Here is a 142,229-nt window from a genome sequence, read left to right on the forward strand (position 1 = left end):
CGCTTCCTGCGGCGCGGGGCGGCAGAGCCTGGCCGGCGGGGCCGGGCCGACCGCGGCGGGGGGGGGGGGGGGGGGGCGGGGAGGAGGAGGGGAGAGGAGAGACGGGGAAGGGAGCGCGGGGTAGTGGCGGCAGGAGGAGGAGTCGGTGCTGCCGCCGGATGCTGTGAGGAGGCGCCGCGGCCCCCCTGCGCTGCCGGCCGCTCACCTGAGCGGGCAGGAGGGAGGAGGAGCCGACATTCGCGCTGCGCGGAGCCCGGCGGCGGAGGGGCGGGCGGGAGCGCGACGGGTGGAGGGTCGGCGGGGCGGGCGAGGCCATGGCGCCGGGCGCTTAGCGGGGCCGGCAACGCGGCAGGAGGCTCGAGTCCCGCCGTGTGCGCCTGGCTGCCGACGGGGGCAGCCGGCGGCCTCCGCCGCGGCCTAGGAGAGCGGGCGGCCTTCCCCTCAGCGCGCCGGGCGCGGCGCCGCCGCGGCCAACAAGATGTCCACTCGGACGCCGCTGCCCACCGTCAACGAGCGGGACACGGAGAACGTGAGTGCCGCGCCGGGCCTCCCTCCACCGCGCCCCTTCTCCCTCCCGCCGCCCCCTCTGCAGCCACCTCTCCTCGGCACCTGGCGGCGGCCCGGCCCGTCCTGCCGCCCAGGCCAGGTGCCCGAGGGGTGGGCGGGCCGGGGCCGTCCCTTCGCCCGGCGGGCCGGGCGCTTCCCAGCGCCGACCCGGCACCGCCGCCTGCCCACGCCTCAGGCTCCTCCATGCGGCGCTGCTGGGGCGGGTCCGGCTCGCTGGGCTCCACGTCGCCCCTGCCCGCCCGCGGCCCCGGGCCTCTCGCAGGGTCGGCGGGCGGCCGTCGTTCCACACGGCGGCCGGGCAACCCCTTCGACCCGTTGTGAGGCCGGGCCGGGCCGGGCTGCCCTTATATGTACTTGGCTGGAGCCGGCGCCTGTATGCGCACAGAGACAGTTGGCTCCGGTCCCCCGCCGGGGAGAGGCCTCCGGCCCCCGCGGGCTGCAGGCCGGGCTGCCCTGCCTTTACGCGTTCCCCGTGCCGGGCACCCCGTGCCTGGGTCGGGGCACCCACTCGTGGGCTTTCCAGCTGCCTGGCACTCGTCCCCGTCTTGCTTTGTGGGGTTCAGCCGTACTTGCTCTTTGTTTGGTTTGCACTTTGAAGATGGTCCCCGGCGTTGCTGTTGCTGTATTCCTTCCTCTGTTTTGCTTTGTGTTGCGTTTGAGCTAGGCTGGCTGTCGTCGTGTCCTTGATACCTCCCAAGTTGACTGTATCTTCCTTTGTGCTCAGTTTAAACATCTTTGCGCTCTTCCTCTGCTCCGCCCGGACTCGATGGGAGTGGAAGCGTAGTGTTGTTTTCTGTTCTGGTGGCCTTTGCGCAGAAAACAACTAGTCTTGGTTACAACAGACAAGTGTACCTGAGAAATCTAAATATCCTGGACCGTGTGTGGTTCTGGCCATCGGTAGTGGTTATTTAAGTAGGTGGTAGTATGGGAGCTGTGAAATTTTCGTCTTCCGTGAGGGGACCGATATTTAAAGAGGTATGTTTGGAATGTGTGCTTAGATATCGCTAGCTGCCTTCGGGAAGGTGGCAGATGGCACGGGAGGCAAGAAGGAGTCACGTGAAATTTAACATGTGCGATCACACCCATCTTCTTCATGGGTGGAAAGTGATCAGTAAGAAATGGAGGAAAATGGATTGACCACGGGTTGAAGAAGATGCTTGTTAGTATCACGTCAGTCTATAGAGGCCACCAGTAGGAGCTCATAATGTCTGCTACTGTACAGGCCAAAGCAGCAGGGTCTGCTGAAATAGATTCCTGAATTACATGAAATAAAAAGTGAATACAGGAAAAGGGTTTGGAAGACAAAAGTAACAGAAGTGAGATAATAAAGTTAAAGAAAATAAACCCTAGCTTGGTGTCTTACTGTAATGAGTTTTTAGTGTCTGTTGCTGAGTGGAAATTTAATTGACATAGCAATATCGTCCTGGTAACTAGTTAAATCAAGTAGATGTATTTGGTCTGTCCTTACTCTTAATGAACTGATGTGTCTTGTATTACTGTCAAACAAAAGTAAATTCTTGATGAAAATGAATGTTTAGATTTAATTAAATGACACAGCCCAGGTTTGAGTGGTACGTGCTACACACGAGTCTCGATTTCAAATGCATATAGAAATATAGATGAGAGATAGGTGACAGGAAGGGATAAGAAATATTTATAAATGTATTCAGTCATATAGTACATAAGACTTGCAAAGTACATTTACACGAGACAAATGGCGATATTCTCAAATGTCATCAACTTCTGTAGTACGAAAACTTCAGTTAAGTGTTAGTAGTTAATTTGGAAAATATTATGCTACTTTTGAATGATCTATTTTGACACCTAGAGATAAATTAGGATGATGGTTGTTATTATTTTAGAGTGTGCATTGGATATCTCAAAAAACCCACAGATTTTTACAGGATATCAAAATACTCAAAATTGCTCATTTGCTTGTGAAAATCTTGGCATAAATCTGTAACCGAATACTAATGAATATAATCCTCCAGTCAGATAAGGAGTAAAGAGCCGTGCAGTAGTAAGTTCCCAAATCTGCACAGAGTAATTGGAGTACTGTCATTAGTATGGCGTCTGCTGGGTTTTGAAGCAGAGATCTCAAGGAGGTTGTCACTTCTACCCCTCGGGAAGCCCTCTTTGAATCCCATGGTCTCCTCTACTTAACACCTTTTGCTAAAGTGGCGAGTGTGGGATGGAGGAGGAGGTGGCCCATTGCTGACTTCCCAAACAGCAGCATTCCTTGATTTAAAATGGACTGTGTCCAGGTGAGGCGAGACTCATAATTTACTTTTAATGTGCTTCCTCCTGCTAATAAACACTAATGGACTGGGGAAGTGTTTTTGCTGATGGGTCTCAATGCACAGAGTTTAGTTAGTCCACTCTGGGTAACTGAGGTTCTGGGAAGTCGCAACTAAAAGGAGAAGTTGTTGGAAAGAGTGAGGAGTTAGAGGAGCGTCGGTATGAGTGGCTTTGGCCCAGTAAATAAATCCAGCTTTGTAGTGCATACTTCCAATTCCCAAGTGTGTATATTAGTGAAGCTCTCCTAAGGCCTGCAGCTAATAATGGTGATCTTCAGGAGAGGGCTCTTTTCTTCCTTCTTGTACGCGTGGCCATCTCAGCAGTGTTGCTCCTTTGTGTGACTCTCCAGGGACAGACTGAGGCTCTGTGTCCCGGAGAGAGCTGATTGATGGCTCTGAGTACAAACCTACGTATGTGTCCAGCTGTGCTTTGCACATGGTGTGGGGTGGCTGCATGAAATCACGGGGAACTACCCTACCGCTGCCATCCCCTGTCTCTTGGCAGCTGCTTTGAGTGCTCTTGAAAACAGAAAATAAGTAAAATCTCAGTGTATGCTTTTCTCAGTGAATATACAATCATGGGTTCTGTCATTTGATAGAAAAAACAAAATCTAATAATTGAATGTAGCACCTGTTAAGAATATACATTCCTTGAGGAATTGCGGGAGTTCCCGGTGGGATGCGTGAAAATATGCATGTTTCCATAATTCCTTGTGCCTTTTTATCACACAGCGTGCTTTGAAAATAGCCTAGAAGGCAGAATAAGATCATGTGGCCGATTACCTGATATGGTCTTATCAGAAGGCTGGAGTGAAAGGTACAGGGACCGCCAACAATGGGCAAACAACAGGTGGAGGGAGACAGTGGTTGTGAAACAGGCACCGTGTGTATAGCCCATAGGTCTGCCAGAAATTCGCACCCCCCTTTCTTTTCTCCCCTCCCCTTTTCCTTTTGCTATTCTTTACATCTTCCAGTGTTATGTTTAATTTTTCTACCATATGTCCATAAATATTTTTCAGTGGAAATGTTGCTTCTCTTTCATGGAAGCTAGGCTTAAGGAAACAGAATATGATCGTCAAACCTATTGAATATTTGGTAACTTGGGGAGATGAATGGGCAATTAATCAGTAAAGATTACTTTCATGTCTATTACTGGATTTATTTTTATGTATGGGGTAAGAGTAGTACTCAAAATGATAAATTTTCCTGTGTTTTGGTTTTGTACATGTAACTATTTACAGTTTCCTCTTGATACATTTTAGGTAGGCTGCAGTAGGTAATGTTTCAGTGCATTCAGACACTCGCAGTTGGGGTCAGCTTGGGTGAACTGAGCTTCCCCACCTTTGCTGAGGCTAGAGGAGGAGAAGGACAGGAATCAAAAGCATTGAGCTCTTTTGATTTCATTGAGTTGGTACTAATTAAGGAAAGAGGGGTTTTTATGTTTTCCACTTTGTGCTGTATTGTATCATGTCATTAAATTGTGGAGTTGCCAGAATTAAGGGAAAAGAAATACATCAGTAATACAGTAAAATTATTAAAAATGAAAATGCTGTAATTTGTATTTTCTGACACAAGGCCCGCTTAGTCTGGCATAAAAATAGTAATTGTAATTTAATCTTTTAAAGCTATTACTATTATTTGTGTTGTGGTGTGACCCATCTAGCTAGTTTTAAGGTGTTGTTTTGATTTGTGCTTTTCGTATACATAAAAGTTGGTTAATTCTACTGCAGATATCTAGCATGTTTTAGGTGGAAGAAGGAGCAAACAAGGCAGGAAGTGCTGGGTAACAACACTGGCCCGAGCCTAGGAGGAATGTGGGAATTGTAGTTTCTAGCCAGTGCCACAGGAGAATGATTGAGATGTCATGGCAGAGGTATTTTTAAGGAGGGATAGTGCAGTGACTTATGATCATGTGATCTGCTTCATTATCATAGAAATAATTATAATTTTGACACACGCGCACACACACACTCCCATTTGCAGGCTGGTGAGGGCAGGGCCATGTCTCGGATGCCAGCTCCGAGTGGGTGTGGTTAAGGATTACTTTCCGATAGTGGGGGCAAGTAGACAGCTGCATTTTAAAAAAGGAAAAAAAATGATCAGGGCAAGAGATAATGGAGGGTGGAATGGAGTAGTCAAGTTGGGGTAATAATAATTATACTATCTTTGATTTCTTTCTGGTTTACTTTTCCTTCTGGATTTGCTTTTGCACAATAAGAACACATGGTTTTGATTTGGACAGAGGGGGCATGGGAGAAAGTATCTGACAAGAATTCTTTCATTTAGTGCCTTAAGCAGAAGAATGGCCTAGTTTCCAAGTCTTATGGGTTCAAGAGTACAGCTGTATCTTTCTTATCCACAGGAGAGGGGCTTTAGCAAAGTGGAGAACGCCTGTGTTTTTCCCTTGTAAAACTATTTGCCATGATGATAAATACGCCATTAGGTTGTATGCTTATTTAAATGGTAAGAACAGGGTATGTTCTCCTAATCTTATTTTGAAGGTTTGTGTTTTCTCTGTGCAGACTTAGACTTTTGCTTTGGCCTGGTTCAGGTCCTGGACAAGCTCCTATGTTGTGGGGTAAAACACATCTAGCTAGAGCATTATGCATGGAGAGTGCAAGGTTCATTTGGAAGTATGTTGCCCATTTTGAAGTTAACTTTCTATGCGAATTCAAGAGAGTCATGGGACAGGTGATATAGATGTTTAGGTTTCATTTTTGTTCTGTAAAGAGAAGTATTTTGAAACAAATGAGTGAAAATGTAGCTTCATGGTCCAGTGCCCTTTCTAGGCATCATAGAAGAGGATACAGTGTTAAGATTCAGAAGGGCTTAAAGTAGTTTGATCGTACTGCTTGTTTCATTTCATACTTCATGGGGCTTTTGAGGTTCATAGGTAAACATAAAGTTAGATTGTTTGTGGTTGGCACTCTGAAAGCTGTACTTTACGTGGTCAGTGGAGTTAAACGCTGAACTGGAACAAGGAGATTATGTTCCATGGAGCCTTGTTATTGGTGGGGTTTCTACCATTGTATTTTTCTGGTCATGTGGACTTATTGCTTATATTAATATAGCTATTTTAATTTTCTAACTTGGCACGTAAAATATTTTAATCATTGATAAAGGTGGGATTTTTTTTTCCCTGTGGCACCCAATTATATTTGGAAATTCATGTTTCTACTATAAAGATGGTAAGTTTTGACCATCACAATTGCTGTTGTTTAGCAGAGGGAGCTCCTGCTAACTTCTAATTGATATCAGTAAACACAGAAAAAGTAGTAATTTAATGATACGCTGATTTCTGTAAAAGTTATGTTTTCAGTGGCTTGTTCTTGGAAAGGTTTTTTTGCGTGTTCTTAGAACTTAGTGTAGACCTAGCCTTAACATCTTACTGAAGCTTGAGAGAGAAACTTAAATACCGTTTTCCAGTAGACCAGATTCCTTGAGAAAATCATCTTCTAAAAAGGAGGGATGATTTTGCTATAAATGTGGAACTAGCAATCTATGATGCAGCTAAAGCCCTAAGACAGATTTCTTACAAATTGGCCTACTAACAACAGCGTGAGAGTTATCACAACATTTGAAAAGTTTGCTCTATCAGAGAAAGCATTTTATAACTCCTGTTTAGATATTATCTTTTAGTAGTATCAACCTTTTTTAAATACACATTTATGTTTTGTGCTGCACTCCAGGTTAAATATGCGATTTGTAAGATGCTGCAGACAGTGCCATGTTTCAAACTTGGCTTGTTTGTGTTGTAGTCCTGACACAATTTTCTTGTTGTTGTTGAAATCACAATGCTTGCTTTTTGTTGTGAGTTTTTTTGTTTGGTTGGGATTTTTTTTTAAGCTTTCTAGAACTTTAGAAACACAAAAAAAGACTTGTTAATGACTTAATTTTTTTGTAGGTCTTCGTTCTCAAATGTTTTACCCCCCTCTAGTATAGAGGGTATCACTGTAGGTAGTGATAAATTTAGAAAAAATGTTCTCCACGGTCAGATGTTTCTGAGAACAACTATAAAAGCAGAAAAGTTACATCAAAACATTCCCATCATTCAGTGTAATGAATATAATACAAATGAATCTGAGTTTTAATAATAAGCTCTTACTCCACATCAACTACCAAGCCTGTTTTTTCTATGGTTTTCACATTCTAAAGTAACATTTTTTGTGTGTGTTCTTTCTGTTCAGTGCTCGACAGAGCTTTGAATTGGGCCAGAGAATTTATCCTTTTTTGTTTTTCTGTTAAAAACTTAGTAAAACAGTAAATTCAAAGGATTGCTGAGTTGGCAAGGTCAGTTTAAGACTTCATAGCTGTATGTGAGGGTACAGCTTAGGTTGTTGTGGTGAGCATGATAGAAAATGTAAGGTTGGAAATTCCAAGAGGATAAGATGGTGCTGCTTCTTAAGGGAGGCTTTCCTGTGCTGCTTTCATCTTATTTTTTTCTACTTAGTGACCAAAGATGCGATAGTTATCAAGGTAAAATATTTTAAGACAGAAGCACTGGAAAGTACTCTTTGTGCTTAGCATAATTCTGCTTCTTGAACTGAGAGATGGCAACTGAAAAAAAGGCTTGTTTTTTTGGTTTGAGGAGTTGGTTTGTTTTGTAGTGGTGGGTTTGTTCTGTTGTGTGTTTGGTGGGGTTTTTTTGCAGATAAGCGTTTTGTCAGTGACTCTTTTAGGTATGCTTTCAAACACCAGCTTATGCTGAAAGGCATATGTTCACAGTTGTAGTAAGGCATCTGCACAGTTAAATTCAGCTGAGCTACAATTAACCTTTAAGGCAATGAACTGGACGTGCTCCTGGAGCAGTGCCGTGGCTTAGGCTGTAATGCTTGATCAATAGAGTGTACTTGTAAAACCCAAAAGCGCAGGTTTTCTGTGCCCCTCTGTAGAAGGGAAGATCAGTGCGTACTAAAATCCTCGATCTTGTAAGGACAGCTGATCGACATTCACTTTACATCGTTTAAATCATCATGCAAAGCAGGCTCTCTGTTCTGCTGGAATGAATGCATTATCTGTGTGGTTTCAAGTTCTTGTATTTGTTGTTTGTTGCAAATGGATCAAGGAAAAATAATTTTCCTGCTTTTCTCTAGCCATTCCTATGCTTTTGGGACATTTTAGGTGTGGGTGACACAATGAGAAGCATGTACACTTTTAAAGACTCCTCCTGGGCTGTTGGAGGTTTAAGTGCTCAGTACCAGTGATTTTTGTGTGCAAACTGTTTCAAGGTTGCAACTTTCTGTTGCTTCACTCTTGCTTTTTTCAAAAGTATCAGAAAGAGGATTCTAGGTTACAGAAAGCTTGAGCAAGTTCAATTTCCAAGCTGTGTAATAAATCTAAAGAAGCACTGGGAGAGGGAAGTGGTAAAACATTCTTTAAATTGTACAGTCATTTTGAGTGCCCGGTAAGTATAATACCCCATACACGTGTTCATAGCCCTAATGATTTCTTGGGTAAGGATTGATAAATGTAGTTGAGTTAAACTGAGGAGCAGGTGAAACATATTCATGACTTCCGGTCAGCACCTGCCTTGTTCACCATGACCGTAGTTCTACCGTGGCAGTAAACAGAATATTAATCCTGGTTTACGTTTAAACACCTGACTTTCAGAATTCACAAAAGTAGAAAAATGCTGATCTTTGTAATCAGAGCAGAGGGTGATATCCAAACTTAGGATGTATTTTCATCCATCCAGTATAAGGAGCTTTGTCCAGTTGTGTTGCAGAACTGTGTTCTAATTATACGTAGCTATCATACGGATAGTTCAAATAAGATGGAACTTTATTTCACCTCTGAAGAAGGCACTTGTGTAGTAGCTGAACATATGAAGTTACTGGATTGCCCATGGCAGTCTTCAGCAAGAGCTGATAATGATAAATTTACTGGTGACAAAGTCTAATTGTTTTTGTGTTATAAAGCAATAGTAGTGCATGATAACTTTTAAAATCTCAAGCAGAGGGAAAATTAGGCAAGGTTGTTAGAGAGAAGTGTTATCTTTCATTAGACAGATGCGGTTGGATAAAATAGATTAGATTTGGATTGATTAGGCTCTAGCAAGGCTTGCTGTAAAGGCGCCTGCCAAAGGCTAACCTCATGGTAAAACCTGTAGTGCCTCTGCAGGAGGACCCACACTTTACTCATGATGCAGTAAAACACACACCTTCTTGTAAGTGGAGACACAGCCTTAGTCACTGCAATAGAGTGTTATTTTCAGCTCTCTTAGAAGCTTTCCTCCCAGCTTCCTCCTTTCCCTTCTGTTGGTTCCTATCTTTTCCATCTTAACCAAGTACTTTAGGAACACAGTAGAAGAAAAATAAAGTAAAACATGTTTTCCTTGTATCCAACCAGGCCCCTTTTTCAGAGGGAAAAAGGCCATCTATTTGTAAACTTACTGATGAGGGTTCTTTCATAACCGTTTTCCTTATTTATTCCCTCGTATTGACCACTTTAAGCATAATGATAGTCTATAGTATGCTGTTACAGTCTGCTGCTCAAGCAGCTTTATCCTTACATACTTCCCAATATCTGTGTCTGAGGTTCCACTAGCCCATGTGGTTAGTGGAATGGTGCTGGCCATTCAATACCTGTAATTTCCTATTTTACTGCATTCTTGTCATGTGTCATTGTGTGTGTGTGTCCCCTCCACTTGTTTTCCCCCATGTTTTGCTTACTAACATGCTTTTTATGCTTGAGCTTGTGTACTTGTTGCCAACTGCCTTATGCTTCTCACTCTTTCTGGGACCGTTTCCAGTTTTGCTTGTTTAATGACATGAGCAAAACCAATACAACACTTTACTAAAGCTGTGTAGTTGTAGCTGCTGTTTATCGTTCAAGTAATGTCCTTTATATGAATCCCAAGAAGCATTTCAGTGAGGGAATAATCTGAATTGTAAAGCTAAAGGGAGTGAAGAAATGCTGTGCTGTGGGTGGGTTGGGGACAGTTGTTTCCGTTTGGGGGGTTCTTCTGGAAATTATTAGCAAAAAGGATTGTTATGACTTTAAATACTCAGCAGTTAGACTATATTATCCTCACTCTGAATTTCCTTCCCTCCCCACTAGTAAAGTTACTGTGCTTTATTCTTTCAGATAACAGAAGAGAGGAACCAAAGCTTTATAACGTTTAATTAGAAAGGACATGCAATTTTCTAGTGTCATTTGTAAAGAGAGATTTTCTTTGTAAACTCAGCAGGTACATGAGGAATTTAGTGTTCAGAATTGCAGGGTTAGGGAAGTGAAGCGGAGGGTGTGCTGCATGCAGTACGTGTAGCAGCAGTGTAAATCACTTGTGCTTAAACAGTAAATATCTGAAATTCCTTTTGAGAGTGCATGCTTGGCTTCAGTTGTATATAAGTATCTCTATAACTTAGATGTTTCTGTCATTACTTAAAATAAGCAGAGGCATGGCTCAACAGTTCAGAGAATCTTGTGGATTAAGAGTCTGATTTTTGCTGTGGAAATTAGCTCTGCCTGTTAAATGCTGCCTTGAGCTATTCCAGAGGATATGGTTGTTTTCTGCAAATGGATTACATGTGTAATGTATTTACTCATATCTCTATTCCAGATAATATTATCGATTGAAGGTAATAGAATTCTTTAAAGCATTTGGGGTTTTAATAAGATTTTTTTTTCCCAACAGTAGTCAGGTTTCCTTCCCCCTGCAATTAGCACAGTCATACTATCTACTGGTGGCTTAAAAAAAAAAGTTAGAATCATAGAATCACTTAGGTTGGAAGAGACCTTTAAGACCACTAAGTCTTGGTGAAGGGGCTAAAATATTTTCTCTTTATGCTCAGACTCCAGAAAAAACCCAACTGTATTCATTAAATGCAATGAAATACATACAGAAATTATCAATAAAACTTTCTCTGAGTAGTCTTTACCAGGCATACCTATATATAATAGCTTTTCAAATTTGCTTTTCTTAATCTGATATTAAATGAACAAGGCTGGCTGCTTTTTAGAGTTCTTTCTTTCAATGATGGATGTAACATGCACATGAACAAAGAAAATTTATGAAAGCACTTCACAGTGAAGCTCTTGCTCCATCTACTGCGTAGTCCAGAGAAATCTTATCTACAGAAAGGTGGTATGAGCAGTGAGGGTCGATCTAATAGAGATGCTGGAATTAGTCAGTGGAAGACGTAATTGTTAGAGAGTGTATGCCTACAGCAGTGTTCATAGGCCAAGGGAAATGTAATCCTCAACCCATGTAAACTGAAGTAGACTGATAAAAACTGCACTTAAAGCTCCCTTTTAAGAAAACTAGTCTTGCTTAGCCGGTAATTGCAGAAATACAGCGTTTGTATCAAAATCAGATTTGTTTTTTTCTAATACTACAAAACAAAACACTGATTGTTGTTGGGTTTGTTATTTTGTTTGGGTATCCTTCTGTAAAACTTTGTATTTTTCTGCCCTGTACAAGCTTTTTCACTGTTGCTCATCAGTCCACTTCCTAGTGGTGTATAAAAATAATTCTATTTAAACAAAATTTTGAAGTGAGTGATGTCAAGCCTTCTGGGGTAGCATAGAAGAGGCAAACTGGATTCCTGTATCCATCTGTTTGTTTTCATTCACTTCCCTTAGTAATTACTAACCTGAAAAACCTGAATTAAATATAGCAATTGATTATTAGGCTAAAGTTATTATCATAGAGTGAAATATTGATGGTGCAGGGGCCATTTTCCTTACATTGCCTTAATTGAAGATATTTTTGAAGACCAGATCTGTATGTGACAAACAGAAAAATAAAAGGAGGCAAACTGGGAGAATGTCAAGTATATTGGCAAGTAGTACAGTTATATGTTGGAGTTAAGTTAAGTTGGGAAAAGGTGGAAAGCTGTGCCTGATTTCAGATCAGCTGTTGAGTGATGGGAAGATGGTAGGAGATGAATAGATTCTTTGTCAGCTGCTTGTTGAAACAAGAAACATATTTAATGCAATAGGTCTTATCCCATGGATTGGGATTCTAGTTGGTTTGGTAAATGAAAAGAAAAAATATTACAGATGGAGTTTCCCAGTGAGCCTGTGATAATTTAAGGATCTCAACACTGTATAAGGGGTATGTGGTTGTATCTCCTCCAGTGCTGTGGCTTTTCTCATCTTTTTAGAGGCAAGGAGCATCTTGGGACTGTGGGTGAGAGAGGGACCCTTGGCCAGCTGATGGGGAAGAGAAAGTATAATATTGCTGTCTGACCCGGTCTAAGACTTGAAATAATTCTGTGATGTCCATTTGAAATCTGCATAAGGATGACTCTCCTTTAAGGTTTTTAGGATAGATTTGCAATTGCTGGTGGGGAAATTAGACAGTCCCTGTCACCTGCTGACACTGCCCTCTGGTTCCTGTAACTTCATAGATTTCCTGACTTTTTCTTCCTTAAGACTGACTTAAATTAATTCCCGTTTTAATACAAGGCAGCATCTGATTGGGTAAGCCACCTCAGCTGGGGACTTCCAGGCTGTAAGGCATATTGCTCTAGTGTTATCCAAACTGTTTTGATGCCCAGCTCAAGGCAGAACCAAGAGTTGACACTGCTAATGGTGAGCCAGCATTACTACTACTGATTATTTGCTGTACCTTGCCATCTAGACAAGGAAGTCTGGAAATGCCTGATTTTGACAGCTTGCAGGCTGGGGTAGTGTCTAAAAACCATAGCTGGGGATCTGGGATTCCTCGTCCACTGAGGACTAAAGGAAGTCATGCTTCTTTTCTTCTTTTCTTTTTTTTTTTTCTTTTTCTTTTTTTTTTGGATGTGTAATTTTTTCCTACTGTTGGTTTGGCTGCTTGTTTTCATTTTGAATACATATTAGTTTTTGTTCAGCCCTTTAATCATAGATTCTTTGGCTTGTATTCTTAAATTTTATACATATCTATATATGCGCAGTCATTATTTCTTCCACATTTTCTTACCTTTTTATTTTAACGGGCTGGGTAACTCCAGCATCTATTGTGTTTAATACTCTCTTAGCATTCTGTGATGTGTTTTCTTCGGTTTCCTTTGCTGACTTATGTAATGCAAACTGTTTCATTTGTTAATTATTTTTCTTGTGATTGACTTTTACATCTCAGCTATATTCGTGGCTCCTGTTCATGGGTTGAACTCAGCCCATTGTTAGATATCTTTGGTGTATAATTATTGTATCTACCAGTTTAAAGCGTATAAAGAAATGTGTTCCTTTTTTTTTCCCTAGGTATATTACATACTTCACAAAGTGCTTGAGGAATGTTGCTGCTGTTTGCCTTCGTCCTTTTCTCAATTTAGCTCCTAGTTGCATATATTTTTAAAGTGCTAATTTATGGTAGTTGGTGATCATAAATAATTGAATCTCAAAGGCTAAAGTTGATGGTTGCATGAGTTTAGAAACCAGGGGCTCAGAAGAGATTGTAGTCTGAGCTCTGTGTAGAGTGCACTCTTTGATCATAAGATATGAGCTGATCCAAGGGGCCTACAGTGTTTGGACAGCTTAAAGTTAAGCATAAATCTGTGCAAGGCTAGGAATATATTTGTCAAGTTGAAATGTGGTGTAGCATTATCCACATAAAGGTAAATAGTTTCTACAGCCCAACTGAGGACTTTCTATTTGATCTGTTAATTAACACGTATGAAAAACAGGGCAAAGAACACTCAGCAGAAGACTGTCTTCATTTTGCTTTGTTTTTTTTTCTTTGAGTTCACCATGCCCTACTATACAAGCTGGCTTGGATACATCATCATAATCTTGCTCTGTATGTAAATCATGGTTTATGCTTTCAAAAGACTAACTGGGTTTAGTGGTATCCTTATAACTTCATCTGCAGCTTCTACCATCAGATCAGAGCTCTGCTAGACTGTTCTTAGTAGACAAAACTATTGTAACTGAATGCTGCTTGAGTGCAAGCTCATTGGTAGAAGTGTCCTACACCAGCTAAGGTACTTCCTCTTCTTAGGAAGGTGGTTGGCTTTCATATGCCAAAATCTGCATCACTCCTCAGAGTCAACTTTTGTGTCAGTGTTTATGAAAAAGCATGTCTGCAGAAAACTGAGTCTGGTTATACCCTGGCTTAAACATTAAAACTGCAGGTCTTTGGCAGATGGGGTCCTGTAGGCATGCTGCACCTCAGTCTTCTGAAGCAGCACTTGTTAATGATATCAGAAGGCCTTGCTGCAGAGAGATGGACCAGAAAAAAACTAAGCCACTATGTTCTAGTGCCAGAAGCCATAAAAGTGCTGTTCAGGTCAGGAAGGATTCCCTGCCTCTCCCCTGAAGGGTGCAGCTTTTGTGGAAAGGCATGAAGTAGGCCCTATTAATCTGATGTTGGTCTGTGCGTTTCCCCCCCACCCCCTTTTAATTCTCATAATTAACTGGTTGCCCGAATACTTTTAGATACATTTGTGTTGTATGAAGGGAAATATTAAGATGAGTCTCCGTACTCTTTAGATTAGACTTCCAAGATCCTTGAAAGATTTATGTCAAAAGAAGGTTGGGAAATCCTTCTAAATATTGGGTAACTTAATTTGAAACATAGCTTGATACGACCTTCAGACGTTGCGGAGTCCTGCATAGCCCTACAGTTTCTTTTCTATGACGCGTGCATCAATTAGTATGTATTGCCATCAGGTTGGATCTTCTAATTGGTCATCTCTTCACTTTTTAGAAGCAGGCTTTACTTTTGAAAGTTAATAAGACCTTGAGGTAAAATAGTATTCAAAATAAGATGATCTGTCTTGATTGATTCTTCATTGGATCCATTGGATGAATCCTGTAATGGGGATGTCAAGACTTCAGCAACGCTGTCTGGCTTGCCAAAGGAGTAGCTTAATTTTCTCTTTTATTGAGCAGAAATGTTAAGGGTGCTTTGCCCATGCATGTCACTCCTGAAGGGTAGCTTCTTAAGCTCGTACTATGTGCTCTTCTGTCTCACACAGCCAGTGCAGGTAAACACCACAAATAAGTCATCTTATTTGTTTGCAGGATTTCTTTTGTTTGGGTTTGGGTGTCTTTTGGGTTTTTTGCTCAGTCCTTCTGGGTTTTTTTTTACCTTGTTGTGGAATTGAAATAAGTATCCTAGCTACTTCATTAGCAGTATTGATTTGTCTCCTTATTAGCAAGAAATGCAGTGTGATCAATTTTTTCACAGCTTGGTTCCACGAGAGCTTAATGCCTTCCCAGTGCTAGGTGTTCCCCTTTCTCCTTGGGCTTGCAGTGATGCTTGTGAAGCTGTCTGGAGGTTACCCTGGTAGAAGAGATGCTGGGTTTTGTCTGGCTTGGCTCCCTGTGGTGACTGACCCAGCGGCAGTGCAGTTGCAAGTGGGTGCAGACATGTGAGCAGTGGTGGGTCAGCTTCAGCAGCTATCATGCTGCATGTGGACACTCTGGATTCCAGAGCTGTTTTAGGTATGCAATCAGTAAGGAAAAAATTCCCATTTCATAAACTTGAGGAGAAATAATGAGTTGGGATTCAGAGCCTGGTCCCAATTAGCTGTGTGTATGCTTTCCTTCTGTAGAAAAAATAGCTGGACCAGAAGACTGGTTGTTTGATTGTGTCAGAGTGTTGATGCTACAGTCTGTTTGCTACCTTGTGAGTACATCTTGCCTCTTGCTGCTGTCTGGAGGAGAGCCTCAGGTTTCCAGATTGTGGTCTTCAGACTGTAGAAACAGCCCTTTCCCCTCACTTTTGAAGTTTGATATTAAGGCATTTTCCACTTCTTGTACTCCAGCAAATATTTGAGAATCTCCATCTGCTTGATTTGATCTGAACTATAAATGGTTTTGTGCCTCTTCACCTGCCTTTCATCAGGCCAGTTGAAAAGTGAACTGGCTGCTTCATTTGTAAGCACAATAAAAACTGCCAGCTTCCTTTGCCAGAAGTTTCACTTTCTGGGTGTGTTCCTGTTCTTGGTTGGTTCAATAATGATCGACATGAGCATTTCATTTTCTTTTTGTTTTACTGAGGGTTTTTGAACAGTTGAGTGCTGTGGCATTCAGCAGCAGTGTCCTGTAGCTGCCTGTATCTTCAAGTGCTGGCAAAATGTCCTAGGTGAGCTGGGAATGCTCACTGGGAGCTCTGTGCTGCCAGGTTTGAAGATCTCATGAAATAAGTCAAAAAAAGACTGATGAGGTTAAAGTGATCACCTCCTGAGGAAAGAGCAGGGCTGACAAGGAACGTTGAGAGAACTGTCTCTGTGTGAAGGGCAGTGTTCAAATATGTCCAGGAGGTTGCATCAGGAATAGCCTGCCTTCCTTCCTCCCTTCCTCCCTTCCTCCCTTCCCTCCCTTCCCTCCCTTCCCTCCCTTCCCTCCCTTCCCTCCCTTCCCTCCCTTCCCTCCCTTCCCTCCCTTCCCTCCCTTCCCTCCCTTCCCTCCCTTCCCTCCCTTCCCTCCCTTCCCTCCCTTCCCTCCCTTCCCTCCCTTCCCTCCCTTCCCTCCCTTCCCTCCCTTCCCTCCCTTCCCTCCCTTCCCTCCCCCATAAGTGCATTGGTGTTAGATGTCGAGGGTGACGGATGGCAGCCATTTTTTCTTGACAAGGTAGGAAATGTTCTATTCTTTTACTTGGTAGGGCTTCCAGTATTGTACCAAATGACAAATTAAAAGAAGAGGGTTTTTTTAAGAAACACTTCCACCCCACCTTCCCCCTTGCTCCCCACCTGTGGCTTTCTGCAGAAGCCTTTAGCTGTCTAGTCTCAGTTTTCACTGGGACTACAGAGAGGGTTCAGTTTTACTGTAGCAATTAATGGAGATGATATGGCCAACTGTCCTGAATTAGCCCTGGAAAATCTTGTTTGTGTGTTTGGGATGAGTCAGGAAGGAAAGTGCCAGGTTGAAATATCTGTGCCAATTCTGAGTGAAATGGAACAAAGGCAGGCAGGTCCTGTTCTTCTGCACCTGTACGCCTGGCCATGCTGAGGGCTGCCAGCCCGGGGAGAGGAGGAAGCGCGAGCTGAGTTTGGGTTACAAGACCTGATTTAATGCTGTGAAGGTATTCGTTTTTCTGAAATGTTTTGGCTGACTTCTCAGGGGAGGACCAATGCATTTTTTTACTTTTTTTTTTTTTAATTGTTTAAGTATAAAGTATCTGTGATTCCATTTGATAATGAACTCTACCCTCCCGTATGACATTACTGTTGTGTTTAACCCCCCCCCCCCCAACAAACCCACCTCACACCACAAACCTGGAGCAAGCTTACATGGACAGGATTTATGATGGGTTAGTGTCACCATACGAAAATTACAAGTAGTCATACAGGTATGAAGAACCTTGCCTGAACTTCTGAAACCCATCAGTTAGCTGGAAATGGTGCTGCACTAGTAGATGGTGAACTGTTTTGTGTCCTAGATGGCTTCAAGTATGGAGCTGTAAACATTGCATCATGTGTAGTTTGTGATTAGAAAAACAGCTCTGTCTTGAAGTTGACAAACTTACTTCTGATATTTCTCACAAAGCAATGTTGAGGACTTAAATCCCAAACAAAACAAAAAATCCCACCAATACTATTGTAACAAGCACAGGAAAAGACTTATTCAGTGTTCAGTAGAAGTTAACCTATCACCACCAGAGATGTATGCTTTAGAAAGGAATCTTTATTGTGTATTGACATTAAGGGGGTTTATTTCACCTTGCGGTAGAAATGTTTTACTGTTAGCTTTGAAGTGTTTTTTTCCAAATACAGAATGTTACAGTTAGAAAGAAAAGGAGATACAGAAAAAGAGGAAGGGGAAGTTATTTTAATTAGTGTCACACTTGGTACTCCATGTTTATAGTTTGGATTTTTAAAGAAAATGTTCTATAAAATGCTTTTGGGAGTTACAACATCAGTTAATGAAATGTTTCCATAGGCTTGACTGGGGCCAGCTTTATTCAAAAGCATTGTTACTTATTGCTGATAGCTTCAAGCCTTTTCAAAAGTTCATGCCTGGAATTCCTACATATTATGTAAACCTGATATAAATGGAAAGATGCATATGCATGTGTTTTATTTTCTTCCCCATCACTTCTGGAAAGCCTGTGTGAACAGGCTCAGGGTATGGGTACGAGTTCAAGACAAAGGTCACTGTTCTGTCTGATTCTGTCATGCCTCTGTCATGCATTGACCTTGGTATCTGACTTAAAATCTATATACACTTTTTCTCCTTGCTGTGCATTTTGTTTCTTGGGTTTAGCTGAGCTGAGTCCTGCATATTACCCTCTTTTGGTGGAGTTGGGTGATGGCTTTGTTGTTTTTGGTAGCGAGGTTTCTATCATGCATTCCCAATCTAGTATGCACTTCATTGCTGATAACAAATTATGAAAAGAATCATGTGTGCATACATTCAGTCTTTTTAATTGCCCCCTCCAAAACATTTTTTCATGTTTAAGAGGTATGAAAAATTAGATAGTGCTTTATTTAATGTTCTGATTGAGGTCAGAGGTGCTTCAGTAATTGCAGTATGATGCAACAGGTACGTGTGGCAAGAGTAAGTTGTGGTTTTGTGTAGATGTGAGATTTACCTGGAAGAGGAGTGAACTCCCTTCTGGCACTAGCTGATGGATCAGGTACTGTCATCTTGTGCATTTCAGAGTTGCATCATGCTTCATACCTGTCAACTTGAACTTCTTGACGTTCTTGATGTGCAGTGCAGAAGCTGAGCACTGCACATCTACAACATTTCTGTTGTAGTCTACACTGAGGTTTACCAAGACCTTTCAGAAAACTGGACTCTTGTAGTTGAGTGTGACTGCTACTTCAGCAAAAGAAACAGACTTGCTCAAGGTGGCTTGCTAGAAGCTCCTAGCCCTTAAAGAACAGCAAGTAGTTAAACATGAAAACAGCGGGATGTCCAGGACATTACTTCTCATCTCTCTCCCCTTTCCTTCCCCTGTATTGGGAATCAAAGCTGTTGCAGGTCAGAGCCAATTAGAAGCCTCTTCTAAAGCCTCCAGACTCCCCCAGTCTGGGCTAGCTCTTTTGATTACCTTGCAGGATGGCAGCCGTTAAATGCTCATGTGTCAGGCACATGTTTGGAGATGGGAATACAAAAACTGGATGGAGGAAACTTAGTTCTGAACAGGAGATGATATTGAGCGAGACAGCGTGATAATGGACCTTTTCTAGCACTGTGTGTGCATACTTTGCTTCCACGGGCTGATAGGACCAAGGAATGTGTCTGGTGGTAATTCAAGAAGGGGAAAATTCAGGACTAAGGTATTTGTTTAATCAAGTCTGGTGTATTTGTAGGCAGATAGATGTGTGGAAGTTACCCCATTACTCAGAAGGGTTATAGAGGCCCTCAGTGGTGTTTGACTGAGAGAGACTGTGTGGTTTGGGGGGGCTACTTAAGACTAAGGTGTAAGAGTGATACACATGATGATGCAAGTTTAATTACTGCATATGGCAAAAGGATGCTGTCATGGTTTTACCCCGGCTGAGAGCTGAGATCCATGCAGCTGCCTGCTCTTTAAAGGAAAAGAGCAGGGGAAGAGGTGGGGGGGGAGGGGGGGGGGCGTGGGGTGGGGGAAGGGAAGGGAAAAGGAAGGGGCAAATAACCCCAAAACCAAGAAACCAAAAACCCGTGGGTTGGGATAAGGAAAGTTTACTAAAATAGCAGAAAGATAAAATATAAGAATGCTAACAGGACTTCAGAGCAAAAAATATATGAAGCTGTTGATACACAATGCACTTTCTCACCGAACCCACAGCTCCGGCCGTGCCACTCAGAGCCGTCCCGGAACCCGACCGTCCCCCAAAAACCACGCGTCCTGGAGTGTCCTGCTCCTTCTCCCATCAGCCCCCCTTTATACTGAGCATGACATAATTGGCACGGAATACTCTCTTTGGTCAGTTTGGGTCACCTGTCGTGGCTTTGCCCCTCCTTTCTCATGAATAGAGAAATACGCAGAGCTGAGAGTCTCTGACTGCTTGACACAACTAAAAACATCAGGGGGTTATCAGCACTGCTTTCATTTTAACTCTCAAACACAGCATTCCATCTGCTGCTACAAAAGAAGTTAACTCCATCCTGACTGAAACCAGGACATTATGTAAAGCAGAGAAGCACACACTTAGTATCTGATTAGTGGGGTTAGCTCTTCTGCACTTTGTCAAAGATAATGTGTCTGGGCATAGGGTCATCTTACTTCTGCAAAACTTCCTTGGGTAAACAAGGAAAACAATAGCTTTGTGTCTGAGGGAAGCAATGGGTCAGGTGAACTCTTGTGATTTTAGTGCCATTGACTTTCTGTAATAACTCTAATGGAACATGTCAGAAACAGACCTACCCTGGAGTGCTAAGTGTTAATTGAGCTCTCTTCAGTTGCAATCTAAAACTGAAAGCTAGAATTACTTTTTTTTTTTGAGATTGATGGAAGAAGTGATGGATTTTGTTTGCATGGATTTTTTTTCTTGGTGGAGTAATGTGCAAAATAACTAAAAGGCTGCTCAAATACACTGTTTCAGCTCTAAACCTTTGTTATTGCTGCACCTTTTATTTAACATTGCATATTATTTTTTTAAAATCTAATTTTATGTTGATTTTTAGACATTTTATTTAACACTATGTTTATGTTGATTTTTAGACATTTTATTTAACACTGACATAAACTGAACATATAGAGAAATATGTTTATAATGTACTAGTAAGGTAGTGTTTCCCACTACATTGCTTAGGTGTTAGTATATATATATACACACGTGCAGATATATATACACATATATGTTAAGATATGTTACGAAGGTATCTAGAGAAGTATCGGAATCTCTAATTAACATCTGGTGTAGGAAACATAGGTTGTTAGCTGGAATTGATTTTAGATGGCAGCAAACTTCAAGGAGTGTTGGTTTTTACAGCCTGCTTGTTTCCAGCACCCTGAAAAATTTCTCAGAATTTAGAGATTGTTCTCCTAAAATGGCATTTTTAAGTAGTCACATAGTAGCTGATGCATAATGAATGAATGTATTGTCATGGACTAGAAGGATCTTAACACTACGTAGTCTGTCTTTCTAGACAGTGTGGATATTGCATGCTTCTGTGGAATGCAGCTTTAGCGTTGTTTGGAAATAATATCTGAGATACTGTTATTTGACCTAACTTGATTTTATTTTTTTTTCAACATCTTAACCTTGTTATGTTTTGATTTTGTTGAATGTTGATTTCCAGAAGTTGATTACTTTCTAGTTTAAATTCCTCTGTTCTTTCCAGCAATAGGCAGCTGTTTACACGTGAGAGGCGTATTGCAAGACTTAAGAAGAATAATTTGGATTTCATTCAGTGCCATTCAAATTCATAAATTAGATTTATGTGTATGTGTGGGTCACAAACTAAGAAACTTGACCTTTTCTATGCATGTTTTCTGTCATCCTTGGGCATAACTGGGGAGAATGCTTAACTCTGAAGATAATCTTTCTAAGAGGGAATAATTAAGAAACCATTGGAGGGGCATAGGTTTTTCTGTAACAAAAAGGCTAAATTCCGGAATTATCATGACCATGAACCTTGTTAGCTCTCCCTCCCCATTCAGATTCGGTTCTGCTTTATATCATCTTTATGATTAAATAACTGATTTCCCTATTAAATCTGTATTAATATGATCTTAAGCCATGGCTCTTTAAGCCATCTTTCACTTTGCTTATGGCAGTGGTTTTTCTTGCCTATCCAACTGCTTATCTAAATGATCCCTTCAAGTACCTGCTGGAAGTAGGCTAATCCTATGAAGCCCATGAAATTGGCAATTGATATTAGCATTGCTAATGCTTCTGGTAGGCATTGTATTTCAAGTAGCAGAGGTCTAACTGTGTGCAGAACTAGGCTCAAAGACTGACAGAACTTGCTTGTGTAGCACACTTCTGTAGCTCTGGGTGAGGTTCCAGGCACGGCTGTTGGCACTGTAAAAATACTCATCTTGTGGGATGTTTTCTTAGGTAAGACTTTTATTTGGGTTTACTTGCACGTAGGACTAGTGTCTGATGTTGAAGTGTCAAAGCCTCTTTGCCTGGAGCTGTCCTGATGCTCCTCTTCCAAGTCCACAGAAAGTATTCTAATGATCTTCTTCTGAAGGGTAAATACTATTGTTAGCGTGTTTCATGGTTGAATAAATTGGTCTGATACACAGAACCGAAACGTCCCTGGCTTGCTTGGTTCCATAGTAATTTGGGAAACAGTTTAACAGGGAGGGTAAAGCAGTATTTTTCAGAGACACTCAGGTAATGAAAAGACAAACAGAAAATTATATTTAGGACCGTTCTCCTGGCCGTAGTGAATAACTAATCATGCTGGAGGTGATGTAAGCAGCATTGTGCTACATTTGGGAAGAACGTTCTGGTTATGGTATGCTCCTTGTTTTTTCTGGTTGTGTTGCAGCTGTTTGCTAGTTTCCCCTATTCTCCTAGTGCTTATGTCCTGAAATAACTCCGCTCGGCTCAGTGGGCCTATCTGTAAGCCTAAGTGTTACAGGAGGTGGTTGACTTCAGACTGTAATAAATGTATGCTGAAGTTGGAAGCGCTACTTTAAATTCCATTTTGTTCTATTCGCGCATAAGGATGCCATCAGCATAGACCGACATTAGGCTGGGTAATGGGGCAGACAGGGAAACCTCTGGCTGCCTTCTGACTCTGCCTTCAGCTTAAAGTCAAAGATCCAGAAACCTTCGTCTGGAAAGAAACAGCCTCATTAGTGCTTTGTACAGAGACATCAAGGTGTCTGCTTTTTGATTGAAGCAGTGAATAACGGGGGGGAAGGGGAGGGGGAAATCAAGTGTCTTGAGTTTTGTTGGTGCTCAGTGCCTAGCAGGAGCTGAGTGAGCTTGGGAGTAAGTGTGCCTTTGTGGTACAGGATCAGAAACTGGTCTGAGAACACACTATATGCCTGCATTAAAATCTATAACTGGAAAGATTAGAGGCTAAGTCTTACCTGTTAAAATGTGTACCCATGTGCCACTAATGTTCTAAAGCATTTGAAATATTGAAATACTTAACGCCCCTTTGACATCTTCTGTTATTTTGGTTTCTCCTTGGAATGTTTCCAAGCCCCATCTGTATCTTGAATCTTAGGTACTTGGAAGTTAGAGTACAGAAGTGCTGCAGATTTCAGTGACTAACGTTTAATGTGGGATGATGTGTTAGTATGCATTAAAAATAACATCCTTTTAGTTCTTCAGACTTTCTGAGATTTAAAATATATTTATGAGATATCATGATGTTTTCTTTTTAAGAGTAGACTATTTTTAAGTAAAGATGTAGATTGTTACTTGAATGAGAACTTCTGTGACTTATAAAAGGGGACAAACAGATTTGGGGAACGAAACTTGAAAAAATATGTTTTTACTCATGTTATTTGAGATTAAGAAAGTTAAGAAAAAAAATTATGAAACCTTGTTTCCAAATATGTCAATATACAAATAATTTTTGTACTGTGTATTTTTAAAATACTAAATTTGATTATGATTAGGCAAGTTTATTTGGAATATAGTGGTGTGGTGTGTAGCTTGGTATAGTTTTTTATTTTTAAAAAAATACGTGATCGTTTCTAGTTCTACTTTTGGAGCTGGTAAAATCTTTCTGTGGACTTGTATCTTGATACATGTATCAAACTCTCTGCCCAAAGACAGCATGTGCTACTTAAACTACCATCCAAAGTTACCAGTTATACTTTTAAAAGTGAATAAATTACTCCTCTCTACACCTTTTGATGCTATAGCATATTCTGTAACTGCCTAAAAGCCAAGCCACTAAATTCCCAATTACTTTATCTGCCTTCCAGCATACCTCAGTGGATGGGTACACTGAACCACATGTCCAGCCTATCAAGTCAAGTAGCAGACAAAACATCCCCCGATGTAGAAACTCCATTACATCTACCAATGAAGAGCATCCTCACATTGGAAATTATCGCTTACTGAAAACAATAGGAAAAGGAAATTTTGCCAAAGTGAAGCTGGCAAGGCATGTGCTTACTGGAAGAGAGGTAAGCTTTTAGAAAAAAAAAAGGCTGATTGTTTTAGATTCTCTTTGTCTATCTTTATAGTAAGTATTTCTGCTCTTTTACCTTTCTCCTCTGAATAAAAAACATGCATTTTTTGGCGTCATGAAGATGCAAAGATACTCTTTCAGTATATAAGAAAAGTTACCTGATGTTGCCTGAGTGTGCGTCCTCTACTCACCTGTTATTTAAAAATAACAAGAAATCAAAAAGCTGTGTATCAGGGGAGATTTTGCATCTAGGAGAGGTCCATTAGCTCCCAGGCATTTCCAGAACTAAAGAGAAATACATTGATACATAGATTAATTTTTTTTTTAATATTGATAATCTATAGATAGAAAGATCCTTGATATTGAAATCTACTGACAGCTAAATCTTGTGTTTGGAGGGCTTGGTTTTGCAGTGGGCAGGGTAGTGTTGTTCTGTCCAAACACTGACAGAAGTATAAAACTGTTTCCTTGGTGGTACCATCTGGTAGCAAAGTTTTGACGTCCTGCTGGTAGATCCTAATAGGTGAGAAATTTTGCTTGATGAAATACATAAAAGCAGGCATGAATGTGTGTCTTAAAGGCACACCTATGCTTTTGCTCACAGAGGTGCAATATGTTTTTGTTCTGATATTATTCTGAGTTTAATAACAAGGTTGTTTGGATATGTTTGTTTTTCCTAAGGTTGCTGTGAAAATAATAGATAAAACCCAGCTAAATCCTACTAGTCTGCAAAAGGTAAGAATATGCCATAACATCTGAAATTCTGTGAACAGTTGAACTGTGATCTTTTATTTACTTGATAGAAATACTTGGTCCCTTTATCTTACTAAGCAAACGTCTTTGTGCTTGAGTGACTTTGGGAGACAGTGATATCCTACTGTCTTTGCTATAATGTGCATGTGCAGTTTGTCTGAGTGCTGTTGCTTGACCTGAGCATTGTGTATTCTTTTGACTTTTTAATAAAATATTTGTTAACCTCAAAGGACCTTTGGCAGTTAATTTTTGTGTACAGAATTGACAAAATAAGTGAACGTTATCAAAACGTTGTTTTCTGATTGTAAATAAAAATTCAGAAGTGCTTCATAACCATTGTGATGTGTTTTAATAAAATCCCAGGGGTGGTTTTGTTTGGATTTTGGGGTTTTTTTCCCCCCCTATTTAACTGTGCAAATGTTTGGTTTTGGCTGAAGCACAGAAACATTGCCTTGTCCTAACAGAGGCTGGCTGTTATAAAAGTCTGGGATATTTTTTGTTTACAAATACTGGGCTGCTGCTGTCTGTAGCTGTAGAATGAGAGAAAGAGGTTTTTGTTTTTTTATCTCTGACTGCCATCACGTTTTATTGTGTAACTTTGGTTATGGGGAGTTACGTATGATAATTGCTTTAATGACATATAAGTTTTATTTCACAGAAAAATATTTGATAATAATTCAAGAAATCATTCCAAGTATAAATGAACTTTCACAGCCTGCAGAAGATGATGTTGCACTACACAAATAGTACGCAAAATCCTCATGTAATAGGACATTGCTGCTGCTGCTGTTTAGTTTTTGACTGGGAAGCTAATAACAAAAGAAACATTTTCAGATAGTTAGAATCATCTTATAGCAGAACTGGGGACTGAAGTTAAATTTAGTTAATTAACCAGGATTCCATTCTTCTTCAGTAACTTCTAGAAATATTTATCCCATGCATCTTCTGCTTACACTGGAAAGTATGATTTTGTTGCTAGAAATTTTTTCCTTGTAACTTTTGGTTTGCAATTTTCAGAAAAAATCATTTTTGTTTTGAAGCTCTAGGTGTTTTCAGCATCCTACAATTTTCTGAGAATTGTGAGTGAATCTGAGTATTGATTCCCTGAAAGCTTTTAAGTGGGCTTAAGCACAGTTTTTGCACAGTCACTCAAGCAACTGTAGAGTTTTTTAAAGCAAATAAGGATGTGAGTGTAGTTCACCAGCATGCTTAGAATTACTTCTTCTGTTAGTATTTGGATAGGTCATTTGTGTATTGCAAATAAAAAAAATTCTTGTCCTGTTCAATGAAATTAGTTGTCTTTATTTTTCTTTCTGAACTAGCACATAACCTTTGTGATTACATGCTATATAGTGTTACTGTAATGTGAATTTTTATGAAATTGTCATTGGTGGTTGCATTGTACATAGGGCTGTTAAGTAGTCAGTATTTTCTTCAAGAGGTAATGTTGGGAACAGGAAGCAGAGACAGTATTGTTTATTAGGAACAGACACTTTTCTAAAGAATGCTTCTAGAGGAGTATTGGACTGGAGTACATTACTGCCACAAAAATAACCACTCCTGAGTTTGAATTCATCTAAATTAGCGTAGCTAAGAGGACAGTCTGAAGAGCTTCAAAGCTGGTAAATTGTACACAGGTCAGCAAAACATCTTTGCCTTCAGTCACTATTCTTACTACTCAAGAGAAGTACAGATTTTGGGCACAGGGTCATTCACAGAACCATCCCCTTTCCATTCACTATAACATAAAAGAAACCAAATGCTGGTGGGTTTTGCTATAGTACTTGCTGCTGACCTAATTAGCTAAAATTAGCTTGATTCCTCATAGCTTTTCATGCACTGTTTTGTTTTGTAAACAGAAATATTTGAGCACATACTTCATTTGCTGGAAGTGTGGTGTTGGTTCTGTAGTTACTCACAGGTGTGACAACAAAGAAAGTGTCAAGTCTGTTAGTAGCCACTCTCCGTTGTTGTGTATGCTACATGGTGTGGACAGAAGGAAGGCTTCACAGACACCATTATTTTAACCGAAAACATGGAACGATAGGAGATGACACAAGGAAGCTGGCCTTGTGAATTTGGAATTTTACTTCCTTGTGCGTGGATGGTGTTGTAGTCTTGCTTCAGGACCTCTGCCTCTCTAAGTAGATAAACAGCGTTGAATTAAGGGCACTGCCTTTTCAGAAGTGTTTTCAGTTTCTTCTGTATCCACTGTCATGACTCTTATTTGTTCCCAAATGTAAGTATTTGGGTTTCATCATAACTAGAATTTATATTGAAAGAGTTGTTCTACCTGCTACATTGAAAGTGTCCCTGTATACTGACTTTGCTAGGGGTCTTTCTGGCTTAGCGTGCTGTTGCTTTTCTGCAATTGCTAGTGAAACAGAAGGTGGGCTTTTCTTAATAGGTTTGATTAACAAGTGGCATTTCAGTTTTTCCTTTTTTATGAGTCGTCAGGCTTCTTTTTATTATTTAAACATATCTATAGCCTCAAACTTAGCTTCATTCCATTGTTAAGAGGAGTTGAATAGAAGTAAAACAGTAGAAGACTTTCTACTATTTCACAATTTCCATGTACTACCTGTTTTTGCAGCATCCCTTCGCAGTAGTGAGATAGAAACTAGCAAAGCAATTAATCACATCATTCAAAGCAAGAAAAAGCTTTGGTTAAATGAAGATTTTTAGCTTTATTGTAGTGACTTAAATTAGTAAATTTTAAACATAGATGTCAACCTGACAGCAAGTAGAACTGTTTAGTAATAGTGTGACACAAGATCTCTGTATTTTCTGCAGTCTGTGCCTTGGAAAAGCAGGAATCAAATTTTAAAGCCTTGCACCTTTTTCAGAGGTACAGATTCTATGAATTGTGTATGGTGCTGCCTGTCCTCTACTGTGTGAGAGGAGCAAACACTGACATTTTCTTAATTAATATAAATGTGTGTTTATACTGGACCAAATAAAATCGTGAATATACACCAGGACTCCAGAGGATAGTACATTTTGCCCAGTTTCCATTCTGCTCACCCTCTGCTATTTTGAACATCTGTATTGAAATAAGGCTACCTGCTCTTTCTGCTTACTCTGCATTTTAGAGACCCTTACACATTCCCTTGGACCATACGGGCTGAGAACTGCACAAGGTATAACGTGGCTGTATTTGTGGTCTCTACACAGTGCTGTTCCATTGTTTCAGTTCTTTGAAGCACCTTCCAACCCAGAAAAAAGAAGTTACCCGTCATGCCAAGGAGCTATAGCAAAGCTGCTTGACTTTAGTTATGTAGCAGTATTATGGAATACATAAATTACATCTGCCTCATTTGCAAGATGCCTATACCCGAGTAACTTCAGAAAAAGATCTGAAAATGTTGCTAAAGAACTGCTGGAAACTTGTCAGCAGCTGATAACTGCAGAACATCAACTCTGAGGAATGTGGATCTTCCCAGGAAGGCAGCCTTGTGTGATATAGTTTCAGTAGCCAGCAGGCAGCTGGGAGAGGAGTTTTGTAGGGAGTACAACCCCTTAGGGCTTTTGAATCTTTTCTCAGAGAAAGCCATTTAGTCAGCAGATACCTGCATGTAGATTCCAGGATTTCAACTATTATTTCAATTCTTACTTTGCTGATTTCTCTCTTTCCCTGCTCCAGTGCATTTGTAGGGAAACTGACATCATCCTGTCTGTAAAATAAAATAGCCAGTTTCTGTTTGGCTTATGCTTGACATGATTTGTGTGGATGAGCATCACCTAAGTTAAAACTTCAGTCACTTCAGCCTTGTGCTGTACTTGCTCTTAAGCATGCAAACACATTTCATCCAGCATTAGAAGTGCCTTTGAGTCAAAATTCCCAAACAAGTAGCCCACCTCAGAGCCAGTAACCAGCAAGAAAATACCCAGATTCACCATGTGACTTTGTTGAGTTAATTGACAATTTGCCATAGCAGAGCTGATTTCTTTCAAAAGGTTGAGACTGACTGCTTCCTTTTGATATGTTCATGGTGACTATGCATCTGCTTTTGTGTGAGAGCATATGCTTCAAGGTTCAGAAAAATGCCTATGCAGCAGGACATATAATACAAGATGTTATTAAAAAAAAAACCAACAACAACAAAACAAAAAACCAAAAAAAACCCCAAACCAGTGTTTTATAGAATAACCCAAGCCCATACTTTAGGTCTTGGTGATGTCTTCTATACAGCACTGGAGCAAGTAAGTGTTTCTTTAGCATAACAAAGTATCTACATCAGACTGGAGGTCAGTAATCCTCTCTCTTAAGGAAAATAGACTTTTATGCCCATTTCCTATAGGTTTTTCATTTTTAAAATGAGAAATTATGTGTCACTGTGAAGTCTGTTTGAATCTTTAATTAGTAAACTTCTAAACCCTGTGAGAATATTACACAGAGTAATGCTTTTTTTGCATTTTTTCTTAATGCTACTTTCTCTAGGTTTGAAACCATTTTATTTATAGAAATCTAATATTTTGACCCTGATAAGACGTGTTCACTGCTGTAACTTTTGTACCAGCATTAATACTGTTAAGATATGGAATAAGTTTCCAGTCTTCTGGCAGGAGCTGCAGTTTTCCACATACCTGCTTTGAAGTTCTTCTGAAGCTGTACCATCTATCGGTTTAGATTTGTTAGCTTCTGACTAATTGATAGTGTTTTAGCTGAGAAACTTTTTCTTACGCAACAAACTGGAATATTTAGAAAAACATTTGCCTTCTTCCCTTTGAGCCCCTCCTAGAAATTTAGGAGCAAAGACCTCTTGTTTCTGTTTTGGGGTGTGGGGGGTAAGAGGTGTTGGTTTTTTTAAGTAAATGCACTGTTGTCTTAAGTATATGCACTTAGGGCTGTGAGTTTGTCCGGTTGTTTGTAATTATGCAACTCAGGATCATAAAGCAGACTGGCATCAATCATAAATCTTCAGGCCCTCAGAGGAGAAGGGACATCACTGTTCGTGACCCAGTGTAAACTTTGGTAGTTGTGAGAAAAGGGAACTCACCCACTTCACCTCTGTGGAGCGGCAGGACTGAGAGACATCTGGATTCTTTATACCTAATTCTGTTTTAACATCTGTGTGTTCAACTTTCCTGTGGTACTACACAGTGCATTTCCCAGGCGCAGTTATCTGTGTATTCCAGATAGTTAACTGAGTTTGCAGTCACCAAAGAAATCAGAGCGAAGAGATAACAAAAGCTTATGTGAACAATCTGTTTGGTTAGGTCATTGTGAAACTCCAGAAAGGGCCATAAAACTTTTGCTGTGTCATATAATAGATTATGTTTTCTGGAGTTCAGTGCGCCATCTTTATTTATATTTTATGCTAATGTTATTTTCAGCATCTTATGCTGCTCCTTTTTGCCATCTAATATTGCCTATCTTGCATAACTTTCCCTAATAAACACATTGTCTTGCTTCCTTGACAGTTGTTTCGAGAAGTACGAATAATGAAGATACTGAATCATCCCAATATTGGTAGGAGCCCGGTGTTTTGGCAAACTTTTTTATTACACTGTTTACATTTTACTCTCTTTGGTTTTGTTTGAATGTACTTTAATGCTGTGCTTTTCTTCGTTAAACCTTTTTGAGGTAATAGGACAGTGAGCGTTCAGTAAATGCTTCATTGTCTCACCTCTTTTGTTGACTGCTTGAAACAGGAATTTTACTCTGGGAAGATGAACTACTCAGTCCAGGAAGGCCTTAACACAAAGTAGATGTTGAGTATTGCAGGCCCCAACTCCCTTCTTACATCAAAATTACTCTTGAGGCCAAAAAGCATGAGTTTCTTAGGTGAAAGTAGCAAAACTCCATTGGTTCGGTCTAGGAAAGACTCCCGCTGACTGATATTTCCAGAAAATTAGAATTACAAAGTATGTAATTTTCCCTTTCTGCTTTAGTTCTTTCACCTACCCCACAGCTTCAGGGCCCTACTTTGTGATGACAATTCTTCTGGCTGAGGAGGGCTGGACAGTCTTGTTCCAGAGACAGTTAATGGTCCTGAATTGGCCAGAGGGCTTGTTGCATACAAGGTATGGATGAGGTGTACAAGTTATTACATGCTAGGCACTCCCTTCTCATCCCTTGAATTGTTTGTTGCTTCTCCAGCATTCTTGGCTTCTGCTGTTTTTCGTTCTCTTGGGGATGTTGGTGGGGTGGAGGGTGTTTGTTTTAAATGAGTGGTTCCTATTAGAGTCTGAGGAGAGTCTTTCAGACTTTGTGTTTCTAGTATCCACTCAGTTTTTACTTGGTCAGAATCTCAGATTTCTAACTGGGAACAGTTTACTAGTGAAACAGGGAAGGTTTGTATGATCTGAAAGATGTCTGTCAAATCAAACACTAATTTCAGCATGAACATGTTTGTACAGTGTGCATAAACTTCAAAGAAAATTGTGAATTAATATGCTTTATCAACTGTGATTTAGAGCTCCTTCCCCTCAAAAGAATGCTAACTTAAAGGATACAAAGTTTTTGTATGGTTTCCTGTAGTTACTGGCCATAAATTATGCTCACTTTCACGAGTATAATTTTTTGTTTGTGCTGTGCTTTTGTTCCCTGCTGCAATCTCTCATTCATTTCTCTTGCAGTAAAATTATTTGAAGTTATTGAAACTGAAAAGACATTGTATTTGGTAATGGAATATGCCAGTGGAGGTAAGTGGATTCTTAATTCTGCTTTAAGAATAAACTAACCTATGAAGAGTCATGCTGGTTGCATGCCTAGGAATGATTTAAGGACATGATGGTTAATGGCCCATTCCAATCTAGCCTTCACAGCAGCCCTGGCAGACATTCCAGGGCAGACTTTCTTGGTTGCATCACGTTCTGTATGAGTTTTGTGCTTAGGAGTAGTTACTGTTCTGAGGTTTCTGCTGGGGTAACGGGATAATCTGGTGCTGATGCCAGCAAAAACTTGACTCAGTATTTAGCCACTATAGTTAGGCAGGTACTGGTGCTTCGTTTTACCTTGTGTGCTCTTGGAGAGACAGGTCCAGGAGATGGGAGTAAGGAACTTGGGGAAAGGGGACCAGATGGACCATAAAGTGTGAGAGGGATTTAGGGTGCCTGCCAGAGAAGCTGTGTAGCATCTGAATGGGAGATGCTTGAATGTGGGAAGGGAATTCAGCGCAGGGCTAGGGACCAGCTTGGAAGAGACGCTTGTCAGACAGCACAGAGATGGGGATCTGAAAGGCATTTGAGCAGCTTTATTGGAGAACAAGAAGAAAAAAGCAGAAATAGTACAGATGCTGCTAAGTGAAGGCCCTAGAGACAGGTGAATCAAATCTGGTATATGCGAAGCTGCCTGTTTCCCAGTGTGTTTTACATGCAAGGTGAATGTTTTTAATGATTAAATTTTATTTTCATTTCATGGGGTTTTTTTAAAAGTGGATTTATTTTAAAAAGTGAAGTAGCATGAAAGGGTTCCATTTTTGTATTTCTTGACTATTACATGTCTGAAAAATTAAATCCAATCAAGACAAATAAAAAAAAGGATTTTTTTCCTGGCTGCTTCTATTTCCTTTCCCTCTCAAGAATCCAAGTGGGGTGAGGAGGAGTGTTGTTTTCAAGCATGACTTAATTGTGCATGACAGTCAAAAATAAAACCTGGGCAATAGGACTGATGCTTTGTCCTTGTTGTGGTTAGGAGAAGTGTTTGACTACCTAGTTGCTCATGGAAGAATGAAAGAGAAAGAGGCTCGTGCAAAATTCAGGCAGGTATGAAATTAACATTCACTCTTCTTTTTTCTTTTTTCTTTTTTCTTTTTTTTTCTATTTATGGTGTTTTCAGATAGACATGAGTGTGAGCTTATTTCTTTTACTTTAAAAAAAATATTCATTGTTGTGATAATGTTTACTAAAGCTGGAGTGGAAAAAATCCCTGAAGAGAAAAGTATCTGCTTCCTACGTAGTGTCTAAAAATAGTAAGTCTGTTTTACATTCTTTTTCAGTGGATGTTCCGAAGAGCCACGTTTTTATTGTGACTCACTTGAAGTTTTGATCCTTTTCTGATTATTTTAAAACTTATCAGATGTTCTATCTGGAGATGTTGATATGATGATATGTATTGCTGTGTCATGTCAGTATGAAAAGTATTCTGTAATAGTTTTTTATATTCTTCTTACAGACCTTGTTGCCTTACTCTTTTTCTTACCCTGTTTTAGTGATTATTTTGTTAAAAGCTTTAATTAGATAAATAAAATTTGGTTGTTTTCAGAATTAAGGTGTGTAACATGTAAAGAAACTGCTTTTAACTTGCTGTCTTTTGTTATACAAATGTGAAAGTTGTACATGAAAATGTTGAATGAACTGTTCTGTTAGGGATGAATTGCAGAGAGATGCTGCAAATATTTCAGAAGATAAAATCTGAGATGGTACATCCGGGTATTGGATTGGGCAGTGGAATGATTTCCTTTTATCATTGCTGCTCTTGGGTAATCTGCATTTTAAATAGATGTTAAACTTTTTTGTTTTCCAATAAGAAAATTAGCTGCTTTTAAGGACTTTAAAATTTTAATGTTTGAGCTTTAATGAAACTTACATGAAGTTTCTAAAATTAAATCTTTGTTTATGACATTCTGATGTTCTGCTGAATCGTATCAGGAGCCAAAATTACTAACGTGTGTATGGAAGCTTGTACTGAGATTGTAATAAAATATGTCACTGATTATTTTGGTGTTTCAGATTGTATCTGCTGTGCAGTACTGTCATCAGAAATGCATAGTTCATCGTGATCTCAAGGTAAGCTGTTACTTATTTTTCATTTTCTTGGTTGCCAGTACAGACTTAGTTTCATTCTTGTCCTTGCCAGTGGCTCTGAATGACTCAAACGTGAATGAGGGAACTATCACTTGTATTTTATTCTGAATTTTCTGAAGCACAAAAATAATGTAGCTTGCCTGTTGTAACAGGGAGGAGACAAGAATAGAGCATGTGTTACTTGTATTCCAGTTTTGGCTTTAAGAAAAAGAGGTGCTCTCCAAAGAATTATACCTGCTGGCATGCAGATATCTGCACAGTGGAGCTGCAGTAATTCAGTGATACCAGTCAGCGCTAATTAATTAAAATACATAAGATACAGAAAATGGTCTTTTCTTAGTGATTTGTAAGAAAAATGTTAGGGTGTTAATCCATTTGAATTTCTGGTTTATACGCTAGTGTTTCATTCAGACAGAAAAATAAATTGAAGGTAGACAGAAATTAGTCAAACTTTTTTTTCACACTTTCTAGTAGTCTATCTGTATAAACATACCAGACCATTTTAGAGTTCAGCAATTGCAGGTACAAGGTAAGCCTTCAGTCTGAAATTGACTTCTTGCCAAGTTTGGATGTCATGGGACTTGAATGCAGGATCTTCACCCACTTGAAAGGTGGCTTGTGCTCTTGCTTCTATGTCTTTGTATGTTTACAGAGAAAACACTGATACAGGTTCTTTTTTACTGGCATATCTAAATACTTGTGAAAAGCTGAGGTTGAATAGTTCCTACAAGTTTTGTGCATCGGTGTCTTTTGTCTGTATTATAATACACTGCAGCATGCTCTCATCTTCTTTCTTACAAGTCTGTTCCCTAATACCTGTCAATCTGCCAGCTCCTGTGTGTGCATATGGTTCTGGATAATACATCTTTTTCTGCTGAGTTCTCTCTGCCCCAGGACCTCTGTCATCTGATGATGGTGGTACCTGGCCAGCACTCTGAAGTCAGAATGCAAGGAAGGAAAGGGCTGGATCTCATTGAAATCTTGATTTTTAAAAAATTCCTCCTGGTTTTGACTGGTGGTTTGGAGCCCATGAATGTTTTGTCAAGCTCCCTGGAGCTTACTGCAGCCACAGTCGTTGAGTTTTCCAGAAGACTGTAATGAGGAACCTGTTGGCTTGGCTGGACAAGCCGCTTTCACCGATTGTCTCTGTGCGTGGCTGGGAGCAGGAAGCCAGCCATCTTCTCCATATCTGGCACTGGCTTGCTCAACCCAGTTATGTTACTGAGTCTTACTGCATTCACCCCTGTGGTTATTCAACATCCTGCCTCTCACGTTTCCTCCCAGACCCCATTCAGCCTCCACCCGTCATTCATGTCCCAGTCCTGTAGCACCCATACAGCTCGCTGTATTGCTTACAGGACTGTCCAAAACTGGCCCGCAGCGTTCGCACGGGATCCCTTTTCCTATCTGTCACAAGTGCTCTGCTGCTCATCTCCTTCCTATTTGCAAGAGAATCAGTAAGGCTCCAGAAGAATTTCTTTGTTTGCTTTTCTCTCTGTCTTCTCTTGGAGTTGCACTAGACTCATTTGAAAAGTTCGGTGTTAGGTGTGACTGAGAGCCAGCCAGCCTAGACAGTGACATACAGGCGACTGAGAGCCAGCCAGCCTAGCCAGTGAGAAATGCATGGCCCAAGAAAAAAGGGGTAATTGGATGGCTTTGAGGTGGTGGTCTCATTTTGTCTCTTCTTGCAAACATTATGCATCATCTGTGTTGTACTTGAAGCTCTTCTTACAGAGCTGCAGAGAAGGAAGAAGCAACTTTCAAGTTGTGTCTGTGTTCACACCTGTTGCTATCAGCATGTCAACCTGGTGACACTGTTAGCACTGCAAGGCAGAGGTCTAGCACCACTTTGGGGATTGTTGATAAGCCTTTTTGGCTTTCATAACAGCAGGAGTAAACTCTGTCACATATAAATTATTCCAGACTAAGCTAGGAAGATGAGTGAGAAAAAGTGCAAGTTTGTCCAGGCAGAAGAGGAGGGAGTGCAAGGCCCATGGGTACTTAAACTGCCTCCTTTAGATTTTCTGTGATTATAAACAGCTTGTGTAGAAAGCGCTATAATCAATTCCAACTTTGCTTGTCATGTGATGCACAAAGTTACCTTTCCAGTAACTTTTTGCTCTGAACACATAACCAACAAGGCTGTAATCTTTCTATTTGGTATGCTAAAGGTGGGGTGTGGTTTGGTGGTTTTGTTTGAAGTAAGGAACCTGAAAGCATGGGGTACTTGGGTAGCAGAGTACTGTTGAACTAGGATGACTATTGTAATTGTAGAGCAGCTGCACTGACAGCAATGTTTTCACCACAAGTAAAATGAAGTCTTTGTGCAGTAATGTAGAATGCTGTCAAATCTGGAAAATATCTCTGTGAGTCTGCAGGCACATCAGCTGGAACCAGCTGAGATTACAGATCATGAATTGGGAAAATAAAAGATTTTTCCAGGATAGTTAGTTTGTAAAAACAGGCTGTATTTTACTCCTGATAAACAACAAATTCTGTTGCTGTTGGCTTGATAGACTGGTATTTAATTCTCTCCTGTTCATTGAGTGCAAGAGAAATTACTGAAAAATAAATTCAACAAACAAACCCAAAGAAAATCCATGTTTATCCTTTGAATCAAAGCAATTAAAAAAACCAACTGCTGCTTCTCTGCTCCTGGCCTGAGTCTTTTTCCCTGGGTTCAATTCGGAGCATGGGATCTAATGGGAGATGTCTGTGTTAGCTATAAAACTAATGTTTGGCAATTAGGTGAATCCTGTGCGCTGGCTGATAGCTGCCCTCTTGCTGAACAAGGAGGATTCCTGCACGGCTCAGTGCTGCACCTGTGTTGCTGATATGCAGATCAGGAGCCAGGACCCAACTAGATGAGGAAAAAAAGCCCAGCACAGCATCCTTGTGTTTTGAGAAATGCACTTTATTTTTTTTCCAGTAATATACTAGTATTTCTCTAAACTGGCTCTCTCAATCTTCTGACCTACCCATGGTACTAAGTGTAGGATACTGTTTACTGAGTTGTCAGGCTCTGGAATACTTGCATCTGTGTATGTGTAATGCATTGCATTCCCATGACAATTGCTGCACAGGCATTACAATGTATGTGTTTTTTCATAGACAAGTAATACTTGAGTGTTTAAACACCTTGGTGGTGTTACTGCTAAAGCAAAAGCTAATAATAAAGGGGAGAGAATTGTTTTGGCACAAAATGCTAAAATACAGCATAGAACTTGAAATGTTTCATCTCATAAGCAGAAGAGATCATCTCCTAAAGTCTTAAATCCCTTCTAATGTTTATGCCACCAAAATGGTAGGTATCCTTGGCATCAGAAGTTGGCATGAACATGTCAGAAGCTGAGGCCGCTATTCCAAGATGCCTGGATACTTCAGTCTGAAGCTGAACTAAATTGCTTCTTCCAGAAAAGAAAATCTTTAGTTAATTCACTAGCTGACTTTCAAGTCTGTTCAGCTGCTATTATCAGTTTTATTTCCTGAGTAAAGGTAGTTGATTTGCAATTGTTGTAAAAATGTATTCAGGGGGATTAGTTTCTTCTTGTTCTGCAGGAAGGGTGCAGATGGTAAACTTTCAGAAAAAGAAACATTTTCGCATTTATTGATAAATCATACACTGTAATACATTGAGATTGCTCTGATACATAAATAGTTCTTTTCCTCCCTTATTTTTCTCTTAGGCAGAAAACCTTCTACTTGATGCAGACATGAATATTAAAATAGCAGACTTTGGGTTTAGTAATGAATTTACGGTGGGTAACAAACTGGACACGTTTTGTGGAAGCCCGCCTTACGCCGCTCCTGAACTCTTCCAAGGAAAAAAGTACGATGGTCCTGAAGTGGATGTGTGGAGCCTCGGGGTGATTTTGTACACACTAGTGAGCGGGTCGTTGCCATTTGATGGTCAGAATCTAAAGGTAGATTTACAAGACGAAGGCTTGGGTTTTACTTTCAATCTCCCATGTCATCGGTAGGCTCACCTATTACAACTCTATTTTAAAGGAACTGAGGGAGCGAGTACTGAGAGGGAAGTACCGCATTCCATTCTATATGTCCACAGACTGTGAAAATCTACTTAAAAAGCTACTAGTACTGAATCCAATAAAAAGAGGCAGCTTGGAGGTAAGTAATTTCTCTTTCTTTTTCCCCTTTTTTTTAAGGGGGTGTATCAAATTATGAAAGAAGAAAATACAATAATTGCTTGAGACATACTTATTTTTCATTACAGGTCATTTATTCCTGTTTTAAGTGTTTAAAAGTGTTGTTAAGGAAATAAGGAAATATCCCAAAACCAGTACAGCTTGAAAATAGAAGTGTTATGGCATGGAAGTCTGACCTTAATTGCAGCTGACTAAGAAGTATCATTTAAGAGCATTTCAAAGTGCAAACTGCTCCCACTTGTTTGGGTCAGATAATGGAGATGGTTCAAAATGTGTGGCAAGCAGGACAAGATTGTAAATGTCTTCTGCTTGGAGCTTTAAAAAAAAAAAAAAAAGCAAAGAACCAGGCAAACAAAAAGGGGGAAAAAAAATCCCACAGAACCATCATCAGGCAGTGCCTTAAACATTTTTGATTTAACTTACCATTTCCAGGATGATTTTTTTGTTTTATTGCCATAATACAGATAAATATTAAAAACTATTTAAATTATAAATGAATTGCTAATAATTTCTGTTCACTTCATTCTTTTGTGAATAATTGGAAGATTAACATATATAATATTCTCTGTGTACCTGAGCTAAAATCTGTTTTGATTTCTACCGAGTTAGGATTTTAATTTTTTTTTTTGTTAGTAAATTAGTTTTTTTCTTAATGGTATGCAGAGGATTTCTATATGTAATTTCTAAGGTGTCTAAAAGGATCAGTGTTTTTATGGGGGTATTTTGTTAAAGTTTTTTGTGTTGAGCCTGTACTTGCTAGATAACTCTGGAGTTGATATTTTACAAGTAGTTTGTGTAGAGTTCACTCTAAATGCTGCTCTGTTCTGTGAATTCTTTAACAAGGAGAGATTTTTAAAAACAATATCTACTTACCATTGGGATGAAAGTGGAGCACAAGATAAATAGAATGGGTTCTAAATAGTGTTTCGGTGAGTTAATCACCAGTGACTTTTGTTTCATCTTTCTGTACATGATTGTGCAGCAGTGGATGTTGTTCCAGAGAATAAATCCCACTTAAGCAGCTTTTTGTTTGCAGTGGCATGCCTTATGCTTCCTGGCATGGATGCTACCTGTGCAAGGCAGCATGCATTCACTGAGCTCTGGCTGCATGCAGTTTATTGCAAGTTATATCTTATTCATTGTTGTCTAGAGGGTCACTTTTCCTGCGTTGTGTTTAAGTTCTAGGAAAAGAGATTTTCCTTCTATTGAACTTTGCTCTGGATTTTCAGCAGTTTCTGTTCAGATTTAATTTCACTTTCATTTTAGATCTTGTAATGTTATCCTGTTCCTCTAAAATTCCTTTCTGTCCCTGGAGTGCCTCGCTGGAATGGCATAGTTGTCAGATTGTATGGAAGACAGCGAGTGAACATTGTGTGACAAAAGGGGGGATATGGGGGAGTGGGATGTCTTGAGCCAGCGCCAAAATACTGATGATAACAAGCATTGATCACTATGCTAATCTGAGGGAGAGACATCACAAACTTAAAAGATGAATGTTCCTGAAATCATGTTTGTTTAATTAGAAAGCTATGATACATGGCTTGGAAAGAAATTATTTCTTCTGTCTGGAGACTTATAAAAATCCATATTTAGAATGAAAGTATATATTTATTAGAAGTTTCTAAAAGTGAAAAGACAGTGTCTTCTACAGTGGGGAGAGTTTTTGTTCATGCTTTGTCTTTTAATTACTGACTCAGTCCCAGCCCTATGTGAGTACCTATGTGTGTTTTTCCCTGATCATACAATAGGGAGTTTGTGAGTGACATTAGCAACAAAGCTGAGAGTGACAGTACCAACATCGTATGGAAAAGGCTTAAGACTTTTTTTCTGATAAGGACCAGGCAAAGTTTTATTATAAAGGTTTTTGTAGACTTTTTAATGATTGCAGCAGAGAGAAAATATTTTAGAAGCATGAGGATGTTGTAAAACAGTAAATCTTAACAAGAAGAGATAGGAAAAATGCATTGTCAGAAAACAGGATTAATCTCTCTTAACTGTCAGGATTTAAACAAATTCCTCCTTCCCATCCCAGATCTTCAATTCATTGCAAAGCAAACCTATGTGAAATTCCTACAGATTCATGCTTATCAAGGAGTAATAAAGCAAAAAAGTTTGAGACTGTCTTGAGCCTGGCCAGATTTTATTCAGTTGTTTTCCTGAAAATTAAGGTAAACATCAGCAATGATGTCTACTTGGTTGATCTTTAAGAAATAGTTTTGGTCAGATCTTTAAATACTCTGACCAAGGCTGATGTTCTTGAGTTGGCTGACTGGAAGCCCAGCTGAACTTAGACAGACGTAATATTGATCCTGGAATTGTATCACTTGTGTCACTTCAAAATGCTTCATTGTAAGAGCCTGTTTTAAGAGTTGTACAATAACTCAGTACACCTATGAGGTCATTTATTTAAAAGACAGAAGCTAACAAAAGTTTAGATATTTAACAGAGGGAAGCCTAGAGTAGATTCCATTGAACTACAGATTCACCTACTGAAGAGTGATTAGAAACTCTTTAAGTGGGGAACTGCCTACTAATTCAAGATGGATCAAGAATGGGAGGTGGGATTTGAGCAGTCCTGTCATCTAAACACCTCACAATGCTTAAACTTTAGATCTAATTAACAGTAACTTTAAAAAAAATGTAATTGCAGGTACTGCATAGTATTCTCTGGGGAATCTGTAATGTTGCTGCAAGGTCATAACCATAGTCTGCTGTCAAATAGACTTCTGCTGTGTGCCAGAAATGCAATATAGTGATAATGTGTTCACAATCCCTTCCCCTTTATCCCCTTCAAAAGCCAAAAAGTTTGAACAAATCCTTAAGTCACATTGTCAGCAAAATGTTAACTGGCCCAAGTACAAAGTTCTGTATTGTTCTTGTAAGGAAACAGCTATTTGGGTGTGTAATTTGTCAGCGGCGCTGCCTATAAAGAATTTGGTTATATTGGTGGAAACCGGAGTCTTTTGCTCTTTGTGAGAAATAACTTAATTTGGTGTTTGTGAGGCATATTTGGAGCCTGTGGGAAACTTGACTTGCTGGTACTTGTTTCACTCTTCTGTCAGTCCAGTGAGCAGTATTAGCATCTGTCCCTAAAGAGGCATGTGTGCCTCTTGCTGTGGGAGGGAAAATGTTTTTAGCTGCTTTCAAAAAGATGAGTATGGCTTTTGGGAGAAATTGTGGTGGTGGTTAGGGATTCCAGCTCATCAATCTTGCAGGTATATAAACCATCCAGACCATAGCAGAAGGAAATTTTTCAAAGAATGCAGGAGAAAATATTAAAGTAAATATCTGCATGGTGTAGAGACAGTTAAGAGGCAATTCTTCCTCCAGCCAAACTGTGAACTTACTTAGGTCAAGTGCAGTGAGAAGATCCATAGGAAAAAATGACCAGTTGGCATCACAGTCTTGAAACAAAAGACTGCAGGAAGCATTGGCATGTTCCTGAAATACCCCTTAGTTTCTAAATGCTTCCTTTGTTATTATTTGAAGGAGTTATTTCTTGTGATAAAGTTGGTATTGTAATAACATCTGGGGCTCTTACGATGGGCGCTCAGCAAGATGAGATTAAGAGGCTGTGGAAGTGAAGGGTACAGCATTGAAGTACTTTTGTGTCAGAAGTGCAGGCTTTTTCTGTCAGTAGTAGTTCTGGTATTTGGGAAGGAATGTATTGTAAAGGGTAAATAGTAGGGGGGAGTGAACTAATAGGAACAAAAGTATGTGATGGGTAAGAGAAGAAACTGAGGGGAAAAGTGGGAGGGAAATAACAGCATTCAGATAATTAGGAGTTATAAGTTGGTCTTCCCATGGATGTAATTAGGTGTGGTAAAGATTGTTTCGTTTCTCAGCAAATTATGAAGGATCGGTGGATGAATGTTGGCCATGAAGAAGAAGAACTGAAGCCATATACTGAGCCTGAACCAGATTTTAACGACACCAAGAGGATAGGTAAGATTTATAGAAGGATGTTGCATCTGAAGTACATAGAGAATCTGTATTTCAAATTTGATAACAGCGTTAAGTTTGACTTCTGAGATAAATCTCATTGTGCAAGTAAAATGTTTTCTTTTTATTTAAATGAGTAATCTCATTATAATGTCCTGCGTATAACTACTGTTGCGATTTCGCTGAGCTGACAGGACTCTGCAAGCTCAGCAAGAGTCAAATAAGATTACAGAATTCAACTAGCAGAAGGAAACATATTTTGCTATGAGGGCAAGTCTTTTTTATCCACTGTGGTCAGGGAAATGTACTATGCTGGCCCTGTATCCATTCATAGTTTCTGCTTGCCAGTGTTTTATTTTTTTGTTGAGTAACAATGAACTATGTTGAATAATATAGTTGAGAGTTTTCAGGAAGAAAACAATGAAAGAGGCGGGTTGTAGCCTTCTAGATTTTGAACAGAAAAGATGATGTTGGCTGAGTTGAAACCTCATCACCTATAAGTGGTTTTCCTATTTTAATTGTTCTTAAATTGTCAGTAAACCCAGGTGCTTACTCTGCTAATGTATCTAGGTCTTATTACTTTTAGACATTATGGTTACAATGGGCTTTTCAAGAGAAGAAATCCATGAATCTTTAGTAAACCAAAAGTATGATGAAGTCATGGCTACTTACCTGCTTCTAGGTAGAAAACCACCTGAAGTAAGTGCTGCTTATTTTACATCGTATGTTTTGGCCTTTTTATCTGGCTGTGTTGAGTATTCTGGTTGTCAGTGGTTTTATGAACCATTTTGTAATTATTTTTTTTAATTGCAATTGGTAACTTATTAATGTCTTTCCCTTTTCATATCTTCTTGAATATCTTCTTAGTTCCCTTATGAAGAAATAGATGGAATATGGTATCTTCACATTTACTTGTAAATAGGTTGAAGTGTTTTCTTAAAAAGCTAGCTGTTAATCTGAAGTGGCATGACTTAAGTGCTGAGTCATCTTCTGTCATGTGTTTACAGTTAAAACCTGAAATAGATACTTTGACTAGAGAAATTATTCTAAGTATTAAGATGTGATATCCTTTATTTCTTGGGAATATGCTCATCCTTTCTCATTTGTATACTACGTTATAGGGTTTTTTATTTAATAAATATTTGCATTGTAGTAATTTATAAATTTGTGATAGAAAAGCTTTTGACTGCTCTGGAATTAGAGGGATATATGGATCTTTCGGGACCCCTGCGATTTCCAAGAAATCAAGCTGTGACCAACCAAGGCTTTCTTTTTGAAGGAATTTTTTCCTGAGGCTGTGCTGGCCTGCCTTCATTTCCAAGATAGAGTAGATCTGATACATTTTCCCACAGCATTCTGAACCAGAATTCCCTTGTGATGGCAGAGGCATGGAGGGAATCTGTCTAAATTTGGTTTGATTCAAACTTCTTGTAAGAGGATATTTGTCTTTTCCACTGCTCTTACTTAAAACTCATGCTTCTTAGACATTGGCAAGGCAGTAGCTGAGTTATGTACCTTGTAAAGATGTGTTGGTGGCCATAAAGAATCCTTGAATCAGTAGTACTTGCTCTTTTAGCCCTCCTGACTCAGTCCAATGTGTTTTGAAATTGTGTGAAGCTATAAATGTACTCTAAGCTCAAAAAAAAAAAAAGCACGGGGGAGCCACTCTTAGGTTTTAAAATAGCACAGGTTTTGTTACTGTTAAGATTCTTCTGATTTTATTTTGAGCGTTCGTTAATTTCTTAGCTTTAACTGTGTGATTTTCAAAGCACATTAAACACAGGTGAAGTGATAGAATTTATCTTGAAGAAAACTAAACTCTGAATACAAGTTTAAATTGGAAAAAAATGCCTTTGTCCGGAACTTGTTCAGTTCACTATGCCATAAAAGCACCAGTAATATTGAATTTCATTCATGGTTTGAAAAATCCATTTTCTTGCAGTTTGAAGGAGGCGACTCGTTGTCCAGCAGCAACCTGGGTCAAAGATCTCGTCCTAGCAGCGACCTCAACAACAGTTCTGTGCAGTCTCCTGCTCACCTGAAGGTCCAGCGGAGTATATCAACTAACCAGAAACAACGGCGGTTCAGTGATCATGGTGGGGATGACATTCCAACAAGTAAAGTAACACACACAATTTAAGTCTGAATGTGCAGTGTCTTGTGAACCTGGCAGGTCCACCACTCTGTGCATTTGTTGTGTATCTCGTTGTGCTCTGCTGTGATGCTTTTATTTGTACCAATGCTTCTGTGGTAAATCTGGGTCAGTGTAACTTAGGGATTTAATTTTTTTGGACTTGTTACTTGATTGACTTACTAAATGAGAGCTTGAGGATGTTCCTGTTTAGGAAATAATGGCAAAATATTGGTCTGGATAAACTCAAAGGCTGCAAGCAGTACATTGAGAGTTGGGACCAAAATGTTTCCCAGAGAACAATTTTACAAGTTATTCAGGAAACATTTTCAGGTGAAAAGTGGTAAAAAAAGAGTGCGTATTTAAAATGTTAAATGAAAGGTGAATTTTTTTTCTTTCCTCAGAGAAATATCAAACTACTAGAAGTATTTCTAAATTGTTAGGCCCATTTCTCTGTCTCATTTATGTTCTTTCTTTTTTTTTTTTCTCCAATACTTTTTTCCCTCTCTATATGTGTGGTGTTGGGTTTTCTCAAAAACAACCAAAAAAGTAGCCAATATTGTGAAGATCATCAGCTGATGTAATTTTATTTCAGAGGAATGAGGGTTGGACTTAGATGATCTCCAGAGGTCCCTTCCAATCCCTGCTGTTCTATGATTCTGTGAATGTAAAATTCTACAGATGGGGGATTTGTGCCAAAGCATTTTAAAGAATGATGAGAAGGGAAGAACTTTCATTTTTTCCAAGTGTAAAGATGGTTTTAAACAAAATGGTTCTAGGACTTTCAGAGGGGGAGAGATCTTTCATAGTGTTTAGATGAAAAGATATGTGGCAAAAAGTACTAAAAATATAATTTAAAAATCATCCTCTAATTCCTTTTTTCACAATATTGCACAAATTTTATGGTTTGAAAATGAAAATAAAAGTACTCTTCTAGGTTTTACATATGGATATGAAACACAAACTAATTCTGAACTGCAAACTGGTAATGAAGAAAAAGTAGGTAAAAAGAGCATTGGCTGTCGAAGCTCAGTTTAATACGTTGGTGCTGAGTTTGCCATCATAGTTATTCAAATGCTGGTTTTGGATTTAGGGAATTATATTTAGACTATTTTGGCCAAGAAAAATGCAGTGATTATTTTTAGTTATTTATTAATACTGTTTTTATTTGGCAGTTGGTCCTTCAATTCCTCCCGCTGTGTCATACACAAAGAGGGCGCAGGCAAATAGTGTGGAGAGTGAACAGAAAGAAGATTGGGACAAAGATGTCTCACGCAAACTTAGCAGCACTACAGTGGGATCCAAAGGAGAGATGGCTGCAAGTCCACTTGTGGGTCCAGAAAGAAAGAAATCAACTACAGTTCCCAGTGTGAGTGTGTGTGCTTTTGGCTTGTTATATTTATTTTTCCCTATTTAAAGAAAATCTGCAGCATAAGGTTACTGTAGACATAATGATTACTGAATAAGCCACTAAGTCTATTTCTGGTAACTTTTACTGGCAGACAGAAATAGGCTGCAGTGGATGTCTTATTTTAAAAGACTTTCCCTTCCCCCCACAACTTTTTTGAACACTAACATAACATTAAGCACAGGAAGGGCTACACTTGGGCAAACTGAAGATCTGTCAAGACAAATAGTGGATATTTGAGGAAAGAACATAAGAACAGACTTGTCATGGAGTGCACTTTTCCTGGTTGCTAATGCTTGTCTATCTACAAGGAAGTCAAGGGACTTCCCGAATCAGATATTTCATCTGAATAATCCAACGTAATATCCCTCATGAACTTTATATCTGTAAATTTGTCTGATTAGCTTTCTAAAACCACTTCATTTTGGCCTTCAGAAATGCGGTGAAGGGGAAGAACCCATTTATTCCCTGGAGTTTGGGCCTCTTGATGTTATGAGTTAGAACCTCGTTCTTGTATTAAAAAATTAAGTATTTGCTATTTCTTCTGTTACGATATCATCCATGGTTTTGTAAACTGCTGCCATACCACTGCCTCAGACATCTTTGTTCCAGATAGGACAGTCTGTCTTTCCTATTGTGACTGCATCTACTTTGCCTCACAGAAGTCCATGTGTAGTAGTATCGGTATTTAGGATACACAGGGAGAAAATATTGCGTAGTGTTTAAACAGCTACTTGCTTTCTTGTAAGGGGAGGGAAAAGCACATGTGAATCTCAAGGGTATTTTTTGCTATTTAAGAGACATGCTGTATTAAATACAGAAACTCTACCCTTCTTTTAGTATGGTAGATGGGCAGCAGGAATTCTCATTGTCCTTTGGGATTCTATGTGCTGCCTCCCATCTTGGATATTCTGGGAAGATAGTACACATTTCTGCTACAATTCTCTTCAAACAAAACATGTTCAAGTTCATTTAACTCTTAACGCTCTGTAGGCTGTGTCTGAAATGCATTTGCAGATGCTTTAAACATTTTATTTTATTCTATTTTATTTTGAAGTAGAATTTTTCCCCCTACAAAGTCTTTGAAATTATAGCTGTGTGGATTGTATGCAGGAACTTCAAGTTTTCTAAGATTGGATTTCATATCTGCACTTTCCCAAAACTATATTGCCCCAAAGCTGATTACAGTCATGTGGTAAAAGCAGATATGTCAAAAGCATTTCTCTGCTTTGTGAGAACTAATTAAATGGAGTGTCTTTGCTATGAAGAATGAGAAATTGATTTTCTTGCTAATGGCAGCTTCAGTATTTGTACATTTTTAGCTCTGTTACTATTTTTGGGGACTTTGTGAAAGGTTTTGTGATGGGCACAATTAAGGAATAGAGGTGTCTGGTATTCCAACAGTAGTTCAGGTTGAGCAGCTTACACAAAGAAGTTTGGGTGGTTTTTTTTTTAAATTAAGACATTTAAAATCAACACAGCTACTTTAACATGGATAACTTCAAAATACTTTGGTGTGACTTTGAGGGCAACATGATGTTAGGGAAGGCAGTATCTCTTCAAAACATATTTATCACCTTCAGTCACATTAGTAGATATTAATTTCAGAATCAGCTACTGCAGATGTTGGTCTTTCTTAGGACTGGCTTCGAAACAGTTAATTCAGTAGCCTGCACGGGGTGATACTAATGCTGAAAAACTGTTGAAGAGGGAGACAGAAACACACACTAAATCTTGAAGAGTTTGTGTCGTCCTACAGTACCCAAGTGTGTAGTGTATTTGGAATCTTTTGCCAGCATGCCTCAGTGTGTAATGTTAGTGCCTTGCAAATCGCTCCCACGCCTAATTCAGCATGTTGGACTGTAGCAAAACCTGAAAATCATATGTCCTGTACTGAAAGTGAGTCTTCAGCAGCTAACCTGTGCATGGCAAGGGGGAGGAGGAGAATGCAGATATTTTATGAAGCGTGTGCAAACTGAAACTAGTGAGAGAAAGACAGCTCCATTGATATTCATTGCTACAAGACCTATTTCCCATGTTCTCTGTGTCATAATTTCTGGGCTGACTTGGCAAGATTGGTAGTTTTTCTCTTGAGAGCTCTTTTGACAGGGGGCAAACAGTAAGGCTGGAGCTGCAGTTGGCAATTTAATCTGCACAGGGAAGCTGTTCAGCCAGATAGATGTGTTCTCTGGCATTCCAGTTGGTTCCTTTGATCCCAGAGACAAATAATTCAGTAACACAGTATATGGGAATTGCATAGTAATGCTTACTAAAGCAAGTGTTGGCAAAATGACATTTCTCTACATTTTCTTTTAGCATACACTAATGAGATGTTGAATGAGCTATTGGAAAAAATAGCTGGTGATGTAAATGATTTGTGTCAACAGATGAACATAGTAACATTTGAAGACACAAGGAATATACACAAATGGCTGAAACTGTTACTTTGATTTGCTTCCAGTGCTTACAGTTTTGTGCAATGTAATTTAATTTTAGTCTCAATTTTCTTCTAGAATAACGTATTTTCTGGTAGTGGAATGACAAGGAGGAACACTTACGTTTGTGAGCGTTCTTCAGACCGCTATTCTGCAATACAGAATGGGAAGGACAACAGGTATTATTCAACTTTCCTTGCTTATTAATTTGAGTACAAGAACTTTGGCATAGAAGTAGTAGGTTAGGCAATTAATCAATACCATAAAGAAGCATGTTGTAAAAAACATAGGTCCTACTGTAAGTTTTCATCTTGTCTCCTGTTGACAAGTTTGTGTGTAATGAAATTTATAACAAAGTGTGTAGATCTGCCTTTGCCTCTTTTTTTATGGAATCACATTTATTACCAAGTTCCAACAGAGTGAAGTATGCTCATGTAGGCAGTTCTGCTGTGGAGACATTCAGATGGGTCATCCTAACAGTGTAGCATGATCCTTTCGTTTCTCCTAGTAATCACTCAAAAAGTTAAGAGTTGTTGATCCTTTTCAAGATCACTTTTTGGCCTAAATAATATTTTAGTAGTGATGGGGGGGGGTGATAATTGTGCCTGATTTAGTATGTTTTGTTCAATGCTATTGTATTTAACACTGCTGTGCTTACTTTTTCTGAAGTGTGTTCTTTTTCATCCTTTGTCTTAGTTAACCCCCATATCTGACTGAAAAATCAAACACTGGTTTTAATGGAAACTAATCATAACCGGGATTTGGTTTTGGCTTTTTGTTTAAAGCAATAGATCCTACTCTGATTTTGGTTTAAACTAGTTAAATAAAACAAGGTAAAGTGAAGAACAAAAATCCCTACTGTGAAATAACATAATGTAGTAATGATGCATTTAATTTTGGAAATAGGAAAAAGGCTGCTGAGCTATATTAAAATTACGAACTATGGAACATTTAAAGTTGAGTTATTTAGGTTGATTAAGGAGGTATTTTAAAAAGCACAAAACTAATTTTCAGTATCAATTGCACGTTACTAGATGGATGTTCTCAAAAACATCTTTCCTTTTTTTTTTATACTGTTTAAAATGTTTAAACAACTTTTGTAACAATCATTTTTTTGAAAAAGAAGATAGAATGATGTTTAGATTTAGGGTTAAAATATATCCTAAAATAGATGTTTTCTGATGTCACAAAGAGTCAAGTTTTTCTTTGAACAGATTTACTAACAAAAACACTGTAAAGAACTGGGATTTTATTTTGAAGACTTCCATTTTACAAGACTTTTAAAAATTATTTTCCTATAGTATTGGAAAGACAGCCAACTCTTAATGCCCATTCCTTTCATCAGTGTAATGACTGTGCTCAGTTCTGAAAAATGAAGGAGAAGAAATTTTTTTTTTGCCTTTCCTACCATACATTCGTTGTGCTGCAATTCACTGTGGACTTGGTGTAGCAGGACGTCTTGTGTCATCATGTTACTCATCCAAAATCTTTGTACCTCTTTGCTACAGATATTTAGCTTTGGGACTGTTGATGGCAGTTTCATTTATGCTTGTAGGGTCATAGCTGTAGTTTGGTTTAAGTCATTTGACTTTTGTATTAAAAATGAACAATGTGGTAGTTCTGCCGCTACTCTCATCCCTTCCTTGCCACTTACGCAAAGCAGAAATAAAAGCATGGGTGGAAGGAACTGCATCTTGAAAGGGCTGGCTCAGCCTAGCAGTGGCTGGGATAGAGGGCTGCTACAGAAGGTGAATATCTTTGTGTGAAACAGTGTGAAACATTTTCTTTGCCTTGTCAAGGAGCTGCAGGGTGCCGCTCTGCAAGGCTCTGGAAAGGGCCTTTCCTTGCCTGAGGGGAGCACTGCCTTCTTCCGTGGGTCTTGGGCAGACTTCTATATCATGGCTCTGTTGGAGAAGTAAGCTCCTGAGTGAGCTTTTATAGCTTTTCAAAATTTGACTTCACTTTCAATGCTTATTTGAAGGCAGGTTGAGGGAGTTTTGGTTTTCATGTGCCAGTAGGGATTTAATCTTTTGGAAGATATCCAACATGGCAGCCCCAGGTACTGATAACCAGAGGATTTTTCAGATTGCAGTGCTATGACTGTGGCATACTAACATTCTTAAAGGTATTGAAGATGTCTTTCAGAAATCAAATAAAATTTTGTGCTGCTGAAGAAGTGTAGTAGCCATGTAATAAGAAAAGCAATTCCACATACATAACATTCCAAGGGGCTGCTGTGATAGAAAACAAAATGGTTAGAAATACAGGCATGAGGCTACTGATGTTTTGTTTGTCTTTCATTGTTCCTTAGTGATGTAATACCTTTAACTTTTTAATAGCTGAAGACATTTGGAGAACTTAATCGGAATAGAAAGGATTTCTTTCTTCCTCTGCTGAGAACTTTGACCGTTTACCAAAAGTTCAAAATTGGCGTATAAGGGAGGAAAATAATAATTCAGAATTGCTGTTGTGGCTCTAGAGTGTTTGCTGCCTGTTGACCTTCTCTTCCATAGGTTTCTGATGGACCTACCTTTCCCTTACAACACTGTGAATATGTCCAGACATATACAGCTTAGTCCTCTAAAAAACAGTCACTTCCAGGTGATAATATGACAGCACTTCCAACTGTTTCAAGTTTTAGGTGATTTGGGGAGTTCTAACTGAAAATAAGAGTATTCTTAAAAAGAGAGTCTGTTTAAATGATTTCAGTCTCTTGCAGATGTCTTTTTCAGTACTTTTTACTGTTACCATGTACTCTTTGTAGTCATTCCTTTGAATAATGCGTGTGTAAGCTTTCATCTTGGGAGGAATGAAAAGGCCTAATTTAAAAAATATGGTGATTTGATTTATGGATGAATGTAACTTTCTCAGAATTCAGTATTCTTTAGCTGACTAAGGCAGCCGGCTCACTGCTGGTTATTTAATCAGCACTTGGTATGTTATGAAAGGGGAAAAATACTTGTTGTTTTCTATGGGGTTTCACACTAACTGTTTTTTTCCATTTTCATTTGTCTATCCCTCCTGCCTTGCTGCCGTGATAAAAGCCTAACAGAAATGTCTGCAAGTAGTACGTCTTCTGCAGGCTCTACAGTAGCATCTGCTGTATCAACACGGCCTCGACATCAAAAGTCCATGTCTGCCTCTGGTCATCCCATAAAAGTCACACTGCCAACCATCAAAGATGGCACTGAAGCTTACCGACCAAGGTAGGACATCGATTGTTATTTCTTTAATGCTGTGCACTTCAAGAATTATGTTGTTCAGCTCATGATACGCTTCAGTGTGCCTGTGATCTATTCGAAATAGTCACGTTGTGTTCTGTCTCCAAGCAGTAGCTTACTCGGGTAGTGTGGGTATTGCACGTGATTTAAGCCTGATATGTTTGTTTGCATACAGTTAAAGAAGTTCCTTGCCTGCCTCCCTCTGGAAGCTTCTGGAAAACTAGCTAATTTAGACAGGACAGTACAGTACAGACCACTGTAAATTCATGTCAAATACTGAATTGTTAACTTCTTGGTTTTGTTGATTGATAGGCTCCTTTCTGTCTAAAAGCGCCATTGTATAGTTGTCCTTACTATTAATTGCACAAAGAGCTTTATATGTGTATTTGTGCCAGATAATTCCTAAGAAATATCGGGGAGGTTTGTTTCAGGGGTTTTTTTGAGTGCTTGTGTGTTAAACATTTTTATGAACATGTTTTTCTGGAAGAGGGTTGGGAATACTTTCAGAACAGGCTTTTCTACCTTTCTCCTATTATCTATGTATACTTTTTTTTTAAAACTGATTTTCCTACTTCAGGTATTTTGGCTTTACAATTAATATCTCTTGATTATTTCTAAGTGTGAATGATAAAAGAAAATCGGTAGCAGATTAAGCTTTTAAAAAGAAGAATCGAGAGCCGGAGTGTTTTTCCTGTCTTTGAGAAGTGGTTGTCATGTTAGGAGGGTTTCCAGCATAGTCTTTCTCTTTATTTATACTTCTGTTTTCCCAGCAGTGCAACTCAAAGAGTGCCTGCTGCTTCCCCATCTGCTCATAGTATTAGCACTACCACTCCAGACCGAACCCGCTTTCCTCGAGGGAGTTCAAGTCGAAGCACTTTCCATGGTGAGCAGCTAAGGGAGCGGCGTAATGCCACTTACAATGGACCACCTGCCTCACCATCCCATGAAACCAGTGCTTTTGCACATGCTAGAAGAGGGACATCAACTGGCATAATAAGCAAGATAACTTCCAAGTTTGTTCGCAGGTTAGTACCTCAATTTTTAAGAGGGGGAGGAAAAAAAAAAGCCAAGTCTATAACTAGGGCCATAATTGCAAAGTCATTGAAAATTTCCAGTTCAGTTGAATTAAATGTAAATGTAGTTAGAATGCTGCTTGTTTTGTGTTCCTTACAGAATGTGCCTGGTTTTACCCTCTGTGTATATTGTAACCATTACGTTTGATCAGCTGTTCTGCTGCTTTATCTTAAAGGAGCAAGAGAACATTGCTCAAAAGGGGGTTTTGTTCTTGCTTTACAGTGAAAATAGGAAGATATTACAATTGAGTTAAATCAAATTAACTTAAACACCAAAACAGTGACTTAAAAATGAGTCATTGTTTAATGTATCTTGCTCTTTAAACTGGATGCCATTTGTTGCAGGGGCTATATTTACAATTTTATTGCTATGCTTAGAGGGAATCAGTATTTACAAATTACTTCAGGAAATTGTAAAGCCTGAATAAATGAGAAGCTTACAAGTGGGCAGAAGTCTAGATGTCTGGAAATACCAATATTTCAGTATTGTGCATCCTCTGGTATGAGGATGCACAAATCAAATTTAAGTTCAGGATTCTGAAAGAAGAAAACCCACACACCCAGAACTTGCATTCACTCCTGTGATGATGCTAACAGTAATAATGCTGTGAGGGCAGGTACTGGGAAAGCTTTTCAAATACTCTGCTTAATATCAAGTGACTGTTGACTTAGCAGTTATTATAGCTGTCCCAAAGTGGGACTTAATTTTGAGTTTACCTATTTCTAACAGTGATTTACCTAGAATTCTTAAGCCTATTTATGGTTGTGTTTTTACTGTGTTATTGTCAGTTTTACAACAAATTGTATCTTGGAAACCTCTGTTTTCTTTGCTGAATTATACTGTTATATACTGAATGCTATCATTTGTGTGTAAAAGGATAAATTCCAAGCTAGGTTAAGCTAGTAGTTGCAAATGCATAAGTAAGAAAATATCATTAGTTGTGTAAGGTGATACTACAAGGGAAAAGAAGAGAGAAAGGTAGAAATGCAGTGATGTTCCTCATAAAATTGATTTGACTTGGTCAGCTGATACACACACTGATGCACAAAGTAATACCTCCTATAATGGCTTTGAAAAAGTATGTGAATGATTTTCTTTTTTCAGAAACCTGAAGATACAGGACTATGATCCTCCATTATTGGTATCTCCAGCACTTACATAGTTGGGGGGGGAGAGCCTATTCTCTGGTTTTAAAAAGAAAAAGAAGTTACAGTGAAGTTACTCAACTGTGGTGCCAGTGTAGATTTCCAAATGAGAAGATGGTATTTTCTGTTAAATAACTAACCAATTTCAAAAGCTGGGGGTTTTTTGCATTATGCTCACTGTTATTTGCAAGGAACAGTATCTTGAATTTTTTTGAAGTCAGATCAAAGAATTAACATTTTCATCATGTCAAACTACGATATTAAAGTAGTATTGTAAATTATATATTTAGATATTTAAAACTGATATATTGTCAATTGATGTCTCTTTAAATTATATGAAAATGTTCTATAGTAAAGATAATTTCTTCCTTTGTTTTGTACTAATAAAAAATATGTTTTCCTGTAGTGAAGGCCTGGTAGGGATTTTGATTGGTTTGTTTCTGGATGGGGTGTGTTTGGTGTTTGTTGTGTTTCTCTCTTTTTTTTTTTTTAAATTTTTATTGTTTTATTTTTTTTTACTTTAGACTTGAGACTTTTAAGGGCTTAGATTACATAGACAGAGGTTTTGGGGGGTTGCTGTTCTGTTTGTGGGATCGCATTAACTGCATGCCCTTTAACTTCTGTACTGTTCAGGAAATATGGTTTAAAGCATATTTTGATTATAAGGTGTCATGAAAGACTTTGACTTTTATCTTTTGGCAAAGATAAATGCCTTTTCTGGTAAGTATACAAACCAAATGTATAATAAGAATGTTTAATCAATAGGATATTGACATATTTTGTATCAGTGGTTTATGTCAAATGATGCTTATCTATGTTAGTTACTGTGTTTTGAAGGTACTAATTGAATTAGCTAATTGAAATTGGGTGCTAGAATGTCTGTACAGCAGCACTAGGAACGTACCTAGGTGGCTTATGCAATCTGTGGATATTTTTCAAGTTGCTTTAGACCAAAAAGGCCTAATTCAAAACAATTCCTTGGTAAAATACAGCTCTAATTCAGTAAGAAGATATAAAAAGAAAAAAAACAAAAAAGATATGCTTAACCTCACGCTCACGCATCTTTAATTGCTTGAGTGTGCTTAAACGTGGGCATGTACCTAAGCGCTTTCAGGACTGAGGTCGAATGACCCAGAAGGCTGCAGAGCGGAGCCCCCCCTGGGACCACCTTGATGAACTGCTCCTCTGTGCTTGCTGGAATTACGTGTGGCCATTGCTCTGTCTGCAGTAGGTTGAGAACAATGTTAATTTTACCATTAGTTTAAAAAAAAAAAATTTAAGAATTACATGTCAGAGCTGAAAGAAGTTAAGGTTTATCATAAAGGGAAATTAAGATTACAGCTGTGAAAATTACAATTAAACAGTATTAGGCTTGACATTATACTGATTTAATTTTTTTTTGTTCAGTAGTTATTTAACATTGTTCTAGATGTAGGTTTTCTTAACTTTTATTTTTCACCTTTATCATTGAATCTCAACCTTAACTTTGTTTTGAGGGATCCAAGTGAAGGCGAAGCCAGTGGCAGAACTGACACCTCAAGGTGAGGAGCCACTATTAATACTTCGCTCCTAGGTCTTTCGCATCAAGGTTTAATTCATTTCTTAAAGATTTTTAATCAGGATGTAAAACAGAATTAGTGCTTAATAATCTGCATTTCAAAACTGGTTTTTATTTGGGGGGAGGGGGTTTTGGTGAGGTCCTTTATCCCTCATTTTTGCTTTCTTGTGAAGTATTTAATATAAAACTTTATTTAAGCATATTGCTTTGAAAAATAAAGCCCCCTTAAGAGTTAACCAGTCATTTAGGCACTTAAAGTCATGTTTTGGCTTATAAATACGTAAGGGTGTTTACTTTTGGTTTCGGTAGAAAAGGTAGTAATACTTTGTGTGTGTCTGTGCATATACATATGTATATATTAAATTTTTACTACAGCTACGTACTGTGTTCGTTACCAAAGCTGCTGTTTGCCAAAAGTAAACACCTCCGAGAAATGGATGTCACTTTGCACTGAGACACAAAACAAGTGACATTCAGGCCAAAAGGGCGGTGACTGCTAAATACTGCGCTCATAGGGCAGCTGCTGCACATAAGCCTGTAGGCGCTCTGCCAGCAATCAGCATTCCTTCATACGCTGCTCGTGTCCCAGTACACCTGCTCTCTCGCCGTGTGTCAGCATCTGGCTCCGCATTTCCAATGGGCTTTAGCACAGCGCCTAACTCTTTTATTTTTATGCTCTCTAACGAACAGGCATTGTAGTTTGCATTCTAAACCTGCCGCTTACAGAAAGCATCAACTTAGCTTTCCAAACAGAAAGCCTTTATTTAAAAAAATTTAAAATAAATCTTAAAAAAGCAGCACTTTCTTAACAGGTTACATGTTGTAGTACCCAACGCATGCTACCTACCTTAGCCCTTTTCAATTCAAAGTCTGATTAGCTGTCAAATTCTTGATGTCGAAAGGGAAAAAAGATTAATGAAATGAAGTGTGAAGTTGCTTTCAGCTCTTGCTTTCATTCTCTAGCTTCTTCTACTTTTTGTCATCCTACAGTGTCTGTTTTGGGCTAAAAGTTATTTGAGATCTTATCCCTACCATGCTCTATCCCTTCACGTCGATGTGGTTCTCTGGGGATCATGCTGGAAGTTAGATTAAAAAAAGCTCGTTTTGACTCCTCTCTGAACATAGTTCCACATAAACAGTTTGTACGCTGTCAAAATAAGAACAGCACCTTTCCCCAGCGAGGGATGGGAGTCATCAGGCATCCTAAGCACCTGGGACAAGATTGGAAATAGTTGGCTGTGGAATTGCTTTAAAATAATCAGTGCTGTTTCTCAAAATGCTTTCTACAGGGGACTAAATAATCTGTTCTGTAACAAAACATCAGAATAAGAGCATTCATTCAAAATTACATCCTTGACATTTTATCCAAATCTCATTGTATCAAGAAAAATACTTTGTGTCTCCATGTCACTGTTCTGTGAAAATGCTGCTAGCTCTATATTCAACTGGTGGACAAACAAGCTGTTTTACAACCAAATTACAGCACAAAATTCTGCTTTATCAGTTAAAATAAAGCACATTGTTGCAAGGTCTTTTTACACAGAGAGAGGTCAAAAAAACAATAAATGCAAAAGAGGGAAAGGTGGAAAAGAGGGTAGGGAATTAAGTGGAGGTCTCTGAATTGCAGGGTGGGGGTTCTTCTGTGGCTGCTTTTACAGTATGATTTACGCTTCAGGATTGTGTCCCTCAACTTCAGTTTTGTTGGTGTATGGCATGCTCCAGACCATGAAATCAGCAGAACTTCAGTCATGCTTTTACATAGATTCCACTTCCTTTGGAGCAGTATGGAGTAACGTGTGTCTGCTGCAGTTCCCATTGCACACATGTTGTCATCAGAACGTTGTAGAGCAGGGGTTTCCCAACTTGCTTTGCTCAGGTGCCACCACTGGGAGCTGCACCAGCGCCGGCAGCAGCTCCCAGCGCTGTGTCAGAGCGCGCAGGAGCGTAGGAGGCGTTCCAATAGGATCTGTCTGGTTCTTGGGATTAGTTTGCCTGTGACTTAGTGGGGCGTCAGTTGCAGTTTAGGAACCCCTGCTCTAGAACTGTATTTCTCTTCTGCCTCCTGGCTGTACTGCTTTTATTGTTGACTGTTCTGTATGTCACTTCTTCCAGGAGTGCTTCTGGGGACCCAAAAGACAGGGAGAAGGAGGATAGCAAAGATTCAAAGCCACGCTCCCTGCGCTTCACATGGAGCATGAAGACCACTAGTTCTATGGACCCAAACGATATGATGAGAGAGATTCGGAAGGTGTTAGACGCTAATAACTGTGATTACGAACAGAAGGAGAGGTTTCTGCTCTTCTGCGTGCACGGCGACGCGCGACAGGATAGCCTTGTGCAGTGGGAGATGGAGGTCTGCAAGCTGCCGCGATTGTCGCTCAATGGAGTTCGCTTTAAGAGAATATCTGGGACTTCTATCGCATTTAAGAACATTGCATCCAAGATAGCAAATGAGCTTAAGCTGTAAAGAGAACCTAAATTTTTTGGGATCAGGGAAGATTCATACACGATCTACACTTTGAATGTACTGGTTACGCCTAACGTGATTGGCCTGTGAAACTCCCCATGTAGAAATTGCCCTTATTGCAATAAGGTTATACATAGTTATTCAGAATTGTAAAGTTAAATCCAGTATGACCTATATTAAATAACTGTAGCTAAAGAAGTTATGTTCACATGTACAGGTAAGTATATAGAGCATTCTGTTCATTTTATGTTCATAGAGTTGTATAATAAAAAGATGACTGCTTAAATTCAGATCTTGTATAGTTGTCTAGATTTCTGCACAGAAATGTATGTTCGATGCTTTGAGTTGGAGAAGCCCTTCCCTATCATTTACACTTTTGGTAGTTTCTATAAGTCTTACCTCTATCATGCGTTTTTTAAAAACCTTGTGTCCCGAGTCAGATGCACAAGAGTAGTTTTCACAACTGTAGCATGACTGTTTTTAATTATTTAAAGATTGTTCATGGTTCGAACCAAAAGTCGGTGAATAATCGGCTCTTGTTCTACACGACTGTTCCTGCTCCCATCCTTGTTATTGGACAGTGTTTAGTTGAATTAAAAAAAAAAATTAAAAAAAAAGAAGCAAAACCAAACAACATGTTTACAGTGTTGGCACTTACAGTTTAAAAACTTTGTTCTGCCTTGGGCCAGCTCAGAGCTGCAGGGGAACAGAAACCAGGTGTAAGCGATGTTCTGTCTGCGAACTACAGTGATTACTCCACGGCCCGTTAACAAATGTAGCACCAAAACAGAGAACTGTAATTATTTCATTTGGATGTCATGGTATAAAATATCGCTTGTTTGCTGCCATCAGAGTACCGTAAATTCCATTTTATGGAACTATATTACTATTGGGACTGTTGAATAGCACAAGATAATCTGAAGTGTTGACCAATTGTATAAGTTAATAATACCACCTCAGGAATTAGCTTGGCTTTTGGAACGCGTGACCCGGAAGAGTGCACGCGACTCCACGTAACATTTTACAGCTAAACATACATTGTTTATAACGCTGAATCGTTGATTTATGCTTTCGTGGTTGTACAGTTTGTTCCCATGTAACCTGTTTGTGTTTAATACTTTACCAGACTTCTTGTATTTATTCCACATCATTATGCCTGTAATGTGCAGCTTTGTAATTAGGCACTTGCCTACAGAAAAGAAGAAAAAAAAAAACCCACCCTACATTTTTTTCTTCATAATTAATGATTATAAACTATGTAAAACCACTAGTACTGGTACATTTTAATACTTGTTATTTTGTACTGAATTAACCATAGAGGTTGGTTGTGCAATGTTATTTAATGTCGTAATTACTGTAATATCAACATATGGGCCCCATCTGCACACTCTTGTGAAGAATAGAAAGTTCATTAAGAAATTGTCACTTTAAAAAATAAAAAGTAAAAAAAAAAAAAAAAAAGCTGTGGTAAACTCTGTAACCCTAAGTTAGAAGGCTGTAAGTGTAGTAAATGTGCCATTCTCCAATGGCTTCTTGACCGAGATGGACTTTACATACTGTACTGTGATGTAGCTTTCCTTTGTAACAGTTATGTTCGGAAATGGACGTGTATTGTTGCCTTAGAAAAAGGGTGGTGTTTGGAAAGAAAGAACTGTAGCCCCCTTTTTTTTTTTTTTTTTTTAATCTGATGTTCATGGAAACAAAATCTGATGCAAGTCATCTTGATTCACTGGTGCACTCTATTAAAACTTACTTGAACAGTTCTCATACTAAAATCCTTGTTGTTTGCCCTTTATAAAAGCATGATACTTGCCACAGGTAGCAAACTGGTCTGGAGGCATACAGACTTCAGCTTCTCTGTGGGGTGAATTCAGGTTTAGCACTGCACTGGTCTGTGCTCCCGTGCTCTCCTCCAGGCTTACAGTACCACTGGTGGTTTAGCGCTTCTTAGAAATGGCTGTCCTGGAGCTTTTCTGGAAATTCACCAAAACCCAGCCTCGGGACGGGGGCATGTGTCTGCTCAAGTGACCCGTAAATGTCCACCAATGTTCAGTTACCCTTGAAAATACACCGCTGGAACGTAACCATGATGTTAATCCGGGACCATGTAGGAACTTGTTCACAAAACAAACCCCTCTGCCTTTTCAGAAGGTTCAGTGAAAAAAATGTAGGTCAGGCTGTGAGCCGGTGGATTGAGTGAGTACTTACGCTGGCTTCCCTGGCTGCCCGTGCCCTGTTTTCGCACGGCTCGCTTTGCCCTACATTGCTGCTGGCTTTCAGTGCTCCGTGCAACCTGAGCTGTGCTAATGCTCCCTAAGAGAGAGACAGCATTTCAGAGGGACAGAGGTTACAAATTTTACAGTTCCAGCTCCCCTGAAACGTGGTGCCCCAAAGTGCTGATGTCCTGTTTCTGTACACGGGCAGTTTGTCAATGGGGTGACTGCTAGCAGTGTGACATTGCCCCAATTTCCTCCTGAAAGATGAGCTGTGAACTACCCTATGCTCTCTGTAGCAAATCCACTGTACTCTTGAATGTGAGGGTACAGCCTGCGTGCAGAAGGTATAGCTGCACCCAGAATTTCTAAACCTCCTGTTCCTGGCAGGAGTAAGGCTGGAAGATCTAAGGAGGACGCTTTTTCAGAACTTCGGGGTTTATTGGCAAGCAGGGTGTGCTTGGGATGGAAATTGGGGAGACATTGCCTACTGAATCCTTAATGCCTGGGTTTTGCGTCCCTTGACAGCTGCTTTGTTACATACCTGTTACATATAAGTTACTCCTTGGGAAAGAGTGGGATAGGAATATCTGGATCTGAAATGCAGCTTGGCTTTCACGTGGGAGACATCTTATCAGCACTGCTTTAACTGGAGGATTCCTTGGGATGGTTTTAAATGCCACGTCACATCCTGCACCTCCAGGAAGGGGTAGGGGTGTCTCGGGTCTGCGGAGGGCTTACGTGTTCCACCGCAATTTCTTGGCAGCATTTCTAGGGGGTGTTTGGAATGGGCAAGGGGTGAGGGGTTAGACCACCACATGCCTTTCTGCTGGTTGGTGTGGGGTTGGTTTGCTTTATTTCTTCAGGTTAATACAGACCCTTCTAAACCAAGCAGGCCCCTTTCCATGCAGCCCACTTTAAAACACTAACACGTGTGCATACAGTCACTGAAAGGGCTATACGCATTCACTTCCGCTTCTGCGGATCGAAAGGAATACATGAGAACCACACGGCAGCATTGTTACAGCAACCCTAAGATTCCATGAGACTCCTGATACCCAGCATCACACATGTGAGGGGTACCTTGGACATCATCTTGGAATGTGTTGTGGTTGCCTTGGCACCACGCAGTTGGATATGGCAGCTCTCAGCTGAGGTTTTGATGGCTGAACTGTGGACAATGAACCACATATGAGGCACAAATTGGTCCGTGGGGAAAGGCTCCACACAGGTCTTTCACAATCTTGGCACTTCTTGTTTAAGGACAAAGTATACATTCAGTAATGGTTCTATAAATAGAAACCCTAGGCATAAGCACCTTTCAGAGTCCCAGAATAATATTTAAAGTGCTTTTTTTTCTTTAAAATTTTTCAAGGTAGCTGGAGGCTAAGAAAAAGAAAGATGCTATTCAATAGCTGCTTACTGATTATTGGTATTTTATTTCTTGACGCTTGTATTTAATCAGCACAGAGCAATTACTTCATCCCTCAAACTATCTAAGCAGCACATTAAAATCTACACCCATGTAGCAGAGCATGCAAAACTTAACTCACATACCTTGCTGCTTCAGGCTCCCTACCTTGTGATTACCGTTGGAAGCAGGTCCTTGGGACAGGAGCCATGGTGCTGCTCTGTCTCTGAAGCAGTTAGGACATACCGGCACCTCCAGGATGTGGGCAAGATCCACAACCGGGCTGCGGGAGGTGGGGAAAAGACCTGGACGGCTCGGAAACGGGTCCTGCAGGCTCCTTGCACATGGCCTGTGGTACCTGTCTGCCTGGGACTCAGAGCATGAAATCCTGCCCCGGGTTTAACTCTCCACCTCGGGAGGTTTAAATTAAAAACCTGATGACAGTAACAGGCATGGTGACACTTTCCATAGAAAATAGGGGACAGGATGGAGTGCTTCTCCCGTAGTGACAGACCTGAGACTTGGCTCACATCTTCCACACTTCAGAGGACCAGCCAAGCTGTCGCTTACACCTTCAGCTGGAGCTGTGACACCAGTGAGACACCACCCTTGGGGCAGCCAACTGTGCTGTGTGCAGGATTTACTTGCTGAACAATAAGGGCATATCTCAGGGAGATGCAGGTTCAAGGCTTTGTTCCCTGGCAAGAAAAATCCACAGTAAAGGACAAGTCTGCCCCTTTATTGCATCTGCTCATCCTAAGTATCTGCACGTGTATAAACACCAACCAGTTTAAAAGATGATACTCTGCTTTTCCTGACCCACCTCAGCTATGCGAGCACGGCTTAGGAAGCGTGGCTGTGGAACTGTAGCCCACCCAGCTGCACAGATGCACGTCTCCTGGCCTCCCCTGCACCTGGGCAACAGCTCTGCCTTTACATGGAAGTACTTTCCCCTTGGCACGGGGTAGTGGAACCGTGCCCTGTATGCTGGAGATGCTCCTCACCCGAGGCTGCCGGTAGGAATACCTTTAATAGAACAATTACCGGGAAGTTTGGGGTTTGTTGGGGGGTTTTTTTCGGATGAGAAAATCTCCCAATCCCGCTGCCGCCGTGGGGCGGTGGGTGCGATGCCGGAGAAGGAGCCGTTCACCAGTGGGCGCAGCATGGGAGCCCGAAGCAACTCGGGTGTCGCGCAGGGGCTGTGTCCCCCTGTCCCACCGATGGCGACAGGCTGGGCTTCCCCGCTTCTGGGCTGCGGGGAGGGGCGAGTCCCGAGCTTTCCCCAGCAACTCCTCATTCGCCCAGCAAGGCGAGACGCGGTTTTCCTGCACTAGAGCCGCGGCGGGTCCAGGTCCACCGGGGCCGCTGCCCGACGCCACGGTTCCACCAACCCCGGCCCTGCTATTCCCGACCGACTCCCACCGGCACAACCCGCCTGGCGGCGGGGACCGGAGCGCCTCTTCCCGCAGCCGTCCCGCCCCGGGGAGGGGGCAGCGGCCGCCTCCGGCCACACCTGTGGAGCAGCGGCTGCGAAGGAGGAAGGGCCCGAAGCTCCGCGCAGACGGGCCGGCGCCCGGCAGCACCATGACGGTGGGCGCTCGGATGGGCATCAAGGCGAGGGGCAGGTACTCCCGCCGCGGGCCCAGCGACGACCGGGTGTCCATCCTGCCGGGCGAGGAGGAGGCAGAGGAAGCGGCAGCCGCGGACAGCGCAGGGGCCCCGCGGCCGGCGGCGCGGGGAGAAGAGGAGGAGGGCGCAGCCGGGAAGAAGGTGCGCTTCGCCCTCCTGCCCGACTCCTACGAACCGCTGCGCCCGCCGCCGACCAGCAAGAAGCGGCCCTATGGGAAGCGGCTGAAGAAGTACGGCAAGGTGAGTGAGGGCAGACCGCTCCCGCACTGGCCGCGCACGCCGCTGCTCGGGGCAGCCGATGCGGGGACGGGGAGGGCGGCCGGGTGGGCAGCGGGCTCCGGGCAGCGAGTTTCCGAGGGGGCTCTGTGAATGCCCCCCCTTCCCCCTGGTCCTTCGAGCGTTTCAGGCGCCAGTGCTGTGCTTGCGTGGCGAGGTCAGCCCCGCTGCCTTGCGCTCGCCCTTGCCGGGGAAGAAGCCGGTCCTCCGGGATCTCTCGCCTGGATCGAAGAGTAGAAACTGCGGCGGTCCGGAGTGACAATGGTGCTGAGCCGAGCCATGTGACGGGTTGCTTGGCCTCTCTTTGTTCTGTGCTCCCCTCCGCGTCACCGTTTCGACAGCATTCCTTAAAACTTCCAGTTCACTGGCCTGCCTTTTTCTTTCTCCTGCTGAAGTGACCAAAGGAAAGGGCAATAACATCATCATTCCCCCGGGCCGCTCGTTTGCCGCTTCATAGAGTTCCCCTGGAAAGTCACTGGTATGAGTTAAAATGAACAGCGACGTGTTCTTCACTGCGGAACCGCTGTTGTGGATCAAAATCCTTGTTTTGCTTTCCTGTGTGGGAAGTCACGAGTCCTGCTGCCTGGTGGTTTATTTGGCTCCTTCGGTTTGGTTTGGGCTTGGTTAGATTCCCCACAGGGCCAGAGGTTTCCTTTAATGACAGAAGTGCCACTGGGAAGAATGTGACTGTTTTCCTGTGGGTCATGTGGCCTCAGTGCAGCTGGGGCACGTCTTGGGTGTTTGTTGCAAAAACCAGTTTCAGTGTTAGCAGGGAAATCCTGCCCACTGTTGGGAATCTTTTCCCACTAGAGCGGTTACAAGTGTCAGTACAAGACCTGAGTTCCTGCTGCATTCCATGGAAAATGATGGCTTTGGTAACGATGCGCCTGCTACAGGACATGCCACTTAGCTGGGCAAAGTCCCAGATGGCGGCACAGCCAGGAGCTGCCTCACAAATACTCCTGCTTCATAAGGAGGTTAATGCGCCACTTCTTCACAACAGAATTGATGCTTCAGGTTTCTGGTGCTGGGACTTCTAAACACGTGTAGTACGAAGCCGGCTGGAGTCCAAAGAGCTTCCAGCACAGGCTGGGTTCATACAGAGTGGCCCTGTGAGCATGGCTGCCTCCACAGTTCATGCGTGTGCCGATGCACTGTTGGCATGAAGGCACTTTCATGCTACTGTTTCAAGCGTGAGGCAGCTCTTGAACACCCCTACCCCCTTCTATGTTGGTCAGACAGCATCCCTATGGGTAAGGGTTTCTGGGTTAGCTTTGGCAGTAAAGAGCAACTCGCTAGGAAATCGTTGGTGAGGTGCAGGGTAGGTAGGTTGTTTACGATGCAGGTAGGAGGAAAGAAGTCGCCAGTGCGACGTAGTAGGACAGGGGCAGACGTGGGAGGCCAAGGCCTGTGTCTCCTCCTCTGGGCTTGAGCTTTATATTTTGCCATCCTCACTCCCTTCAAGTAAGTTTTCATAGGAGTAAATACAGCAAAATTCAGCTGTATAGCAGCACCATGGTAGATGAATGTTTTTCATGTGTCAGTGCCACTGTAATCCAACTTCAAGAAATCCTAGGAATATCATAGATATTGTCTGGATTTCAGCAATTTAAAAGTATATCCTCTGTTTCAGTGTTTTCCATATTTACAAGAGATGATATTGATCTAGTCCCAAGCAGCCATAAAGTGTTACTGGCAGTTCATTCTGATATTCCTCCCAAACTGACCACGTTAACGTTAATTCCTCACCCATGACTGGCCAGATGAGCATAAACTAGCAAGAGTGGAATTAAAATTAGATTAAGGATTTTAGTTTAAATTATCTGTAGCAAGTGATCTCCGATGCAGTACACTGATGAGTTCTTAAATGTTTACAGATGTGAAAGTGGGTCAGAGCAGGTTTATTTCAACCAAAAAAATCTTGTTTTGACAAAAAGCAATGAAATTTCCATAAAGTATTCTCAGTGATTTATTGCTGCCTTGTTCAGCCCCAGTTTTAACAGCTTATGTGCTTTTAAGAGTCACTACCATACTTAGAACATGAACAACATGTACATCTACGGACTAGGTGTGAATTTATACTAATTTTATTCTTGAATAGAAGCCCACACAAAAGCCTGGCTTCCTGTGGAGCCAGCATCCGTTTGGTTTAACTATGCTCGGTGGGTGTGTATTTCTTCTATAAAAATAGATGGTAGAATGTTGTTCCATGCTCAAGCCATCCTTAAGCTGTGGGAGAAGTTCATTCTATGGGACGGTGACATTGGCTGTAGGCATGATTTTATGAGAAGGAGTTTTCTTATCAACATTCCTTCCTTTTTTATTTTTTTCCTTTCTTTTTCTTTTTGGTTCTAATCCTCTTCTTCCATCTCTCTCTCGGCAGAATGTCGGCAAAGCTCTGCAGAAGGGATGTCGCTACTTGGTGGTCGGCCTGCAAGGATTAGCAAATGCCTATTCTGCTCCCTTTGGAGTGGCAGCCCACGTCGCGTCCTTCGTCCGCTAGCGCAGCTCCACGCACCATGCCGGGGAGGATGTGACGCCAACGCTGCTTTCCCAGGATTAAACCTGAGACCCACATCTGAGAAGCCTGGAGCATCTCCACCATCACCTTCCCTGGACTGAGTGCTCTTCTCTTCTGCAGAAGCTTTCGTCGCTTTGTAAAATCGGATCGGGTCAAAGAAACGCAAGGATGAGGAGATAATCTTCCACTGATTGAGCTGACGCTTGTTCTCAGGCATGAGTCGGGTTGTTAGAGTGCTCTGCTATGTATGCAAGGACGGATGGAAATGCAAGTAGGTGAGGGAGAGAGAAATGAAGGAGCAGAGGATGGGTGGGAGCAGCTGGGAGTGTGGAGATGTAAGTGTGGCTGCTGAGAGGAATTGTCAAAGCAGTGGATGAAACAGATAACAAGGGATCAGGAAAAGATAAGTCTTTGGCTTTCTGATGTCTTTTGTTCCCTGAGAGGGTTAAGGTTGTGAGCATGCTTTAAAATGTGCTTGGATATAAATGGACTGTGGTCTGAGATGTAGAGAGCTTTGCTGCTTCACAGTTGTTGGTTTCAAACACTGGAAAGAGACTTATGTAAAAATTCAGAAAGGAAATGAGGTGTGTTTGTCTTCTGATTTTGGGGCATTAAAGGTTTGCTGTGATTAATAGTTTAAACTTTTCCTCTACTGATGTCAAACCTGCATACGTTATTTTTCTATACTGAGAAGGGAGTTTCTACCTGACATCCCTGATTCTAGAAGGTGGGGCTGTAAGAACACCCAATTCTGTGGTGTCACCAGCAAACAAAATGGATTGCCAGCTGCATCTGGGAAAAAATACAGACAGCATCTAGTATAGGAACCTATGACCGTTTTGTGTAAGAATGGGGCCAGATAACCTGCCAGCTCCGTCTTCATCGCTGTAGGTGGAAGTAGTATCTCAAGAATGTCAGCTTTGGGTGGCTCAACTCAGCTTTGGGTAGCTCAGGTGAGCTCTGTGGATAGAGCAGCTCCAGAGATGTGACTCCTGTATTGATGGCACAAGGACAAGGGGGTTTATGGCCCTTCAGAATTCTGTCGGGTTTGGTTCGGGTTTTTTTCTTTCAGTCTTTTATGGTAGCAGTAAAGGATTTCCCTGCTGGCACTTATCTGGCACAAATAATATTTGTATTATAGATATTTCCAGTTTTAATAATGTTTTTGTAATCAAGGAGTTGATTTACCTGGAAACCTGTTTGTTTGTAGAGTTTTTTGACTTTTTTGAGTGAAGGGCTTGTATGTCTTAGCAAGCCACATTGCATTTCTTTAAATGTAGCAAATGAAACACAGATGGATTTAAAAAAAAAAAATCATGCTCTTTTCTACCTGGACTGTAAATAAAATCAGTGTGATCAGTGTCTTGTGTTTACTTACACACATAAGTGAGTGCAGAGAGGAGGCGTTTCTCAGCAGCAGCCCCAGCAGCGAGGGGAAGCCGCAGTATAAACTTCCCTGTGTTGTTCTGGCTGTGGCCTCAGCCCCCTCCGAGAAGGACACGGTTGTGGCCCCGCTGTGTAGAAATGCCTCAGGAAATGCCAGGCGTGGAGGTGAGGCCAGGGAGGATCTGAGGCTGTAGGAGCTGGGGTAGGAGTAGCCACAAAGGGCTCTTACTCATTGATTTCAAGCCTTCAGCTGTTTCTCTTGAGCTTCCCTGTGGGGACATGCTGTCTGTCTGTTCTGCACTGCCAGCCTGCCAGAGGCTATCATCAACTGCCACATCTTTTGCAGCACCAGCAGAGCTGTCCTAAAGCCCACAGACCACACCAGCCTGCATATTTAGGGATTAACTTCAAATTTTGCTCCATGCCATATTTTATGTTATGAGTCATTATTTATTTATTTAATTTCTAAAGCGATGCAAGGGGGGGATTTGTGTCCCCCTTTTTCTGTGTGAAATGAGTCTCCCATCTATTTTTCTGTGTGTTTTCTGAATACCAAGGCTGCTCTCTCATTGCAAAACCCAGGGTCTGGCCCATTCAGTGCAAGGACTTCCAACAAAGGTAAACATGAACTTTATCTTGTGGAGCCACTCAGCACAGTGGTTACCGCAAACTTTTGCCTGCTGACCTATGGTCTCTGCTCTCCTGGTACAACTCTGAGGGAATAACCTGGGTGTCATCCATAGAGAACTGGAATGGTATGTAAATCCTCTTTCTGCGTGAGCCTGAGAAGTGAAAGGCTTGATGCACGCCAGAGAGTCAGGTTCTGTTGAACAGAGTTTCTAAAGTAGATCCTAAAAGAAGAAAGAAGAAAGTAATTGAGTAAGCTACACTCTTGCTATGAACCCGCTGGTGATTCATGCCAGGCTATTTTCCTTCTTCAATGAACTGATGGTTCTCAAGCGCTACTTAGTGCTACTCATCAGTATTCCTTGAGCAGTAATTGACCACTCAGCTGGTAGAGCGAATTTGTAAGGCCAAGCCTTGGCCTGAGGGTTTGCTGCTCTCTTCTCCAGCCCAGCTGATGCAGCAGCATCTGGAGAATCTGAATCTGGGGGTATGAGGTTCATTTTTCAGGAGGGTGGATGGCAGAGGGCTATAGTTCCTGTCAATCATAGCAGCATCCCTGCTGTGCCAGGTCTGGCTTAACTAAGATGCAGACGGCTGGGATAGGGCACATCCTGCAGCACTGATGCTAAACGTTGTCTCAGTGATGTGAGAGACAGAAGGAAATATTCCCTCTCTCTCTTGGTGTCGGGCAACAGGACATACCACTCAGCCAACAAGAAGAGGCAACCTTCATCTGAAGCAGAGCCATTGTGCTGGAAGCCTGCAAGTGACTTGGGAGGTGAGCGAAGATGTCGGTGATAGTGAGGAGGCTGGACTCTCTGGTGCAGCCTTGACAGCGTGCCAGACCAGGAGGGCAGTTCAGCATAAACTCTCAGCTTCTGCACCAGCTTTATGTGCTCTTGGTGAGGAGCCACCCCAGCAGGGAGAAGTTTCTACCCGTGGGTGCAGACAGGCTCCTTTATTACAATGGGTTTGTCTGCAGCTTGCTTTCAGGTTCCTTTTAGGAATAAAAAGGATATTAGACCTTCTTGTAGACAGAAGTGGGATGTGGTGGATATTGGGGCTGGATAAAATGCATTCTTCCCTTCAGGCACTTGATTGACGCCTCTACCCATTGCTTCACCATGCAGGTTTTCTGTGTCAGTGGGGTGGGACTGTGCTATCTTGTTCCCTTCAGATTTATACCCACCTTTTACCACCTTTTATAACAAATGGCAAGATAAATAGGTTTGGGAAGATGAATACATGCAAAAGCAGCAAGAAGCAGTCAGCTCGACTGAACTTCTCTCAGAATGAACTCCACTCACCTGGCAGCCTGGCAAGTCACTTCCACATTAAAATGCCTGGCTGTTCCTTGTGCCTGTGCAGTGAGTCATGGAGCAGAATAAAGCTTATTTCTGCTGTTTTTGCCAGATCATTTAATGACTTACTGTAAGCTCTGAGGAAATGGAAGAGGACTCCCAGCTATTGTCCTTTGTCCTGCAACATTAGCAGCAAGGAAGTGCTCTGGCACAGCTTGCTTTTGAAGTGGTGTAACTGAGGAGAGCCATACCACACCAGGCACTTCGGTGCTCCCAGGGCTCTGCCAGTCCCAAGCCAAGTTTCACTTCAGGAAGGAATGATCCTTCAGCCCCTCTGCCTGTCTGTAAGACTGGGAAGGGGGCAGGTTTTGTCTTGGAATGCTGTAAAACCAGTCATCTCTTTTTATGTATGCTGAGCCCCTTGTGAGACGAAACTAGTCCTAAAATCACAGAATCCTACAATCACAGAATCTCCTGAGTTGGAAGGGGCCCATAAGGATAATCAAGTCCAACTCCTGGCTCCACACAGGGCCAGCCAGGTCCAAGCATGTGACTGAGTGCATTGTCCAGAGGTTTCTTGAACTCCGTCAAGCTCGGTGCTGTGACTCAGTGCTCCCTGGGGAGCCTGTTTCTGTGCCCAACACCCCTCTCAATCTGTACCAAGTCACTGCAGTTACCTGTACACAGCCTGCCATGGAAATGTTTTTTCTTCAAGGAGCAGTAGAGTGCCTAAACAGCTTGTAGATTAATGGAGAAGTAATGGAAGCAAATTCTCACCTTCCTTCTCTTTGTAGGAAGGAGCTGTCAGGCTGCTAGGCCTATTTCGGGGTGAAGTCCAGCCTGAGCTCCTTCCTGAATCCTGCGTCACCTGTGAGGAGAGGCTCAGGGCTCTGCGCTCCTCTAGCTGGAGGAGGGAAGAAGAGGTAGGAAGGACTTGACAGCAGTTCTTCATTACCTAAGAAGGCGTTGCCAACAAGATAGTCAGGCTCTTGACTGAAGTCCATAGCCAGACAGCAAGGGGCAATGATCACAAATTGAAACTGGGGAGTTTCCAGCCAGATCTAAAGGGAGAAAGAAATTGCTAATATGATAATTTGAGCACGAGAAGAGGTTGTCTTAGGAGGCTAGGGAACCTCTGACCCTGGAGGCTTCTGAAGCATGACTATATGAAGTGCAGAGCCACTGGCTCTGAATTCAGTGTCGAGCCTGCTGTGAGCAGGCTGGAGGAGAGACCTGGGGGCCTTCCAGCCTGGGTGAGTCTCTGAGGCCATGCGTGGGATCCTGCCATCACACGCACAGTTACCTTTACTTGCTCCATGGAGATGTAAAAGACAGATATCCTCAGCCTTCCTAAAAGCACAGGCGCTAAGAATAAAGCTTTGCATCTGTCGACAAGGAGTGACTGGCAAAGATCGCATGCCAGCTGCCTGAAGGGACGTTTGGCCTCCAGCAAACCTTGCAGTGCCTTCCACGATGCGTGCTGAAAAGCACTTGGCCTTTAGTGCCATCTCCTGGGAAAAAGTCCGATTTCCAGCCCTCTCAGCTTGCCTCATCGTTCTGTCTCCCCTCCGGCAGGGATTTCCTGCCCCCCACCCTCCCAGGCTGGACTCCTGGTTTGTCCAGACCCATCTTCAGAAGTTTGGTTCCCAGCAGTGTAACGTGTGTCTCTCTACACCAGTGTTTCCTACCCAGCTGAATCCTGGGCCTCCTGTTTACAACTGTTTCCAATGTAAAGCCATAGGAATGTTGTGTTGTTTTTCAGGGAGGGGAGGGGTTTCCGTCAACAGCTAAAAATGTATTGCAGTGCCCTGAGGTTCTTGCTGTGCCTTAAAAACGTCCACTAATTATGCTTCACTGGAGGACAGCGGATGAGCCATAGACACTTCGTGATTCTGAATCTTACCCTCCGCTGGAGAGATCCCAGCTGCTGAAGATAGGACGTGTAATTTTAAACACAGGGGGAATGGAGGATGGCAGACTGGCATGAAGCCCCACAAGAAGTGCCTTGGACCTCACCTCCAGCACGCTGTCTGTACTCATCTCCTGATGCTTTCTGTATTCCCCTACTTCTGCTACCCATGAAGCTCTGTCCCTTCCTGGGATGCTAAGTTAGCGTCAGATTGCTTTTTCAGCTGTGCCTGAATTAGGGTGGGGACCTTCCTGTCCTCGGTGAATCCCATCCTCCCCTGTGATGCCTGCTAAACCATAGCTCCAGAAGCGCATTAGTCCTGCAGCAGCATAAATGCACTGCTCCCCAGTAAAGCCCCTCTTCAGTCCTTACCTGCTCTCCCAGACAGCATGCAGCTCTAACCCGACCCTTCCAATTCCTGCAGCTTCCTCACCGGTAAGATATTCCCCTGGAGAACCACATTTGCAGAAAACGTGGAGAACTTGCCTGCATTAGTTATTACTCTGCCCCTCCGCTCTGTTCTGTTCTGGTGAGACCCGAACCTGGAGCACTGCAGCTCTGGGGTCCTCAGTACAGGAAAGACATAGAGCTGTTGGAGTGAGTCCAGAGGCAGCCACAAAGACAATCAGAGGGCTGGAGCACCTCTCCTATGAAGACAGGCTGAGAGAGTTGGGCTTGTTCAGCCTGGAGAAGAGAAGGCTCCAGGGAGACCTAATTACAGCTGACCAATACTTAAATGAAAGTGGGAGAGGGGTTGTTCATTAGGGAGTGATAGAACAAGGGGTAATGGCTTCAAGCTGAAGTAGGGTAGGTTTAGATTAGACATTAAAAGTGTTCAAGGCCAGGTTGGATGGGGCTTTGGGCAACTTGATCTAGTGGAAGGTGCCCCTGCCCATGGCAGGAGGTTGGAACTAGATGATCTTTGAGGTCCCTTCCAACCCAAAGCATTCTGTGAATCTACGATTCTACGATTAGTTAATACTGGGTCAAATATTTGCTTGGAATGACTGTTTCTGTAGTGTCCTGGTGCATTTCGAGAGACTGAAGTTTGATGTTTGGTTGGAGGAAAAAGACGATTTTCAGTTCATCTTCCTATATGACTGGACAGTGAACGAAGTAGCCTACCAACCTGCCTGGCTGTTATGGATTTATGATTCTCTGCCTAGGAAAAGCTTCACAGAAAAAGATCCCTTTATCTGATTGCTCCAGTAAAAAGCCATCTATCATTAATGGCTCTATTTTTAATTCTATCATCACCAACTATTTGCATGAGATTTTTCCCTACATTAATTTCACTAAGCCCATTTCTAGTGCATGATTTCCTTGAAGACTGTAAGAGTAAAGAGCAGTGCTTTTGTACTCCTTTCTGTGAAGGAATCTTTTGAATTTATTGTTTATTCTAAGTTTGGAAGGAGGGTATCATGTCTGTATGTGTGTGTAATATACTGTTTACCATATCTTGCTGAAATCAGCATGGGATGACTGCATACTCAGCCGTGTTATCCTCTCACCCCTTTCTTTTGCTGAATTATCAGAGTCACTGAAAAAATAACTGGCACTTTTCTGGTGTGGGCATTTAACACTATTCCTTCACTGAGACCAGCCCAGCCTACATTTAACTCCATCCTAACACCCTGTCACCTAATCTAGACCAGCGTTTTGCTGTCTTTGTTATCTGGTTAGGGTTGGTTGGTTGGTTGGTTGGTTGGGGGGTTTTTTTGTAATGTCCATCCAAACTGCTGCCTTGGTGCAGTTTTTTATGCCTGTCCAAACTACAGTACTGTGCACGTGACTGAAGGCCTACAAGATCCCCAGACAGTTGTCACTTTTTTTTTCCAATGGAAACGAGCATAATTCCTCAAACTTTTCCTTATCATTCATCTTTCTCAGATCTCTGATTGAGCTGTTGCTCTAAGACAGTGTTTAGATTTTCTCCACATTTTTTCTACATTATCTCCATAATTATTCTAGAAACAAATTTAGACATTGTCTTAGAGCAATGGCTCAATTGTCCACAGCATTTGAGACCAGGTATGTCATTACTTTCCCCTTAAAACACATTCCATAGGAAAATTTGTCATGTGGATGCTTCTCAGCTAATACCATCCTTTTTCAGGATAAACCAGCATCACCCATGTCCACAACCGAAAGAGCCTAGCCCCAGTTTGCCATGGGATTGACTCTGCAAATCCTCTACCTGATCAGACACATTTTACTCAAATTCAGCCTGCAGTAAGGCTCTGGTGTGGAAAATTTCAGCACAACTGCCCTGAAGTCTGACTAAGTTAGAAGCAATTGAAAACACGGCTATTTTATTTTAAGTGCAGGTTTACTATGCCCACTCTGGCTACAAAGAATATAGGAGGCTGTGTTTGGACTGTAACAAAAGCAGTATCTGCATTTTGTCTGAATGGCTCCATTTGCATTGCTTCACAGCAAAAGGAGTTGGTGGCTGCCAGGTAAGCCTGGGTCTGCCTGTGATGAAGCATTAAACAGAGTATTTACTGGAGGCTTTTTGAGATGTGTATGGCTGAAGTGGGCTGCAGGCCGAGACCCACAACATTAAGCCACAACCACTCTCTGCAGTTATTTCTAATTTCATGTTCCTTTTATCACAGCAGGAGAGGAGAGATTACGCAGATGCTGCCACCTTCTGTTGCTCCTCGTTAAACTCCTGCACACCGCAGTCTCCCAAGAAGAGTCAGGGCTGGGTGTAACAGCTGCTTTTTTCAGGGCTGGCCTGAACAAAGTCTCCTCAGGCTCCATTCAGGCTTGTGGATTTAGGGAATGAAAGTTTAAGGTCCTTCTTGGATTTAGAACTATTTTCTCTAACTTAATAGGCAGTAATTAGGAAAGGTGAGTTATTTCTGAATTTAGTTAACAATACTTCAAGCAAAGAACATGGTTTGGCACACCGTTGTGCTGCCCATAATGTAACTAGGGTAGAGCCGTAGCTATTCACAATACCATCACGCTATATAGGTCCGTACTTCTCTGAATTCCCATGCTGGTAAAGTGTATATACACTCCAGGTGTTTTTTCTCAGGCACAAAGGGAGCAAGCAGTGAATCACCCAACATTTTCTCCTCTTACTCCAAATCCTGTCATTTTGATGCCTCATAGACAGAAGTTCAGGGGGCAAAAGCCTTCTGCATTTTCTGATTTGCATGGCAGAGGGTATTACCAGTGCCTGAGAAGCTACAGGAGAGAGTTACTCATCTTTGCCTTAGGCTTGTGAAAATAAACCTCAGCATTTGCCAGGAATGCCCATGCTTTTAGAAGACTTATGGCCAGCATATTATTTTTTTTTTCCTGTTTATTGCATTTGAGGCATTGCTTTTATTGTTAGATTCTGAAGCTGGCTTGTGGGTTTGTGTTTTTATCCCTTTAGTACTTAGTTAATTTGTTTTGATCCATGCTTGTAAGTGCAGCTTATCAGGCAGTGCTCACTAATTAGACGGCCACTGCAGTTTGGTTGAGCATTGCTAATACATCAGAGGCCTGGTTCCCCTTACAGTGCTTTTCTGCTCCTGTGGATGCAGCTGCAGATTAAAGATCTCTGTGTGGATTCAATTAAATTATGAAATACTGACTCCATGATAAATGAGGAGATTAACAGTTATCAAAAGGAGGCTTAACAGTTACCAAAAGGAGCCTCAAAAGGAGAGGGTGAATGGAGGCAAGTCTGCACTCAGTGAGGCAGGTGAACCTCCTCCTCCTTGCCCACCTTGCCCTCCCAAGGCCCTCTGTACAACAGATACAAGGCTCTGGATGTGGAAGGCCATTCAGTGGGGCATGCAGATGATAGTCAAGCTACACCAGAGGTAGCACCAAGGCCAGAAAGTCCTGCACACCATTTCGTGCCCACCCCTACCAAGAAGAAAAGGCAGGTTATAGTTGTAGGGAGAGGGGCTGTTCATCAGGGAGTGTAGTGATAGGACAAGAGGGAATGGCTTCAAGCTGAGAGGGTAGGTTTATATGAGATGCTAGGAAGAAATTCTTTACTATGAGGGTGATGAGGCACTGGAACAGTTGCCCAGAGAGGTTGTGGAAGACCCATCCCTGGAAGCATTTAAGGCCAGGATAGATGAGGCTTTGGGCAACCTGATCTAGTGGAGGGTGTCCCTGCCCATGGCAGGGGGGATGGAGCTAGATAATCCTTGAGATCCCTTCCAACTCAGTGAGCAGTCACAGCCAGCCTGGGCTGCAGTGTGTGTCAGGTTCAGACTTGCTGCCAGACAGATGCTACAGTTGCCAGAAGCAATGGAGCAAGAAAAGCCCACAAATGAGGAGATATGCCACACATACCTCACAAGCCTTCCCTGCATCGGTCCCAACTCAAGCACACCAGTTCTGCCCCATTTCAAACTGATCATTTAGGGTAACAAGTGGAATCAGGATGGGAGGGCTATACTGCTGAATGGAGGAGGAAATCTGCAGTGCTCAGCACAACTCTGTGTCCTTCAAGGTGTCGTGGGCAACTTGCGTGGACCCATGATCTTGAGGCCAGACAGTGTGACTGAGCAGGATGGATAGGAAGTAACCTTTAGATCTCTGTGTCACGGATGTAAGCCAAGTAAGTTACCTCATAAACCCCCCTATTTTCTCAGTAGAGTAGATTAAGAAGGGATTTCACATGACTTGAAAGGTGAGCAGGTGGCAGACTGTTCCTTCCCGTGCCTTGCACGCAGTCCAACAGCAGCACAAGGCTCTGCTGATCAATAATCTCCAGAACAAACTGGGACTGGTCCAGGGGCAAATTAAAAATAAACAGTAAGTCATGCTTATCCTTATGTTGTAGCCTATTTGTAGAAGAAGAAATGTCTCAAAGCCCATGAATGGCATTAGGGTATGATTAAAATAGCAAAGTGGTGAACAAGAAGGCAAAGAGATTACCCTCCCTCCTACCCTTTCCCAAAGCTAATGTCTTCAGAGACCTTCACCCCAAAATGTCAGCACTGTGAGAGTAATAGGGAGTGATCACCCAAGATGGCTGGGAGACCACAAGGTAGATGTTACTCCCTTCTATACCACACCTGTTTAGGTAAGCAGTGTGATAGCACTGCTGCCTGCCCAGCACCCCCTCACCTAAAATAAGCAGGCAAAGATATGTGCAACAAAATCAGGTTTGTTTCCCTTCTCTGGTACAGCAACAACTGTGCTCAGGTGCTCAGGCAGAATATGTCTGTCTCCAGCACTATTTCCTTCATACTTTCATGCCCACAATCATATTGTGGACCTTTTGGTTGAGGGCTCCTCCATGGACTCCCCTCTTGCCCATGAGGAAGATCAGGGCTTTGGGAGTCTTGCCAATACATATGGATCTGCTGTCACTGCCCTTGCTTCTGACATCCATCACGTTGTCTTCATCCACCAGCAGGTTGTCACGGATCACACTGCACTTTCTGCCAGCTACCGTGATTCCCATTAGCAGGGACATCATCCGATCCTGGCCCATGATCAAGTCCACTTCTTGAGGTGAGATGGCTGCAAAGAGCCCCCCTGGCTTGGCCGCCCACACACACTGGTTGTCAAAGAGGCCTACGATAGCCACATCTTCAATATTCCGGTCTGCCAGGATACTGTTGATGTAGTATTTCCAGTAATCCATTGTGGCCAGTCTGTCCAAATCTCTCAGAAATGCCCAACTCTAAGCTTCTCTGTCTTCTGCCTGCTGGGACCTTGGTCTTGGCACACTGATCCTAAAAATGTCAATCTATAAATCCAACCTTCAGATCCCTGCAATCTGAATGAGGAAGATGGCCGCTGTCAATAGCCAAGGCTCTTGTTTTGCCTGTCAGGAGACACCTGTGATAATAGTGGCATTTGCCACTCCAGCCTATTCTATGATGTCATTATTTGCCTCACAATCAAGTGTCCCACAGAATGACTTCCCTGCAACCCTCCCAAGCTTTTGTAGAGAGTCTTACCAGTTTGGTACCAAGCAGCTGGTGCAGGCAGAAACCCCAAGCTGACCATATGGCATGAGATACTCCCCCCCCACACCCCCCCCAGCCCCAGGGGGCACAACCGTTTGTGTGTGCGTGCAGACACAGAGACACAGACAGACACAGAGACACAGACAGACACAGAGACACAGACAGAGACATAGATGCCCCCTCATTCACCACTTGCCACCTGTTTCCCCCATCCCTGAGTCAGCCCAACCAGCTGAATTTCAGATACTGATTAACTTCTACACAGGTGATACTTTTCCTGCAACACTGCTTTTAATAAAAGCCCATGTATGAAAAGAACCACGGCTGTCCCGTATTTTGCTGAGCTAGGCAGTGACGTTATGCTCTCCAAACTGTTATTGCCTGTGCTATGATCGTACTTTTTCTTCCACTAAAGACTTCGGCGGAAAGCCCCGGCCTGGAGCAGCCAGCGGGTACGGCACAAGCTCCCTCCAGCGGCCCGCCAGGCGCGGCGGGGCCAGCGAGGGACGGCCCACGGCCCGCCTCCGGCCCCTTCAGGAGTGGCGCCGCTGCTGTAGGGTCCGGTCGCCATGAGCGGGGCGCGGGAAGCGCTGGGCCTGTGGCTGCCGGCGGGGCGGCGCGGCTGGCTGTGGGGGCCGGCGGCTTTGCTGGCGCTGGGCGCCCTCCTGGGAGCCTGGCGGTGGGTCAGCGAGCGAAGGAGGGCCGCGGCGCGCTGCCGCCGCTTGCAGCGTGTGGGGACGGTGTTGAACCTTTTCGTGTACCCGGTGAAGTCATGCCGGGGGATGGCGGTGGCGCAGGCGCAGGTTACGCCGATGGGGCTGCGGAGCGGAGAGCTGCGGGACAGGTACGGGGGGTGGCGGGCTGGGGAGCGGGGCAAGGTGCGGTGTCGCTGCCCGGGCCGGGGGCAGGCCTTGCTACTAGCCCTCGGTTCTGCCTCGGTGTCTATTAGATGTTTTCTTCCGTGCCTTCGAAGGGGCACCCGTTAAGCCGGTACTGCTGAGCCTGGCACGCCGCAGCGCTGCGGGAATGCCTGCACTCGGCCTCGGTCGGCCTTTAACGTTGTCCGACTCCCGTTCTGACCCCCGTCCCTCTGCAGGTTTTGGCTTGTGACCAAGGAAGATGGGCACATGGTTACGGCGCGCCAGGAGCCCCGGCTGGTCCTCATTTCTGTCAGCCGTGAAAATGGTCACTTGGTGCTGGATGCCCCAGAAATGAAGACGCTCTGCTTGCCTGTAAAGCTTCCCAGGAAAAATCCTGTGCTGAACTGCAGGTACTGAAGAAGGGGTCTTTCCCCTCTCTTCTCTCTAAATGCTGTCACTCACAGCTTGCTTTTTCCTGGGCTCTGTGATGGTTTGTGTTTCCTTTATACTGGAGTTGAATGGTGAAGTTACTCAGGAGGCCAGGTTCAGTTGTCATAACAAAAGGGCTAGTTTCGGTCTGATGAACATTGCTGGAAACAATTCACAGGAAAAGATGGGACAGTATTCAAAGACCATATGCTGTCTGCCAAATGAACTGTGATCTTCAGTTGCTAAAAGCTGTCCTGTTTACTCATTTGGGTTTGCTGCCAGTGGGTGACCAGTTGTATCTCAGGGCCATGGACATGCATGTTGTTATTTCTTAGTCACCAGTAGTGTACGTATCTCTGGACATTTTTGGATACAGGCTAGCGTTTTGGAATTGGTGAGGTGCTAAAAGTTTAGGTTGTCTCCCCGTCTGTAGGCATTTAACTGAGGTGCCAAAGTTAGTAACCTGGTGGCCTGAGGCTCTCTGTAGTCACAGGGGAAAGATGGGTATCCCCAGAGAGCAAGTCCTTCCCTGTAGGGACTATCTTAAAGAGGTTCTGGGTGAGTGGGTTGCAAATGTAGCCATTTAGCTGTGTGCAGGCCTAATTTTTTGATCTGTGTGTTGAAGTCCATGCTGGAAAACTGACAAAGGGAAATGGAAAATCTTTTCCCTGTTAAAATGTCAATTAATGGGCAAGACTATTTAGTGGCCTTTACAAAGATACTGGTAAGTGTGTTTTCATTTGGGTAGCAGAAAAGTTAATGTACCAGCTGCTATAATTAAAATGAAAAGTGGTGGAAATGAACTGCAGTGCTAGTTTTTTAGCATAAATCTGTTGCTGTGGAAAACCTTGATCAGCATAGCTCGTTATCTCTGTTTATACAAGGCAGGTGCAAGTTACAAATTATAGCATTTCTCATGGAAATACAGGATGGCCTTTTAAAAACCCATCTATAATGTGTATATGTTAGCCAATGACACACACACTACAAGACCATGCAGTTTTCAAGATGTTATTTTTCTAAAATTTGTTATGCCATTAAAAAAAATTAAACAGACTAAATGTATTTCAGTAATGAAAAATCTTGGGTTTATTTTCCAATTTTAGGTGCTAGTAACTTGGTTTTCTCTTGATATTTTTTCTTTCTTTGCCTTAATAAACTGTTACACTCTCTGGCTTAAAAGTTGCCATGATTTAGGAATGCAAATAAGCAAAAGTGAGATGCATGTAAGTGGACTTTAAAAATTACTGAGTCATGTGTTTGTAGGTGGTGTTGTGGTATGCACAGTTAGCAATGCCCATAGTTAAACATTGCCTTGTACTTACTAGGAAGAATCCTCAGGTTTTGTATGCCTGCTGTGCTCAAACAGTTTGCCATTTGTGAGCTCGGAGCTGATTCTTGCTGATCCGTTCAGCCATTTGAAAGAATGAGGTTAGAGATCAGGCAAACAACGATTTGGCTTGTGCTCCTAGGTTCTTCCCTTGACTTGTGAGTAGCTGTCTTACTACACAGTATGCTCTGCTGTCAGGGCCCTCTGCACAGACTTGTGTTTATTCCATCACTGAGGGAGCACAATGCCTTCAGGCTGATGCTGGCTGATGCCTGGCAGTTTGGAGCTAAGACAATCCAGTAGTGTGCCTGGCTGGGAAAGGCTGTGCAGGCATTAATCTTTAAAACTGCTAAGTCCAGTTGCAGATTTTATGTGGATGTTTAAAAATCCTGTGTTTAGGAAGGAGTCAGATGTAGGGCTGAAGCCACTGTGTAGGCACAACTTCTATTTGTGCAAATACTGGGAGGTTTTTACAGCCTTCTGGTTAAGAAACCTCGTGTTCTTCATGTGTGCTCTTTGTCAATATGTGTTGTAATACCTCAACTGCAAGCTCTATTCCCATGGATCTCTGTACCACTGAGTGCTCAGGAGAGGTCTGCTTTGTGGGTGGAAAAGCAGTAGTGTTGGAAGCTGCAGTGCTCCTGCCTCTGTGGCCATGCCAACCAGAATGCACGCAGGAAGGGAAAAGAAGAGCGTTTGCATGCTGTCTTAGGCAATGGTGTTTGGTCCCAACCTGTGCCTCATAGGGACAGGTGCCAGCAGCCTTATGATATATCTCTCCCCAGATGACTAGAGGAGGGCTTCCAGGAGCTGGCCTCAGGCTAGGTGAACTGCCTGGGCATCTCCAGGCTTTAAGCTGTATGGTATATGATTGCAGACACAGAAGAAAGTGCAGTGCTTTTGGGTCAAAACCAGTGCTTTGAATAGATTAGTGAAACTGTTCATGGCTGGTGTTGACGTTTATTGGAAGGTTGAGTTGAAGTTTAATTTTTCTTGCCAGGAAGGCGTTCGTAGTGTAAACTTGTTTGTATTCTGCCACCAGTAGCCTTTTATGCTATGCCATGGACATTGCTTCCGATACAAATCTTGAACCTCTCTTTATATAGAATAATTCTGTCTTTTAAATCTGAGCTTAAGAGTGTTGCTCGGCTCTGGCTAAATTTTAACAGTTAAAATTAACATTACAAATGTTAATTGTAAGTGTCCTTAATTGTTAGGGAAGCTTTCACTCAGATTTTAGTGCTTTGCAATTAACATTTGTAAATGGCATTAACAACATTCTTTCAAACTGTTGCTCATTTTCTGAAATTAATTACCTTTTAGCTGATTTCTGGGTAGAAATCTCTTGGTATTGCGGTTGCATGTGAATGCAAGAGAAGACCCTTTTTTTTCCTGCACACTCATTAATGTGACAGCTAGCTCTGGGCACCTAAAGATTATTTCACAGCTCATTCTTTCACAGACCAGTATCATCTGGCCATATCCATTTTACTTAGCTTTCAAAACAAGCTGGCCACAGGAGATTGAACGCTGGGAAATGATCCTTGTGACAAATTCATAAGGAAAAACTTTGTCACTGTGAGGGTGACAGAGCACTGGAACAGACTGCCCAGAGAGGTCGCGGAGTCTCCTTTTCTGGAGACATACAAAATCCACCTGGAAGCATTCCTGTGTGAACTACTGTAGGTGATATTGCTCTGGCAGAGGGGTTGGTGTAGATGTTCTTTCAAGGTTCCTTCCTGCCCCTAACATTCTGTAATTCAGAAACCAACTTCCACCTCACTATAATGCAAGCATTTTGTTTACTGCATTTTGCTACTACTGTGTTTTGCCTTTGAATAATAAGCATCCTTGAGCCTTCTACTTTCCGGCTAATTTGCTGCTATGTCTTGTGACTCCACAGGATATTTGGACTTGATATCCAGGGCAGGGACTGTGGAGATGAAGTGGCTCAGTGGATCACCACTTTCCTGAATTCAGAGCCATATCGGTTGGTGCACTTTGAGCCTTCCATGATGCCGAGAAAGTCAAAGGACATCATAAACCTTTTTCGAACCACAGATGAGGTAAATAATTGTTTTCTCAGAAGCACTTTCTCTTAACTGTTTCCCACCCACTGAAACATGCCCATTCTGTCATGGGCAATTGATCCTAGTTTAGCGAAGTGTGTAGTCATGTACTTAAACCCCATGAATGTTCTCTTTTTCTATATTAAGATGATTTACTTAAATTTACTTTAAATCTGTTCTCAGCTATTATCCATTCACAGATCAAGAGCCTGATACTGTTACACTGCAGAATAGCATTCCTTTTGTGCCTCAGTGGATAGGAAAATGTGAAGATTTTAAAGATGCTTTGGTGTAATCTGTGTTGAAAGGGAAGGATGCTTAATCACAGAATCACAGAATCGTAGGGGTTGGAAGGGACCTCCAGAGATCATCGGGTCCAACCCCCCTGCCAAAGCAGCTCCCTATCTCATATTACATAGATAGGCATCCAGATGAGACTTTAATATCTCCAGTGAAGGAGACTCCACTACCTCCCTGGGCAGCCTGTTCCAGAGCTCTGTCACCCTCACTGTGAAAAAGTTCTTCCGCATGTCGGTGTGGAATTTCCTATGCTCCAGTTTACTGCCATTGCCCCTAGTCCTGTCCGCACAGACCACTGAAAAGGGGCTGGCTAATTCCCCCTGCATCCCATGTCTAAGATATTTATAAACACTAATTAGGTCCCCCCTAAGTCTTCTTTTCTCGAGACTAAACAGTCCCAGTTCAGTCAGCCTGTCCTCATATGGGAGATTTTCCAAGCCCCTAACCATCTTCGTAGCCCTTCTCTGGACTCTCTCCAGGAGGTCCCTGTCTTTTTTTATACCAGGCAGCCCAGAACTGGACACAGTACTCCAGGTGGGGCCTGACCAAGGCAGAGTAGAGGGGGAGGATAACCTCCTTTGACCTGCTGGACACACTCCTCCTGATGCACCCCAGGATCCCGTTGGCTCTCTTCACCACCAGTGCACACTGCTGGCTTATAGCCAACCTGTCATCCACCAGGACCCCCAGGTCCTTCTCCACAGAGCTCTTCTCCAGCAGGTCCTCTCCCAGCCTGTACTGATATAGTGGGTTATTCCTCCCCAGGTGCAAGACTTTACAATTGCTCTTGTTGAATTTCATCTGGTTTCTCTTTGCCCAGCTCTCCAGCCTGTCCAGGTCTTGCTGGATGGCAGCGCAGTGTTCCTGTGTGTCGGCAGGGCTCTGTAATTGTGAGCCTAGGGATTAAAACCCAAAGGTTACAGAGGTTTTATCTCTTCTTTTCTGTGGAAGGAGGCTTGAGGGTGTAATACTAGAGAAAGCTAGTGAAAGCTGGGAAAGGAGATGGTGGGCTCAGATGTCCTCATGTCATTGGAGCCACTAATGCCCTTTTTGTCTGAACAACTGCCTGGTGTGAAGATGGTTTGAACTGTATCTGATGAGTCTAAGATCAAATTGTGAGTACCTTGTCTTACTGTTAGGTTATCTATGAGGCATTGGTGTTTTGTTTTGTGGTTGCACAAAAAGAAGGTATATTCAATGCTGAACTCCTATAAATTATGTAAGGGCACTGAGACAATACAGAAAACTAGGTTTCACCAAAAGGGAGTAGGAGGGGTGACATTATGAACCCTAACATGAAAAGAGGGCAGAATTGTTTGTATAGCTAGTTCAACACTCATCTTGTGGTCGTAAAGGCATGTACAAAATAAGGGTGGGGATAATGGTACAGAAAGACAGGTCAAGGGCTGTACCCTAACATTTTTGTCAAAATGTGTCCCTTTTTCTTACTTTCTCCCCCCCCCCCCCCCCCCCCATTCCCCGGGGGAACTAGCATATATGGGGGTTTTATCGGAAAAGGCCAATGAAGAGTGTTAAAATGGCAACCCTCCCTCTTCCAAGCAAACTTAGTCTGACAAATGAACAGTTGCAATTTTTAGTATTGCTATTCTGTATGTGAAGCTCCCTCTAGTGTCGTGATAGGATAGCTTCATTCTATTAAAAAAAAATACCCAGTTAGTTGATTACAGGCAACCAGGTAAGTACAGCAAGTCCATAAAAGTCTTAAGTCCCTTTCAGAACTTAGTTGCACGTTAAATTTAGTTCTGTCTCAACTGTTTAGTTCAACTCAACAAGAGTAATTCTGTCCCAGAGTAAATGCCTGGGACATGCATACAGAATTATTTTGTAATAAGTTGTGGTAGCTTATGTTACGTTGATTTAATTCTATAAAAACAAATTTAATTTTACAGTTTGAGCAATGAAACTAACCATGGTTACTGGCATAGAAAAGGACTTTTTTGCCTTGTTTACTGCTGTTAGGAAAATCAAAACCTGAATGCAGAAACATAACAGTCAAGTTGATACGTGGCCACTGGTTCCAACACCTCTGTACTTTTGTAATTCAGTAGCTTTGCTCCTGTGCTGTGTTACAGCAGCCTTAGGATTTGTTTGTATTTTCTTATTTAGGTTGCCTATCCTGACTGTAGCCCAGTCTTGATGCTCTCAGAAGCTTCACTGGAAGATCTAAATGCCAGGCTAGAGAAGAAAGTCAAGATACAGAACTTCAGGCCAAATATTCTTGTGACAGACTGCAGTGCTTTTGAGGAGGTAAAATAAGTATGTTAAATGTATTTTTGAAGGCTTGGCAATGTTTCTTTGTCACTTAATTTCCATATGTGATGGTGCCTATGAAGATGAGGAAAGTGGCTATTTGATGATTTTAAAAATTTATTTTTTACAGCTGGATTCCAGAGATACAGTTTCTGTTCTGTCAGTGCATGGGAAACATTGAGGGAGGAGATAGATCTATGAGTGCTTATTTAACCTGGTGAAGTGGATTTAAATGACAGGCTGCTACTGAAAGCTTATCTTTAAAGTCAGGGAAGCTCCCCATGCTACAATTAATCAATTAATGATACAAATGAACAGTTAGTAAATTGAAAGTGTGATGTTCTATAGCCTCTGGCACAAGAGGAAAACTGGTCCTTGCAGTGTCCAGCAGTCTGTCACTGCATCTCCTGACAATATTCTGATAGTTCAAAAAACACTATCTTGGAGAGTATCTGGTGATAAGTGAACTGGTGATGCTGGCTTTTTATGTTGTCTTCCCATTACTCCAAAGAATTTTTCTCTGGGTAGATCCTATAATTTCCCAAACATAAGAAGTTCCTAAAGTGGGAACAGGATTCTGTCTTCCAAGAAAGACTGCAATTGGAAACTTCTGTAGATGAGAAGCGAAAACTTGCTGCCACTAAAGATTTGCTGTCTGCAAAACTGGTGACTTACCAGAGGTCACAGATCAGATTATCACATGCGTGGTAAGAATAAGATGGCTTTAGGTTCAGATAAGTGCACGCTGCAGCCTGGGGTTATTATTTGTTTATCTTTCTTTCCAGATACAGTTACTGAACAGGATGAGTGCAGCGACTGACAGGTTTTCATTAAAATACTACCCTAATAGAATTGTACTTACTTTAAAGATGCCAGTGAAGGTGATCATCTGGAATGGTACTGCTGCTTTTAGGAACAAGGGTGCCACTCCCAGAAAAATGATTGCATGTGGATATACCTAATCTGTGCACAATGTTTACTTTCAGGACACTTGGGAGGAGATACTCATTGGTGATGTTGAGCTAAAAGGGACAGTGTGTTGTGCCAGGTAAATGTTTGAGACCTGTTATTTTATATAGATGCACAGAGATTTAAGAAGTGGCTATTATTGATCCTGCACTGTCTGTCATTACAGGTGTATTTTAACAACTGTTAATCCAGACACTGGAGTCCTGGACAGGAAAGAGCCCCTGGAAACATTGAAAAGGTTGTAAAAATACCAGTGCTGCTTCAGGTTGTGAGAGTGGATTTAGGAGAGATCCCAGCAGATGCTAGATCAGTGTTTTAAAAGCGTTTTGAAGTATGTGTGGGACGTAATGCAGTGTAAAGGTCTGTGTATGTTGGCTTGCATTCTGCTTTCCGCAATCCTATACGGTAAGAAAAGTCAGGAAGTCCTCTCTTCTTTTTTGCAAACTTCATGTTCCCTGTCTCTTTCATCTCTACTAGGGTGAATGCCTGGGGTAATAGGTATTTAAAGTATTTAAAGGTTTAACTTTGAAACTGGCTTTTTCTAATAAAGCCTTTTGAATGTGTATTATACACAGATGTGTGAATACTATCTGGTGGGTTTTTTCTGTATTTCAACTGCTTGCTGCTTTTAACTGTAATATTTATTTAGTTTATAGTCTAGTGTGATGACCAAACCAGGGCTTTACTATTCGTATGTCTTCTTTGATCACTGATATTTTGATGATTAGAATTTGCTGACATGGGTTTTAAAGAAGTGCTCATTCTCTCTGCAGTTACCGCTTATGTGATCCGTCTGAGCGACACATATACAAATCCAGCCCTCTCTTTGGAAGATACTTTGCTGTTGACAAAACTGGAACGATTAGAGTTGGAGACCCTGTGTACAAGATGGTCCAGTAATGAAAGAGACTTTGATCAGGAGGTGCCTTTTCACTTTGATATGCAAATTGTTTCCCATGAACACTGTCACCAGCATAACTTTTTCTTATTTCTTGCAACACTTTTTATGCTATGTTCCACTGTAACATGCAGGGGGTCTTTGAAGCTATGAAATGCAATAATTTCAGATCATGTCATCTAGTATGCCTGTAGCAACCACATATTTAGTTTTTCTGAGGCTGTGATAGAAGAAACTCTAATCCAAGATAGACTTCATAGCAGTACTGTGAGTATCACACCTCTGAAAATTTTATGTCAAGCTTGATATCAGAATCCTGGATTATGTATGAGGGCTTTGTGTTGTGCATTTGATACGTTCAGTGCATATGAAGAGCCACAAAGACTCATGCCAAGTGTGAAGTTTGTTGGTCAGGGCATTGCCTTAGCAGGAGAACAGGGAGTGCAGATGGCAAGGCTCTGTGTTGGATTCCACCCTCCTTTGGTCCTAAGCTTATTACCCTGTCTGTGTCTGGAGGTACTGACTTGCAGTGCTGTTTATCCTGCAGTCAATTCCAGAAGATTGCTGCTGTCTGTTGAGACTGGAGCAGCATCAGGAGAAGGTTCTGAGCTGACTAAATTTTAATCTGATCTAGAGATGGGAACACTGGCTAATGACATGTGAGACTGGGAGGTTCATTTAGCTTATAACTTCTGGTCAGAGTTCTCCCACAAAGCGTACCATAACAGCTAGGATGTGAGGTAGTGATGCATTTGGTAACTGTTGTGGTTTTACCCCAGCTGAGAGCTGAGATCCACGCAGCTGCCTGCCCTTTAAAGGAAAAGGGCAGGGGAAGGCGGCGGGGGGGGGGGGGGGGGGCGGGGGGGGGGCGGGGAGGCGGGGAAGGAAGGGAAAAGGAAGGGGCAAATAACAACCCCAAAACCAAGAAACCAAAAGGCCTGCGGGTTGGGATAAGGATAGTTTACTAAAATAGCAGAAAGATAAAATATAAGAATGCTAACAGGACTTCAGAGCAAAAAATATATGAAACTGTTGATACACAATGCACTTTCTCACTGAACCACAACTCAGGTCGTGCCACCCAGAGCCGTCCCCGAACCCGACCGTCCTCCAAAAACTGCGCGTCCTGGAGCGTCCTGCTCCTTCTCCCATCAGCTCCCCTTTATACTGAGCATGACATAATTGGCATGGAATACTCTCTTTGGCCTGTTTGGGTCACCTGTCCTGGCTTTGCCCCTCCTTTCTAATGAATAGAGAAATATGAAGAACTGAGAAAGTCCTTGACTGCTTGACACAACTAAAAACATCAGGGTGTTATCAGCACTGCTTTCATTTTAACTCTCAAACACAGCATTCCATCTGCTGCTACAAAAGAAGTTAACTCCATCCTGACCAAAACCAGGACAGTAATGTATCAGTAGAACGTCTAGTTTGGCTAAAAGAATTAGGTGCTCACTGGATCAGAGACATACGTTGGAGGGGAAGAAAAGCTGTTGGGGGTGATCTGATTCTGAACCTGCCCTGTTCAGCCTGGTGTCCAGCTTGATATTGTAGGCTTCTGTGTTCATGTGTAGTTCCTCTCTGGCTCAGTAGATCTCCTATTGCAGAAACTTAGGCTGCTAAGCAGATGCTTGAGAAGCTGTAGTTTTCAGACTGTGTGTGTTAACATCCTACTTGACTACTTAGATCTATGGTTGCTTTGACCCCCTCCCCTATTTGAACCAGAATGCCAGCTGTTTATATGAAGCTTATAATGACATTTTCTGCTCTATTGTATGCTGCGTAAAACGGGGGAGGAAACTAGTTAGATGATGACAGTAGTTCTCTTCTGTTTAAATACATGTTTTAAAAGAAAAAAATAAGTGGACTCCAAGATAAAAGCTAGCCATCTTTCAAATATTTGGCTGCTTGTTGCTTTGTTGTGGATTACTAGATCTAGAGTGAGCGTTGAAACAAAAAAAGGAATCTTAAGTATGAAGAAGGACAAATCATGAACCAACTCTGTGTTAGATTCTTTGCTTTCAGTTGTGAATATGAAACTGGAATTTTCCTGTGTGTTCACAACTCAGACCTGTAATACAAAGTGCCTTTGAGCAAATTCAGATGAATGTGTGTGGCAAGCCTGAGCCAGGCCTTTTTCTTACACTTGTGATCTCAGAGTTGCTCTGAATATCCTTTTGTTAGTGGAATGTTCTGTGAGTACTAAGTTTTCCTGTGACAGGCAAGTGCCCAGTTCAGACTGCATGTCGTGTATTTGTGCACTGTTAGGCCTGATGAAGCAGCTAGTGGGAGGAAGTGAGAGAGAAGGCATATTTTAAAAAGGAAAATAATCCTGAGGGTCACCTGTAAAAACCATATGCTAAAAATCCTTGGTATTAGAATCTGAAACCTTTCAGAATTCCTAGTGATCTAATTATGCAAAGACAGCCTTCTGGCCTGCCATAGCAAGTAGTTAAGTTGTATCTCTTCATTAAGTCAAAGAAGCAGAAGGAAGAAGAGCTGAATTACTTTTTTTTTTTTTTTTTTTCCTCTAGCCAACCGTATTTTTTTCACTGTTTTAGCACCACATTAGGATTTACAAACTGAATTGTGTGGTATAGATCGTCTTGCTTCTTGTTAGGTTATCATTGCTTGGGGTAATTTGGAAATGGGGCTGCCTTCCCAGTGAGAATCTGCATTCCTGTTAAGAAAACATCATAGATCTAAACCTCTGATCCATGTAGAAACTCCTGAGAGTTTGGCTAGGATCCAAACCAGGTGTGTGTCTGAGTGTAATGTGTTTCACAAATGACACAAATTACATGATGGAAGAGGGCCGTTCTAGGGAGTGGAGAGTGTAACTAGGAAATGTATTTGATTTTGCTAAAGCCATTTAGGAAACTGACTAAAAATATGTCAATCATGAACACTATTCTTTAAATTGTGTACTTAATGTTAATTGTTTTTTTAACTTTAGAGGAAGAAAACAAAAGTATAAACTTCTATTGAATCCAAACTCCTGTAAGGTGTAACATTTGTGAGTTGTCTTTTTTTCTTTGTTTTTGTCATGGTTTTGCCACAGCTGGCAGCTGAGCACCATGCAGCTGCTTACTCACCCCTCCCAAGGGAATGGAGAGGAGAATGGTGTAGAGGGGGAACCCTAACTTATGGCTTGAGATAAAGATAGTTTAATAAGGTAACGAAGGATGAGAAGAATAATACAGTGACAATCACTGATTGTAACAATAACCTAGTAATACACAAGCAATACACAAATGCAACTTCTCACCATGTGTGGATAGGAACAAAACCCAGACTGTGCCCATTGTGTTGACATTAAAACAAAACTCTGCCTTAAGTGTCACTGTTCCTAGTAATTATTTTTGCATTTCCTCCACAGATGCTGATGAAGTCAGTCAGGGTTTCAGATGCTGGGCTCTTCTGAAACCAGTTGTGACTAATATGGATTCTGAAGTCAGAATCTTCACTCATACTGACTTTCCAGGTGCAGGACAAGGGTTTTTGACTATAGATGTACTTCTGATTTTCTTCACTTTTATTTATTGTTTTAATTTTGAAGTGTCTTAAAACAGTGGCATGCCTGCCTGCTGCTGAGGCTGTTCTCTGGGCAATGTATGAAGATGCCCGCAGTGGAAAGGGGAGTGCTGGGTGCTGCTGTGTGACTGCATCATGTTGTGTGGGAGCATGTGTGTAGTACTGGCAAGGAAGGGAGAAGGGTCAGTACTGGTGAAGTGGGAGTTAATGCCTCTTGGCTCCTCGACTGGTAAAATGCATGTTTAGGATTGTTAAAACACAGATGTAGACAGTGAAGCCAAGCAATGAAGCTTGGAATGACCTTGTGCTGAAGGTGGGTATGGTCTTGCCCCAGCTGAGACTAGCATGAAGTCAGAGCTGCGAGAGATGGGGCTCTGAATCAAGGCATTTTGGTGCAGATGGGTTGAGAATGAGCCTTAGCTGTGGGGTCGTAGATGAATAACTTCCAATATTCATCATGGCTGCTTGTAGCCTGGCCTGAGGAGCTGGGTCACAGAGGGCAGTCTTCTCTAACTGCAGAAAACAAAGCAATAAACACTTAATCTGGGTAATATCTGCTTCATCTGTCTTCACATAACCGATGCCACAGGGCACTTCCTGTTACACTTTGAAAACTTAAGATTTTTAGTAAAAGATCAAAAGCCACTGTGATAATTGGGCTACAAGAAGATCATGGGAGAGATGAAGAGTACCGATGATGATCTCTTCAAAGATATGAGACTGTGTTCCTCAAAATATGTTTTCCACTATGTTCACAGCTGTGCAGTTCCATGGCCAGTATTAACTCTCTGTTCCTTGGGTCTATGTAAGGCAGAGCAGAATATCAACCTTCTTCCAAGAGACAGGATCATTTTCCTCAGCTCTACTTTATCCTTTTATTTCTGTTTGATAGACCTAAACCTGTTTTAAAAAACAAACAAACAAAAAACAAACCAGAAAAACCCAAAGATTTTTTTTTTATTTGTCATGAAAAAGATTCCCAGCACCTCAGCTCCAAGCTGCATTGATGATCAAGTGCAGTACTTTAACATGTATAATTTTTCTGGAGCCATCTACCACCATCTCTTTACTAAAAATGTGTTCTCCTAAAAATCCCTGTCAAGTTTAACATCCTCACCAGAGCCTTGGAATGCCAGCACTTGGCTTGTGTTCCTCTGACCTTTCTGCAACCCAAAAATAGCTGTTCCTACCCCCCCCCCCAACTTTCTACATACATAAATACATTTGGTGCCAGCTGTATTTGAAGAAAATGACTATTTTTAAAGCCATTAGTTAGCTTCGCAAATAGTTCCTGCCCTCCCCAGTCCCACTGGGATTGTTTACCCTTTTTTAAATGGGGTAGGTTTGGATGAAGTACGTGTCTCTGGCATGCCCTCCCACAGATGCCATTTAATATATACTCCTTAATCTGAGCAGGAGAAGGCAGTGAATTTTATCTGTCTGTCTAGAGGGAGCTGTCAGAGTGGGTTTGGAACTGGATGATTAGAGGTGAAGATACGTAAATATAAAGGAGGGGGAAGCATGCCTGCAGGTGTGTAATACAACCCCACTTAGCCTTAAAAATAAAATAATTAATCACAAGGTCCTCATAATGGAGTTCAGATAACCTTCTTGGTTTTGTTTAAGATTTAGTCTGCATATTCTCCCAAAAGTTTCAAAGTACTGAAACTCTTCATTAAAATCCCACAGTATAAATGTATTTTCCAGCAATGAGTAAAGTTCCGTCTGTCCTTTCTCACTTCTCTTTTGGGGTGGTGCAGTACAGAGGTTACATTTCCTTCACTCAAACTGGTTTGTATATATGTATATATAGTATGTGTGTATTTATCTTTGAATGTATAAGAAAACAGCCTTTACTTCCAAACAGCATGGTATGCATTTATATGGAAATGCTTTGTTTTGTCAGGCTCCCCTGCCCCAAACAAATGTCTGAAGGGATCACAAGTTGGCAAGATAATCAGCTCTGGCCACTTTATTTCTATTCCTGATTGCTTACTTTTTCCCAGGAGAAAATCCTTTTGAGTGGCATATTGAACTTTTTTAAGGGAAGGGAAGCTCCATTCCTGCAAAATGTGGAGGTTCCCTGGCTTGGTATCAACGTACAACAGATGCACGCGTGGATTCTTCTGTTTGTTTTCTTCCCTGGCAGGTTTCCACAGAAAAATGGAGGCATCATTTTTAGTGCACCCCATGGATTAAATGTTTCCTGGCATCAGTGAAATAAAGCAAGATGGTACATAGTGTCCCAGCCCTGGATGAAGTTGTGAAGATTCTTTTGAACCTTTAAAACTTGTTGGGTTTGTTGGTTGGATTTTTTTTTTCTTTCTTGGTCCAGTTTTCTATCTTCATCTTTAGTGACTGGAAAATGTCCTTATGTAAGGGACCTCACAGAACCACAGAACATCAGGAGTTGGAAGGGACCTTGAAAGATCATCTAGTCCAACCCTCCTGCCAGAGCAGAATCACCTAGATTAAATCACACAGGACAGCATCCAGACAGGGTTTGAATGTCTCCAGAGAAGGAGACTCCACAACCTCTCTGGGCAGCCTGTTTGCAGTGCTCAAAGGGAGGTTTCTCTAGATGTACACCCTCAGTGCTCCCTGCTGCACTTGTAAGTCTGGCTCTGCCATACAGATGGTGCATCCCTCAGGGTCCTGGAATACTCAGTCATGTTTTCTGCAGGTTGAATGTCTTCCCTAGTCCTGCAGTGGCTCTTAGTCCAGTTGCTTGTGTAGCCTTTTGGGGTGTAGTGCAGCTGGGTGGGAAACAGACAATGGGATGGCACTGGGGCTCTGTTTACTTAAGTGAGTAGTGAGGTCAGGGAAAGGAAAGGGAGAAGAAAAACTATTGTAATTTCTTGGAATGGTAAATAGTTTGGAATTTTTGTTTGCCAAGGCCTAGAGGATAATGTGTTTCTTCTGTCTAAGGGCAAATTCTGTGAGAATGTAGGGCCCTCACCGTTGCTTTCAGGTTTCCACACTTCCCTCAGCATGCTCAATAGCTTCCTAGAGCAACCTGTGCGTGGCCACAAATGCATCCCTGTCCTGAAAACACTAACCTTCAGCACATGGTGGGATGCACGTGGCTGCACTGCAGGTACACGGGTTTTATGGGGTGTCTGTAAGGCTGAGGCAAGAGGAGGTTTCCACCTCTGCAAGGAGCTGGGGAACTCACCCTGCAGCCTGCCCCTGTGCTGCAGAGCCCGGCAGCAGCAGCATGTGCCTATCTCTGCAGCCTTATAAAATAAGCTGCTGCATGCGGGCTGGCATCAGTGGCATCCCCTGAGGTATTCCATGGAAACCAGTCGTGTGTGTGTATTAGTGACCAACAGCAGCACGTAGTCTGCCGCAGCTTTTGCTCTGACTGGGCAGCAGGCTCTGCTGAAGGCTGTCTTGCCTTCCCTGGAGAAGTGTTGCTTATCTTGGTTTTGCAATTCTGTAAATCCTTGGTGAACCGTCTTTCCTAGGTGATCTCTCGGGTGCACCGAGCTGGGGCATGTGAGGCTTTTCCAGTGGGATGGGCTTTTCCCCACGCTGATTGTGCCTGTGCTGTTGCAGAAGTTTTTGATTAATCTATCCCCTGGCTGTTCCCTAGATGCATGCCAAATATCTAGCCTCTTGAAGATGATACACTAGAGAAAGAAAGATGCAGAATTAATTTGGGATGCAGGGCATCCCAGGCTTATTGGGTTAGAGTCCATGTATTTAAGTCTAATTCCAGCAGCGTCAGGAGTTCTGCTTCTCTGCTTTGAATCTTCACCCCATATTGAAATTTAAAAGCCTTTGGAGTCAGCAGTGCCAAGAAATAAATAAATGACTGAGATTCTCTCTTCAAGCCTGTCCCTGGTGAGGTTTTGTGCATTATTGGTTTGGTTTTGGTTGCGTCTGTGACTGGAACCAGTCCCTAGATCCTGTGCTTTAGGGTACATTCCATCAATTGCATGGGACAACCCCAAGCCAAGCAGGAACACAAGGTGATGATAACACATGAAGGTTTCACACAGATCAGCTTCTTGAAAATGCTGTGCATGCTATCAGTCTCTGAGAAGGAATAAGCTAAAATCTTGTAACCTGCATCCCTGGTTTAAAATGCCTTTGCCCAATTCTCCATCAAGGACCAAGCAAGCGGGAAAACAATCACATAGAAAGGCAATCTCTGGGAGCCCCTTTCGAGGCAGGAGTAAGTGACATTGTGGAAATGGGGCTTCATCCAAAAAAGCAGTTTTTCAGGGAGCCTTTCCTTAAGTCAGAGTGGGATATGTCTGTAATAACTAACCTATGATTGCTAAATTGAGATGTGAATGGTTCACAGATTTCACAGAATTTTAGAGGTTGGAAGGGACCTCCAGAGATCATGGAGACCAGCCACCAAACAGTTGGAATAAGCAATAAATTATCTATGAACATGTGGGCACGTAATGACGGGGCAGTGCACCCTGATTGAAGGTGCTGATACGGTGTTCCTGGTGTGTGCAGTACTGGCAAGGAAGGGAGAAGGGGCTCCTGCTTTCAAGAACATGGTTTCTCATACACCTGCCTTTTGCCCAAAAAGTCAGTATTTTTAACATCCTTTTGGCAAATGGGGAGGAAAAGCACTCTTCATGTGTTACAGGAAGAAAAAAAAACCCTCACAGGTGCACTTTAACTATATTTTGGAAGAGCACTCTTCCAATCTCTCCTCCAAGCACTGGGATGCTAAGGTTCAGCCCCGGCGCACCAGTCTGCTCCACAGGGGGCATTGCTGCCCTGCCTGCCGTGCCGCCTACGTGTGATGGAGGTGGCACTAGTGAGTGGTGGAAGGCACTGAGAGAGCTCTCCAGTCTCTTGTTTTTTATCCTGGTAGTAACAAGCTCATGACAACGTTGTTGAGTGTTGTTTCTGCAGCCAACTGGTAGAGGCAATTGCCAGGAGTCATTTGTAAAACATTGTGAGGTACTGTGTCCCTCAACGAATGCCTGTACAAGTGGACTTACGTCTCAACATTGTTGAAATACTGCACCTCTTGCTATTACTGCTATTTGTGATAAAGGGTTAAGGAAGACTTGCTAACAGCATGGTTTGAAGTGCCATAGTGGTGACCCCACATAAACAATGCCTCACTTGAACGACTCTGCCTCACTCATAAAGAAGAAACATCAATTGGGACATAAGTTTGAGTCTAACACCATATTTTGAGTTAATTATGCACTCAAGAACTATGTGCTCTGTGAAAATAAAATTATTTCTTTGGGCTGCAGTTCCCCCATCGGTCTAATGAACTCCTGTCTGTTCATGAATTCCTTGCTTGTCTTGTAATTGATCACAAATGCAGGCAAAGCATTTCATTGTAGCTAGTTCAAGCTCCCCCTTGTCCTTGAAGGTATACAAAACCTGCTGAAACCAAACTTGTAGTTTGGACCAGAGTCAAGGGGTAACTGAGTCTGCGCAAAACAGAAGGTTACTTGTGGTGATGAAGAGGAGCCATCCAACTTCATCCCCACGACCCTCAACGACCACCACCAAACAGCAGTGCGCAGGCGCAGTGGGGAGGAGTTTATGGAAATCACCTCTTGGAACTCATTTTACTATGAAGCGGGACAGGTTATTAGGTATAGATGTATGAGGTAACCTAATGAATAAGTATCATTGAACTGTATATAACCAAGAAGAACTGCCACGTTAGTGTGCACGTCCACAGTGGAGCAATGCCCTGTGCACCCAGCGCTGAACCATGACAACCAGCAACTAATGGAATTCCTCACCTGACATGAAGTCGATTTGGACTGATGGGAGGCCTCAGCTCCATGGTGGTAGATATTGCAGTCTCAGTCTCTCACTCTCTCTCTCACTCTCTTTCTCACTTTTCTCTCTTTCCCCCCTTCTACTGCACACTTGTTGTTAGACCTTGACTCCGTTTTGAGTCTTAATTCTGTTCCCAAGAATTGTGAAGACCTCCTCACGATAAAGCACCTAATTGGACATCACTCAGGGGTTAAGCCCAGCTGCCGCCAGCCACCCAGAGCAGTCTGAGGTCGGTTGGAACGCAAGGGGGTTTAACCTTTGCCAAAGCCATTTATCTGGGTGCAGATCGTGACAAACACGCAGGTGGCTGTCCCTCGGTGGCCACCCCTCGAAGGGCTTGCAGCACCTCAGGCACATAAATTCAGCACCTGGCAGGCTTTGGCTGCCTACAAACCTCAAGGGGAACAGATAATCACCATCTCTTTCTTGGAGAGGAGCAGACCGTAACAGGAGAGGTGAAATGCTTTGATAGTGACAATTGGCTCCTGCCAGCGTTTTCCAGTCAGAAAGCGGTGACTCCTGGAGGGCTGCCAGACTCTTCTCAGAGACCAGTGGGAACCAGTGTATGCAGCGTGAGGTGATCACAGTGAGCCTACAGCCCCCTAGCGTGCCACAGACCCCACATCACCTGGGTCTAGAAGCCCCATGGTGGTGTGGGCCAAGGAGCTCTGAGGCAGCAATGGGAGAAGGCTGGTGCCCAGGGCTGTGCTATCCTTGATCCAGAATGGAGGTAGCACACACATCCTGCTGAGGAATATCTCTGCTTGGTGCTGTGCTGTGAGGAGCTTGGGCTGGTGCTAGAGGGAGTGTTTTTGTCTTGTGCTTGGGCTTTGTGGGATAGGAATGCTTTCAGCTCCTCTCCCCTTGAGGTATGGGTTGCAGTTGTCCCCTTTTCTGAAGCAAAGTCTGGTGATGATGGTAAATTATCATAGCAAGTAGCTGGGACTGATACACGGGTTCTCTGCAAGGGAGGCAAACCTGCCTTTTGTTCCTTTGAGGAGGAGGGAAAAGGTTTCTACAGGCTTTAATGCTTCCTGCTGGAACAGGAACAACTTCCTTGCAAGGTGTCGTGTCTTCCAATGTGTACTGCAGCCCAAGCAGTCTGCCCTCGTAAACATTGTTTAAGCAGACCCATATGTACGGCTGTCTGTAGTTTGTGGGTAGATCTCGTCCGGATTAGGCATTGGGAAGAAACAATCTGAGTGGTAAAGATGGGGAGAAGCTTGACTGGATTGTGCAGGCATCAGGAGAGGCTTTACTGGCCAGGAGCTTGAAGGACAAGTTGGACAAAGTTTGCCTAGAAATAACGTAGCAGCTGATCCTGCCTTAGGGCAAGGATTAAATGGGATGATTTATCATGCTCCTTTCTGCCCCCTTGTTCATTTTTTGGTAGTTTTTTTTTCATTGCTTCTTTAGTCTGTAAATTCTTACTATGTGTGCAAGTGCAGGACCTATGGTAGTGATGCCCTCTCCCAAGGGTGCTGGCAGCACAGACATGTTATGACCTTCACCTTCCCAGCTGATAAAAACCTGCTAGCCCATGCTGATGCACTCTCCCAAACAGAAGAGGCCTTTGAGGGGTAAAAGCAAAATGTATGCGTAGGTATAGCCTGGCAGGCAGGGCCTGGAAGGGTGTCTCAAATGTTGTAGCCTGTGAGTTCAGCTGCTTACATTATATATCTGGCATTTCTGGCCATTAAAAACAAATGCTAATTCCTGCCTTTGCTGGAATAAATAGCTTGGGAGAGGAATCTCTGTACGAAGTGCAGACAGACTAAAAGTGACTTAGGTTGTTACTGAACTCCCCTTGCACCTTCTGAGAAAAACAAAATGAACAGAAATAAGCAATTTAGGGCAGATGTAATGTGTGGCCACAATGGAACGCTGAATTTGCCTCGCGTATCCAGAGAGATGACAAACCTGCGTGGTTTCACTTCAGTTTTCATTTATGCTTGTCAAAACTCACAGCGTAACATGGTATGTGTTCACCTTCCGTTTCCACTGGAAATTGTTTTTTGAGTGACTCATTCCTCCTCTGTTCTTTTTGTGGTTGTTGACATGTTCCACATTTCAGTAGCTCTTCATTTGAATGCACACAGCCTTAATCACTGGCATTTTGAAGTCAACATCTTTGAACCCTTAAAGGTGAGGGTCTGTAAGCCTGAAGAAGCCATACATACAGCATCTCCAAGAGAGAGACCTGACACTGAAGAATTGTTTCATCTGGATGAGGTGAGTGGGATTTGACTTGAGGTCTCAGCGTGCTGCAGATGATCTTTGCTTTCTCCTTTCATCAAGATGTTTTGAAGGGGGATCGGTGCTGCTCCTTCTTCAGAGCTCCATTGTTTGGGTTGGGGTTTCTTTGCATCAGCTGCTTAGCCTGATCAACCTTCCATCCAGGAGCATCCCTGCTTTTGTTACCGTGTTACTTATACACAAAAATGCAGCACTGGAAATGTAATGCTTTTGCTGTAAGATCTGTTCCAGCTGAAGTCCCACATCCAAGAAGTCTTGATGTGGTCTGCTGCTGTGTACCTGCTCGCTAGGATGACTGTGTGGATAAATGACAACTGTGTCTATAACAGACTTCTACGCAAATAAACTGAACTCTGCCTGTTTTCGACCATCTTATGAAACTGAAGCTTCTCCCAGATAAAAGAATTCAGCGTGAGCTCTCCAGCATGGCGTAGGGCCGCACATGAACTTTAAGCTCCCATAAATACAACAAAGTGTAGGTTTCCAGGAAAGGGAATCATTAATTTGAGGGAATGATGTCCTTTGCTGTATCACGTAGGACAGATCCAGCTGAGGATCCTTCCCTTTTGCCTGGAGAGGCTTTGCTTTTGGCAATGCTGGGCCCTAAATCTGTGTTAGCTCGATGGTTGTCAGCAAACTATTCTCCTACCCTTATTCTTTCCCAGATGTTCAAGAAGTAAAGCTGCATTTTACTCCTATTGTCAGCTGTTTGACAGCACTGCTGCTTTTTAAATAAATACAAAAGCTGTGATCTTAAATCACTGGAAGTATAAATACACTTTTAAAACCACATTTGAATAGAGTTGCTATTGCTCACCTGCTCTGTGGCTGTTAGTGGAGCTCAGCTCACCCTGGAGGTTTCGGGGAGCATGCTTTGCTCACCTGACTGGGAATGCAACTCTTTATGCTGTGATCTTGGGAGAGATCTGCCCTGTGCTGCTTGTGGTGTACCCACAAACACACCGCTGGCTGTTTCACTGCTGAGTTGCCTGTCCTGTGTATCAGTGGAAGTTTTGCTACTGGTTTCAATAGAAAGAGAATCAGATTCTTATGCACTCTCTTTATTTTGCATCATTTCAATTCACTCCTTGAATGTCGGGAAAAATGTATGTTAAAACTGGTAAAAGAGACCACCCATACTAGGAAACCCATATCCTTACAAGTTCTCCCAAATACCCTTCCCTGCTCCTTGCACCCAGTTCTGCCAGTACGCAGTGATGAGCCAGGAGAGGAAGCAGAGCTTTGCATATCCACCAAGAGGCACTGCAGACATGTCACTCTGCAGCACATTTTGCCCTCTGTTGTCGCTGGGAGGAGAAAAGTGCTGACTAAAAGCTGTGCTTTAAGTGCTTTGGCTTTTCTGAGGGCAAGTTCAATTTTCCCTGGTACTTGAGGCACAGTTTAAATGATCCTTCTCTGAATCATCTTAAACTGGTTTCGCTTCCAGTGAGGGTCAGGCTGCTTGGAGATTACAGTGCGGAAGTGCCTTCTGGAAAGCTTCCCACCTGGCTCTGGTGTCTGGCAGAGGAGCCTGGAGTTAGTGAGGCCAAACCACCTTCTTTCTCTTAACTGTGAAGAAAGTGAGGACAACCTGATACGTGGTGTTGGGTGGCAAGAATCTGTTCTCACACTTGCAAGGTGAGCAAGAGAAGTCAGCTATCCAACAATATTTTTTCTGAATCCGTGATTCTGGAATACCTGCCATATTCTCTTCTGATTTGGGCTTTGCATCACAAAGACCTCTGGAAAAAAACTATCCTCATATAAATCTTACGACTTGGCAAACTTTATTTATTCTTTCCTGTTTTGCCACCAGGTAATATATTTATGTTAGATCTTCAGGTTTTCTTTACAGCATGAACTTACTCCTCCTCATAGAACAACAGTCATGAAATAAGTATGAAATGTATTTTAGACCATACGTTTTAGCTGATCAGCTAAACTATACTTTTTCTAGCAGACCGGTGTGAGTAGAACCCAGCTAGGTTAAATGGGAGGGATGGGATGGCTTTGCTCTCTTTTCTGTGCCATTATAGCTTGGACAATGTCCTGAAAAATACTGTCAAGCAGAAGGAATGTTGTAAAATGTCTGGAGCGCGCCATTTTGTCACGAGCATTGCTACCTGTATTGTGGCAGTATTTATTTGCTTTCCTCACTACCTATCTGCTAATCTGTCGTTGGGGTTTTACTTCATTTTTGCTCACCAGTGCTCATGTGATTGTACCTTACCCTTGCTCTCCTTCCTAGTGACTCCCAGGAGTTACTGTAGCTGGTGACGGATCATCCTCACCCACCTCCTGCTGACTTCATCCAAACCTGGTTTGTGTGTGCTTTTCCTAAAGGGAAAGCTCCAGTAATCTCTAAGGCGATGGAGAGAAAGTGCTGCAGCACTGGGCCCAGCTGCCCTCTCAGCGGTCTGAGTAGATTCCTGGGCAGGGCCTGTTGAGCTGGAGCTCGCTGTGCCTCTGGGCCAGCTCTGAAAGGAGGTGTGTCCTCCCGCAGCCTGCCAAGTGCCGCCTGTGCGTAGGACGGTGCAGCAACATCCCTGAGCACAGCCATGTGCAAGGCAGAGGAGGGAAGAGGCAGCGTGATTTAGCAACGGGATATTTAAACTAGAAATGACACATCAGCATTTGAGATCAGCTTTTATCACTATGGCCTGGAAACTCTTCTGAGAAAGAAATTAAAAGTTCGGCTTTATGCTGAGGCCACAGACCTCAGCAAAAGATCTCCCAAAATCAGAACCAGCACATAGCGTGATAGCAGGTGTGGGTCTCAGGGCCAGTTTCCAGAAATTAAGACCCTGTCGGGACAGCAATTGCCTCCTGCTATGTCGCTGATGCACGGTGTGCAGCCACCCCTTTCTGGAACTGGGCTGCTCAAAAAGAGTCGGAGAGGTTTAATTGTCTGGGACAAAAGTGGGGATGGGAAGGTGAAATAAACCAAAATATTATTTCATTTCTGTTATCCCTAGTCAGTCTTTTTAGGAAAAGAAAGTGAAGGCAGCAAGTTTACCCTCATGCTAGTGTAGCACATTAGCATAGTACTACTCGGCTCCATTAACTTATTAGAATTATATTGGAAATAATATTGTCCAGTCATTATTACCATTAAAAATAAATTAATATATGGGATCAATTTTCCACCTAATTGCATAAAATGGAATAGTATCTGTTGCAGATAGGTCTGTAATGCAGATATGCAAAAGGCAGAGACTCGTGAAGATATATGACCTTGAAAAGGCTCAGTATTTTTTTAAATGATATCTCTCCACTTTTACTTATGACTGCTCCATTCTTTGATGTGAATAAGCAGCTCAGATCTTATGTCAATGAGCAGTGTTTCCAATAAATGTATACATTTACAGTGCATTTCACATGTAAGAGCTTAAATCAACTGAAGTGCTAAAAATTTGGTTTAAATTGGGTAATATTTTTAAGGAATTTAGATATACATGATTTCATGTTTTGGGTTTTCATTTTGATAATCCTCTGGTCTTTATTGTATGTGTTTTGTATACCTCCATCCCTAAACTTAAGTATGCAGCCACCAACCTAGCCACAACTTCTAGATTACAGTCACACCTGACAGAAGAGGTGATTGCTTTTTAGAGGTATGCCTATCAAAAGCAACATGAATGCGGACGTTTGTAGTAGATGGCCAAGTATCTTGAGAAGTAGCACACAGTAATAGAGATAAATGTATTGGAAGGAGGGTGATGCAAATTTCATCCATCTATTTTCTGGCTGCAGCTGCATAACGGGAATGGGGATTTCCCTGTCCTCCCAAATTTCCTGTAATGCAGAAGAGCTGATCCTCCCATTCGCTTTTTGTTTTACTAGAGTTATCTCTTCACTTCTCTGTTAGTGAAAGTAGGTGGGTGGGATTTTACCTGTGGCAGCCTGGAGCTTATGGGACTTGCATAATCATTTAGAGGAGAGCAGCAGATCGAAATGGATGAGAATTTATTTTATTTAGACAGGGATTCTGTTCCTAGCTCTGCCCGAAGTAACCCTGCACAGCCTTCCTGAGCCTCTTGTATTTTATCTCTGACATGGGCGGATTGATACTTGCTTTTCTTGTAAAGTAGGATGGAGCTGAGCTTAGTAATAAATTATCTGAAGTGTCAGTATCATTAGGCATAATCAAGGTAAGAAGTAAAAGTGGGAGTACGGAGCCTTCCCCTGGCTAGCAAGGCATTCATTCCAGCAAACCCAGCTGCTCTTCCAGTATGCGCTAGGGTTTTCCTGGGTTTATTTGGTGTTTTTTCTAAACGGGGGAGGAGGGACACTTAGAGCAGTTAGGTAAAGGCCCTTCAGAAGTGTTAAAAAGGAAACAAAAAGTGAGATTCTTCTTTTTTTATATATTTTTTTTCTCAGTGAGTGGATTTCACAGTGGTGCCACAGCAACCTCTCAGATCCTGCTGGGCTCTCTCCTTGTTGGAATCTGAATTCTTACTACAAACCCTAGAAATATAACAAGCTTTGGAGAGGTATGTAGTTAAAACAGTGCCATTTTATTGTCCTTATTTCTAAAAATAGATGCAAGTCAGTGGTGAAATGAAAAGGGTGAAACGCTTCCTAAAAGTACGCACCTATCTTTTGCATTCAGGATGGAAAAGGGAGGAAAATTAAACTGAGCCCGATCGATCCAGGTAAATATCAAAAGGTTAAGGGAGGTTTTTGGACCTGCTAGGAATTTTGAAAAAAACCTACAAGATCTCCAGCTCCACAATCACTTATTTTTGGCATCTTGAAAATCTAGCCTGAACACAATGGGAATGTCAGCATGAAAGATTTTACTATTTTGCATTTTTCTCAGTTTTGTTTCATCTAGAACTATTAATGGAGTTCAGATGTCATTTGGTGGAGTCCCATATATAAACATTTTTCTGCTGTCTGCATTTATCTGATGCTTTAGTGTTCCCCATCAGCTTTATTGTGTGGAGGAAACTGTCTAAAAACAATACAACCCCCCTTTTAGCTGTACTCAGATCAGCTCATTATGTGCTTGCTTTGCGCTTGGTTACACTGTGTTTATGTCCAGATGGCCTCAGTTCCCTTTGTATGGCAGTTTTCCCTGGTTCAGATGGGTCTTTCAAACCAAAAAAGGCAAAAAGAGCATAAATTAAAGAGAGTCAGAGGTGTGATTTTTAAGCCTCTTACTCACTCCTGGCTGAGAGAGATTTCAGTGTAACAACATTGTTAGGGTCTAGGGTAAACAGTCACTAGGAAATGAGAAAAATGTGATTTAATCAGAGCAGATTAATTATGTGTATTAATGCGACCAAAATGAGTATGCTCATCCCCAATAAGCCAAGCACAGGAAAGCTTGCTTGGGATTTCATGTGCTGAATCTTGAGCAAGAACTAGATTTTTTTGGTTGCTCCAACATCCTTTTCCCTGCCCATGTTATCTCTTCCTCCCAGCTTCTCATCAGCCCAGCCCTGGGGCTTTGATATTTTTGACACCTGCTGGGTCTCAGGTTGAACCTGAGTTAATTAGTCCATATGTTGTTGTTTATTTCAATAAAAATACCAGATTACTTACAGGGAAATTAAGCAATCTTTTCAGCCTCTGAGCACAGCCTCATGGGACAGCCAAGGACAGCTGTAAAGTTCTTCTTTTTAAGAAGTTCTGGTTAATGTCAGCTGAGAAAGCTCTCTGTAAACAAATGAATAATTGATTGCTCAGCTTTCACATAGCTACTGCGTTTCTGGGGTCACATGACTCATTTGTGAACCATTCCTGTCGTCCTAATGCCATAACATTGGAGAAATGATGATTGTTTTTTGGAGGATTCTTCTGTGGACATAGTTGCCAAGACCAAAGCTGTAATGGTTTGTTATTATGACCTTTGTTATTCCATTAGGCTCAATAGCTTTAAAAAAAAAAATGATGTGTGCATACTTTCGGAAAGTTTTTACCCTTTACATTGACCTGACATCATAGTTTATACTACAAAATGTATTAATGACAAAGTAGTGTTTTCATGTCAGGAGGACAAATTCTAACAACTATAATCTGCCCTTAGTCATCATAAATACAAATGTATTGGTAAAACAGACCTTGTTAATGCAGCCAAGACAAATGTTGGACCGTATTTCAAATCAATTGAAGCGCTAGTCTATACAGCCTGTGATTTTTGTTCGTGCAGCTTCAAATACATTATTGTCAAGCCGCTGTTAACATAGGGTTTCCAGTGGGAATTGTAGAACAGTAATTGGATGCAAACAATCTTGGGTCATTTTTCTTGGTTACTTGAAGATGTGTAAATGTCTCTGAGGATGTGGAAGGCCATAGGGAGCATTCAATTAATATTGGTTTGATTTTTTTTTTTTTAATACTTGAAAAAAACAACAGTAGAAAAACTTGTGAGCATTACTACTTGCAAATTGCCTTGTACAGTAAACAGTGTAATTCACAACAAATCCTGTGCATTATGGTTAATTGAAGTGCACCCTATTCAGTACCCCCTGCTCATTGCAGAGAGGATACAAAGTAGGCTCACTATTTTCAATCACTCTAGCACTTCAAAGTGGATATATGCTGTACACAAGTGCTCCTTTCTGGCTCTGATTCCATAAATTCATTAACTACATGCGAAAGGCAGGTTTGCACTCTTGCTTGGCTTCCACCTTTCCTTGGGCACATGGTGGCCTTGGGGTGGGCAGAAAGGGACCCTGGAACAGAATACTCTGAAACAAAATAGCTACCTGCTTTCTTCCAGCTCTCATTTGGGTTTTCTAGCTAGCAGTGGAAGACCTCTTGTCACGGGGATAGACCTGCTCTGAGATGTCCTGAGGGAATGGGTACGAAACTCATGGTCTCTTCTTCCAGTGTCTGGAGGGAAACTGCCTGTCCCTGTACCCATCTCTGACACCAGCATATGGTATTCCTGCAGAAAAAGGAAATAATGAACTTTCAAAACTCCGTCATTTGTAAGGAAGCAGAATTGACGCAAACCGGGGTGTTTGTGCATGGGGTTGGGGCAAAGGGAAGTTTCTTCAGTCTGCTTGCAGGAGATGCTGAGCTCACTAAAGAGACGTTTACAGGACAAATGCAGCAGTGGATCTCGCTCCTGTTAATGATGGTATGGGCAACATGTTTCTGTCACTTAAAACAACGCTGCAGTTAAGGCAGTGAGAATATTTGTCCCATCCAGAAAGCAAGCTGAGGAACAGGTATTTAATGCTACAAAGAGCAATGAGGAATTCCTAATGTCAGGGAGTAAGAAGCAGCTTAGTTCAGCATCTCTCTGCAAGGGAAATGCACCCAGTCCCTGTTGTTATTCCGTGCAAATAATTGGGTTAGAGCACAATTACACTCACCTTACTGGGTTCAGACCTCATTCCCTGTGGAAAACAGTATGCATCTTAGGAATCCTGGAGGCAAAATTATCATGGTTCTGCGTGGTGCTGTTTAACTGCTGAATTAATCAAGTACAATTGCTTAGGGCCCTGGAGGGAAGGATGTAATAAATCTTGAGAGTATTTGTTCTGGTTTATGGCTGGGAGAAGTAGCATGACATTAAATCAGATGGTATAAACATTTGCAATGGCACATTTTCCTTACTGGAGGCATTGTGGCACGAGTCTTGTGAAGCTGAAGAGGGGGTCTGTCCTCCGGGCTGGATGCATTTCTTCTCATGCCTTACAACTCAGGGCACCGCGTTGCGAGGGCTGGGAGCGGGCCGGGCTGTACATCCCGCACCGTCGGGTAGAGGGCAGTCGGATACAGCAGACGGTGCGGGGAACCCAGGTCCGGACTGAACCCTGGCCCGCCCCGCATCCCCCAGTCAGCTCTCACTTAACGGGAGAGGGATGGACCCGTTGTACCTGGCCGAACTGCTGAGCGCACGCGGAGCTGCTCCTTCTCCTGGGGAGCGGCGCCGGCAGAGACTGCAAAGGGCCGGTGCCAAAACTGCCCTCCCTTAAACTCGAATCTTCCAGAGTCTAAAGCTGCCTTGTTTCCCTCGCTGTGGTGGCGGACAGTCCCAGCGTGTGTGCTGGTCTCCCGTGCAGCCTGTCCTGCCCTCTGGGACCTCCATCTCTAGAGGCAAGACAAGGAGGCAGGTCCTCTTTCCCTGGGCAGAACTCCACATGCCTGCCAGTCCAGCAAAGGGAGCTGTGCCTCCTCTGCTCCAGGGGACGATGCCCTGATAGAGTTGTGGGGTGTTTTCTCTTCATCTACAAGTACCTGTACAGGCCGGGTTGTACCATGTTTGCTCACTGCGTGCTTTGCTCTGAGGCCTTCAAGGCTGCTTGTGACCTTTGGAAAGCAGGTGAGGGGCGAAGGCTGGTCCCCTCTTTTCCAGGGAGGGAAGGATGTGCTGAAGTGTCTGGGTGGTCTCCTTCTGCTGCACCCAGGGATGGGTGAGGAGGTGCTGCTTTTGCCCCCTGCACCCCAACCACCCTCCCTCCACAGCAGTCTCTTGCTGATTTGGGTGATGCAGGCAGAAGGGCTGTGACTATTGTCATGCCCTTGTTGTGTGTAGACCTAGACCTGTCACCAAGAGCTGGCAGTGGTTGGTGCTCCAAGGTTAATACCACAACTATGATGTCCAGGCTGTTCTTCAGGGAATGCGAAGGAACAGTATGCTCCGAGGAACCATACCCTGTGGAGGCTGTCTTCTTGCTTGGATGTTTGAGAGCCTCTGGGTGATGGGAGGGTGCAGCTGTTTGAATTGCTGGAAAGGGTCACTTGTGAAATGGCTGCAGAAGCTGCATCGCTGAATTTGAACTTTTATTGTTCCATTTGTTTAAAGGAAGGCAGAAGAGGAAAGGCAACCGGGCTTTTGTGGTGGGGAAGAACACAGTGATCTCAGTATAAATCAGTGCATTGTCTTAAGTCCATGTCTGCAGCCAGCCTGAAACAAGAGGCAAGCAGCCCTGTTTACCTCAGGGCTATTTTAAAAATGTCTGTGCTGTCCTTTGGCTTACTGTTCAAAGGCGTAGCTGTTACTTCAAGTGTTTTGGTATTTCATGGCCACACTGATGGCCACGAGGTGGATGGTGGGCTGGGTGACCAGGGACAAGAGTCTTCTGTGAGCTGCGGCTGAGCAGGTACTCTTCTCCCATCCCTTTGGACTGCAAAAGCCCAGCAAGGACCAGTGGGATCACCTTGCTTGCACCAATCCCCAGTCTGGTCCCAGTGCTCCTCTGGGGGCTGGACCATCTCACCCAGCTTCTGTGGGCTCCCCAGGCCTTCCCAGAAGGAGCTGCACAGTCACCAGGCAGCATACGAACAGACAAATCAGCTGCAGTTTTAAAATGCAGCTGAAAACATAAATTCTGCAGGATGAAGCTGCATCTGGGGATACAGCTGGGGTCTCTTCTGCTTCACATCTTGTGGGGGATGCAGCATAGAGCTGCATCTGGGGAGACAGCTAGGGTCTTTTCTGCTTCACATCTCATGGTGGCTGCAGCATGAAGCACATCCACAGAGCTGCACAGGGTGGGAGCTGCCTGCTGCAGCAGCCTTGCAAAGCCCTGACTGGCCAGCCAGCTGCTTCTCAGTGGGTGTCAGAAATACCATTAGGTGCTCCTGGACGAGGGGCTTTCACTCATCAGAGTGATGTTTCTGTCGTGATTCCTATCGGGTCTGTGAGAACGTGGCTTGCAAGCATCTGGATGCACTTGGGAAGTGGAGGGACTGTCCCCTCTCATGTGGTGGCAGCCAGTGGGAGCTGCGATACCTCAGGGTTTGCCTATCGCCATCTCAAATCCAAACAAATAAACAATCCAAATAAATTCCCAGCTCTGGTGCTGACAGTGCTGGGGATGCTGCTGGTGCCTCAGCTGGCATCTCTGGCTTTCTGCTCCCCGGCACCTGCCCTCCCTGTGACAGCACATCTGGGCTGCGTGGGACCACGCACGTGCATCTCACATGTGGTGTCTTGGTCCTGGTAGTGCAACGCTGCACTGCTTTTGTCTGCAACAGCTGTAGAGAGCAGCAAGGCCACTGTGTGAAGTATAACCATTTCTTTAGTAGAACAACTTCCTGAGGAGCTTTATTCCTCTCCCCCCTGCTCCCAGTTTTCCTCTTTTCCCTTCTGCAATGTTGCCTTAGATTTTAAGAGGGGAAGGAAAATAATAAATAGTCTAGATAAAATACATATCCCGGTCCCGTCGATCTGACACTGGAATAAAGGGGCATTCAGCAAAATTAAAAGGTAGCAAACTTGAACCAGGTCAGAGGAAATATTTTAATACAACACGTGTTCAGGCTGCGGAGCTCCCTGTCGCAGAGGACAGTCAAAACCAGCAACAGGGCAGGTTTTGAAAAGGCCTGACACTGGGGTGGGCAGTGTGAGACTTACTGAAGTCAAAGAGAGGGCATATTGTGTTAACTGAGTAGAAATACTAAGCTTTCAGGCAAAAGATAACCTCTGATTATTGTGGGCTAGGACCCAAGGTGGGACGGGTTAGCTCAGCATTTGGTGGGACTCCAGGAGGAGGTTTGAACATCCCTGGGACAAGCGAGCCGTGCAGGGAGAGTCACACAGGGAGCCTGTGGCAGCAGCAGAAGGTGAGCGCAGGTCCCCTGAGTGCCAGCTGTGGGGCCATACTTTCTCTTGCTGCCAGGCTTTACTTTCAGGCGCGCTCTTCACGTGAGCAAGGTGAGCAGGGCTTGGCCACAGACACTCTGGACTTGCCTCTGGTGAGAGTTTGCAATTGCAAGTGTCAAGAAGGTTTTTATTCCTCTGCTTATTTGTTATAAAAATAAATATCTTTGGAGATACTCATAAAAGTTAATAGAAGTTTTGAATAGAGGGTTTGGAAGTTTTTTCCTCCAACCAACCTAATAAAATGCATTGCCTTTTTTGTGTTAGCAGGCGGTGGCTACTGCTGGAGAAGAACCATTCTAGTGGTATAAAATGACTCCAGATGGAGACCCTCTTGACGGCTGCTGACTGCAGGCTCAAGCAAAGCTGGAATGTAATGCTTGTCCTGATGGTCACCATCCTCCGCCAGGAAACAGGGGAATGTGTTTGGCTTGGGGAACAGCGGCGTTCTCTCCTTACGCCATCTGATTTATTGTACGTCTGTTAATAGTTTTGGAGCAATTTTTAGATTTGCTTTAAGAAAAGGAAGAAAATGAAGATGAATGAAATGGGACTGGTGCTCTGGGCTTGACAAGCATAGCACAGAAATCAGTCCCCGCAGACTTGGTGTTAAAAGTCACAGCAAATGTCTGGATCCAGTGCTCCTGGCAGATCATTTTTCCATCTGCTTGGGAAAGTCACTGCCGCTCTCTCCCAACAGCTGGCGTGGGGATGCAGCCAAAGCGTCCTCCTGGCAGGCTGAGCTGCTGAAAGCTCACTGCCCACTGCCATCGGGACCAAACACCAGCCAAAAAATCTAAACTGTAAAACCTGTGCGGGAAAGGAAAAGAAACCTTCTTCCTGCATGCAGAGGGGTCCATCGTTCAACCCTGCTCAAGGACATCTCTGCAGAGCATCTGGTGTCCAAACACTGCTGCAGCATCAGGAGGGCATCCAGGCTGGAAAGATGATACCACCCCCAAGATACACAGCAGCAGCAATGAAATAAGGATTTTGAAATAAGAATAATAGCGCTGAACTGCTTCAGGGATTACCTATGCCAGCCTCGCATGCAAACAAAGACAACCCTGGCCCTGGCAAGGCAGCAAACAGATGCTGCCTCTCATTCCTTTGGCACTGGTGGAGGCAAGGGAAGTTATCATAGAATCATAGAATGGCATGGGTTGGAAGGGACCCCAAGGATCACAGAGCTCCAACCCCCCTGCCACAGGCAGGGACACCAACCTCCAGGCCTGGATCTACACAAGGTTGCCCAGGGCCCCATCCAACCTGGCCTTGAACACTTCCAGGGACAGGGCATCCACCACCTCTCTGGGCAGCCCGTTCCAGCACCTCACTACTCTCTCTGTAAAAAACTTCCCTCTAATATCTAAAATAAACCTTCCTTCCTTTAGTTTTAATCCATTCCCCCTTGTCCTGCCACTGTCTATCCTTTTAAAAAGTTGATTCCCCTCCTGTTTGTATGTTCCCTTCAGGTACTGGAAGGCTGCAATGTGGTCCCCCCGCAGCCTTCTCTTCTTCAGGCTGAACAAGCCCAGCTCCCTCAGCCTCTCCTCATAGGGGAGGTGCTCCAGCCCTCTAATCATCTTGTGGCCCTCTGAACCCTCTCCAACAGTTCCATATCTTTCTTGTATTGCGGGCCCCAGATCTGGACACAGGACTCCAGATGGGGCGTCATGAGGGCAGAGTAGAGGGGGACAATCACCTCCGTGTCCCTGCTGGCCACCCCTCTTCTGATGGAGCCCAGGATACCATTGGCCTTGTGAGCTGCAAGAGCACACTGCTGGCTCACGTTAAGTTTCTCTTCCACTAGAATCCCCAAGTCCTTCTCAGCAGGGCTACTCTCAAGGAGCTCTTCTCCCAGTCTGTATCTGTGTCTGGGATTCTTCTGTCCCAAGTGTAACACCTGACACTTCACAGTGCTGAACCTCATTAGCTTCACCCGGGCCCACATTTCCAGCCTGTCAAGATCCCTCTGGATGGCTTCCTTTCCTTCTGTTGTGTCAACCACACCACTCAGCTTGGTGTCATCCGCAAACTCGCTGAGGGTGCACTCAATTCCACCATCAATGTCATTGATAAAGATGCTAAGGAGCACCAGTCCCAAGACAGACCAGTGGGGGACCCTGCTTGTTACCAGCTTCCACCTGGACATAGACCCATTGACCACCACCCTTTGTCTATGTTCTGTCAACCAGTTTCTTATCCACTGGGTGGTCCACCCATCAAATCCACATCTCTCCAATTTAGAGATAAGGATGTGGTGGGGCACTGTGTCAAAGGCCTTGCACAAGTCCAGGTAGATGACATCAATTGCCTTCCCTTTATCTACTGATGCTTTCACTCCATCATAGAAGGTCACCAGATTGGTGAGGCACCCTTGGTGAAGCCGTGCTGGCTGTCCCAGATCGCTCTCTCATCCCTTACATGCTTCAACATGTCATCCAGGAGGATCTGTTCCATGATCTTCCCAGGCACAAAGGTAAGGCTCACCGGCCTGTAATTCCCTGGGTCTTCCTTGCTCCCTTTCTTATAAATGGGAGTGACATGACCTTTTTTCCAGTCCCCAGGGATCTCGCCCAACAGCCACAACTTTTCAAATATGATGGAGAGTGGCTCAGCAACCACATCAGCCAGCTCCTTCAGGACCCTGGGATGCATCTCATCCGGCCCCATAGACTTGTAGACATTCAGTCTCATGAGGTGGTCTCGGACTTGCTCTGCCCTTACAGTGGGGGGTGGGGGGGAGGGGGCGGATTTACTGCCCCAATTCCCACCTAAAGGTCCAGGGATGCAAGGTTCTGGGACTTCAGAATTATGAGAATCCTGGCTGCCAGAAAAGACCGAGGCAAAGAACTCATTCAATACCTCAGCCTTCTCCACATCAGTTGCAGCCAATTCTCCATTCTCATTTACCAAAGGGGGTATGCTCTCTTCGGCCTGTCTCTTCTGGCCAATGTACCTGTAAAATCCCTTCTTGTTGTTTTTAACATCCCTCACCAAGTTCAGTTCCATCTGCACCTTGGCTTTCCTGATACCGTCTCTGCATCCCTGTATTCTTTCCAGGCTACACACCCTTGCTTCCAGAGCTTGTATTTGCCTTTCTTTACCCTCAGTTTGGCCAGCAGATCCTTGCCTAGCCATGCTGGTCTCCTGCCCCTCCTGCCCACTTTCTTATTCAGAGGGACAGAGAGCCCTTGAGCTTTCAGAAAGGCATCGTTAAAGAGTAGCCAACTTTCCTCAACATTTCTGTCTCTAAGGACCACCTCCCAGGAGATCTTGGCCAACAAGTCTTTAAACAGCCTAAAGTTTGCTCTCCTAAAGTTCAGGGTCCTGATGCCACTCTTTGCCAGGCCCATATTCCTTGAGATTGCAAACTCAGCTAGGGCATGGTCACTGCAGCCCAGGCTGTCTCCAACATTAACACCTTTAATGATCTCCCTCACATTGGTGAGCACCAGGTCCAGCAATACATCACCTCTGGTTGGTCTGTCCAAAACCTGAACCAGAAAGTTGTTATCTATAGACTCCATGAGTCTCCTGGATCTCTTGCAACTCACTGTATTCCCAGCAGATGTCTGGGTGGTTAAAGTTCCCCAGTCCCCCATCAGGATGAGTGCCTGCGACTGCGATGCCTCCTGCAGCTGAAGGAGGCAAGCCTCATCAGTAGTCTCTCTTTGATCAGGTGGCCTGTAGTAGACCCCTATTACCAGCTGTTCTTTGATAGTCCTGTGTTATCTGTTAGCTGGTCCAAGCTAAGGCACGCAGTACAAAGGATCTTTGCATCATCCCCTGTTTTTACTCTCTCAGAAGGAGAAACCCCACACTTTCTCATCTATCAGATAATCTACGCATGCTGCCTGTTTTCTTTGGAAATGACTTGCATGACGCTGGGGTTTTTTTCTTCTCTCCTTCTGTCGCCTGCCAGGTTCTCTGCGATTTTCTACGTGAGCCACACTTAGAGTGCTTCCCCTGGCTGCCGTGCTATTGTTCCACATGCATGCAGTACCGCTGCTATTGCTGCCAGGCTGTTTGTCTTTTGATTACACGTAGCCTGAAGATTAAGCCTCAATGAGCTGTCACCGTGAGGTTCACAGGAGCTTTCCTCTCAGCCTGGCAGGTGACTCGGGCATTGTTGTGCCGTGTGGGGCTACATACGCACATAGGAAGTTTGCAGGGGAGGTTTTTCTAAGCTTTCCTTTCCTGGCAAGTGACCTGTAAACATGGTCTCAAAGCCAAGGATCTGATTTTTCTGTTGTCCTCACGGCAAGGCACTGAGGATCAGCTGCACGCCACCAGTTTGTCTCCCTGCAGAAGAATCAGAGGTTTCAAGGGGGTGAATTGTAATCCATTGTTGGATACCAGTTCTGTCGGGTTTCCTTCTCCGCCAAAAACAGTCGACAGGAAAGTAATTATAAGAGCAGATGTGACTTGTGACGTAAATGTTACTTCTGGCCCTTTTTTCTTTGCCCTTTTATAATTTTTTTTAAGTAGTCCAACAGGGTGATTCCAAAGCAACAGTCAACTGGTACATGAGGCACATGGGCTGGTGGTGGCCATTCCAAGATTTTCCTTGACTCAAACAGATCCAGGGGCAATTTGCAATACCTTAAAGGTCACTTTTTCAAATGACATTAGTAAGACAGACAAATTTTTGGAGGGGCTTCAGTACATGCATCCTGTGTAACTGCCTGCATAAATTCCATCGCTTTATCCACTGATTTACTGATGTCTCTGTCCCGAGGAAGACATTGAAGTGCTGTTTGTATTTCTTTTGGAGCAATAAATCAGTAAGTATTTTGCATCTCACATTTCTATTGAAGACAAGTTAATGCTGTAGTCTGAAGTCTGGAAATAGAGCTGGATTAAACCATGAGTCTTTTAAACCTCCTTGTTCTCCGAATGTCATGTAATTTCTGCTGAATCAGATGCAGCTGTAGCAAAGTGCGTGTGTAACCTTCCTAGATGTTTGCTTGCCCGGGTGTTTCGTAAGGGTGAGCCCAGTGAGCTGTCATGTTTGATGTCACTGTCTGCCTGTGCTGAGGCCAGTAGTCTTCCCCAAGCCATCTAGTGTCAGTGGGTCACACCAGGACTGTGAACTGTCCCCCCCAGGCAGCTGCAGTCTTCCTGTGCCAAGAGCCAAATGTGTCCCTGGCCTTCCTTGGTGCTGTCCTAGCGGTGCCTCAGTGCTGTCCTCAAGCTACACGCCAGCCTCCAAGGCTCAGAGAGTGGTGACCACAACTGCTGGAGTCTCAGGGGTCAGGCCCTGAGGATGCTCATCTCTTGACACACAAGACTTTGTACTCAGCATTGGTGAGGCTGCACCTCGAGTACTATGTGCAGTTCTGGGCTCCTCACCATAAGAAGGACATTAAGCTCCTCAAGCGCATCCAGAGAAGGGCAACCAGAAGGCTGGTGAAGGGGCTGGAGGGCAAATCCTATGAGGAGTGGCTGAGAGAGCTGGGTATGTTTAGCCTGGAGAACAGGAGGCTGAGGGGAGACCTTATCACCACCTATCACTACCTGAAGGGAGTCTGTAGAGAGGTGGGAGATACTCTTCAGCTAGGTGACAGGAGATGGGACAAGGGGAAATGGCACAAAGCTGCACCAGGGCAGGTTCAGATTAAATGTTAGGAAAAAAATTTTCACTGAAAGAGTTGTCAGGGCCTGAAACAGGCTGCCCAGGGAGGTGGTTGAGTCACCATCCCTGGATGTGTTTAAAAACGGGGTAGATGAGGCACTTAGGGATATGGTTTAGCATAGGATGGGAACAGTTGGACTCAATGATCTTAAAGGTCTTTTCCAACCTTGGGATTCTGTGATTCTGTGACTTGAAGTCTTCCCAAACTCACCCTGTAACATCTGCCCAAAGCTCACGTGTCAGTCAGAAAATCGAGGCACAGGCTCTGATGGGCTGGCAGACCATCAGCCAGCAGCAGAGCCAGGAGTAACGGGTACACTCCTCATGGGGGTGTGTGTCCAGGGTGGGGAACAGACCAAACCTGCTGGTCTCCTTGATGCTGTCCAGCACCACGGGATCCCTCTCCCTGCCTACAGCCCCAAACGCTGCAGAAAATCTAGAAATAGTAATGGGCACTATGCCCTCACACTGAGTAGTAATTTATTTCATGCCCTTCTCTGGCAAAGGTTTTGCTTCCACGTTCTGAAGAGGTGGCCAAGGAAAGAAGGTTGGCACCCACAGCTGGCAAGACTGGCCACCAGCATGCCACAGCTCTGACCAGCACCTGTTTATACGAGGGCCGACATTGTTTCATGCTAAGTTATTCGTATGCTCTTATTTCTGGCCAGAAAAAAGTTCTTCCAAAATGTGCCCTGCCTCATTAACAGTCCCCACCGAGGGACCTCCTTTCAACTTCGCCAAGCTTCCCAGCACCTCGCCGCAGGGACCAGCCGGGGACACAATAACTCCGGCCTGTTTATTTCATTTCACTTTTCCTCTCTGCTTGGCTGGCAGCCAGCAGAGATGTTCTTTGCAAAGATAATAGTTTCAACTTAATCGCTCACCTCTTATGTGTCTAAAAGGAGTTAAGGAGACTGGAAGTTTCCAAGAAAAATAAATGAACAGAACTCGTTCGAGGGGGCCTCTTTAAGGCTCTTTTATTGATTTAAAAAAAAAAAAAAAGAACCAGCAAGCTGTTCCTGCACATCACCCATGCCCTATTTATTTTTTAAATGTATGTTTAAATTTGGAGGGACAGTCATGAATGGAAGGATTATGAAGTGTTTCTCTTTGTGAACGGATTTAAAGCGTATTTGGAGAGATGGCTGCAATGTGAAATTCTATTTGTGTTCGTTTTGGGGCTTGTAGAGCTGGATCTGGATCTTGGGGGACTTCTTCCCAGTCCTGTGTGCAGGTGACAGGCAGAAACTCAAGCTATTTATTTGATTTTGTTTATTTTTAAGGGGACTGTGGTTTTGTCGGTTGTTCATTTTGTCACACACACACAGACACATACCCCTCCAAAATGTCTGTTTGTTCAGAAAGTTGGAGGACCCGGTCCCTTAATGATGGATCCCATTGGGTTGTGTCTAGTTAGGCAGCAAATATCGCTCATTTCTCTTAGAAATATGGCCTTCATTTAAGACATAGAAAAAAAAAATATGTTCCTTCCACAAGCACTGGCAGAGGGACAGTGATTAAAACCCATCTCTCTCTCTCTCACTTGCATATCCTGCCCATAATGCTGCTGAGAAAATGCACATCCTTGGGAACTGATCATAAAAATGAAACGTTTTTCTTTCAGCAGCATTTAACATGGACACTTTCCAGTTTTACTGAAAACCTGAAAAATTGGATGTTTTTGGTGAAGCAGCGAGAGAAATCCCTGTTCACTTGTAGCTGGGGTTGGATGAAGGCCCCAGCAGTAAGGCTGAACCTGAGGAATGAGATTCTAGATCATATGACTTCAGGGGAACAGGACTTTCATTTAACCAACAACCCAAAAACATCATTACAATTGAGCCTAAGTCATAGGCACGTGCCCTGGGAAGAAATGGGTGCTGGCTGGAAAGGCCAGAAGGACCTGGTGGGCTGCCGAGTGCCCAGGGCAGGGAGCACAGTGGTGGGACAGTTTTGGTCTCCCACTTAGGTTTCCTGAAGTGAGATGGTGGGTGGCTTCTCCAGAGCATCTTCAAGAGGAGAGATTGCTGCTCCGGAGACACAGCAAGGGACCAGCATGCAATACACAACAGGCATCTACTGTGATCCACTCAAAGTGGTGACATGGACAGATCCTTCCTCCTGTGCTGTGTGTCTCTGGGTTTTCCTACCTTCAAAGAAGCTCCTTTCTGGAAAAGAGAGGAATGCCTGAATCCATTCCTCCCCTTTCATCACCCCTTCTCAGTATTCTGGGCAAAGCGTGCAGCTCCCTGAGCTGTCTCCAGTGCAGTGCATATGTGTATGTGAATGTACATGTACTTAGCAGCCTTTCCTCACAGGTATGGAGCGTCTCTGCCTCATCCCACCTTTGGAAAGCGGGCTTTCTTGTGTGTACAGATTAAAGGACTCACTTAAATCTCCATAAAATACTGGAAAAATGAATAAAGCTGTAACTATCATCACCTATTCAGAAAAATTCCTGCAGCGCAGACACCCATTTTCCAGCCTTTGATGACTGGGGGAAAATCATCTTGCCAGGTAGAGTGTGATTTCTAGTCCTTCCCTTTGGCACATGAGGGCCAAATATAGCGAGTTTGGAGTGAGATGGAAGAGAAACATCCCCCCTGCTCCCCCTCTTCTTCCCACTCCTCCCCAGGCAAGCAGCCCCCTCCTCATTAGGGAACACATCTTCATGGATGTGTTAACTTTTGTAAGGCCGTGATGAGGCTCTGGGCTGGGTGCTTGTTTCCCTTCCCCCTTGCTGTGCGCTCCAGTGACCACGCGTTACCCAAGCTGAGCACTTTCTGCATGACTCAGATATTATTTTTTTCTTTAAGAACTAGAATCCAGTGAGCGTTTTCCTTGCTGATACCACTGGGACTAGAAGGTCTTTTTTTTCCCACCAACCTTAAAAACATGCTGACACACTGCAAATTTTTTTTCTTTTCAATATTTTGTTGTTGTTATTATTAAAACAGCACCAAGTCCCACAGCACCAAAGGATGGGATCTCTCCTGCTCTTTTCTCCCTTCCTCAACAGCTAGCAAAAAAAAAAAAAAAAAGAAAGAAAAAAGGGTAATTATCCATAAAAGAAAACATTGAAGACACTTGGCCAGTCCCTGATGGCTGGGCTGAACTGGGGCTGCTGGCAGCACAGGATGGGGCCATGGCACAGGACCCCATCGCCTGCAGCTGAACCATCCGGCACCCTGGAGTGTAAATGTGAGAAAGGTAAACTGCCAAGAGTTAGCATCCCATCGTCACTGCCATCCTGGTAGTGGGTCATGCTGGACACAACCTCCACTTTTAGGCCTGAAGAATTCCAACTGAGGCTGGGCGCACATCAGCCAATGTCAGGAGTGGAAATGCCTCAGTGAAGGCAAATATTTGGTCCTTTGAGTCCTTTGGTCCCAAATACAAGCCAAAATACTGAAAGGACAATTAGGTTGAAGCGGTGAGGTCTTACATGGAGATGCCTGAAGCTAAGGAAAGGGTTTGCAAGGGCTGATACCAGCTTTGGTCACAATATAAGGCAGCATGTATGACCCAGGTGGCTTCCCATACTGGAAATGTAGCTGTACAGTGGATGTCTGGGGCAGGGACAGGCACACTCATGCCTGCTCGGCAGTGGGGGTAGCCCAGCCCCAAGCTTCCCCTGAAACCACAAGCGACATGTGTAGCCAATGTGCGTATTCTCATGTGAATCCCGACCAGTTCAAATGAACAGGTTCAGGGCCACAGTTCCCATCTGACGTTGACTGCTTGATGTGATTATTCAACCCTGAATTCCTTCAATTGACAGCCGCGCTATTTCCAGGCTCTTAGTCAGCATATACCACTCTGCTTCCCAGTCTGATGAGACCTGGATTTTCCCACACTCCCCCTTAAATGGAAACACATTGTTCATCTTCATTTTATTTATTTATTTGGTACAAAAAGAAAAGGGAAAAAAAAAACCTACAAAAAAACCACCGACCCAAGATACTACTGTAGCTTTGAAGTGCTGGCTCTACAATGGTTGGTTCCTTTTTGGAGAAATGGGTTTTCCTAAAAGCCACTCTCAGCAAGATCCTTATCAAACTTTCCTTAGCAGGAGACAATGAACATTTCACAGCATGAAGAGGAAAAAAATAAAAAGGTCAGTGAGAAGACGAATGCTCCATGTGGAGAGATAGCTAGGGTGCAGATGAGCTCCCTCAGCTTTGTAAACACCAATTATTTTCTCTCTGACCTACAGTTTCTGAAAATTTTGCTCATTGAGTCAGCGCCAGAGTTTATTGAGGGGTAACAATGGGGACCTGAGCATTGTCTGGATACTTTTCGTCTGAGACCTATAAACTTAACACTTACATTTCCAGATATGAAGGGCCTCACTGCCCGCAGCTGCCAGGGGTGGCAATTAGGATGGGATTTGTGGTCACACATGACTCCGCAAGTAGTGTAGGGGGGTGACTTTTCATAACAAGTCACACTGGAACCAGTTTCTCATTGATACGTGAAACTGGTGGATGACCTGCGTCGTGGCACAGTGCTCTCCTGCAGCTTGGGGTGATGAGGAGAGAAAGGAATGGAGGAGAACTCCTGAGGAAGTGTGGCTACCAAACCTCATTGTGAAAGGGCACCATTTTCTCCCACAGCCTGCCCAAAGCCTCTCCCATGTCAGGTGGCTCCCAAGGGATGCAGTGAGCAGGGACAGCCTGCTCCCTGTGACTCCCCCCCAAAACTGGCAGTGCCACTGGATAGCTGGTTTGGGAGATGAGCAAGAATGGTAAGGGATCATCCTATTACACAGGACCTGCCAAATTTGACCCAAACTCTCCCAGTTCATCTCCACAAGAGCCTCCGCAGGGACAGGCAGATGCTCTGGGTCTAGGCAGGGGGTCGGGTGTTGATTTCACTGGTGGGCAATCACTGCTTTGCTCTGGCCACACAGGAGCACTTCCGTGCAGGTGGGTGGCAGCTTTGTGTGGAGGAAAATTGCCAGCTGGCATCTGCCATCATGTTTTCTGCTTCTAGGCTAACTGTATTTTTAATCCTTTGGTGAATGGTTCCGAGCCAAGGATATGCAATCCATCAATGTTTGTTGGTTAAAATAGAAGTAAACGCTAGGTTAACATAAACAAAGGAGCACTCCGGGATATTGCCCAGGGATAACACCGGTATTGTTGCACGGATTCTCATCTGAAGCCTTTGAAGATCACTTGCTCTATTTATTTTTCTAAAGATGGGTAACTTTGTTCTATTTGCTCAGCTTCTTGACGGCTTGAATAGTCAGGGGGTACAGTGCCGTAAAGGTGGGTCTGGCTCCAAAGGAGCCTGGAGGGAAAATGTGTTTTTGGATTCTGATCTCATCCAAAAAATGTCCCGCATTTCAATCCCCTTAGATAGCTTACACATTGGAAATGCCAGGAACCGGAAACTTTCGCTCCAAAGTCAACTCTGCTTTCATTAATAATTATTTTAAGACGGCATTCAGAGAACAAGACAGTACTATATGTAGAAAGATGCCCATGGGGAATTTGGGCTGAGCAGATCAGCCCACCATCCCCACTCTCATGCTGGGTGTTGAGGATTAGCATCCTGAGGTGCAGGCAAGGTGTTCAGGTGGGGTCATGGTGAGGGTCACAATGAAGGGGAGAAAGCAGAGCTGCCCTCCAAACGATAACAGCGATACCAGAGTCCATCCCCTTATGGGGGAAGGCAGGATGGGTAGGAGTGTGTGCCCAGAGCTGCAGAGGGGCTCAGCTAAGCTCAGAAGACCCCCAGCACCCATGAAGACAAAGTTTGAGGAGCATGTGTCCTCCTGATTTCTTTGGGTGGTAGAGATGTGTTCTTCATAGAATCATAGACTCATAGGATGGTCTGGGTTGGAAGGGACCCCAAGGATCATAGAGCTCCAACCCCCCTGCCACAGGCAGGGACACCAACCTCCAGGCCTGGATCTACACAAGGCTGCCCAGGGCCCCATCCAACTTGGCCTTGAACACCTCCAGGGACGGGGAATCTACTACTTCTCTGGGCAGCCTGTTCCAGCACCTCACCACTCTTTTCTTAATCCTGTTTTACAGGTGGGAAAACCAAGCCACAGAGCGTGGAGATGCACAACTTACTGATAAATGTGGGACTTGAATTTCTACCCAGTACCACCCTTCACCTTGTTTTCCTGTCATAAAGTCACCGCCTGTACCTGTAACCTGCTTCTACATGTCCTATAGGTCCTTCCAAATACCACTAGATCTGTCCGTGTCTGTGTAACACACTGTCCTGACAGCACAGTTTGCAAGCACAACAGCAACAAGAAGCCTATGTTCTGAGAGTCAAGTTAGTGGGACATTTTTTTTCTGCCAAGGACAATAATTTTTTTCATCTCTTTTTTTTTTTTTTTTTCCAAATAAACATCACACTGGAATGTGCTGCAGCAAATGGCTTGGGCTCTATTATATTTCATACAGCTTTCTAAACAATTTTCAACCCTGCTGGCCCGGTGTCAAACAGAAGGCAACCAACAATAGCAAAATCCCATTAAAGCTGAGAAGGTTCCTTCCTGAGGTGAACACGGCCAGAAATAGTAATCTTGGCTCTCTTTTCAATGTGGCATTGGGGACTAATAATGCCTGTTCTCCTAATGGAAATTATCTAATTTCATCCAAGTGCAGCTCCAGAGAGAGCTGGGCTGACGCACAAACAGTCAATATAACAACATTCTTCTTGAAGAGCTGAACAATGGGGCTTTGGTGGGACTCTGATTAACAACGTCAAACTAAGAACAAACAGAAGGTGTAAAAATAGGCATCTGAGGAGTTGATACAACAGACTATTTTTCATCTGTAAGGCCAGAGGAGAATAGCTTGTTAAATTGTATGCTTGGAGCACTTCATCAGATGTTGTGTGGAAGAACCAAAAAAAAAAAAAAAATTCCCATTTCCCATCTGGGTCTGAATGTACTAAGGAACTGCACATGCCTTATTAATATAAATCACACTAGGAGTTTAATTCCCATTAGCATTAAAGAACCATTTTTCAATGAAATACTCCAGGAACACCTAACGGGAAATAATGATGTTTGCTTCATTTGAAGAGAATAGTAAAACACAGTGTGAAGATGGAGAAGGTAGAGAGACGTTTCTTCACTCCAACACTACAGGGTTTTGCTGCTGTTGTAAGATGTCGCCTTCCCAGCACAGCAGGGCCATAACCAGCCTCAGTGCAGAAGCTGTCAAAGGTGGTAGAGAATGCTGATGAGGGCAAAGGGGTGCTCCAGAAAATTGGAGCACCGCTGTAGCCCAGGGGCAAAGCACTGTTGCCCAAGCTGGGTGAGGAAAGGGGTCCAGCTTCCCTCCATCCACCTCTGCTTCTTCCCCAGCACAGCGTCAAATTTGGAGAGCATTGAGATGGCTTCAGGTCACCTCCACCCTCTTACTCATATGGCCCAACTTCACCCTAGAAGCCCTTGTCAAGAAGCTCTTGTCAAGCTAAAAATATGCACTCCCCAAAACCAAATTGCAGCTCTTGATGCTATTTATCACATCTTGGGAAGGAGCATCTTCCTTTAATGCTGAAGCCGCAGCTGGACTCATGATGTGCCCGGTGCATTAAAAAGCAGAAGCAATAGAGGTGGGTGAAACCACCAGATAGCTCATTAGCTCTGGTGCCTCACCTGCCTTCCCCGGGATTCTGGCTTTGGTATTTGCCCTGTAAGGAATCACATGAGCTGGCTCCCAAACCTCAGCATCACCTTAGTTTGACACTGAGGGTTTCATTCTTCCCTGGCTTAAGCATCACAGCTCCCTTCTGGTTCTTAATGAAAGGAAGGTCTAGCCTTGAAACATTAGACAAAACTTCCACCTCTGGCTAGGCAGGTATTTTTTTAATATTGTTATGAAATTTCAAGTAGCTGCTTGCTGGCTGTTATTTTTAGAGCCTGAGAGGGGAGCCCTGTGTTTGTATAAAAACTCTTGATGTGCACTCAGACGATGGGATTTTGTGTGGTGCACAGCACAGTTAACTTGCACCCACATTGTGGCCAATACCATCCAGGAATGACCCCGCACCCCCTTGCTCACTCCGCAGATCACCCCCCTGCTCAGGGTCTGCCTGCCAAAATTGTGTCATTTTCTTGCTCTCCTTCCCTCTCGCGATAATAAAACTGATGAAACCTATGAAAATCACGAGTAATGAGGGAAAAGTTCACTAGATGTAATGCAACACCACATTACCTTCAACCTCAGCTTTCACACCCTTAGTCCCCAACTCTCCCAGAACCAAGCATCTTTCTCCATAACCCCGGTCCCCCCTCCACACCCCAGCCCTGCTTCCCACAGCCAGACCCAGCCTTGGCCTCCTCCCTACGCCAGCTGACCCCCTTTATTACCCTCATTTTTGCCACTGATTCTTTCAAAGTGGGCAGGGTCTTCCCCACAGGTCTCAAAACACCCAAGATACAAGGCAGACTCCTGGAAATGAACATTTCTTACCTCCAGGCTTTCTCAGGCATCCTATCAGCACAAAAGCAGCACGACATGATAGCAAGCCCGTGCCCTGGGCGATAACGTTGCTTGGGTCTGCCAGAGACCTGGGCACCATCCAGCATCCAACAAGGGCCCAAAGCATCATGAGGACCCTAGGGAAAAAATCTATAAAGCTTCAGGGCGCGGAAGGGAAAATCCATCTGGCTGAGCTCATCCCCAGCAGTTCCATGCACCAAGACCGAATCTGACCCGGGAGAATTGTTGTTATGAAGGATTTTATTGTCAGCTTGCGCTAGAGGGTGCTGCTTGGTCAGTATTTGGGAAAGGCCGCAGTAACACGAGCGTCTTCGGTGGCTTTATTCCCTGCACAGTTAGGCTGAGATTTGAGACTTGTTGAGATTCATATTACCATGCGGCACGGCCTCAGAACGAAATGGATTGCTTAGCTGGGGAAAAGAGAATGTCTTGGCTTGGAAAAAGAGTTTATACATCTAGGGGGCAAGGATAAACATTTGGGTTAGACACGGTGACAAATGAAAGGAAAATTTGGTCGGTCTTGCCTTTTTTTTTCCTCTCCATTTCACAATTCCAGAATGAATGGATGCCTAGAGGAGCTGACTGAGAAATCGGGAGGAAAAAAATGACAGTGAACGCAGGCATGGAAGATAATGAACCCTTGGAATTCACTGCTGCAGGGCAGATAATCAGAATCTCATGATAAAGTTTTCTAGAAGAAATAAAAGCAGAATACATTTTTTATGACCGCAAAAGTCTTTTGGCTAAGATAAAGGCAACCAGATCCCCGGCATCGAGATACAAAATGATGTGTTAGAGGTATCAGTAGGAAATGACTTCCCCTGTGTGCTGCGCTGCTCCGTTGACTGCATCTCCTCTGTTTTTGTTTCCATTTGCTGAAGGTGTGGAGGAATGGCTGTTGCTGTAGGCAGCATCCCAGACCCGCATGCAGCTGAGAAGGGGGGATACCCTACGCCGCTCTGCTCAGCTCCAAGAGCATCTCTCCACCCTCCAGGGTGTTTCACAGGGAGGGACCTGGGTCGTTTAAAACCAGCTGGAGCCTGGCACAGGGAAGCTGTGAGAGCTGAGAAGTGATGGGTGGACTTTATTTAGGGCAGATTCAGTTCCAGTGAGGGAAGTAGGTCTGGAGGGTGCTATGGACACACTATATAATCTGGACCATAAAACATCCCTGGCTGTCACTTCCATTTGGCATCCACCATAATCCCTCTCCCATGGGCACAAAAGGTTAAGAAGGCTGTGATGCCATTATTCTGCTGAGGTTTTATATACACTAACAGCAGAGAAAGACCTGCTTTTAAAGCCAGACCAACGTGTACCTACTGCATTTAAGTCCACTTAGAAGATGAAAGGAGGGTTGGAAGAAAACCATAACTGTTCTCAAAACTAAATGAGTTTTACAGAATAATTTTCTTCTAGAAACTTGACTTCCTTCAGGGTCTGATTTTGCCTTTTAAGCAACTGCATTCTGATAGCTTCATTTCCAGCTTCCCCACATTTTTGACCACCACTGGCAAGAAAGAGGAAACTGTTTCTTACTAAAACTTTTATTAGGCAGTTATTAGTATTTCCTTCTTCGATATTGAACGGCTTTTCTGTGCAGTGCCTTTAATGTGCTGCTGCTGGAGGGGCAGTGGGCCTGAAGCGTCAGCTTGGTTTTGTGGAAATAGATGGGGTCGCTCTGAACAAACCATAGGGGTGATGACCTGCTATGGGAATTTTTAAAAATCCCATTTTGTTTCTGTCTGTACTTGCACCTAAATACGTTCCTTGCACTGAGACGGCCTGAACCTGCCCTCAACAGCAGCAGTTTGCCTTGGTTAAGGAGCTGCCCCTTTGGCTCTCAGCTGAAGAGGGGTGCAATTATACTCTCCTGTTAGATTTAGAAAATACCCATGGTTGATCCTCCTGTGCTGAGGGTTGAATCTCCCTCGTTTTATTCAGTGATGCTTGTTTTCAGTCACTGCGTGCTGAGGAAACTACAGCCAGCGTCTGCATGCAAATGCTGCTCTCATCGGCGGTTGCACACTAGAGTAGGGGGTCATCACTTCTGCCCATCGTGTCACTTGTAATCAGATACTGGAGTGCGGGTTAGGGGTGGGGTGTTAATTACAGACCAGTTGTCTGTCCGTGTGGCCTGGAAAATCACGGCTAGCCCATGATAACTGCAAGCAGATTACAGTCCGACAGCAATGTGGAGTCATCTATGAAATCAGTGATGCCAATGGGAATGAAAAGAAGCTCCGGCTCTTTCCATGTGAGAAGGACACGTTTTAGACTGCAGGAAGTAGCTTCAAGAGGCAGCACTTAAAATAAGGGGTGACCTGATGAGAGGTTAGAGCAGACCAGAAGAGGGTTATAGCAGTCCTGCCACCCCACACACACCCACACCCCCTCACCCTGGCTATTGGAAGAAGTTAGTCTGAAGAACTGTGACAGCAAAAAAGACTTTTCTTACTGGCAGAGTTGTTTTTCTACAGTTGACATCCCCAGGGACAGGAACAGACAAGCAGGGGTGGATGGAGCAGTTGTGGGAGACTAGCACTTGGACTTAGAGCAGCTTAGACCATTACAGTGCTACAGGCCCACAGTGCCTGGCTCAGATGCCTAAAAATGGGCTTCAGAAAAACCAGCACCACAAGCAGGACCTGCCTGCTGTAATCTGTTGGAAACCCTGAGGAAGGGACCATCCTGACCCTGCTGCTACCCCTCTAAATGCAGTCTCCTCTGCTGGAGCTGCAGAGAGGTGCTGCTGTCCAACTGCTTTTTATTGCTGTGACCCTTCCTTGGGAGACAGAGAAAGAAAGAGAGAGAGAGAGAAAGAGAAACAGAGAGAAGGAGAGGAAGGGAGAGAGAGAGGAGGAGAGGAATGGGGGGGGAGAGGAAGAAGGGGAGGGAGGGGAGGCGAGGGGAGGCAAGGGGAGGCGAGGGGAGGCGAGGCGAGGAGAGGAGAGGAGGCCTTTCTCTCTAAACATGACTGTGGGAAGATGCGGTGCCCTCCCATATCCTAGATCTCTGAGCCAGACACACAGGGACAGAGTGGGAATCAACATTTTCAGGTTCACCCTCTGGAGGAACTTGAGGGACTACACAGCGTTTGGGAGAATACAAAATATTCTCTCTGCTTGAAACCTAATGTATTTCATCATGCCAACAGCTGAAAGAAAGACACAAGTGCAAACATGCAAGTGTGAGGACAAGTCTCCAGCTCGTCAGTGGCTGGCACGTTGTCCCTGGAGCTGGGAGCCTCTGAGTTTGATCCAGACCTATTCAGTGGGACCTATAACGTATGGATAATTCTCAGGACTGCCCCACGAAATTTTTGAGTAAGGCCTGTAGTTTCAGAGGGATTTTGCATAATTTTAGCATGCCATGTGGACTCAAATCCCATCAAGGATTCCTGCTTATGCACCCCGCAGCCTCTCTGTGATGCAAAGCTGCAAATGGTCAGGATGGGGTGATTCCCTCCAGAAGCACACCCTGAAACACCGGTGCAAGTGCAGCTGCAGGAGACCTGAAATCCGTCCCACTGTGCAGAAACCCAGATCCTCTCTGCTTGCAAGCGCCTTCCACTTACGCTCAGCAAATTACATGAGACTAATCGTTACTCACTGACACAGGTATTCAACTAAATAGCGCAGGAAAACAATGGAAAGGAAACGCCAAGGAGTTGACCAGCTTAGTCACTCGATTCACTTGCGGTTCTGGGCAGTTCCTGCCGGCAGCGCCTGCGCTTCTCTTGAGCATTTCAGATAACAAACAGTTGATCAGCTGAGGGAAGTCCAACCCGCCCTGCGGCTCACGCCTGTGGCCTGCCTCCAGCTGCGGAACCCCGGCCCGGGGGGTGCGGGGGCGGGGGGGGGGGATCGGCCTGCGGTCAGATTTGGCGGCTCCGCTGCAGCGCTCCCGGCTTCCCGGGGCGGTGCTGGGAGAGCACCGGCGGCGTGCGGAGCGCTCCTGCCTGCCCACCCTCCAACCACCGCGAGCTTTGGGCGGGTGCCGCGCTCATTTTTGGGTTTGGCTCCCCAAAATTTTGTGTGCTCCCTGCTCACGGTGACCCGGGAGCGAGTGGGATTTGGAGGAGGGACTTGGAGCGGATCTCCCCCTCCACACACACACACACACACACACACGTCGCGAGGGGTGGCTTGCGTGGGGGTCCGCGCCTTGCCCCCACCCGCTCGGCAGGTGGCGACAGAGAACGGGCTTTGGGGCGGGTGGGCTCCTCCGGGTGCTCGGCGCTGCGCAGGCCGGGACCCCGAGGGCCGCCGCGGTCACCGGTAACGCCACCCGAGTGAGCCACTTCCCTGGAGGGTTTGCAACGAAATTTTAAAAAGTACTTTTAAAAGCACTCCTAGAGAGCGAGTGGGACTCGATTTTTCCCCCCTTTATATACTACATACATACGTTTCTGTATACAGACGTAGGTATAAACGCAACGCCATATCGAAGCCTAAAAGCCAATGGGCAAGGTGCCCGTCGCCCGGCCGCGCTGGCCGCGGGTGGAGGAAGAGGGGCGGGCAGGCCGCTCGGCATCATCCCGGGAGGGCTCGGAGGGGAGCACCCAGCTCCCCGCTCCCCGTCCCCCCTCCCCCCGGTAGAACGCGGCAGGACGGCCGAGCGCTGCTTGCAGCACGGGGGAGGCCCCGAGCCCCCAGCGGGGACTGTGCGGGGGCTGCACAGCCCGCGTCGGGGGCAAGCACCGTCCGGGGCTGCAGCGGGAGGCAGCCGGGAGCTCGGGCTGCGAGCACCCAGGCAATCCGTGGGCTCGACCACGGAGCGCGAAGGGACAGGGACAGCCGATAGAGCGGCTCGTCCTCCCTGTGGGGCGCGGGCGGGCAGGGCCCGGCCCTTTCCGGGATGCTCCCGGACCGGTGCCCACGAGTGGGGACGGGGAGCTGCAGCGCCTCGGGGTCAGCCCTGCCATTTTCCTCTCCTTAGGACTCGAATAATTTATTTGTAATTTTGTGTCGGCCTCGGGAAAAAAAAAAAAAAAAAAAAAAGGTCCTTCGAGACAAGAAAAGAAAAGAAAAGAAAAGAAAAGAAAAGAAAAGAAAAGAAAAGAAAAGAAAAGAAAAGAAAAGAAAAGAAAAGAAAAGAAAAGAAAAGAAAAAGCATCGTTGCTGCCTGCACAGTTCATTCGCCTTCTTCTCGAGTCCCTCGGAAAGCAAGATTAAAGGGGAAAGTCACAGCTGTATATTTATGTTTTCATTGCTAGAAGGGAATTGATTTCCTTGCATTTATTTTTGTAGTTGCAATACACAAGGGCGGATTTGCGTCACCAAAGCAACTTGCTGGTCGAGATAAAGTTGCACAAATATTGAAAAGGGAAGTGCTCGCGCTCATTATGAAGTTTTTCTCCGGAAGAAATAAGGATTTCTGCTGTATCCTAAAATACTAAAGCCGCTTCTATTTTGGGACAAATCTCGCAGGCACATCCGCTCATTTAGTCCGAGTTGGAACCTCTCAAAAAAACAGGAGATGACCTGGACTGCAGCGATCCCCGGGTTTCCTGCAGCCTTCTCCCTCCTTGTGCGGAGAGGAGGGGCTGCCGCCTCCCTCAGCCAGCGCTCCCCCGGCCAGCGCGGCCGCGTAGCCCAACTCCTCCCCGGCCGCCGGGAAGGAAGATGTACGGGCAGGGAGGCCTGCGGAGGCCTTCGGGGAGAGGGGACAGCTCTATCCCCCCGGGAAGGGATTGCGGGGCGGGCAGGTGGTTTGTCCCGCGAAGGATGCGTTGGGGCGCAGTGCTGCCAAGCCGGACGCGGAGCGGGCGGGCCCGGGGAAGGCACCTGCCCCCGCGATTCGGGGCCCCCCAGCCCCGGGGGTCAAGTGCTTTAGTGCGACGCTTTTAGTGTTTCCTTTCGGGTTATTTTAGTCCCCGTGGGATTATAGCGCGGAAGGAGCGCTTCTCTGCTCGCGGTCCCGCGGGACCAGCGGGCTCTCGGTCACCGGCAGCGCCGAGGGCGGCGGAGCTGTCATCGTGCCCCCTGTTTGGGGCTGCGCCGGGCCCCCGCAAACGGGCACTTCTCTCCGTGGCTGCTCATCGCCGGGCGCTGCGCGGCAGCGAGGCGAGCGGAGCTTTGAAATAAGTTACCAAAAATAAAGAAAAACACCGTGGAGGTTTGGGCTGGTTGTTTTTGTTTGGGTTGTTTTGGGTTTTGGCGAGCAGCCCCGGGGTGGTGTAACAACGGCATCCGTACCGATGGCAATGCCGGTAATCCTTTTGCGAAGCGGTTTGCAGCTGCGGGGATCCAGCGGGCAGAGCAGGCTTCGTTGCCCACCCCGCAGGCGGACTGACGGCGCGGCTCTTCCCGGCGGTGGAAACGCAACCGAAACCGGAGTCGTTTGATCCGATTTGAGAGCAACGGCCTGGGTCATCTGCGCAGAGTGGTTGGGGGGGGTGGGGAACAAAGGAGACGGGGGGAAATACAAGGAAAAGGGGCTTTCCGCTGTCGAAGCAGGAAAAGTTCAAACCTAATCGAACCTTTCTTTCGCCGGCTTCGGTTTTGGGACACATCTTGGCAAGCCAGCCCGCCTCTATTTGTTCGGTTTCGTCTCGTTAATAAAAACCAAACCAAAGCAAAGCGGTGCCTGACTTTCCCAGGGAAACTAGCCTCACCTTTACTCATGCGTGGGGTTGTGCCTAAGAAACGCGTTCCCTCTCGCTCGCAGGTGGTTTCAATATTCGAGCAGGAGCTACGCCTTAATACCTGGCGAAGGAAAACTAGTTTGCCTTTCTGGCGGCTCTCCGAAAAACTTTAGAGTTTTGGAATCTATTTGATAATAATAATTATGACGATAATTGTAATAATAATAATAATAATAATAGTAAAAAGATTTAAAGAAACTCAAGGCAAAGCTGCAATCTTCCGACCCGGGAGCCTGCTCAGAACGGCAACGACTGGTTTACGTGTATAGAAAATAAAATTAAAGAATTTTTTTTTATTGCTGGTTTTGCAGAGTTAGGTCGGGGCAAATGTGGGTGTTGTAGGGGAGAAGAAAAGCGCAAAAGACGCTTTTGGTAAATCGGTCCCTAAACTATTGTAGCGAATGATTGTATTCTTTAAAAAAAAAGAAGAAGAAAAAAAAAGAAAAAAAAAAAAGGAAGGTAATTCTATTGTGAAACACTTGCAAAATTACAAACTAGCCTTTACGGTGAAATTTGTGTGGAAGCAGAAAAAGTCCCCGGCTGGAAAACACGGTAAAAATCTATAAAATTACACTGTCGGTAAGATACTATTAATTAATTAGTCGTTGCTAATGCAGGATCCAAAGTGTCCTGGGCCCAGAGTAGCTCGGAGCTCACATAAATACATATGTTGCGTGCATGAGCATAGACTCATTTTCTTCCAGACTTATCCCAGGCTCATTTATCCGGGAAGGAAACACATTTCCTTAGGAATCATTTCCAAGAGGATGGACCCGGCCCCGATCGCGAAGAAATTTTTCTGCGCGTTTCTGGCAAACGTTTGGAAATCGCGCCGGCGAGCGCTGCGCCCTTGCGCTGATTTTTTTTTGGAGGGGATTGGGTAAGGAGTGGGTTCAAGTCGGAGGCGGAATTTAAGAGGATGGAGAGTGGAGGATGGATGGGTGGGTAGCTTGCGGGACAACCGAGCAGCGCCGGGTCGCGGGTACGGGCCACCGCGCTGCCAGCGCGCTGCCACCGCAGTTGCGCGCTGGCGGCGCGGTGGCCCGTACCCGCGACCCGGCCCTGCGTGGGCGTGTCGGCGGGCGGTACTGCCCAGCCCCGCGGATCGCGGATTGGGCGTGGGGAAGGAGAGGGCTGCTCCGGAGCAGGGAGTGTCGCTGCCAGAGAAAGTTTTGGGGAGGGGTGGATTTTTTTTTTATTTTTGTTTTTTATCCCCCAGTGCGAGGAAAGGGGGTTTGGTTTGGGTTTGTTTTGTTTGAGCCGCTCCTCGCCCGCTCGCTCTCTCCGTCTCGCCGTGGCTTTTGGAGACTTTTTCCTTCTTTTCCTTTCTCTGTTGTTTTTTCTTTTTTTGGGGGGGTGTAGGGGAGAGCGGGGTGGTGGTTGGTTTTCCCAACTTACCCCATCGGCAAGTGCTCCACCAGCCGTCTTTCGCCCCGGCCATCCCTCCCCATGCGCCCGGGGCAGCGGGCAGCTCCGCGGTGCGCACCCGGGAGCTGAGCTGCGGAGCGGCGCGACCCCTCCTCGAGCAGGATGTACACGGCCGGGTTGGCTCCTTTCTACGCCTCTAACTTCAGCTTGTGGTCAGCGGCATATTGCTCGGCATCGGGGCCGGCGGCCGGCGGCTGCTTCCCTCTGGACGCCGCGGCGGCGAAGAAGCCGTCCTTCTGCATCGCCGACATCCTCCACGCCGGCGGAGAGGCGGCGGGAGGACCCGCAGACAGCCTGCCCGGAGGTCCCGGCACCGGGATGCCGGCGGCGTTGGGAGCCGTCCATCACGGCGGTCCTTTCCATGCCACCGCCTCGCCGCTCCGGCCCACGCCCGTCGTGGCCCCCGACTCCCCCGCCGCCGCCGCTTTCCCGCCGCGCCTCTCGCCGCTCTCCGCCGCCTATCACTCCCACCACCACCGCCCCCCGCAGCACCGGTCCCCCGCGGCGGCAGCGGCGGCGGCGGCCGGCGGCGGAGGAGCCCCGGCCGCCGCCCGGCTGCCGGGCGGCCACACGCACGGCTCGGCGCCTGCGCCCGCCAGCAAGGACCTGAAATTCGGCATCGACCGCATTTTATCGGCGGAGTTTGACCCCAAAGTCAAGGAAGGCAACACCCTGAGAGGTAGAGAAATTGGCTTGCCCGCTTTCCGTGCTAGCGCGCTTGGTGCTTCTTTATGTGTCTGCTGTTGTTAGTAGCGACCCGCGACCTGAAAGCTTTTCGATCTAACCGAGAAAAGAGTTATTTAAAAAGCGTTATAAATCCGAGTTTCTGATAGCGGTCCCTAAAATAGCACAGCACCCCCGTGTGTTCCCCCCACTCTCCTGCCCTCCCCCCCCCCCCCCCTTCACGCCGGCCCCGCGCAGGGCAGCAGTCCGCGGCACAGGGCTTGAGCCCCCGGGAAAAATAGCGGTAGCATAAAAATAGCGAACGAAACGGGCCTCCGCTTCTCGGAGCGGGCCCGGGGTTTTGCCTCGGACGGCGCAGCCCATTTTAAAGGCTTTCGCTGCAATCCATCTCCCCTCGCTGCGTGTAAACATCCTGGCTAAGGGAGTGACTATACCGGAGGATGCCTGATTGCCGGGGCACGGCCGCCTCTCCCCTGGAGAGCCCTATGAGTTAGGTGGCGTCTGCCCGGTTTCCCCCACCAGCCAGGACTTGCTCCGCCCGGCCCCGGTCCTTGTCACTCGGAGCGTGCCGGGGTGTCGGTTTCGACCGCGGTATAACAGAGCTCTCCTTGTTCCTGTGCTCACAGATCTGACCTCCTTATTAACTACCAGCCGCCAAACTGGGGTTCATCTCCCCAACTTGCAGCCTTCCGCCGGCCAGTTCTTCGCGTCTCTAGACCCCATTAACGAGGCCTCTGCTATTCTGGGTCCCTTAAACACAAACCCAAGGAGTTCAGTTCAGCACCAGTTTCAAGACACTTTTCCAGGTACATCTCATCCCTCGTCGACCCCCCCGTGGCGCAGGGCCCTCCGTCCCGTAGTAGTCCACCCCCTCCAACTCCCCCACCCCACCCCCGGCCCATGTCCTCTCCTCCCGGAGGGACTCGCCAGGCGCTTTTGAAAGGCCAGGGCATACGTTTTCTAGCGAGGCTCAGATTTTGGGCGAAAGACGGGCTGCGTGGGGGGAGGAAGAGCTGGCTTGGAGCTGACCCAGAGAACCATCCCATTTAGTACAAAATAATAACCTGGGCCGAGAGAGAAGGGGCAGGAAGGGGGTGGGGTGGGTGGGGGGAGAGAAAGAAATTCGGGTGTAAAATCTCTCCCTCCGCGCACATGCTGACAGGAGTGTGCCGGCAGGCAGAGCCATGTTGGACCGGGCCTTCCCCGCACAGTGCAGCCCAGTCGTTAATCTGATCGATTTAAGGCTCCTTTTCAGGCATCGTTATTTATAACGCCATCTCCCTCTCTCTTTCCCCGTTATTCTTCCCCCCTCCCCGCCCCAGGTCCGTACGCAGTTTTAACCAAGGACACGCTGCCCCAGACGTACAAGAGGAAACGCTCCTGGTCCAGGGCTGTTTTTTCCAACCTGCAGAGGAAAGGTTTAGAAAAACGGTTCGAAATCCAGAAATATGTCACCAAACCGGACAGAAAGCAACTGGCGGCGATGCTGGGCCTGACAGATGCTCAAGTAAGAACGGCTTCGGTTTTATTTCATGTTACTTCCAGTTTAGAGCGATACCGGAGGGGGGTTAAGACGGTTGCAAAGTGTTTTCCCTTCCTTAATCGTTGGCGGGGCTGGCTGAGGAGCGGGACCTCGACCCGAGAATCTGCTGCACGCAGGTTCCGCGGCGTTTCGCGGCCCGGCGTGGAGCCTTTCGCGTTTCTTTAGGCCACCACTGAGAAGGTCGAACAGAGAGGAGAGCAGGGCCAGAGCAGATCATCACTGTGCCCCTCAGTGAGGCATAAATGGCTCGCTCGCAACTGCTGTGGGAGGCAGTTTAGGTCAAAGGAAGTAGAGGAGAACACACTATTTTTAATGTCCCCTTTTAATTTATTTTTTTTTATAAATCTCTCTCCGCGTTGTGAAATCCTTAGTTCTGGGGAAGTGAAAACTCTTCTTCAAACGGAATCATTCAACGCCACTCTGTAATGATTCCACTTCGAGGGCCCGCAGCGCGCAGAATTGTATAACGCTGTGGTTTCCTGGAAGAAGAAGTAGCAGATGGGGGGGGAGGGGGGGGGGAGAGGGGGGTAAACAACAAAACAAAACGGGGGCGTGGGGGGGTTGGCATTTAAACACGCGAACTAGGAGTAGAAAAGTAAAGCCACCTTAGCCCCATAAGGGTGCAGGCAGAGGGAGGTGAGGACGGCCCCTCCTTTTCTCCCCACGCCGCCCGCGGAAGGCGTTGGGGCCGGGCGGTGCGCGGCGCGATGCGGGCCATGGCGCCCGTCTGAGGGCGGCGCGGCCGCAGGTGAAGGTGTGGTTCCAGAACCGGCGGATGAAGTGGCGGCACTCCAAGGAGGCGCAGGCCCAGAAGGACAAGGAGCCACCGCCGGAGCCGGCGGCCCAGCGATCCGGCGCACCGCCCGCCTCCGGGGAGCCCGAGCGCAGCCCCAGCCGCTCCGAGGGCGACAGCGACAGCAGCGACGCCGACTCCCTCGACATGGCCCCCAGCGACACGGAACGGACTGAGGGCGCCGAGCGGAGCCTGCCCGTCGCCGGGCTCGCCAAGTCCTCTGGCAGCACTGGCCTCCCCTCTTCGCCACCGCCCTCTGCGGCCGCCGCCAGCCCCGAGCCGCGGAGCGGCCTATAGACGGGGCGGTCCGCGGCACCCGCGTCCGGGACCTGCGCGCTAATTTATCTCCTTTCCTCCGTCCCCGGGAGCGCCGCAAGGACGGCACGGCACCGACCCGCTCCCGCCCGCGGACAGCGCCCGGCCCGGGGCCAGGGGCTGAGGACGCTGGCGGAGCAGGGAGCTCCAGCCCCGGGACGGCTGTGCGTGAGGCGGCCGCCTTTTCCTCCACGCTGCTCGCAGGAGAGCGGAATTTCTCTTTTTTTTTTTCCTTTTTTAAAATTTTATTTTATTCTGCGTCTCCCGCCCCTTGTCTTCTCCAGGAAAATCAGAGCGAGGGACTCCGAGAACGTCCTCCGAAATCCCTCCTTCCCACTCCCCCCCCCCCCCAAACAAATCCCCCCAATTTACAATGTGAAGTATTTTGCCAACGTCTTCATCGGTTGCAACGTATTGCTTCGAATAATCCGGCCAAGAAATACTGCACTGACAAAATATATAAATATATTATATATATATCCTGTAAATAAAATGTTTGCTATGGTTTGTATAACCACGTCAGTCTGTTGACCAGGGGAGAGGGCTGGTAAGCCTGACCCAGCTTCCTTCACCCCACTCAAAGGAAGACACTGTCATCGCCTTCAAAGCCTTCTCCTTTTTTCCCCCCCTTTTTTTCCTAGTTTTCTTTTTTTTCCCCCTCACCCCTTTTTTTTTCTAATGAAGGCGATGACAAGGACCGGATTTGATTACGCAAAATTGTGCTTCCGGTGAGAAAAGTTGCAAATTACATATGTAGATCCGCATGTGCGTACGTACGTATTATGTATCTGGCCAGGTGGCTTTTGGTTTTTGACGCAAGGCGAGACTGCGCTGCCTGACTCCCCGCGACTCTCGGGGGCGCTGCTAAGGGTTGCTGCGGCCGTTTTGGGGTGCGGGGGGGTGGGAGGGGTGGGCGTTTGCTTTGCTTCGCTTCGTTGTCGCTCCGATTTGCCGTGTACTTCTCCGCAAGCGAGGGGAGGTAATGCTCTCTGACGTGTCTGCGCGGCCCGGGGGGCGCGCTGTGACGTCACTCAGGCGCTGTGCGCTGCGCGGGGGCGGTGCGGAGGCCGAGCGCAGGACCGGGCCGCGGCGGCGGGCGGGAGCGCAGAGCCCCGGGGGAGGGGGGCCACGGTGGCCTCTCCCCCTCCCTCAGCGGGTGATGCGGGACTGCGTGCCCCCCCCCGCGGGAGGGAGCGCACGGAGCTCCCGGGGAGTGCGGCCGGGCGGCTCCTCCGGGGTTCCCTTGGGGTCCAGGCCGCGATCCGCCGGCTGCACTTGTGTTCATCGTCGGCTTCGCTGCTCGGAAAAACGCAAAGCGCCGCGATGCTCCACGCTTCGTTCCCCCGGGGGCACAAGGGGAGGAAGGGGGGGGGGGGCTTCCCCCTCGTCCCTTCCCAAGCAGCATGGATTAAAGTGAAACCCGGAGCGGTGAGAAGCGCCTCTCCTTGCCCAGGGGGAAGCGTGTGTTCTGCCTCTGGGATGCCTGCGAGGCCCGAAGCGGAGCAATTCTGCTTACAAATACGCGCGGGGCAGGGGAGGCCTGATCCTGCTAGGGAGGTTAAGGTGAGGGAAAGCGAAGCCGTCCTTCCTATGGGGCGTGTGACACCGTTAGAGGGGGGGAGGCCGAAAAGTAAAGCGAAGGACAGAAAAATTTCCTGTGCCGTCCTCCGGAAACGTGGAGGTGGGCGAGCTCCTGTCCCTTGCCTGCTACTTCCCTGAGGGCTCAGGCGAGAAACCTTCCGGGCCCGGGGCGGGGGGAATAGTTGCCCGGGGACACGCTCCTTGGGGCCAGCCTTGCTAGCAGGGGCACTCCGGCCGGAGCATCGGCTGCGGAAGAAGGAAATCCCGACAGCATCCCCCGACACAAGCCCTGGGGGAAAAGGAGCTAGGGCAAACGGGAAGCCGACGGCTTGCTGGGCAAAAAGGCGACGGGTGAAGCGGTAACTAAGGTGTAACCGAGCGGGCAGAGGCTCCTTCGGAGTCACAACGGGCCGGGGGATGCCCAGGGGTGCGCGCCCGGGGCGCCGTCCGAGCCCTGCTGGGACGCGGGAACGGGCGGCATCAGGAGAAGGACCTGGAAATGACTTGTGAACCGGTTCTGCCTTTAAGACACTGTCACGGAGGATACGGGGGGTGTCACGGCTTTTCGGGGCGCTGGACGGGCTCTGTAGTTGGTTCCAGCCCCGAAAGCCGTTCCTAAGGCCGCTGCTGCGCCTGTCAGCGCGGGGGTTGATGCAAGGGGTTGTAACTTCTAAGAGCAAGGGAGGCTGTCGGACACATATCCAGCGAAACATGACTGTTTTCCTCCGATAAACCACCGTGGTGCAGCTGACGGAGGCGCATGAATTTGTTCGCCTCCTGTTTTTGTTTCCTAAAGACTAATCCGTGAGGGGGAGAGGGCGGTGAAGTGACTTTCGTCAGATGAGAAAGGAAAAATCGGGAAAGTTTCTTTTCCCTTGGATTAGTGGAATCTGCGCCTCCTTCGAGTGCAGGGTTGGCTGCTCAGGGGCAGGCTCCCCACGCCAGGCCTTCCCAAATAACGGAGAGCATTGCCCATCTGAATTCCGGGTCGGCGGGAGAGCAATGACAGCGCCTTTCTGGCACCTTTTTAAGACAGCGCGGCAAAAAAGGAGAAATTAAGAAACCGAAAAAACAACCCCCAGAACGACCGCTACTGGGACCTGGGAGGAAGATGCTCGGATCCGAGTGAAAGAGCTGGGATAAAATTCCTTCTCCCTGGCCTTCATTTTGTCTCCCTGCCCCCGCCCCCTCCCCCGCCTCCAGGCTCTGGTGCTCCGCGTACCTCGGGCTTCTGCTCTGGCCAAGCGGAGAGCCGGGAGGGTATTTGTTTTCCTTTCCCCCAGGGACAAGGGGAAAAGGAATCTCTTTTCCGCATCGTTCCTGTCGTGCGCGTCCTCCCACAGGTAGAGCAAACCCACGAAAACGAGTTTGGGGACAGATGCGCGGCTGAAGAGATTTGTGCACGTCTCGACAGGGAAGGGGGTTTGCCCACTACTGCTTGGCTGCAGTTGCTACAAAATGTCCCGCAGAAAAAGTCGAGACAATGTCGTGACTGCAGACGGGTCGATCGCCGTTCATGGGTGAAATCGACGCGTCCGTACCGCAATACGACACCCACCAGGAACAGGTCCTGGGGTTGCCCCTCTTTTATTTGCTTTAGTAACGCCTGATAACACGAAAGTCTTTTGATGCTGGTTATTTCTGAAAGAGAAATGCCCGAGCCCACGATTCCCTCGCCGATCCGGTTCTTGGACGGTCTTTCACCTGGGGATCGCATCTTTTCGGGAGATGTCTTTGCCCCCTCTAAATCCGTTGTCAGACAACCCCAAACCCCTTGGGCTGCAAACACACGCTGCAAAGGGTCTATGTTGGCGCGGCAACCCCTGCCCGGCGTGGGCCAGGGTCCCTTCGGAAGGGCCGGGAGGTTCTTCCCCGGCACTGCCCGGTTCACGGTGCTGCCCTCGTCGCCGCGGTCCCGGCCAGACCAGGCTCTCCGGCACACGCCCACTCCGCTTTCCATTCGGAGATTTTTTTTCGGGGTTATTTCAGATGAGAGGTTGTACGAGAAACCAAGAAACAGGAGCACACAGCCGCACGGAGACCTGAGGTTTCTCTGCCTCCTCCCTGCGTGGCATGTGTGGGAAATCGGATTACTGATTAAGCGGGAGGCCTCTCCCTGCCGCTCCCACATCCCAGCCCCGTCTGCGAGCATCCACACCCGCAGAGATGCGCAGCCGAGCTCCTTCCCGAGGAGCAGTTTAACAACAGCCCCCTCCTCCCCTCCGGCTCAGCATTAACAACTTCAACGAGATCCTTCTCGCCTGATTCTTTTATCAAAATCCTCCCGTTTCTGAAGAGACTCGGGTCAGCCTCCGAAATAACAGCCACGTTAGAAGGGGCAAAAAAAAAAACCCAACAAAAATAACCCCCAAATCACAACAACAATAACGCAACACAGGCGCGATAAGCTTTTAAACAAGCCATTTAGGGTGCAAAAAGGTAAGGGGGGGTCCGCCGCGGCACCACTGGGTCGACGCTGTCCCCCCGGCAGAGCCCCACCGGCGCGGGGCCGGCAGCAGCGAAACCTGAGTTCGCCTCCCTCGTTAGCTGAGCGAGACCGGCCCCGCTCCTTAGGAAAATATTTTTATTTTTATTTTAATGTCGGGTTTAAGCTGATGTCTTAAAAATTAATTGTTTTCAGACCCCGGTTCGCTCGGCATCGCCGTTTCACACTCAGACGCATACAGAGCTTTCCCTGCAGTTCATGCCTCGGGACTGCCTGGCGTCGGCAAGACAAACTGCAATCTCCGAAATGTCAACTTTTGCCACAATCTCGACTAAAAAACCACCCCCTTCTTATTGCTGTTGAGCCCTCATCAGAAATAATGGCTGTTTACACAAAACCTTTATTCACTTTCTTAAATAAACACCAGTGAATTCAAATAAAGCAAACCCTCAGCTATAATTCAAGCACAACGTTTGCTGTGTGTATTCTCGGCTGAGGACCTGGAGAGACTCCTCGGACAGAAACACGAAGTTTCCTTTCATAGTCCACCTCCGTTAGCTAAATATTCTAGCTCACCTCGGCCGAGTTTATCCTACCCCAGTTTTCCTTTTTGTCCTCTCTTTTTTCGTTTTCGCCTCAGCTGAAGCGGAAATATTTCATCTATTCTCCTCTGTTCCCCTTTACAGCGATGAGGTCTGGATTCTTTTCTTATAAAACCAGTCTTACAGAAGCCCCTTGTCTCCTCTTTCACAGCCCCATCTCGGGGGCATGGGGCGGGCCGCGGCCGGGGCTGCCGCCGTACCGGGACCTCCCGCAGCCCGTACGGCCGAGGATAGTTGGCGGGATGAGGGTGCTCCGATGGAAGGGGGGAGGAGGTGGGTTTGATAAGCCCGGCGAGGCGATGCCGAAGTCTCCTTTATTTGAAAGAGCCGTGTAGAAATGGAGTTTGCGCAACCCCAAAAGTTCAGCCAGGTGGGGGGTGGGGAGGGAAGGGAACGCGACGCAGGCCCCGCTCGGCCATCGCCCCACGGGGGAAGGGAGCCCGTCCCTCCGCGGTGCGGCGAGGGGAGGGCTACCCCCCTGTTCCCCTCACTTCCCCTGCTCCCAGGCCGGTACTCGCGGCCCCAGCCCTAATGAGATCCATTAAGCGTATTATTGATGTGGAGGTTTGCTGTGAGGTCCTGGCTGGAGGGAAGCGGAGCTCTGCTGCAGATACAGGCGCTCTGATCTGCACCACCTGGCTGAAACCAGAGAGCCGCCACTTCATTAATGGGTTTAGCCTTTGCTAATTGGTGTCTCTAGGAGCTCTGCCAAATTCTGCTCCGAGTTCTTTGGAGGCAGCATTTGTTTTTCCTTCTGCCGGTGACATTCGTTGACGGCAATTAGACTCGGTACCACTTCTGCGCCGGCGGGCAGTCCGAAAGCCTCCGAAGAGGCGAGCACCTCCTACCCGCTGCTGCTTCCATCACCACCATCACCATCATCGTCGGAAAAAGAAACGCCGTAGGTAAACCTCGAGGTGAGGGGGCCCAAGCCAACCTCCCCTCTCGTCCCGGTGATGGCTACAGCAGGTGACACGATCAGAGGTGGGGCGAAAGGCTCCCTGTGACCCTGGGTTCACCTGCAGAAAGCAAGCGCAGGGGCGGCCGAGGCTGCCCCTGCCCGCCGGGGCAACGGGGAAAGCGGCCGCTCCCCGCTTTCCCTTCCGCCGGGCCGACCCCAGGGGCCTGCGGGCTGCCGAGGCAGCCGATGCGAGGGAGCCTCAGGGGCAGTGCCCGCGGCTGTGCCAGCCCGGAGCCGCCGCGGCTCTCCCCAGCCCGGAGAAGCGGCGCCGCGGCCGAGCCCCTTTCGCCGCCCGCCCTCGGGGTCAGCTTCGTCCCTGGCCCCGCGGGCCTGACCGGGTTTTCGGGGACTCAGATGGCCGTAGTTAATGAAATCCGCTCACCGCAAATCACAGACCTCTGCCATACGCTATAATCAAATTTCTGCTTCCCTTAAAAAACACAGACCACCCTCCTCCACCCCCGTTCTCTAGGCAAACCCCAAATCAAAGGTTTCCAGCCATCACACCCCAGTTATGCCTGGTCTCAGGCCATCTTTCCCGGCCTTCGCTGCCATCGCCTTTTTTCTCCCACCCCACACACCGCGATGACCAGTGCCTTCTCCCTTCGGTGGCCAAATGAAGAGGCTGCCCGGGACCACCCTTGTCCACCTGGCCGCGCCAGTGAGGTTACCCCGGCTGCCAGCTTGCGGGTACGGGGGTGATGGAGGGTATGGGGATGCTTGAGGGGACGGAATGCCTGCACGGTTTCCTGCGCCCAGCAGCCGAAAAGTGCGTGGCGGGGAGGGGCGGGGGGATGGGGAGAGACGGACTCCACAAATCACGCCAGTACCATTTCCCGGGTAATGTGTCACCAGCCATTTAAGTCAACTATTCAGGGGTCAGAGACGGCTGATAAATCACGCCGAGCGGGGATTTTATCATCCTCACAGCACCGTTGTCACCGATCCCTGCTGACCCACTGCGAGGGCCGTGCCCCGGTACCGGCTCCGGGCGAGGCAGCAGCGCAGATGCCAAATTCGGAAGAGTTTTCTGCCTCCTCACCCCTTTTACGTTTTCTGACCCGAGCGGCAGCCCAAAGCCCTTTCCCTTGGAGAAACGGCGCCGTAGTCTCTCAGGGTCCGGGCGCTGCGCGGTGACCCGAGCATGAAAGTGGCGGCGGGGTTTATGGGGACGGCAGGAGGGGAAGGCCGGAGCCGGGGTTCTCCGTTTCTCCCTTTCTTCCCTTGGCCAAGGCACTCTCTCCCTTAACTCTACCGTGGGCAGGCTGTCTGCAGGCAGGGGAGAGAGGGGGAAGCGGGACCCTGCCCGGCCCAGTCCAATTTAAGTCGAGCTATTGAGGACACTAACCTCCTGCGGGACCGCTACAGACCTCCCGCCCCAGCTCCGCCGGAACCCCCGAGCCTCCAGCCTTCGTCCTGACCCCATTCCCGGAGAGCGAGAACGAGGAGCATGAGATGCTGCACGGGGCCGGCCCGAAAACATCGCGGTACAACTTGCCTCACCATATTATATCGCCAAGGGCAGATGCTGATGGGAAGGGTTTGGCCGAAGTAGCCCCTTCCCCAACCCGGGAGAGCTCCTTTCCGCCCCCACCCACTGGTGCCTGTGGGTTAGGAGTTGGCGTTTGAGCAAGGGTTTCTATTTTCGCTTCGAGCAAGCCCTTGGAGACATGTCCGGGAGGGATGAGAAAGGTGAAGTCCTGATGGCCTTCCCAGGGCTGCAGGGTGCCCCGGCCCCGCCGGCCCCCGATGTGTGTGTGGGGTGCGGCTCCGCGGCACCTCTCGGATCGGGCCCCTCTGGCTACGGTAGACGTGTTTATTTGTGTGCGCACCCCTCCCCATAAATCCCCACATCTATAATCATTATCTACATGGAAACTTTTGCCCCCTGCAGCCCACAGGACTTCCCTCCCTCCCCCTCCCCCCGCCCCCTCAGCTCTAGTTAGCGGTGATGATTTTAAAAGCATGCGATGATCTAAGCCCTAATACTAATATTATGCATCATTTGGACAGGATAACCATGCCACCTTGTCAAACGCTGCCTCTTTACACAACCCATTTGCTGCATCGCAGAGTCATAACGGCGGTGATGGATGGGCCGGGGACCCCCCCGGCGCCCCCCCGGCGAGGGGAGGAATGCGGGCGGGCGGAGCCCCCGCGCCCGCGGCCGGCCCGCACCCCGCCGGCGACAATTTATAGTCTGTATATATTTGCTGGCTCCAGATATCGGCAACGTAATGGATGGTTATATTTTATGAATCCGAGGCTCGGATCTTGGGACTCGGGAGTCCCTTCCTTGTATGGTGCACTCCTGTCTCGCCCTTAATCCGCCCGTCAGGCAATAAACTTCCCCGCTAAATGCGCCGGGAGATAACAGCCAACTTTTATTGATTGCAAGAAAATGCTCTAAACTAAATAAAGGGCTTTTATGAGGATCCCTGCGAAGAGCCTTTTCTCCGCAACCATTAAGCGCAATATCGACATTTTACTGTGTGTAAACTGTGAACTTGTTTAGCTATAAACGTTGGGGAGAGTGAAAGGCGGATGAAAAGCGAAACGCACTGGCGGTGTTTGCCCGAAGGAGCCGGGCTCGGAGGTGCCTTCTGGGCTGCAAACCTGGAGGGTGTAGGAGACCCATCGGGCTTCCCCCCAGTCTCTCTCTCTTCTCCCTTAATCAAGGCATCGGTGCGGGATCCTCTCCCCAAACTTAAAAACAGGGAGCGCCGGGGAGCAGCGACAGGGATGCTGAGAATGGGAAGGGAGGAAAGTAATTTCACGCAAGCGTTGGAAGGGGCTTGGGAAAGTTATAGGGCGTACCTGGAGGGGGCATGCGGTGGAGCCCACCCGCGTTTTAAAAGGATGATCGTGAGAGGTTGCTTCCCTTTCCTCCCGTTTCCACGGGCCTGGGTGGCGAGGGTTTGAGGAGAGAGGCGGATTTATTTGGGGCATTTTATTTTTTTATTCCGACCGTCAGAGGTGATGAAATTTCCGTCTCGGTGAAGGATGATACCGGGGGAGCTTCGGCACCGAGCGGCGGTGCCAGCGGTCTCCCGTGCAGCCCGGGCTTTGCCCCGGAGTAAGGCGGAGAGCTGCCCGGGGTGCGGGACTTGGGTCTCCCGGAGACTGCACTTCCCCTCCCCAGCCTAGGGCACAGAGCTCTTTGGGGGAAACCGGTGTGTTTCGGCCACAACACACACACCGAGGGGGGGGCGGGGGGGGCGGAGTGGGGGGGGGGGGGGCGGAGGCGCGGGGGAGGCGGGCTGCCAAAGGCATCGTGAAAAAACCCAAACACCCGTGGTAGGATCGAGCCCGGATTTTGAAACAGCAGCGATCCTTTTCCCTTTTTTTTTTTGTGGTGGCGGCTCTCAATACTTTGAGCACAATCCCCTCGTAAATTGCCCAAGATGTTCCGTGGCTTCATCCCTGTTGTCATTTCTGTCCGGCTCGGAAGTCGCAAACACATTATTTTCTCCCGCAACCTCGTTGCCAGCCCTGGAGAGCAGGGGACAAACGTTGGTTAGGGTCGGGTTTGTGGGTTTTTTTTTTCTTTTTCCTTCCCTTCTCGTTGTTCTGTTTGCCATGCTTCGGAAAGGCAACTGTAAAATCACTCAGTGTCTGCGAGCTGTATCGCGTTTTGGTGGAAAGCTACAGAAACGCCTCCTTCCCTGATGCTTCTCAATTAATTTACGAGTAGAAATGAAATGCTTAGTGTTCCCTCCGCTGTTTTCCTTGGGCTAAGGGAAACTAAGGGAAGATGCTAATATCGTCATCTTATTTTGCAATTTATACCCGCTGC

At 45.0% G+C, this 142,229-nt stretch overlaps 5 protein-coding genes across 12 annotated transcripts; 4 read left to right on the forward strand and 1 right to left on the reverse strand.

Annotated features, from left to right (window-relative positions):
- Positions 1-423: 423 nt before the first annotated feature.
- MARK1 (microtubule affinity regulating kinase 1) lies at positions 424-58,588 on the forward strand. Of its 6 annotated transcripts, none has more exons than XM_084262235.1 (18): positions 424-529; positions 23,572-23,775; positions 24,462-24,515; positions 29,958-30,006; positions 31,116-31,181; positions 32,173-32,243; positions 33,210-33,266; positions 36,971-37,207; positions 37,293-37,412; positions 41,296-41,395; positions 41,979-42,091; positions 43,335-43,509; positions 44,699-44,892; positions 47,445-47,545; positions 50,411-50,572; positions 51,358-51,612; positions 54,303-54,347; positions 56,477-58,588. In XM_084262235.1, exons 1-18 carry the CDS (start codon positions 479-481, stop codon positions 56,829-56,831), a joined length of 2,409 nt encoding a protein of 802 aa, XP_084118361.1. In that variant the 5' UTR covers positions 424-478; the 3' UTR covers positions 56,832-58,588. The 6 variants fall into 6 exon arrangements, with proteins under 6 accessions (XP_084118361.1, XP_084118363.1, XP_084118362.1 ...); XM_084262237.1 differs by having other exon boundaries at positions 51,361-51,612; XM_084262236.1 differs by having other exon boundaries at positions 43,335-43,488.
- A 3,362-nt stretch (positions 58,589-61,950) lies between these two features.
- Positions 61,951-66,243, forward strand: LOC311189959 (required for drug-induced death protein 1). Its single transcript, XM_084261775.1, has 2 exons — positions 61,951-62,324; positions 64,744-66,243. The coding sequence occupies exons 1-2, from the start codon at positions 62,040-62,042 to the stop codon at positions 64,861-64,863; spliced, it is 405 nt and encodes a 134-aa protein (XP_084117901.1). The 5' UTR covers positions 61,951-62,039; the 3' UTR covers positions 64,864-66,243.
- A 9,067-nt stretch (positions 66,244-75,310) lies between these two features.
- Positions 75,311-75,715, reverse strand: PFN3 (profilin 3; the record flags this gene model as incomplete). The annotated part of the gene is made up of 1 exon (XM_084261098.1): positions 75,311-75,715. The coding sequence occupies one exon, from the start codon at positions 75,713-75,715 to the stop codon at positions 75,311-75,313; it is 405 nt and encodes a 134-aa protein (XP_084117224.1).
- Positions 75,716-76,612: 897 nt separating this feature from the next.
- Positions 76,613-90,929, forward strand: MTARC2 (mitochondrial amidoxime reducing component 2; the record flags this gene model as incomplete). 2 transcript variants are annotated; one of them, XM_084261446.1, is made up of 8 exons in its annotated part: positions 76,613-76,887; positions 77,140-77,313; positions 80,566-80,728; positions 83,159-83,299; positions 84,289-84,350; positions 84,438-84,509; positions 85,045-85,193; positions 90,853-90,929. In XM_084261446.1, the coding sequence occupies 7 exons, from the start codon at positions 76,613-76,615 to the stop codon at positions 85,169-85,171; spliced, it is 1,014 nt and encodes a 337-aa protein (XP_084117572.1). In that variant the 3' UTR covers positions 85,172-85,193; positions 90,853-90,929. The 2 variants fall into 2 exon arrangements, with proteins under 2 accessions (XP_084117572.1, XP_084117571.1); XM_084261445.1 differs by lacking the exon at positions 90,853-90,929 and having other exon boundaries at positions 85,045-86,028.
- Positions 90,930-129,610: 38,681 nt separating this feature from the next.
- HLX (H2.0 like homeobox) lies at positions 129,611-133,566 on the forward strand (the record flags this gene model as incomplete). 2 transcript variants are annotated; one of them, XM_084261503.1, is made up of 4 exons in its annotated part: positions 129,611-130,187; positions 130,819-130,998; positions 131,515-131,699; positions 132,484-133,566. In XM_084261503.1, 4 exons carry the CDS (start codon positions 129,611-129,613, stop codon positions 132,823-132,825), a joined length of 1,284 nt encoding a protein of 427 aa, XP_084117629.1. In that variant the 3' UTR covers positions 132,826-133,566. The 2 variants fall into 2 exon arrangements, with proteins under 2 accessions (XP_084117629.1, XP_084117630.1); XM_084261504.1 differs by lacking the exon at positions 130,819-130,998.
- Between the last annotated feature and the right edge of the window lie 8,663 nt (positions 133,567-142,229).

Source organism: Gallinula chloropus (genome assembly GCF_964237585.1).
Source record: "Gallinula chloropus genome assembly, chromosome: 3".
NCBI classification, from domain to species: domain Eukaryota; kingdom Metazoa; phylum Chordata; class Aves; order Gruiformes; family Rallidae; genus Gallinula; species Gallinula chloropus.

Bases quoted from the DNA above. Each gene is read 5' to 3' on its own strand.
- MARK1 (XM_084262235.1), top strand. From the start codon at position 479: ATGTCCACTCGGACGCCGCTGCCCACCGTCAACGAGCGGGACACGGAG. The intron at 42,092-43,334 runs GTAAGTGCTGCT...ATTTTCTTGCAG, and splicing joins TAGGTAGAAAACCACCTGAA to TTTGAAGGAGGCGACTCGTT. The intron at 44,893-47,444 runs GTGAGTGTGTGT...ATTTTCTTCTAG, and splicing joins AATCAACTACAGTTCCCAGT to AATAACGTATTTTCTGGTAG.
- LOC311189959 (XM_084261775.1), top strand. From the start codon at position 62,040: ATGACGGTGGGCGCTCGGATGGGCATCAAGGCGAGGGGCAGGTACTCC. The intron at 62,325-64,743 runs GTGAGTGAGGGC...CTCTCTCGGCAG, and splicing joins GGCTGAAGAAGTACGGCAAG to AATGTCGGCAAAGCTCTGCA.